General features: G+C 42.7%; 1 protein-coding gene across 1 annotated transcript; it reads left to right on the top strand.

Moving 5' to 3' along the window:
- Window positions 1-46,363: 46,363 nt before the first annotated feature.
- LOC145353237 (solute carrier family 22 member 15-like) lies at window positions 46,364-119,559 on the top strand. The gene is made up of 12 exons (XM_080203788.1): window positions 46,364-46,655; window positions 55,688-55,885; window positions 56,609-56,741; window positions 59,418-59,582; window positions 60,673-60,802; window positions 76,964-77,179; window positions 78,447-78,587; window positions 80,342-80,427; window positions 90,629-90,749; window positions 91,975-92,047; window positions 114,704-114,892; window positions 117,240-119,559. Exons 1-12 carry the CDS (start codon window positions 46,572-46,574, stop codon window positions 117,324-117,326), a joined length of 1,623 nt encoding a protein of 540 aa, XP_080059914.1. The 5' UTR covers window positions 46,364-46,571; the 3' UTR covers window positions 117,327-119,559.
- Window positions 119,560-144,179: the final 24,620 nt, after the last annotated feature.

The raw sequence follows: 144,179 nt of genomic DNA, 5'->3' as shown, positions 1-144,179 counted from the left end.
AGATCTTCCTTCATTTTTTCCTGTAAGTGAGGTAAGATTTAATTTTTAACTCGGCCAAAAAAAACATAATTCTCTCCCATTTTCACACTCATTCACGCTTAGAATTTTTATGGTAAAATTGTCACCATAAAATTTTCAAAACAAATTTCCACTTTTTGTTTATTGTTTTGTGACCCATTAATGGAATTCCATGTGAAGAAGCCATTCCTGAGAATGCAAATTGATTAGCAGGAATGGGAAAAAGAATCAAAATCAGCTAAACATAACATTGTGAATTGTCAAGAATTCTCAAATTGTATGGAAACCAAGCACTTATGGTAGTAAAGAAAAAACTTCTGAAAATGGATGGACTTGAACCCACCCACTTCCAATTTTAATAATGGTTGGATTGTGGAGTACTTTAATGGAGGCATTTGTGTGCTTTATTGTGGCTGCTTGTTTCAAATTTTACCTCTCTTGCAGTTTTTAAACATTGGACTGAACATTAAACATTGAACATTAAACATTGCAACTGTACAGGGCACTGATGAGGCCACAGCTGGAGTACTGTGTGCAGTTTTGGTCACCGAACTTGCGCAAGGATATTTTGGCCTTGGAGGGAGTGCAGAGAAGGTTCACTAGGCTGATACCGGAGATGAGGGGGTTGGACTACGAAGAGAGACTGAATAGACTGGGTCTGTACTCGGTGGAGTTTAGAAGGATGAGGGGGGATCTTATAGAGACATATAAAATAATTAAGGGGATGGATAGGGTAGAGGTAGAGAGATTCTTCCCGCTCAGAAAGGACAGCAGGACTAGAGGGCACAGCCTCAAGATAAGGGGGGGACAGTTTAGAACAGAGTTGAGGAGGAACTTCTTCACTCAAAGGGTGGTGAATCTCTGGAATTCTCTGCCCGTTGAAGTGGTGGAGGCTACCTCACTAAATATATTTAAGTCACGGGTAGATAGGTTTTTGACAGACAAGGGAATTAAGGGTTATGGGGTGAAAGCGGGAAAGTGGAACTGATCCACTTCAGATCAGCCATGATCTTATTGAATGGCAGAGCAGGCTCGAAGGGCTAGATGGCCTACTCCTGCTCCTACTTCTTATGTTCTTATGGACAACCATGTTTACTATGCCTCAGGAAAGACAGCAGCGAAAGGAAGTTAAAGATTCATGGAAGCCATGGACTGCATGGAATAGGTAAGAGCTGGTGAAACATGGACCCCTGAGTTAACTGCTCCCTGTCCTGTGATCAGATATTCCCTGTGATCAGAACACCACCCCCAAATTCCCATCCACAATCTCTGACCTCCATGTGATGACTGAGTCTCCCCATCTCTCTCTGGACCCCTGTGATTCCCTGACCTGACCATCTCTGCCCTGGCCACTCTCTGACATCCCAGATCACTGCAACCCTCCAAGCCAAGCAATAAAAACTCCACAGCATTTGAGATCCCGGCCAGAATTCCTCCTTCATACCAGCTTGGGAATTCCATCACAATAAATGTCAAGATTTATCAGCTCAGAATTTCACAATGACCAATGGTGAAACTGAATTCAATTTGTTGTCAAGGCACATAGTAAAATATGACAATGAAATCACCCTGATCATTGTAAAAATCCAACCTAAAGGGAACTGCCATACCCTTGGCTTAAATACAATTTCAATCTTCCTGATTGATCCTCAGGCAACAATGAATGCACAATAAATATTACTTCACCTATGTTGCCCATTCTCTGAGGCCAAAAAAAAACATTGTTAGAAAGTTTGTTTCGAAAAGCACGTTTTGTGCCAAATTGTTCAATAAAGTTGATCAGTTCTAATTTGCTTGCAGGAACCTGCGCATTATAAGCATTAAGAAAGAAATAATGAGCCCTTACAGTTACAGTTACATCAGATCAGGATTTGGGCACACAATCTGGGCTGATAATTCACTGAGTGTCATGGATTGCACTGAGTAAGACTAACACATGCTCAGCTGCAGGCAGCCATTATTGAACTAACTTTATTGACACCTTCCCGGCAGTGAGGGCAATATGACAAAATGCTTAGACCTTGCAATATGTTACCGGATGGGGAGCAACATATTGGATGGTGTTGCAGTCCAAATTAGATGTTAAACTGAGCTCATACCTGTTGGTCCAACTGGCCAGCAAAGAACCCATGGCTAGTTGCAAAAGGGCTTTGGTGTTCTGAGTGGTATTCCTCCTGCAATCAGCATTAATTAATGATTGATTGGACATTAATTTTGTTGAAAAATTGTGGGAGATTGTTTTGTATAAAAAGGCTGCATATCAACAATCACTGTGTTTCAAGAGAAAGTAAAATCATTATATGGAGATCACTTTGAGGTATTCCTAAGATACGTAATAAGGCAATAAAATCATCCTTTCAACTCTAACACTGCACAAATTAAAATTAATTCACTTTTATGATGCTTTTTTAATTAATCATTCTTTCATTGTGCAGAAAATGTAAATGTTATCTGCCAAAACATAAAAGCAGCAAGAGCAAGGATAGCAAATGCCAGTTTCGTGATTGTAACCTTGTCCAAAGAAAATAATATTGGCACAGAGAGTGTCCCCAGTGTCCATACCAATATTCTTTTGTCAACTAATCCCTTGAGAAAGAAACTGATTAGCTATTTAAATTTCTTATTGTTAATTCATGTAACAATTGGGTGGCCAAAAACTATGACTGAATAATTGGGCTCACTCATTTGCATTTCTGAAGAGACGATTGATGAAGTATCTGCTGAAATGACACTTAATTCTTAATTTCCAGGCTTGAATTCATGCTTTTTTTGTTAATTGGCATCAGTTTTGATCAGGAAATCTCAAGGATTTCTATGTGCCGAAGATGAATGATTGGTCGGTTCAATGACTGAACTAATTAGGTGATCCATGCTGGATCTGAGTGCACGTCCGGGTACCCCATCCAGGCCAGTCACCTTCCATGTGTTTACTTTCAAGAAGCCTGCTCTGACAAGTGCAATGGTGACTTCGGATACAAGGCTCCTAGGGTGGAGAGCGTGTTCTCGCTGACCTCTTGCTCAAACAGCATAGAATGCATTGAGCTCCTTGGGGAGGGGTGCATTGGAGTCGGTGACTTTACATGCCTTCATCTTTTAACCTGTTATGTCTTGCACACCTTGCCATAGTCCATGGAGGTCAGTGTGGCTAGCCTGGGATTCTAGCTTGGTCCAGTAGTCTTTTGGCAGGAGCTCCTTAGATCATATCTGGCTTTCTCGCATAGGTCAGGGTCGCCTGACTTGAATGGCTCAGATTTGGACTTCAGCAACAGTGGATATCTCTGTTCATCCATGATTTCTGGTTGGGAAATGCACAAATTTACTTCTTTGGCACACAATCTTCTACACACTTACTAACGAAATCAGGTATTGTAGTGACGTACTAGTTCAGGCTGGGTGCAGAGTTTTTACATACTGACCTGTCTACTGACTCTAAGTTGGTCCTTAGACCAACATTGCATGACTTTCTTTAATGATTCTCCCATTTCGGTTTTTGCATGTAAGCCAGGAGGAGGGGCACAGCAGTGTGATCTGATTTGCCAAAGTGTGGGTAGGCGATAGAGCGATAGACATGATTGATATTTGTGTAGCAGTGATCTAGGATGTTTGGGCCTCTGGTAAAACAGGAGACATGTTGGTGGTATCTTGGTAGGATGCTCTTGAGCTTGGCCTGATTGAAGTCCCCGGCCACAAGGCCTCAGCATGTTTTGTTTCAAGGCTATTTGTAGTGGTGTATATTTTGTCCAGTGTGGTCTTCATGTCCATGTGGAGTGGGGTGTAAACTGCTGTCAGGATAACTTGGGTGAATTCCTGTGGAAGATACTAGGGACAACGTTTTAGCATCAGGTATTCTAGGTTTGGGGAGCAGAAACTCACCAGTGTTGCCACGTCTAGGCACCACGAGATGTTGATTAGAAGGAAGATCCCATCTGTCCTCGCCTTCCCTGATGCTGCTGTATGGTCCATTTGGTGGATTGAGAAGCCCTCTGGTTGTAGGGCACAGTCCGGTGAAGCAAGAAGTGAGCCATGTCTTCATAAAACAGAGCATACAGCAGTCCTTTGTTCTCTTTGAAAAATGAGTCTGTCTTTTTAAGTTTGTTTAGCTTGTTTTCCAGAGATTGGAAATTTGCAGACAGTAAGCCGGGGAGGGGGGTCTTATGTTATGTTGTGTTGAGACAAATAAAGCTTTTCTGTTTGGTCGTTAGAAACAATGTAATAAATCTGAGGTCTGTAAATTATTCTGCCTGTGATTTAAATTGGTTACACTGGAGCTGTGATGAATATAATGCACTTACTAGGTAAAATAATTAAGCTTCAAAAATGTTGAAAGTGCCATGATTTTTTGTAAGGTTAAGGGCAGAATTTTCCCATCTATGTTCCAAGTTTGGTGGCGGGCAGGAAATGCAGCATTTTCACTGTCAAGTTCAATGGTGGTTTTTACACCGTATTGTTCGCCCCTCCCCATCTCATTAACAATGCAAAAACCAAAAGCACATTGGATTGTGGGTGGGCCAGTTCTGAATCATTCACCCTGCCATGACCTGAGCAATTATTTCTTCTGAGTGCCTTACTTAAAGTGTGCCCGCACACAATCTTGTCAATGTCTACAGACCAGGATAGCCCCTGGAAGAAATGACCTGAAGAAGCAAGAAGAATGCAGCTCCCAAGTTTAGCAATGCCTTGCTGGGCCACCTGTCGGACCCTAGTGTGGTCCACTGGGATGTCCTTTACCCCAGCAATGGCTGGAGGTGGTCCATCAGTGCCATCCCTCTGGCTTGGAAGCCATGGCTTTAGTGGTACAGAAAAGGGTTGTGATCCAGTGAGGATGAGGATGAATGATCTCATTTTTCTGGCAGAGTAAGGCAACCATTTCATCACCCTCAACTCACATATTCACAAGCCCATCAGGACGTAACAGGATGGTACTCCACAGGGTTCTCACATATTGCCAGCAGAAGTCACATCGCCACTCACACACTCTCACACACCTTTGCATCTCCATCTGGGCTCATATCCTGTATACTGTGTGCCCTCATCCCGTCCACTGCTTCACTCACCAGGCAGGCACCCTTATCATCTGCCTTGGCATGAGTCCCGCTCATAATCTTTCCATTTGTCTTCATGCAGGACAAACCTGCACACAATGGGAGTTAGAAGTCGCAGAATGGTGATGATTTGGCTGAAATTAAGGCCCTCACTCCATATAAGGAGAATGCAATCACAGAGGGGACAGGGACCAGGTATGAGGCAATTGTTGGCACTAACCCACTTGAGGTTCCTGCACTAGCTTATCTCTCAGACAACCAAACAGTGAGTCCATTCTGCTATCTTCCAGTCACTTGCCGTGCTTAAGTAATTTCTATTTTTTTTCACAGGCACCTCTGGAAAGCATCCGAGGGCATTTTCTAGCCAGCCTTCAGGATACAAAAATAGCAACTTATTACTCTGCTTTCAGTGTTTGATTACTGGGGGATAGTGTAATTTGTCCAGCGAGATCTCTGCGTCTATCATTATGTGGTATTGTTATTAATTTGAATCTCATTGCGAGGTGAAGCAGGAATGAGGTAATGACATAACTTGTGATGAATGGGTTTTGGGTGATCTCATAAATCCAGGACTAACAAACGGTAGGCCATTAATGTACTTTCGGTCTGATGCCTATCATCTTATAATTAGAAAGAAAAATACTTTGTGTCAATTAATTAAAATTAATAATGAGCAAAAAAGCCATGATATTGAAAACTAACAAAACTACATAAATGGACTAAAATATCTGAAACAGTAACTCAGATTAATACCTATTGATAAAGCATTAATTTAAGCGCAAAAACATGTTACCATAAAAATGTTGATAATTCATCACACAAAAGAATTCTGCTAGTATGGTTTAAATTTATCTACATCCTTAGCCCTCTCATTTTTATTGAACATTTATCTTTTATATTAGAACATTACACTGCTATTTGTTTTCACAAATGTGCACATTTCACTGTTTTTTAACCTTGTCTTGATCTCTCCGACTCAGAAAGGCTGTGATGAATTTGACCCATGTGGATATAATGCATGTGACATCACCTTGTAGCTTGCTCTCACCTGATCCTGCGCATTTTACCAATAACTTCCCCTCACCCTTGCCTCCATTTTTCCTCCATTATTTATTCAGGCTTGCTTTGATTGCTACTTTTCATATCTGTTTGATGGATATGTATTCATCGTGGCCATGTATGTTACGGGCTGGGGACTGAAGCATCTTCACAATTGTGATCCCCAATGCCAGAATCAAACAACCAAGCATAATCTTCTCTACTTTTCATTTAAAATTCACAGAAAACAGAATTATTGTCTCATGAATTCCAAACTCAGGCATTGCCAATTCTCACAGTATCAATTACGTATGAGCCTCACTGCGTGAAATTACTGATTCCTTTGTGGGAGATCTAATATGTGATGCCATCACCATAACCAGCCGTAAATGTGTAATTATCAGAATGTTCGTGTTGGAAATCTGACTACAAACTAAAGCATGCACAGTGGGGGGAGAGTTGAGGGGGCAGGGGTTGGGGGGAGGCGCCTGACAAGGAGAAAGAGGGGGGAGAGGAAAGAAAGTTGCAGGGGAAAGGAGGAGGCAAGAGGAAAGGGGGGATTGAGGGGAAAGAAGGGCAACTGGAAGGGGGTAAGGGGAAAGGGAAGCAAGAGGATGGGGGTGCAAGGGGGAGGAGGAGAGAGAATGTGTGTGTCTGTTTCTGTGGTTTTGGAAAGAAACTTGGCTTACAGAATACATTGGTTCCAGATTTCCTTTCCATGATTATGACTGTTACAGGATGGTGTTGCGATACTTCCAGTGAATGGAGAAAAGATCCTTATCCTCATAGCATGAGGGTGTAGTATAGCAAGGAAGATAATAGATTAGTACAGCTAGGTTCCCTGAGATGCCAAAAATCTGTCTAAATGTATTCGACTATGGAGCATCCATGACCATTTGGGGCAGAGAATTCTAAAGATTTATAGCCTTTTGAGTGAAGTAATTTTCCTTATCTCAATTTTAAATTGTGCATGTTTTAGATTCCCCAGCCAGGGGAAACAATCTCTGTGCCTACCCTTTCAAGCCAGCTCAGAATCTTGCCCATTTCAATGAGATTGCCTCTCGTTTTTCTAAACTCTAGAGAATATAGGTCCGATTTACTCGGCCTCTTATGTCAGGACAACCCATTCATCCCAGGGAGCAATCTAGTGAACATTTGCTGTATTGTCTCCAATGCAAGTATATCCTTTCTTAAATATGGAGACCAAAACTGCACACAGTATTCCAGATGTAGCCCTATCAGTATCTTGTACAACTGTTACAGGAGTTCTTTACTTCTTTTCTCCAATTCCCTTGTAATAAAGATAAACATATCCTTTGCCAAGCTGGCCTTTTCAATTGTGAGAGTGCCTAAGTACGCTCTTGCTTCTTCTGTCCAACAAGAAACTTTAAAAATGTACAAACCACATCACCCTGGTGACACAGTGGTTAGCATTGCTGCCTAACAGTGCCAGGGACCCAGGTTTGATTCCCAGCTTGGTTCGCTGTCCATGTGGAATCTGTACATTCTCCTCGTGTCTGCATGTGTTTTCTCCAAGTGTTGCGGTTTCCTCTTACGGTCCAAAAGATGTGCTGATTAGGTACATTAGCCATGCTATATTCCCCCTCAGTGTACCCGAACAGGTGCCAGAGTGTAGCAATGAGGGAATTTCCATAGTAACTTCATTACAGTGCTAATGTAAGTCTACTTGTGACATTAATAAATAAACTTAAACTTAACTCACTCACTCACCTCATTTCCCAATGCTTGCCTTGTTTTGCTGGTTGTGGAAGACTCTGTGAGATTTAGTCAAACCCATGATTAAGGTGGCATCTACATTCCAATAATGTCATCAGGGTGCAATATTTTAATCATGATAAAATGAAAAAATAAGAAATTTAATAATTTGGAATGTGGCCTGGTGGCTGTAGGTTTAAAGGGAAAAGAAGCTATTAATTTTAAGATGGGAAAGAGACAAATAGAATTTGGGCGTTGATGTGCCGATTAGTAAAGTGTTTGCCTGTGGCAAGTTTGGTAACAATGGAAGATGGGGGTGGATTTCACATTTACATTCAAAAAGATGAGCTCATGTGATAAAGGTAATTAAGGATAACTTCTGAGAAGGTAAGTTCAGACAAGTGAAGATCAAAACGAAAGATAAACAAATAATAAAGACAAATTCACTCTATGTAGGGAACTGTTTTGAGATCACAGCCCTCACAGCAAGAAGCTGTGTTCACTCCCAACAAGTAGTCTCACAACACCAGATTAAAGTCCAACGGGTTTATTTGGCAGCACGAGCTTTCGGAGCTTTGCCCCTTCATCAGGTGAGTCACCCAGTCCAACACTGGCAACTCCACATCATCACTCCCAACAAGTTCTACCTAGAGAAAGTCTGTTTTGAGAATTCTATTCTGAATTGGAAGCAGAACTGAAAATAGTAGCAGCTATTGTTGGGTTTTGCCAATAGCTTTAAAACCTGTTGTTCGGGAAATTTAGTTCTGAGGTTAGGAAAATGGAGGATTTAAAAATGGATAAATCTAAAAATATTATGAATAGCCAAATATATTGTAAGCTGTATTTTAATTGATCTTTTTTATGTGTTTTACTGTTTAATAGACCTTTATTTAATTTAAAATCATCACAAAAGAGAACTGGTCATCCTTCCCTGCTCTTCATACCTTTCCTCGCATTACACACATTATGGAAACACAGTTAAGAGCAGACATTTCAAATCTCCCTTCTGGGGTTCAGAATACCCTAACGTTTAACATCAGCTACGCTCTTAACAAATGTTCTTCAGAATTTAAAAAATGAAATTTAAAACTAAATTCAGTTTAAACTTTAGATTTACATTTCCATTGACTCAAGGTAAAAAGTAGCATTTGGTATACCACATAAATGGATTGAATTTCAATAGTTTGTTGTGGACTATTTCTCAAACTGACATTACCACTGTTGTAACTCATCACAGGCCATATAACAACATTTTGCATTTATTTAGCACCTTTACTTTAATAACATGTCGGCAGATTCCACAGATCAAATAAGTTAAAAGAATCGTGTAAACATTGGGTTTCTTGATAGAGTAAGAAGTTTGACAACACCAGGTTTAAGTCCAACCAATTTATTTGATAGTAAGCTCACAAGCTTTCGGGGTTTGTCCCTTCGTCAGGTGAATGGAGAATTCTGGCGTCAGACAGAGCATATAACAGCACAGACAGTTTACAGAATACTGATTAGAATGCGAGTCTACAACTAACCTGTTATTCAAGTCTTAAAGATGCAGACAATGTGAGTGGAAAGAGCATTAGGCATAGGTTAAAGAGATGTGTATTGTCTCCAGACAGTACAGTAAGTGAGGTTTTGCAAACCCAGGCAAGTCACGGGGGTTACAGATAGTGCAACATGAACCCAAGATCGCGGTTGAGACCGTCCTCATGTGTGCGGAACTTGGCTATCAGTCTCTGTTCAGCGACTCTGCGCTGTCGTGTGTTGTGAAGGCCGTCTTGGAGAGCACTTACCGAAGGTCAGAGGCCAAATGCGCATGACCACTGAAGTGTTCACCAACAGGAAGGGAACAGTCTTGCCTGGTGATTGTCGAGCGATGTTCATTCATCCGTTGTCGTAGCGTCCTTCATGACACACGACAGCGCAGAGTGGCTGAGCACAAACTGATAGCCAAGTTCCGCACACATGAGGATGGTCTCAACTGGGATCTTGGGTCCATGTCGCACTACCTGCCTGGGTTTGCAAAACCTCACCCACTGTACTGACTGGAGACAATACACATCTCTTTAAACTACGCCTAATACTCTTTCCACTCACATTGTTGGCATCTTTAAGACTTGAATAGCGGGTTAGTTGTAAAGATTGGCATTCTAATCAGTAATCTGTAAACTGTGCTGTTATATGCTCTGTCTGAGGCCAGAACACTCCATTCACCTGACGAAGGGGCAAACCTCAAAAGCTTGTGAGTTTGGAACATAGGACATAGAACATAGAACACTACAGCACAAACAGGCCCTTCGGCCCACAAGTTGCGCCGATCACATCTAAACCTACCAAGTCATAGAACTATCTGTAACTTCCAATGCCATTAGATCCCATATACTCATCCAGAAGTCTTTTAAAAGACCCCAGCGAGTTCGCCTCTACCACCACCGACGGCAGCCGATTCCACTCACTCACCACCCTCTGAGTGAAAAACTTACCCCTAACATCTCCTCTGTACTTGCTTCCCAGCACCATAAACCTGTGTCCTCTCGTAGCGACCATTTCAGCCCTGGGAAATAGCCTCCGAGAATCCACCCTATCCATTCCTCTCAACATTTTATAAACCTCTACCAGGCCGCCTCTCAACTTTCATCTCTCCAGGGAGAAGAGACCTAGCTCCTTCAACCTATCTTCATAAGGCAAGCCTCCCAATCCAGGCAACAACCTTGTAAATCTCCCTGCACCCTCTCTGTAGCTTCCACATCCTTCCCATAGTGAGGCAACCAGAACTGCGCACAGTACTCCAAGTGGGGTCTGACAAGGGTCTTATAAAGTTGCAGCATTACCTCCCGACTCCTAAAGGCAATCCCTCGATTAACGAAGGCCAGTACACCATACGCCTTCTTGACTACATCCTCCACCTGCAAGGCTGATTTAAGAGTCCTATGGACCCGGACCTCAAGATCCTTCTGCTCTTCAACCCAGCTAAGACTCCTACCCTTGATATTGTACTCCTGCATCCCGTTGGTCCTGCCAAAATGGACCACTACACATTTATCCACGTTGAAGTCCATCTGCCATTTCTCCGCCCAGTCTTGCATCCTATCTATGTCACGCTGCAACTTCTGACATCCCTCCAGACTATCCACAACACCACCAACCTTCGTATCTTTGGCGAACTTACTAACCCATCCCTCCACTTCCTCATCTAGGTCATTTATGAAAATGACAAACAGCAAGGGTCCTAGAACAGATCCTTGGGGCACTCCACTGGTGACCGACCTCCATGCAGAAAAAGACCCATCCACAACCACTCTCTGCCTTCTGCAGGCAAGCCAGTTCTGGATCCACAAGGCCAAAGCCCCTTGGATCCCATGCCCTCTCACCTTCTCAAGAAGTCTTGCATGGGGGACCTTATCAAACGCCTTGCTGAAGTCCGTGTAAACCACGTCCACTGCTCTTCCTTCGTCAATGTGTTCAGTCACATTTTCAAAGAACTCAACTAGGCTCGTAAGGCATGACCTGCCCTTGACAAAGCCATGCTGACTATTCCTGATCATTCTAAACTTCTCTAAATGCTCATAAACCTTGTCCCTCAGAATCCTCTCCATCAACTTACCAACCACTGAGGTCAGACTCATCGGTCAGTAATTTCCCGAGCTATCCCTGTTCCCTTTCTTGAAAATAGGAACCACATCTGCAATCCTCCAATCCTCCGGAACCTCTCCCGTCTCCATCAACGATGCAAAGATCATCGCCAGGGGCTCTGCAATCACTTCCCTCACCTCCCACAATAACCTGGGGTACATCCCATCCGGTCCTGGCGACTTATCTATCTTGATAGAATTTAAAAGTTCCAACACATCCTCTCTCTTAATATGCACATACTCAATCTTTTCAGTCTGCCGCAAACCTGTAGTACAACCTCCCAGATCACTTTCCATTTATTTAAAACAATTTATTTACTATCAAATAAATTGATTGGACTTAAACCTGGTGTTGTCAGATTTCTTACTGTTTATCCCAGTCCAATGCCAGCATCTCCACATCATGGCTACTTTCTTGATAGAGCCAGTAAGTCTAATATGGGAGCAATTCCCTTTATTAATTTATTAATTGAAGTCCCAGAATCAAAGAGCTGTTTTGAAGGTTAAAAGATAATTAGTTTCAAACTCTATCTGGGACATTCCAAGTATGCCATTGCCAAGGATTAGATTGCAGTGATGATGAGGAGATGCCGGTGTTGGACTTGGGTAAACACAGTGAGAAGTCTCACAACACCAGGTTAAAGTCCAACAGGTTTAATTGGTAGCAAAAGCCACTAGCTTTCGGGCCTCTGACCCTTCGTTAGGTAAGTGGAGGGTTCTGATCACAAACAGGGAATGTAAAAACACTTTTGCAAGCCCAGGCAAGTAATGGATTTACAAATAGTGTGACATGAACCCAAGAACCCAATGCTTACCCGTGTCCTCCAAGGCAGCATTCACGACACATGACAGCGGAAAGCTGCTGAGCAGAAACTGATAGCCAAGTTCCTCACACACGAGATTGGCCTCAACCAGGATCTTGGGTTCATGTCATACTATTTGTAACCCCAATGACTTGCCTGGGCTTGCAAAATCTCACTTACTGTCCTGTCTGGAGACAATACACATCTCTTTAACCTATGTTTAATGCTATCTCCACTCACATTGTCTGCACCTTTAAGACTTGATTAGCTGTAAAAACTCGCATTCTAATCAGTATTCTGTAAACTAGATTGCAGTGAGGCACTCTTTTGAGTGAGGTTTATCTGTGACCAGGATTTTATGGCCTCTCCCACCCAGTGAAATATTATGGTCCAGCTTAAGTAAACAGTACTAAGTGGCCCGCTGCATCCATTGGTAAGGGACATGCTGTGGTGAGCCGTAAAATCCTAGTCTGTGTGTTTTCCTCACAGAAACAGTCAATCAGCTGAAGACGCTGTGGGAAAGCTGCCAACAGAGTCAACTGGAAGGATGTGAGAAGGCAATTTCATATCTGTAAGTGGCCACATGGAGCATAGAGGCCATGAGGGATCAAAGATGTCCCTGATCTAGAGCCTGTATGATGTGGAGATGCCGGTGTTGGACTGGGGTAAGCGGGAATCACAAGTGAGATATGTGCTCTGAATGAAAAGACAATGTGCATGAGGAAATAAAGTTGTCATACCATCCTCAAAACTCTAGTGGAAAAGATCAGTAGTGGAAACCTTTCAGAGAGAAGAGGAGAGAGCTCCTTTAAGAAAGTCTAAGTGCAAAACTGAGAAACTGAAGCAAATTAACGTGAATTCATAAGAATTGTGGCATATATAGTTTGGTCCTAAGAGGAGTAAAAGAGGCCTAAATACCCTGTAATATATACAGGAGCTCTTACATGGAAACAACACAGAACAAGGAGGATGGAATTTGACGAGATTTTTTCTAAGTGTTCAGATAGCATGAAAATGGGAGAGTTCCAGATTTGATTTTTGGGTGAGTTTTCACGTCCATTGTTACAGACTTAAGACATTTAAAATATGAGCTAGACCATTTCTAGTCACTAGAGGCAGTGGGCAGGGCTTAGCTCATCAGACAGCCTGCAGCTCTGATCGGAACCGTAAACTGCACATGCTTAGAAAATATTAAAAAACAGAAGCTCTCCCGACAGAACACCCCCCGGGCCAGATACAGCCTCCCCCTCCCCTTCATGGACATCAGGGACACCCCCCCAACACCCCCCTATCCACCCCACCCCTGAACCCCTTTACACATGGCCCCCTCATCATCCCTGTACCCCCAATGGCTGAGTGACTGACCCTCTCTCTCCCCTGCCACCAATCGTCACAGAGGCACATTTCTCCCAGCCACCCCCAATCAACACACTTACAAATTCTGACTTGGCTTCCTCTCCGTGACAATAAGGCAAACTGCATTAAATTCTCTGGAATGCTCTAACGGGTGCAGGATTCCCCCCAGACTGCCTGCAGCTGATTTGCCTAACAAAGGAAAGCTCTATAGAAGCCTCAGACAGACAGACAGGCAGTGCAGGAAGAAATGGCCACGAGAAAGACAGCTTCCCCCCAACCCAACTTTCCAATTTGGATCTTGCCAGGTTACTGGCGGCAGTGGAAGCAGGGCTGGAGACTTTCTTCCCCCAAGAGGATGCTGCCCCAGGGAAAGGAATGGCAATGTAGCCTAGGAGGTGGTGGCAGCATATGTGGGTGCTAGGGCACTGACCAGGAGAACCAAAAGCAGTGCCAGAAGAAACTGAATGACCTAATCTGGGCAGCAAGGGCAAGTGTTTTACCTCAGCTAGCATCTTTCCTCTAAGTGACTCCCAGATCCCCCCGTCTCCAGCACCCTGGCCCCCTAGTACTTCCCTCCAACCCCACCTGCCCCCCCCAGTACCTCCCTCCAACCACCCCCAACCCTTGCCCTCTGAGGGACATCCCCGACACCCTCCAGAACTCCTGCCATCAGATTTTACATAGTTCCTTCTGTCCCTACAGGTGAAGAATACCCATAATTGCCAGAAGAGGACAAACTCGGGGGGTGGTGTGCCTAAGATTCGAGTCCTCATCCCCTTTGAGGAGTGGGCAAGAGAGCTTGCCAGAGAGGAGGATCCTTATAATTAATGACAGTCAGGTCAAGCTGGAGAATAGACGTAAGCACCTGCCAATTCTCCATTCATTGGAGGTATCTGAAGTAAGTTACATGCAGCCCAGTTCCCTGTCCCTCCCTTGCAGCTTGTGTCCTGTATTGCAGAATGGGGCCCAGATGCACAGGGCCCATTTGGAATCATGGCCCCCTCTGCTGCTCCCAGCCATCCTCCCATGACAGCTCGGAAGACTCCTCAGAGGAAGGCGATGAAGGGATCTCCGAGGTCGGCACCAGTTTTGCCTCAGCTTCCACCTCGCAGTTCACTATCCCAAAGACTCTCACATCAGCAGCTAAAGGTAGTAACGAGGTTTCTGGGTCACTCTTTGGTGCACATGACACGTTGCTGATGTAACATAAAGAACATAAGAATGTAAGAACTAGGAGCAGGAGTAGGCCACCTGGCCTCTCGAGCCTGCTCCGCATTCAGTAAGATCGTGGCTGATCTTTTCATGACTCAGCTCCACTCATCCGTCTGCTCACCATAGCCCTTAATTCTTTTACTGTTTAAAAATGTATCTATTCTTGCCTTAAAATCATTCAATGAAGTAGCCTCAAATGCTTCACTAGGCAGGGAATTCCACAGATTCGCAACCTTTTGTATGAAGAAGTTCCTCCTCAGCTCAGTCCTAAATCTGCTTCCCCTTATTTTGAGGCCATGCCCCCTAGTTGTAATTTCACCCGCCAGTGGAAACAACTTCCCTGTTTCTATCTTATCGATTCCCTTCATAATCTTATATGTTTCTATAAGATCTCCCCTCATTCTTCTGAATTCCAATGAGTATAGCCCCAGTCTACTCAGTCTCTCCTCATAAGCCAACCCTCTCAACTCCGGAATCAACCTAGTGAATCTCCTCTGCGCCCCCTGCAGTGCCAGTATATCCTTTCTCAAGTAAGGAGACCAAAACTGTACACAGTGCTCCAGGTACAGCCTCACCAGCATCTTATACAGCTGCAACATAACCTTGCTGTTTTTAAACTCCATTCCTCTAGCAATGAAGGACAAAATTCCATTTGCCTTTTTAATTACCTGCTGCACCTGCAAACCAACTCCTTGTGATTCTTGCACAAGGACACCCAGGTCCCTCTGCATAGCAACATGCTGTAATTTTTTACCATTTAAATAATAGTCCCTTTTGCTGTTATTCCTACCAAAATGGATGACCTTACTTTACCAACATTGTACTCCATCTGCCAGACCCTCACCCACTTACTTAGACTATCTATATCCCTTTGCAGACTTTCAGCATCCTCTGGACACTTTGCTCTGCCACTCATCTTAGTGTCACCTACGAATTTTGACATACTACACTTGGTCCCCAACTCCAAATCATCTTTGTAAATCGTAAACAATTGCAGTCCCAACACTGATCCCTGAAGCATACCACTTGTCACTGATCATCAGCCATTGGGCGAAGGAGGGAACGTCTGAGACCTCTGGCATGCGGGGGCCTGTCGGAGGCAAGGACTCAAATGCCCCCCCAGTATATGTTGGTCCTCTGAGATCAGTTGTCCTTCAGCTGCTGGAGATGCAGCAACAGAACCAGGGATTGCAGGAGGGGCTGACAGCAACACTGGACCAACTAGGCTGGCGGGCCAGTTGAGGTTGGAGCTTCTGCAGAAGCACTGCTGTCCCATGGAGTGACCCGGGGCCTACAGGAACCCTGAGGGAGGAGGAGGGGCTGCAGCCCAGGCCAGTGCCTTCCACGGAGGAGACAGCAGCTGTGGCTACACCTACTGACTCTCCCGTTCTGAAACTGGGGCATCTCAGGGGCAGTGTGATGAACAAGGTGGCATGGATACGTCCATGCCACTTGGAAGCAGGCCAGGGCTCTCAAGGTCCAGGCCCTCCAGAGGATGATGGCCAAAGGCATCACAGGCCACAGGGTGCATCAGGAGCAGGCCACGTCCATCTCCGATATACACCCTGAGAAGACACCAAGATGCAGTGGTAGGCCACGGAAAGTTAAGAAGTTGTAGTGGCATTAAGACAGCATGGGTGAAGGAATACACTAGTTAGATAGAATATTTAGGCACTTTAAAGTCTAACTTTCACTTGTTGTTATATATTAGCAGTTATTTTGGTGGCACTTTTATTAGCAACAATAAATGTTATTGCACCCTACAGCTCTGATTAATGTTTCTCTGATTAGCCTCCAACAGGAATGTACTTATCCCAACCTTCGCTGGAGGAACGCTACACGTTGATGTCAGTGGGGAAAGGTCCTCAGTGCACAGCTATTGTGAAAATCAAGGTGCTCAAATCATTTGCAGGCTAAAGCAGGTGGTTTGCAGTGGCAGTGAATTACAACATCTGCCATGGCATCCCAGAACCAGGGAGGCATTCCCCGCCTGAGGCCCTACATGAGTGTTTAGTACTCCCTTACCCCACACTCCCCCACCCAATGTGGGCCCAGATGGCAGCGAGGAGTCAGACTGGTTTGCACCACGGCATCAGCACAATAGCGCATAGCGAGTTGTCATTGTCCTCCTGCCTGCCACAGAAACTCACTAAAACAGTGACCTAGGCCCATCACTCTGGTGCTACAATGTTCCCGTGCTGTGTTGTTCTTTGTTCTTTGTTGCAACAGTGCAGGGAGATGGTTGGAGGGGTGGGGGCAGTTGTTATAGAATCAACGTGCGGTAACACAGGCCCCTAATTTCCAAAGCGCGTGATGATTAGGGCCTCCCTCTCTGCCCTTGCAAGCCTGAACCTTGTTGTTGCCAACCTTCCAGCGCCCAAGTGGTGTGGCTCATCATTGTCATCATCATCCTCTGCCTCCTCCTCCTGGGTGGCCTCCTTCCCAGCGGCACCGGCTGGTCAGTCTCCACATCCTCTTCCTCCAAAAGGTCTCCTTGCTACTGCACCAGGTTGTGTAGGTCACAGCACACCATCACAATGTGGGTGACGATATCAGGGGGCTATACTGGAGGCCCCCACCAGACCGGTCCAGGCACCTGAGCTGCATTTTGAGGAGCACTATGTACTGTCCACAATTGACCAGTGGCAACATGAGCCTCATTATATCGGGTTTCCACATTACTCTCAGGTCTCTGCATAGGCGTCATCTGTCAAGTCCAAAGGATATATCCCATGTCCCCTGCAAGCCATCTGTGTATCCTGGGCTCCTCCTCAAAGACCTCTGGAACATTAGACCTCCTCAATATAAAGCTGTCATGCACACTACCAACTGCACATTGATGGAACGAAGCCTTTTCTTTCATGAATCTTCCAGGACTTTTCTCCGAGGCCTGAGGGCGACATGGGTGCTATCCATAACTCCTGTACATTTGGCATCCCCTCAGCGGCACGAATCCTGCAGCCCAGGCTTCCTGCTGGGCCTGGCCCACATCAAACTTAACAAGGTGCTAGGTCCTGGCATAGATGTCACACTGTCTCCTTTTGGAGCCAAAGCTATTAGTGGAACGCGATGTCCGACAATTGTTCAAAGAACACTTGTATGTGGAACTGCCGGGGTCTCAGCTCCCTTCTTCTCCTGTCTCAGGGCAAATGGCAGCCAAATCCTGTCTTTGGTGGCCATCTCCTTCTACTCCTGGAACTGGTAAGGCCTGGGTCTCCAATGCTCACAATTCATCTTCCTGCTCCTGCTTCGCAGCTCCAGCAGCAACCAAAAGAAGAGCAAGATCAATGGGTTGCATTGCAAAAGCCATATCATCAGTCCTGGGGTGGGAGAGGAGGTTCGGGCAAAGGGAGAGACAGATGGAAAAGTTAGAGAACCCCACTTTCTCCCAGCCCAGCAACACATCCCGCCTCTCTAATCTCGCCCCTCCCCTCCAACAACATAATCCCTAATTTCCCCCCAGCCCCTCAGAATGGCAACTCAGCAGTCCCCCCCACCACCCCCCCCCCCCCCACACACACACACACACACACACACACACACACACACACACACGTATCCAGGACCCATGCAGTAGTGGCCCCAGACAGTGCTGCTTGACAACTCCTGAGGCTGCAGCACTGCTACTTCAGAGATTTTCCAGCTCACCCCCTTCCCCACCCCACCACTTGCAACTGCTAGTACTAGGGCCCAGAGTCAGCATTGATACCTAAGGTCAGTGCTGAGGCCCAAGATCCGTGATGACAGGCTCAAGTAAGACCCCTTAAGCAACAACAGCTCCCCAGACACCCGCAGGCCCCCGACCCAAAATGCAACGTGGCCACCACGAAACAACCCCCCTCCCCATCCCCGCACACTCTGCGCAGCACACAGCAGTTCGAAAGCAGAGAGACTTGCCTTCACCCTCACTACTCCAATGCCCTGAATCTGACTTTTGTACATGTGGTGGTTTCACCTCACCAATTCCAGCTGCAGTGAACAAAGTGGTTGAGGCAGTTGAGCTGGGATGATTGGGAGTGAAGCTCACTAATCACATTGTGATGAATGCAAAAAATGCAAATTGACATTTTGTCCATTTTGGTGAGTGTCCTAATCGTGGTGATTTTTTTTTCTGGTAAGATGGGAATGGGCACAAAAATGGACATCATTCATGTTAGATGACAGACCCGCCATTTTATGACATTTTTCAGCCAGAAAAATTGGCGTGATGAGGTTGTAAAATTCTGTCTGGAATGTCTAGAGGCAAAAAGGCATGGAAGGGTGTTTCAGCAGCAGATGTTATAGAGGTGGAACTAGACAGTCTTAGTGAAGTGTGGATATGTTGTAGGAAGCTCAAACACCTAGGCAATTGTCAGAGATGGAGTCAGTACAAGGGAACAGAGTTTGGGACTGGGAGCAAAGGCAATTGCTTCTGGTTTCCCAATAGTTCACTGGGGAAATTTCTACTCAACACTACCAGATATCAAGCAAGCAGTCTGATAGTTTATTGGAAGGGTCAAAAAAGATGAAAACTGCTACTGTGTTTTTAGATAATTGTGTGGGAAAGAATAGAGAACCATTGCCTCCGTGTTTAATGTTTAAATTCATGATGGTCTAACAGATGACAAATAAAAGTTACATTGCAGTGCAAATCAAACAATTCTTCAATGACAGAATTGGAAAATCTTCCACAACAGAGACAATTTCTAGAATTCCTGTTCTAGTATTTCAAATTTTAAATGCTAAATAATGCACAATACCAATAAATAAATACCCCACCACCCATCTTATAAATATAAACTTACAATTTGAGACATTTATTTTCATTTTCTCGTTTTACAGATTGTTTTGTTAACTATTTGGCCCTCTAAACGCAAAAGCTTCCTTCTCGTTTGTTTTGCATTACTGTAGCAGTGTATGTATAGTGTAAGAAATTAAAAACAGCAAAATCTTTGCTAACTCAATGACGTTCTGTTCCATTCCAAAATCAAAGAAAATCGTGAAACCAGTATGTCAAAATTAAGTGAAGGTTTTACGCTCATGTTTACATATCTGCAACAGAGGGACCAAAGGTATTAACATTGTTCACACATTGTAATGAGGCGATTTTCAATTGAATTAAACAAGCATTTGAATTTAACACCTCCAGCAGGGTTTTGTGGAGTTTGGGAAACTAGCCAGTGAAAAAGGAGGTGAGCTTGAACAGTAAATTGTGGAGGTATTTAAATTTAGATTTCCCAGTCTAAATAAAGGCTCAGTTCTTACAGCTGCTTTATTGTTTCCCCCTGAAAAATGTTTTTGTAGTGGGTTCCGGTCAGTGTAGATGTTTCTGAGTAGTTTGGACACTTCCAGAGAGTCACCAACAGGAGGGGGAAAGCTGGCGCCTTGCACAGGTGTTTTTCCATAAGGAACACAATCGCCACCCATGACAGCAATGCCATGTTGTGGTGGGATTGGCAGCAGCACAGAAAAGAGCTGCACAAGAGAGAGCACCACAAGAGGGAGCTGCTCAGGAGACAGATGCACCGCGGAAGGATGCACAGGATAGGGGTGATGAACAGCAGAGCGGAGAGAAAAAGGGCCCAAAGTCACAGAAGGCACTACCCATGAATCACTTCTCACAGTCAAAGTCACCATTGCCCTTTGTTTCTTTGCCTCTGAATCCTCCACCACTCAGAGACAACACAAGGTTCTTTCATTTGATTGCTCATAAATGTAAATGGCAGATCATATGTGAATAGCCAGAATAACTGGGCAGTTGCATTTGCCTCACTGGCTGCCTTCCCTTTGATACAGATGCCATTGGTTCTATACATGTAGCAGTCTAAGGCCCACCAATCAATCAGGAGTTTTAACCTCGTGCAAGTGATTTTATCCATGGATGTGGAAGTGGTGCAACCATAAGATACAGCTGTGTGTCTGATTACCTGAGAGCTGTCATGAGACATTTGTACAGCTGTCCAACATTCCAGGCTTGTTCATTAACAGATATTTGGACTGGTTTGTAGGAGTCATCACTCTTTCCAAACTTAGCTCAAAGCACCTGAGGTGCTCATTTCTATCAATGAGGAACATGAGCATTACAATGAGAGGCACAGGGCCACCAGCTGTGTCTGTGCCAGATTGCAATCCATCACTATCTTGAAAATGCCTTTTGAGTGCCAGTATAGATCTGGAGAGATCCTTCCGAATTGTCCCATTAATATATCCAGAATGATAGTGATGAGCTGCATCCTATACAACGTTTCACAATAAGGAGGATTAGAGGTGAAGCATGATCAAGGTGCATAAGTTCACATTTCCTACTGCCCCGCAACACCCTGCAGCTTCAACAGAGGTAGAAATGAGCTGCTCTGACCCCTGACCTGAGCTGAAATGTTTTTCATACAAGTCTGGATTTTGCAGCCTGAGAGCTCTGACAAAGATTGTTCCATGTATAGGGGCAGAGTTGGCCATTGGAAGATGAGGTAGCATACTAGGTACTAGCTAAGGAGGGGTCAGTGGAAAAGAAAGAGAAGGACTTTGAGACATGGAAGTTGGAATGAAGATTTGGTTTCATGGGTAGGATGTATGAGCATTTGGAGCGTTGCGATCTGATTAGGGATACGCAACATGGCTTTGTTAGAGGGAGGTCTTGCCTTACGAATCTGGTGGAATTCTTTGAGGAGGTGACAAAAACGGTTGACGATGGGAGAGCCGTTGATGTCATCTATATGGATTTCAGTAAGGCGTTTGACAAAGTCCCTCATGGTACGCTGGTAGAAAAGGTTAAGGCACATGGGATACGAGGTCAGGTAGCTAGGTGGATTGAGAACTGGCTGGGCAATAGGAGACAGAGGGTAGTTGTGGAGGGGACCTTGTCGGGCTGGAGGCCAGTGACCAGTGGTGTGCCGCAGGGCTCAGTACTGGGACCTCTCCTCTTTGTAGTATACATAAATGACTTGGAAGAGAGCGTAGGTGGTGTGATCAGCAAGTTTGCTGATGACACCAAGATGGCAGGGTTGGCGGATACTGAACTGGATTGTCAGGTGATACAACAAGATATAGATAGGTTGGTGCATTGGGCAGATAGGTGGAAGATGGAATTTAATCCTGACAAATGCGAGGTGATGCATTTTGGAAGGAATAATGCAGAGAGGAGCTATGTGATAAAAAGTAGACCGATTAGGAGTATAGAAATACAGAGGGACCTGGGAGTGCAGGTTCACAAATCCACGAAGGTTGCGACACAAGTAGTGAAGGTTGTTAGGAAGGCTTATGGAATGCTAGCCTTTATAGGAAGGGGTATAGAGTATAAAAGCTGCTGTCTAATGCTTCAGTTGTATAGAACGTTGGTTAGACCGCATTTGGAGTACTGTGTCCAGTTCTGGTCACCTTACTACCGGAAGGACGTGGAGGCTCTGGAGAGGGTTCAGAGGAGGTTTACCAGGATGTTGCCTGGCATGGAGGGGTTGGGTTACGAGGAAAGGTTGGAGAAACTGGACTTTTCTCCTTGGAAAGACGGAGGTTGAGGGGGGACATGATAGAGGTATATAAGATACTGAAGGGAATAGATAGAGTCAATAGTGAGAGACTGCTCCCTAGACTGGGTACAAATACGAGATGTCATGATTTAAGGGTGAGGGGGGAGACGTATAATTTGGAAGTGAGAGGAAGGTTCTTTACGCAGAGAGTTGTGGGGGTATGGAACGCACTGCCGAGTAGGGTGGTGGAGGCAGGAACGTTGGACTCGTTTAAGGTTCAGTTAGACAGACACATGAGTGAAACGAAGATGGAGGGTTATAGTAGGGGCTATTAATTAAGGTCAGAACCTCGGGAGACACCGGAAATGCAGACTTGTAAGTTAACGTTTTTGTCTTTTTATTCCGCAGGTGGAGGTCCGCCTCGTTGTCGAACGAGGGGCATGCACATGGTGGGTCGTGCGTGGGCTGCTCTTGGAGGTTCCAGGAGTGGCCTAGTACTTCGTGTTGGTGTGTGTGCTTGATCCTGGACCGGTAGACGGGCGCCGCAACAGCTTGGTGACTAGCACTGCTGGCTGTGCAGATACATGGATCTGTGGGAGTTTGTGCATTCTCCCTGTGGTTGCGTGGGTTTCCTCCGGGCGCTCCGGTTTCCTCCCACACCCCAAAGATGTGCTCTTAGGCTGATTGGTTTTACCAAATTGACACTATTCTCCCCTGAATCTGGCTAAGTTAGGGGTTCCATTCGTAGACACGCAGGGTAGAATAGGTGTAGGGTGATGCGGCGGCGTGGGCTCATTGGGCCGAAGGGCCTGCTTCCCATGCTGGGTTGTTCTTTGTTCTTTGTTTTATGACCCTTTTGCAACCATCCCTTTCCTGGGCTATGGTGCCCCTATTGTGGAAAACTGGTGTTTGTCTGCACCTCCCAAAGTAGTTCCTGTAGCTCTTTCATTGTCTGATGATGGCCAAAGATTTCCACATCTGTATCAAGCAGGAGAATAGGATGGCACGGTAGCACAGAGGTTAGCCCTGCCACCTCATAACACCAGGGACCCAGATTCGATTCGGCCTTGGTCGCTGTGTGTGAGTGGAGTATGCACATCGTCCCCATGTCTGCATGGGTTTCCTCAAGATGATCCAGTTTTCTCCCACAGTCCAAAGATGTGTGGGTTAGGTTGATTGGCCATGCTAAAATTGAACTGATTGTCAAGGGGATTAACAGGATAAATCTGTGGGGTTACAGGAATAGGGCCTGGGTGGGATTATGGTCAGTGCAGACTCAATGGGTCGAATGGCCATTTTTGTTCTGTTGGGATTCTATAAGCTGTATCAAGATTCTGGAGGGGACTGTGTTCCTTGACAGAGACTCTCCACAACTTTTCCTGCTATTTGTACTTGCTTTCACTTGTGATATGTGATATATGAAGTGATATCTAAACTAGCTTCAAATCAAGTGCGAATATTTGCATTAGTGCATGGCTGTATGTCCTTTAATGGTTAACCCTCATAAGTAATTAATTCCTTGGAGTATTTGGCCTTGTGCATCTGCAGCCATTCTTGTTCCACATGTTGGAAGACATAAGAAAGGGATATGTTTTAGTCATGACTAAGTTACAATCTTGACTATCACTAGACTCAGGCTTCTCATAGTTCGATCATTAATTAAATAAAATCAGTACATTTGAGACAAATATTTGCAATTCTGTTACCAGTTGGTAGCAAATTTCCTACAGACCTATGAGTGAATAAAGGTCATGTATTCATCAAAGGAATTTTCTGATGAGCAGAGGAGGAGGAGGAATAAAAGAATGGGACACCCATCGCCAGACCAGCATTGCCCGGGCTGCCTTGGATACTCGCGCTGTTCGCAAGTTCAGTTATTATTCTGACTGGGAGAAATAACAAATGAAAGCCAACACTTCCCCCTCAACTTTCACACACTATTGTGTTCCGGACTGTTCCGTTAGCTACAGAAGCACCTGCTGCATATTCAGCCAATGGGTGGACACTCTTCGTGTAACAATCAAAGGGGTTCCAGAGGAATTGAAGGGGCCAGGAGGAGGGGAGTTTGGAGGTTAAAGAATTTGCATGTATTATTGAGAAAAATGAGAACTGAAAAACTACACTTACCTTTGATACCCCTGAGAGGTGACTGGATTGCTTCCAGCACTACACCCGTCTTGTGGAGCTGACAATCTTGGTACTGTCCCATGCCCGGTGGACTTTATGCTTTGGGATCGTCCTTCCATTACATACATTGAAAAGAGAAGTTCCCTGGAAGATTTCAGAGAAACTGGGCAACTCCTGGAAGATTTCAGAGAAACTGGGCACTTGCCTTTGTCTCATCTTGAGGCTCTTTGTTCTGCAGTACACCACAACAGGGCAAGTCAAAAGGCAAGGTAATCAAGTTTGAAGAAGTGTATCGCCAATTTAGCTAAACCAATGGTTGACTTTGTAAATTATACCCTCGGCCTGGGTAGGTTTTTCAGTGAGTCAGGCAGTTAAAAGACCTCAGTTTCATACTCATTCCTCTATCCATCATTAAATTGAACTCGGTAGGAATGAGGAGAGTTAAATGTGTGAGAGTAGTCGCCCTAGAATTTTCAGAAATGTGCCACACTTTGTCAGCAAGTAGAGGATAAATTGAGTTTGACAAAGGCACTGGACCACACATTGCAAATGAACTGATGGGACATCAGATAGAAAAATTATGCAAGATTGGCTAATACAGCCTTATTCATCCCCAGCATTAACAAATTCATTGAGCTTCAATGCTGCCCGACACTGCAGTGTGTGTGGTTCCACAGAGAAACATAATTTGAAACGAGGAGATAGCCAACTGAAAACAGATGTGATCACAAAACAACATTTGGAATAATTGACCTAGCATTAAACAAAACAAGATCATGGCTGAACACAAGTGACATGAGAAAAATAAAATCCTATTGAACAATGAAAAAGCCACAGGAGACTCTCTGATATTATATAACATACCAGTATACAGAAACACACATAACAGAGATCCCAGTTGTACCATACCACTTGATAATAGAAGAAAAAATGGGAGTAGATTTCCTCAGTATAATGAAGGTGCGCAGATAATTTTTTTCTCCCTTTTTAGTACATTTGTACATGTGCATTTCGTTTACTCTGTGTGCTTTTTGTGAGTTCAGATGCACTAAATTAACAGACAACTGATGAGGTGATCAGAATTCAAGTACAATTATTCTGTTGAATCACAAGTTAAACATCCCAATAGGCATGTGCCTATTAAGCATAATGTATGGAGGTTAACGTAACTGCAGAGTTATGACAGTTTGGGAGATTATAGGGTAAATGTGGAGACGAATCCACTTTGTCGACAAAACAGCAGATGATGTGAGAAAAAAGAATGAAATGCCCTCCTCAGGTTGGGAGGACGCAGCAGCCATGAGTCTCAATCAAGTGGAGGATAGAGGCAGTGTCTCACCTGCTGCACTTTGAACAATAGGCGCAATAAAGTAGCTAATTTGAAAAAAACACTAAAAGGATTTTTGAAACCTTGCTCCCTAGATGCAGAATTACAGCAATATTACGATGCAGAGGGAGGCCATTTGGCCTACCTGCACCGCCTCTCCAAATGAACAATTTCAGTGCCATACCCCGCCTTCTCCCTGTAACCCTGCATGTTTTTCCTTTTCAGATAACAGTCTAATTCTTTTTTGAATGCCTCAATTAAACCTGCCTCCACCACACACTCAGCCGATGCATCCAGAACCTCACAACCCAATGCATAATAAAGATTTTCCTTATATCACTTTGCTCCTTTTACTAATGACTTCAAATCAGTAGCCTCTCATTTTTGATTGTTTCACAAGTGGGAACAGCTTCTTCCTCCCTACTCTGGCCAGACCCTTCATGATTTTCTATCAAATCTGCTCTTAGCCTTCCTTTCTCTAAAGAAAACAATGCTAAACTTCTCAAACCTATCCTCATAAGTGAAATTCCTCAACCCTTGAACCATTCTTGTGAATCTTTTTTGCACTTTTATTCACAGCCTTTCTAAAGTGCAGCATTGAGAACTAGACAAGATACTCCAGCTGAGGCCATAATAGTGCCTTATACATTCAACATAACATCATGATTCTGGTACTCTACACCCAGGACACTGTACACTTTATTAACCACTCTCTTAATCTAAATTGCCACCTGCAATGATTTATGCACATATATATCCATGTCCCTACTCCTGCTTCCTCTTAAGCATTGTACCCTTTATTGGTGTTGCATGTTCTTCCGAACAAAATGAATCACTTCACATTTCTCTACATTAAACCTCATCTGTCCCCTGTCTGCCCACTCCACCAACTTGCCTACGTCTTGTTGAAGTTTTATACTGTTCTCATCACAGTTCACAATGCTTCCCATTTTGTATCATCTGTAAACTTTAAAATTATGTTGTATACACCATGGTTTAAGTAATTAATATTTATCAGGAAAAGCAAGGGTCCCAACACTAATCCCGCTACAAACCTTCCTCCAGCACAAAAACATCTTTTAACCACTACCCTGTTTCCAGTTGCTCAGCCAATTCCATATTCATGATAGATGACTCCATTTATTACACATGCCTACTTGTTGTGAGGTGATGATGGTGGGCTTTCTCTTCAAATAGCTGCAGTTCTTGTGGTGACAGTATTTCCACAATGATGAAGAAAATGTAAGACTGATTGCTACTTTGCTATAATTCAATTTACACTAACACACAAAGTTTTAAACCTATCCTAATGAGTTTAAATTGGAGACTGACTTCCATTCCATCTATCCCCTGCTTTCTAGCTTTGTTCCATCTGGAACCAATTGTGGGCCAATTGTAACCCTGCCCACTTAGTGAAAAAGTTAAGAATGCGCACATTATTTACCAGCTTGGAATGTGACTCTTTTGTGATGTTTTCGATAACGAATGATAAGGGATGAGGTACCAGCCTAAATTGCTGACAGGGCCTCAGCAATTTATGTAACTCAGGTTTCTATTATAGTCAAAGAACTCAAGTAACATTTTAACTGGAGCTGGGAAGCCAGAATGGCAGTAAGCTAGAACGACAACAAGGACTTGCAACTAAACCAAAATGTTTCAATTGTGGACCAGAAGAAGCACGATTGTGTTTCAACTCCTACAAGGGTAGTTGCAGTCTTCCTTTTCCAGGACACTGCCCCTTTTCCTTATGTGAAGGTCTATAGCATCTAGGTGAGGCCCAACAGTTAAAATTCTTCCAGTTTAAATGGGAAGCAGGAAATTATTGGGCTGGAACCTACCTCAAGTTAAAATCCACTTCTCCTTGGCTCCCTGTGCGATGAATGATCTGATAGCAATAACAAATGACAAAGAGGGAGGATTGCAGGATTTTGTCATGGAATAAATTGTTTTAGTGTTTGGCTTCTTTTTTTTCTTCATGAAAAAACTCCAACTTAAGTTTTTTTTTATTAGTGTCACAAGTAGGCTTATATTAACACTGCAATAAAGTTACTGTGAAAATCCCCTAGACACCACACTCCAGCACTTGCTCAACTACACTGAGGGAGAATTTTAGCATGGCCAATGCTTTTGCATATTGGGAAAAATTTCTAGGTTTTTTTGCAAAGTGGCATGGGGGGAATAATGGGGTGGTGAGGGGAAGCCGTTGGCCCCAAGGTTGGCTTTGTCCATCGTATTTTAGCCACTCAGTGCAGTAAAGGTGAAGGGTGCATTGCATAACGTTAGTAGAACCTGCCCTGCTAGCAAATTAAAACATACCCCAATTTAAAGAAAATGAAAATAGAAACACCCACCGCACCATGACAATCCCTCCTCCAAGCAACTGTACCTTGGTGAGGGGACAGTGCTAGGGTACTGCCCGAGCATGATCCTCTCCCTGAGGACTGTGCTCACCTGTGCTTCTCCAGCTTTATTTGCTGAACAGATGCCAACGTGAATGGACAATCCAACGGGGTGGGAGGAGCAGTGCCTGATAATGATATTTAAATCTATGCAAGTGGGGATCCTGACTTCAAAGTCAGGTCCCCTGTTACATTATTGTCAGGGGGTGGTGAAGGGTGGGACAATCAATCGTGGTAATCCTCCTAGCGCAAACGGTGAGACTTTACGCCTGTCCCCATTTATGTCTGTGGCAAACAGACATGCAAACCTCAGCTGCTGTTTCCATTGTGGGCATAGTTAAGGTAAAGGTACTTAATTATTTGTTGATCAATTAGGAGTGAATAATGAATAAAAGCTAAATCATTACTTATTAGTGATGTCCATTGTAAGCCAGGGTGAGATATAGATCTGCTTTTCTTTGTCAATTTCAAGATGTCTGTTCCCTGGGATGAGTTTGTGACACTCACAGCAGCTTTAAGATTGATAAGGCTGTAGGGGGCAGGACAGTAACATTGATAACAAGCAATTTCCTGAAACCTAGCCTGGTTGCAGTTCATTTGTTCTACCACTGACTGTCAATCACTTCTATATATATAAAATATGACACAGACAGAGCTCTAACTGAATGGGAACAGCCATACAAAAGAATTGAATCAAACCAAAATTTATTATTGTGTTACAAAAGGTCTACTTGGGAAAGTCAACTATGATTTACATCCAATAGCCAACTATACTTTGAAGACAATTGGGTGGGATTGCTGAAAGTGCTGACCCTGATATACTTGGTACCAGGGTGGATAGTGTGTCCAATAGAACTAAAAAACCCTAATTAAAGTAGATGGCAGCATTTTCCTTTGCATTCTGTCATGGCAGGCTTAATGCAAGATAACTAAATACTATTGAAATTTATCTCCATATCATGCAACTATTCTTCCTTTGCTATTTTCTGAGTAACACAATATTCAATCTACAATGTTAAATGTTATTTCAATTATAAGGATATGTCACAGTCCCATATTACATAAAGCAAACTATCATGAGTGCAAAGGTTTCGAAGAGTGAACCAATGTTCAGACTGAAAATCTCAGGCCAGTGTTAAGATTAGCATGAAATCTGATGACATATTTCAGAAATATAAACTAACACAAAACTCAACAAAAGCCTGAATTAAATATTAATAATCACATCTAAATATAACATTAAATTAATAGTACAAAAACTGTGTGTCCTGCCTGCCTTAAGTCTCAATATAATGTTCATGATGCAGCATATTTATTTTCATATAATAAAACCAATCAAATAAATCAAAGTGCCATTATAATCATTTTAACCAGCATGCTGATCATTTAGAGTCTCAGAAAGGGAATTGTTTCCTCTGTTTTTGAAAATTTGTGCCTTCAACTACTCTCAATGGCATTGTTCAACCTTCATTATTTCCTCCATATTGGCACTGACATTAAAAATATTGGGAAGAGAATACAAAAAATACTAAATATTGACAATAAAACTGAAGCCCTCTCATAAGACCATTATTCCTGCTGTAAAAATCCACTAGGGCATGAGAGTCCATTGTGAAGCCTTACTTAGGTTTGGAGCTGTACTCTGGATGAATAGGCATGAGTGACTCAGTACCAAGCAATGTATGAAAATAACAATCTTCATTTGACAACTATTAAACAATAACTAATGGTTAATATAAAATGAAAGATAACTTTATTCAACAGAAAGAAAAAAGTTTTTACATATGTGTATATATAAGAAAAGAAGAAAGACAACTTTACACGCGTACCAGACCACAAATACATACAGTATTACAGATGTTAACCCCAAATTAGTGTGTTCAAGATAGTTCTCTACAATGTTGAAATTCACCTTGGTTCATGTATCACCAAATCTATGAATAACGTTGCATGGGATTGGACTGGTCAGTCACTCTGTAAATGGCCCTTCCTCCTGTATTGTCTTGACTGCTTGAGAAAATCACTCCACTGCATCCCTGAACATTTGCTTATTACAGCTGGTCTTTGCCTTCCATTTGCATAGTGTTAGATTTATCAATCCAAGTCCAAATTTTGGCCAGCATCTGCTACTGGTTGACAAGGGCTGTTCTAATATTGGAGAAGTTTTGAATGGAACAATATACAAATATCAGTGATTAGTCACATGGCTAAATGATAGAGGGAAGGCCATTGACAAAAGATGGTAGGACCAAGGGCATTGAGGAAGTCTGCCTGTGGTTCCTGGACCTGTAATGGATGGCTTCTGAAAAACATGATCACCTTTCTGTCTGCCAGATACAGTAACTTGCTGATGAGCCAAATCCCCAGGGATCAATCATCCACATATTTGTGTTAAATGGAGCTTCTTGATAGCCCCATTCCCACATGAACTCATCTCTACGTAACCCAAGATGCATTCACGGTTTGTGTCAAAAACAAAGAAATCAAATGCCAAATGAAATCAGAGTAAAGCAGTAAATGTGTGAAAAAATCTTTATTTAATTTGTTCACCCTTACAATGGCCTGGCTTTGCAAAAGGCCAGAACTTCATATTGAAAAATGTCTGGAATTAACTTTGGAAAAAATAAGTTATCTTGTTCTGTTTAGTGTGCTGAATTTGGACATAAACGATACAGTCCATCATGTCTTCAATGCAGTCAAACGTATTTTCGGTTTGTTCACTGCACTGCAAATTCCCAGAGCATCTCATTGATCTTTGCAGCATCATCATGGACATCCACTGGACTCTTCAGGGTCATTGGCCTCAAGTTTAGCCATACTTTCATGTTCTTTCACAGGGAATCGCAATATCAAATGGTGGCTTGCCTAGTGCTCCATGATTTCACGCTGTTGTGTGGTCTGGCTTCACTCTGATTCACTAGTCGGTACGGTCATATGACCAGCTGAGGCAAGTTTGGCTAAACCAGAGTTACCAGTGTAGAATTTTGGTTCATCACAGACTTCAATCATTGGAATTTGCTATTCTGCCAGCAGGATTGGTTGAAGACTTAGACAGAAGTGGAATTTTGTGTCATCCATGTTTGACTCATCGTGATTTCACTGTATATCTTCAGCCACTGGAAAATTGACTCCCATTGATCTCAGTTTTGCTAAGGATCCTCAATATCATGTTCAGTCAAATTAAGCCTTAATTCTGAAGGTAATTACTCTCTCCTTTCCTCTTATTCAACTCCTGTGTTCAACTTTAGATCAACAGTGTATCATGGAATCAAACTAAGTAGGTCTAGTGGGATCTACACTGAACATCGGCAAGAAAGTTATTGGCAGGGGACCCTGATGGTACTATTGACAACCCCTTTGAATCACTTCTCTGATAATTTAGCTGAGCATTATGTATTTCACTTGTACAGCATCAGTACTTTACCTGAATAATTTCAAGTCTTGCAATGTCTTGAATACAGGACTGGTTAGTTCTGGTGAGCAGGTCTTCAGAGTTACAAACTATAAAAATGCTTTGGCTATCCTCTGGATATCTCCTTCTATCTGAGATGCAAAAGGAAAAGAAGAAAGATTATAGGAGTTATTAAAGATAGATGCACATATAGTCACCAAGTGCACTCTTATAATAAACTGTTATATACATAGCAAGGCTGCCAGTGATGTTCCTAGAAACGTGCACATGGAGACAACTACTCCCCAAAGAATTTGTGACAGAACTTGTAGCCTGACCTAAAAACACTCCCGGGACAAGAACTATTCTGCCAGTGGTTGTCATGGTAACCTCTACCTTACATTCTTCTGCTACTGAATCTTTCCAAGCAACAGCAGTTGTATCAAGATGATTTGTATACCCAGACCAATGAATTCATCAATTCTCCCATAGAAAATAGACAGCAACACAAAAGGACCAGTACCAACTGGCTGGATTTCCCCAAGTGCAGGCATTATTGCTAATATGCATTTAGCCATATGGACGCCGACTCCTTTAGGAGCAGAGGAAGTTGCACTTTGTGAATTTGCAGCTGGTCTGTGACTGTAGATACCAAATCATGCATATTAGTACCTGATTTCAGAAGAAAAAGGCACAGCTCACAGTCTTACCTCAGGACCTATGAGTACAACAACATTTCTTCCCAATTACCTTGCTCTGCCCTGATTCAGTGTCACAATACAGGCAAGCGTAGTTATGCCAGAAGTTATTCGACATCTGTTTGTTGTGTAGGTAGTACAGTGTGTTATACTCTGGTGTTTTCCTTCTATGACTGTGTGTCATCTCTTCCTAACTGCCTTTCTTCTAACTGTCGCCCCAGTGGGAGGAGAGAGTGAAGTGCACGGCTTCCTGCTTTTGTGGATCTGCTGGACAAGTATGAGGCCCATAGCTACAGATGCCATAGGCATTAATGTGTTGGTTGCTTCAGCTTACACTCTGACACATTGGAGGTTATTTGAATGGGATAGCTAGATGTTACAGATGAGATGATACCCCAAGAATCATCTTTATCACCCATACCAGCTCTTTGCTAATTTTCTGCAACTAGGCACTCCTTCAAAATTGCCAAAGATGTGTAGGAGTAAACAGATGAATCACAATGAGATTATTCATACTTCAACTTCACTTGTCCTTGTTCTTCCTCACTTGTATCTTATGCTTCACTGAATGCTTCCAATATAAGTCAGTGATTGACCTCCATGGGCTAGAAATATAGTTTACTGCTTTTTAAGGAGCACATGATCAACACTGCTGTGAGATATAAGATCGAACTGCCCCATTGGGTTCACCACTTTCTTTTCTTGGGTACATAGAAGAACGGAAAAAAAATATTTTTGAATGCTGGCAGGAACATAGACCTCTGCAGAAAGCTTATAATACAAAACAATTCATTGTGCTATGTTGCAATACTACTTTGTATACATGTATGTGATGCATTGAGTGAATGAATGAGTAAGGAATAAAGAATGAGAAACAAAAAATGATACCAGCTAAGAACTTCGGAATGATCTCTGAGCACCCGTCTGCCCCTCTCCCTTCTCCCCACACCAAACATTTCCAAGCTAAAATTTGTTCTGTTTCTTCGGTGTACAAGTAAAAGGAAGGAAACCATGCAAATCACATCAGTAATGACAAATCTCAAACTGACTTATGCTCAGATAATTTTTCATTTGCCAGTAAATTGAGAGAATTGGTCTGTTGAATGAAGAACACAGCACTGTTCAATTTACAGTACTCTCTGAGCAGCTGTTCACATCAGAGCATAGAACACAACAAGAATGTCAGCCCTTCCAGCCTATAAATATTGATTAGTATTTCAGAAAGTATTGATAACATGTGACATCCCATTACCAACTCCTCCAGTCACAAATTCTCTTCAGGGATCCAGTAAATAATTTTTCACATCTGTATCTCACCAACTCATAGACAGTTTTGCCACCATACAGAGATGCCAGAGAACATTTAGTAATGTTATGAGAAATTGTAGAACTCAATTCTTTTACTTTCTTCAAATTCAGCAGCAGGGTCAAATTCACTCATAATTCACTCTTCTGCCTTTATTCGGTGCACATATTTCATTCTTGGTCTGTTATTTTAATTTTTATTATGATCAACATCAGTCTATTCAAAGCTATTTAAACGTGGATTGTTCAAACACTTGAAATTTCTCATCATTAACATCTCTTCAGTTTTAGATGACTTGGTGGGCCATTTTGGTTACAATGTGAGGTGGGGTACACACCCACAAGGGAAGCACCCAACGTCACTCTGTGGTTATGCCCATGTGGTCCAATATGCCCAGGTGCAAGAACAGGAAAACCTATTTAGCCTTCTGGACACCGTTAACAGTATAAAAGAATACTAGCACATACTTTTACTTAGCTGTATTCTGCATGCATCCAATTTAAAAAGTATTTTTCTACTTCATTTGATTTAAAACATGCTGAGACTGAAATTAGACCTGGTGGAGTTCCGCTGTAACTCAGGTGAAAATCCAATAGAATCACAGGAAATGTCACCTGCATACAGATTCACGAGGTCTCAGTCTTGGATCTCAAGGTCTTAAGGGGCCCAGTAACAGATGGAACCTCCGTAAGTACTTTAGTTGGGCATCTGTGCTATAAAAAGGAAAGATCTAAGGGTCAGTTTTCCTGCACTTACAGCCCAAAGAGACTGGTACAAAGGAAACAAGGAGATAACGGGTTTCTCTCCAACACACATGTGCTTCATAAGGGAAAGTATAGAGAATATGGGTGAAGCAAACATTGAAAGACAGGTTGTACTGGAAAGTCTGGCTATAATTAAAAAGGATAAGTTGCCTGATCCTGATGACTTGCATTCCAAGTTTTTGAAAGAAATGGGGGTGGAGATCGTGGGAGTGTTTGCCATAATCAACCAATCTTCCCTAGGTACAGTGGAAGTGCTAGAGGATTGGAGAGTTGTAAATGTGACAGCCATATCCAAAAAAGAGTGTAAGGACATTCATGTAACCACAACAGGCCAGTCATTGCATTAGTGATGGGTAAGGTTTCAGAAAATATGACCAGGGGAGAAAAAAATCAACGGGCACTTGAGAGGTTTGAATTAATTAAGGTGAGCCAGCAGCGACTTATAAAAGGCCAGTCATTTTGACTAATCTAATTGAGTATTTTTGATGAAGGAGCAAAGGTTGATGAAGGCAGTGGAGGTTGTCTGTATGGATTTAAAGAAAGCCTTTGATAAAGCATTACACAAGACACTGGTTAACAAAATGAGGCTCACGCAATAGGAGAATCAGTGTCAGCTTGGAAAAAAAAAATTGGCTTAAGGACAATAAATAGCTACTCCTGGTAAATGGTTATTTTCCAAACTGGAGGATGGTAGTGAATCATGTTCCCTAAGGTCACTGCTAGGCCCCTGCATTATTGATGTATATAAACAACTTAGCTATTTGAATACAGGGTAAAATTTTAAATTTGGCAAGGGCACCAATTTTGGAGCTGTGGCAAATAGTGAGAATGGCACCAATTAAGTGCATTCGGACATGGACAGGTTAGCAGAAGGCAAGTGGCAGATGGAATTTAATACAGAGAAATGTGATGATATGATACGTTTTGCCAGAAGGGATAAGGAGAGGCAATGTAAGCTTAATGGCACTGCTTTAAACAGTGCTCAAGAACAGAGGGAGCTAGGAGTTCATGTTCATAGATCTGTGAAAGTAACATGACATATTGAAAGCATGTGGGATTTTGGGTTTCATTAATAAATACTGAATACAAAACAGGGAAATTATGCTAAACCTTTATAAATCTCTGGTTAGGCTACAAGTAAACTCTTGAGTGCAGTTCTACTCACCACACTTTAGGAAAAATGTGAAGGTCCTTGAGACGTTATAAACCCTTACTGGTGCATGTGCAGCTAAAGGCTGTCCTTTGGGGGGGGATTTCTTCCCATCACATGGTGCCTTGGATTTTAGAGGGCACCATCTTGTTAATTACTTTTTCAGAGCCATACCCTTAATTGCAGATTGCTGCTCTTCTCAAGCTGGATCTTCATGACAAGGGTTCAGCCTCACCCTGACTGGAGCAAAGCCAGAAACTTGCTGTTGCAATGGGTAAGCCATTACAAATTCATCACCTGAAACTTTCAACCTCTATTTCCTCAGTGAACCAAAAGAGAATCATCAGGCCTGCAAGGTTACCAGTTTCCACTTCAAAAAACTCAAGAATAAGGGACATTTTGGACTTTGTATTAAACCTCAGTGCATGTTGCTTCTTTTGTAATGACCCTTGTGTGTATATGTGTGTGTGTGTGTGTGTGTGTGTTGTGCGCATGTGAGTGCTGTTGCGATTACACAAATATTTATTCCGACTTTTTAAAAGTTATGAAAATGTCTGCCTTGTGTCTGCTCTTGACAGTCACAGAACCCGAGGGGTTCAAAGACTTCTGCCGAAATCTTGCTGCTATTTATGCTGGTGAAATATTACAGTCCTGCTGATGGCACCCAGCTCAAGGGTGTCCTAGTGGCGAGGGGTGCGTTCATTGAGAAACTTGGTTGACAACGATGGAACTATAACATCCCACTGCCAGCGAGCAGCACATTGCCTCCTGCCGCGCAAAATATTCCTCGGTGGGGTTGGGGGGGAGGGGGTGGCTATCTTGCCATTCTTCTTTAAAACATATCTTGTTGTGGTCAGTCGAGAGTTGGATCATCTCTACATTGTCCATAACAACATCAATATACAGCAGGTTCTCTTCTCCAAATCCAACATGTTAGAAGCAGATTGATAGCGTCCTATCAGAGGGCATCAATAACCTGCTCCCACATAGATCACTAGAAATGGTGAGAAAGTGTTAGGTTGTGGGGAAATATAGGCTTAGGAGAGATGATGGTGTTGCTTGTCAAGTTTGTATTAAAAACGGGCCTGTGAGGACATATTGAGGGATTAGGCATTTCAAGAGTTAAATGACTTTGACCATTTTGGTAAAACTGCTGTTCTGCAAAATCCATGGCTTTAGATCATTTAGGATAAGAGGATGTGGGGTCACAAACCCCCTTTTTGCTGTAAAAATTGAATATTGACATAAGATAAAGGTACAGGGTGAAGTTCAGAGCTATTTAAAGACTTATCATTTACTTTCTCTTTTCTGTTTGCAGCAATGGGCTGAAAACCTCTTGATATTTATTGAAATAGTGGGGGAAGTTTTATGGCCCCATCGCAGCCAACCATTTAAAAGCCCACAGACTTTAGCAGAACTTAAAATTCCCACCAGTGGGAGAGGCTGTAAAATTCTGATGTTACAAGGTGACGTTATAACTGGATAGGAAGATCCCAGATTGGAACCCTGGCTCAAAAGATGGTAACTTTAACTTTTTACTTGAAAACACAGAACAGAGTGACAAGACCAGTGTTAGTTTCAATAACAAAAAAATTAAATATGAAAATCAGAATTATGATACAATGCTCCTTTTACTTCCCCACAAGCTTCCCAACTATACACCAGTTTTAAAGTTAACATGGATTACAAAGCATATCTTAAGCTATAAAGGTCTCAGTAACACAAAGTCCCTTTCAGCACACAACTGGCTATGTCAAAACACACATTCCACTCTGAACCCAAGGTAGTGTCTGTGAATTCCTCCTCTGAATCCCTCCAAATAATTGTCACATGAGAGTTTGCAAACTCCGCTCCCAAAAAAACACACTTTAATACATGCTTCACAACACTGCTTTAAATCAGTAATTTTCATTTCAAAATCCAATCCAGATTTCCAAAATGACACTTTTAAACCAAACTTCCCCTCCATTTTTAACAATGAAACCAGTATTGGGATTTTCAAATTCCCCTTTAGAATTTCTTTGTCTTAACTGCTGTATAAACTGTTCATAATTGCTTTAACTCTTGATTTCCAGACTCTATTAAACTGTCATCAAACTTTTAATTTACCACAGCAGTCTACTTTTCCAATTTAACTCTGGTTACTACAGCTGTCCTTTCTCACTCACAGCTCATTGTCTGTTTCCTCCTCTGAATTCTTGTTAGAACAATGACTTGGTTTGTGCTCTCTTATCTTCAGTCTTCTTAAGACATTCTTTCTGTCTCAATTCCCTAATTATCTGGGCTGTATCTGGGTCTTTCGGAAGTCTGTGTTTTTGCAGCTCCGAGGTCTGCCCAGCTTCTCCTGAGAGTTAAGAGATGTTCATTCCTGGGTGTCCTTCTTCAACTGGAAACAAATTCAGTTAAAACTAAAACTCAAAAGCTTCCTAGCTTACAAGACCCACAGTTGCTAAGCAACCACTGTTATTTCTGCTAGCCTCTATTTACTCTTCACCCCATAACTAAGCACAATTGAAGGATAGTTGGAAATGAACCAATCCCCACACATAAAACACTTTTGTCAGAACTGATGAAGGGGCATCCAGACTTGAAATGTTCACTCTGTCCTCTCTTCACAGATGCTGTCAGACCTGTTGAGATTTTCCCAGCATTTTTGATTTTTGTTTGCTGAGTTGTTGATTATTATACTTGGCAAATATACATTGGTGCTGCTTAAAAACATTGAGAGATGTGAACAATCATGACTATGGTTACTTTGACAACTATTGGCAGGGCCATTCCTGTCATGGAATTTTCCATGGCTATGTCTCAAAGCTAGTATCATTTTGTGACTGCTCATTAGTAAAATAGAAAAAAAAGGAATAAAAATAGGGCAGTAAGACCCTTGAACAAGCTCTGATATTCAATTAGATGATGTTAATCTACATCTCTTGCTTATCAAAATTCCATCAATCTTGGCTTTGACATTTTTATGCGTCTAGTGAAAGCAGATCACATCAGACATGTGGGTTCGCCATGCAGAAATGGATTGCGAGGTTGCTGAGGGTGGGTAAATACCTGCTGTTTAAATTAAGAGACAAAACAGCAAAATATTGCTACTATTAATCACAATTATTTTTAAAGGATTGGATTTTCCAGAAATCCTTACGGTCAGAATTAGGTTAGGTAACCAGATGTCAAATTAACCTATTTTGGAACCCAAAATGTATAAAGAATTTCGGATTTCAGAGGCTGTGTGAAAGAAAATATTCGAAAAAATATGCCCTTAATTGAACATCTAATTATATGAGTAAGTAAAACTATTCGCCGGATACCTCTGGCCTCACCTGTGGCTGGCATTCTCCAGTGCCACTGCAGTGGATAGTTTTGGCTCAGTACCAAATTCTCCATTCTTGTAGGCAGCAGGGGTGAGGTGAACGAGATCGGAAAATCCCTCCCATATTTGTTTTTATTTAGTGCAAAATAAATAAATCCACAAATGCCAACTTTTCTTTATATGTGCAAACTCAAACCTTTGGTACAGCTTGCTTATAGGTGACAATGTTTCACCAAATAGAAAACTATGTTGCTATTTGTTCCACATTTAGCAGTTAAAACATCTCTCCAACATCCAAACATTTTCTTTCAATGCCCTAAAAACAGAGGCAAGTGAAGCCAGCTCCACCTACAGAGTAAATCACTAAATAACACCCTAGTGATGTTCAGCTCGGGGAACATGTTAAAGATTATTTTTGAAGTTTATTTGTAACTGTCACAAGTAGGCTTACATTAACAGTACAGTGAAGTCACTGTGAAAATCCCCTAGTCATCACACTCTGGCATCTGTTTGGGTACACTGAGGGAGAATTTAGTATGGCCAATGCACCTAACCAGCACGTCCTTTGAAGCGTGGGAGGAAACCAGAGCATCCAGAGGAATACCACACAGACATGGGGAGAACATGCAAACTCCACACAGACAGTGACCCAAGCTGGGAATTGAACCCAGCTCCCTGACGCTGTGAGGCATCAGCGTTAACCACTGTGCCACCATGCCACCCGTGTGCCATGCTCAGCAATTCATCACTGCAAAGGGTGAAATCAGATCTATGGAAAGGATAAAATGATGGGTGCAATTCTCTCATCCTGTCTGTGGCAGGTTTGGTGTGGGTAGGAATGTATAATCTAGTGGGAGCCAAAAAGTTGGAAACCCGTCAGCGCTAAAGAATTAGCATCCAGAAAAGGCCTCAAAAGGTGAATGGATTTTTGAAGTTTTCCATATAGCATACACTGGAGCATGCCTTACCAAACCTCCTCCCAAACATTTACATGAGTTTGACGACATGTCACTGCAGTGTTCTCCAGACAGTGATTCTGAGTCTAATCTAGAGCCACAACCCATTGTATGAATCTCTGTGCTAATGGAGGGTGCGGACGAAAACTGTGATGGATCACCGTGAGTCCCTTCATTCCCAGAAGTGCATTCGGGGGTTTGGGCTTGCTCTCAGCTGTCTGGATAGCTGGACCCACTGGTGCCTACAAGAAAGGACAGTTTTAATGGATGAGTTTAATCTATTTCAGAATTCATTTTACTCACTGTGATTGTCAGGATTTGATGGAGTGATGGAATTCAAATCCATACTAGATTGTTGGGAGAGGCCTATCTTTGATTCACCACAGAAATTAATCCTGCCTCCCCCAGCAAGGTCATCTGCAGCCTCCTTGAATTCGGTGTGGGTGAGTATCTCAGCCATTCCACCGCCCCCCCAGGTTCAAACTCTTTGTTTGATCCAGGGCTATAATGAGCACATGATGCCATGATGAGACTTCGATTGTGGACGGAGCTAAGAGAATTCTTACACTAGTGGAGCAGATAACATCATTCATGTCCTGAACTGCGCTGCACTTCCGGTGTGGTTGCCAGCTGCGCTGACCTCCTAGAAAATGGCCTCCCAATCCAGAAATGTGATATTCAAGTACTTCCTGGAATCATCCCTTGGATAGAGGACATGCCTCTGTGTCTGGACTTCTTGAATCAAAACACTGAGGACTTGGTGGCTGAATAAGTCTTCTTTTTGGACAAAGTGGTCTTTTGTTTCTGGCTGGATTCCATGGGGAACAGGTAGGGAGGTGGATTTGGGACCAGGAAGAGATCAGCCACGATCTGATTGAATGGTGGATCAGGTTCGAGGGGCTGAATTGCCTGCTTCTGCTCCTAATTCCTACATTCCTATAAAAGGTGGGCTGGAGAGAGTGATATGAGTGTGTTGCACTGGCATTTAAATATGGCACTGGGACTTTAAACCAGCTTACGGTCGGTTGGGAGATGTACCAATCCTGACCCATAGGAGAGATATTTATATGCCTAATTAATGAGGTTCCAAGACTGTAATCTGGCGCAAGTTACAGTGCTACTGGATCTTCCCGCCACTACACATAAAGAATTGTGAAACAGTTATATACCCACATTCTTTATGATACAAGAAATTTGGACACTTTTCATAATATATCCTTAAGTTCTTTCCATGCTTTAGAAAATCCATTTCTGTGAAGATGTGGCTCCAAATCTCTTTCCAATCATCTCCTTTAATCATTTTTTCTCAGAAACAGTACAATTCTAATAAATGACCAGGATCACATTTACCCGGGATGTTAAATTTCCTGATGCTGACACTTTGCTTTGGCATTCCTGTGTGAAAAACAAATTACTGGTGAATTTCCTGGGGCTTCTCCTATTCAGCTGCTGAAACCTGAATGAAACCCCAATTACAGCATTTTAGTTTTATAATTCATTCATTCATTCCTTGGGATATGAGCAGTTCCGCCACGGTTTCTTGAACCAATGTCATCCATGTAGTTAGTAAACAGCATTTAAAGAGCTGATAAGTAAATAATTTAAAGCGCTGATGCACAGCTCACCTCCTCCAGATGTGTTGCTCAGTTGACTAAAAATATTGTGGATATTATAAATGCATCATTTTTATACATGTACGCTGACAACATCGGCTCTGTCATATCATAATCAATCTTGACTCCAATCTGGACTATTACTTTTCTGACATAGATTGTGAATGGGTCAACCTAACATTAGACTGAAGCATTTTTTTTCATTGCGACCAAAGTATCCATAACAATCTTGATTGTTTACCTCAGATAATTGTTCAAATTGTGTTCAAAAGTGCTCAACTTCTAGATTGATCCTGAACTGAGATACTAACCCCATATCTGAAATATTGCTTTAACTTCAGTAATTGTGCTCGACTCTTATCTCACCCTCACTGACTGAAACAGTAATCTACAACTTCATCACTTCAATGACATTCACCTTTGGTCAGGCTCTCCTGCTGGCATGTTAAGTTGCAACATACATAAATTCCAAATTCTGCATAACTGTGCTCACTGACTTTCATGTACACTCCATTCTCCAACACATCAGCGTTGACTTTGAGTGAAGGTGATAAGCCAGCAGTTGTCCAGCTCTATGGTTTTAGACTTCCATCTTTCCCTGGCATTCATGTAAATGTTTGGGAGGGGTTTTGGTAAGGCATGCTCCAGTGAATGCCATATGGAAAATTTCAAAAATCCGCTTACCTTTTGAATCTTTTTTGGATGCAAATTCTTTTCATGCTAGGAAGCCACATGAATTTTATGTACTGACTTCCAGATAATATTGCGGTAACATCCTGATGATGGTAAAGAAGACCAACCTGCAGATGTAAAGAAGAACCCAGCTGGCTTTCAAGGTGGTGTTCCTCTCTCCTGCTCAGAAGAGGAGAGTAAGGTCAGAATCTGTGAGGAGACTGCAGAATTGGTGTAGCTAAGTTTATAATGGGTGGGCTTGAAATGATTGAAATGAGCCGTTTGGCTTTGAAACAAATGATTTTATTTTCATCAGTCTGATGAATGAATCATACTCAGTTCAACAGTGACGCACATATTTCCCCATATTTCATGATACATAACACAATAAAGACATCACATGCATTCTCTATAAACAGACTTTTGCCAAAACATTGAATGTATTGCCAAAACATAGAATGTATTCAAGAAGTGGCTAGATATAGCACTTGGGGTGAATGGGATCAAAGGTTATGGGGAGAAAGCATGATTAGGCTATTGATTGGGATGATTAGCCATAATCATGATGAATGGCGGAATAGGCTTGAAGGGCCAAATTGCCTCCTCCTGCTCCTATCTTCAATGTTTCTATGTAAATAGAAATCTGTTTACTGTAATCTTTCTCTAATCTACATCATTGGCTCAGCTGGTACAGAGCTTCAAATTTATTTGCAATTTGATGTTAATGACTGCAAAACAATGAGAGTAAGGATGACGGATAAGCATTGGAACTGTAAGCTAAATCATACTAGGTAACAGAACAAAGCCCATGTTTGGAGTGATAAGTGATTAGATTGTTGACACTGGGAGCAACACTGTCTTGGCCATTTTCCAGAGTACCGACCCAAGACTGACTCCAACATGCAAGATGCCACTTGGCAGTGGGGGTCCCATGCCTTTAATAGTGGGGAGTCAGGAGGTGAGCTACTCCCTGCTGGATTCCTAGCCTCTGAACTGCTCTTGTAGCCACAGTATTTAAATGACTAATTCAGTTCTTATCAATAGTAAACCCCAGAACCTTAATAAGGGGGGATGCAGCAGTAGTAATATCATTGAATGTCAAGGAGTGGTAGATTCTTTCTTGTTGGAGATGGTCATTGCATGGCACTTGTGTGGTGTGAATGTTACTTGTCACCTCAAGCTTGGATATTGGCCAGGTTTTGCTGAATTTGGACATGGACTACTTCAGTATCTGAAGAGTCAGAAATGGTGCTAAATATTGTGCAATCATCAATGAACATCCCCACTTCTAATCTTATGATGGAAGGAAGATCATATTGATGAAACAACTGAAGGTGCTTGGGCGTATGACACCATCCTAGGGAACTCCTTCAGTTATGTCCTGGAGTTCAGATGATTGATCCGCAACAATCACAACCATCTTCCTTTAACTTCAACCAGAGGATAGTATTTCCCCAGATTCCCATTTGCTCCAGTTCTGTTCATGGTCCTGATGCCGAACACAGTCAAATGCTGCCTTGGTGTCAAAAGCAATCAGTTTCACCTCACGTCTGTAATTCAGCACTTTTGTTTGAACCAGGGCTATAATGAGATCAGTTGTTGAGTGAAAACCCAGAAAACTCACTGAGCACCAGTGAGTAAGCTATTGCTAAGCAAGTGCCACTTTGCAGCACTGTTAATGACCCTGTTATGACTTTACTGATGATTGACAGAGATCATCTGGACTAGAAATATCAGCTCTTTTCTCTCCTTACAGATGTTGCCAAACCTGCTGAGATTTTCTGGCATTTTCTCTTTTGGTGGTGATAATTGGCTGGGTTGGATTTGCCCTGCATTTGGTGTACAGGACATACCTGGGTAATTTTCCACATTGTTGGGTAGATGCCAGTGTTGTAGCTGCACTGAAACAGCTTGGCTATGGGCATGGCAATTTATGGAGTATAGGTCTTCAGGACTATTGCTTTAACATTGTCAGAGCCCATAGCGTTTGCAGTCTCTAGAACATTCAGCCTTTTCTTAATATTATGTGGAGTGAATCAAAATGGCTGAAATCTGGCATCTGAGGACCTGTGGAGGACGCTGAGATAGATCATCTACTCGGCACTTATATTCTAGATATAAGAATTATTTATTGAGCCTCCTCCAGTGAGATCTTTAATGGTCATCACTATTCATAACTGGAAGGACTGTAGAGGTTAGTTCTAATCTGTTAGTTGGGGATTACTTAGTTCTGTCTATTACATGGACCTTATACTATTTGCCATGCAAGTAATTCTGTGTTGTAGCTTCACCAGGTTGATACCTCATTTTTTGGGTAAACCTGATGCTGCTCCAGACATGCCCTCTTGCACTCTTCATTGAACTAGAGTTGATCGATCCGCTGGTTGGTAATAATGGTAGAGCGGGGATTTTGCTGGGCCATGGGGTTACAGTTGAGTATAATTTTGCTGCTGCTGATGGCTTACAGTGCCTCATGGATGCCCAGTCTTGAATTGTTGGATTTGTTTGAAGATTATCCTATTTAGCATACTGATAGTGTGACCCAATGGAGGGTATCCTCAATGTGAAGATGGATGGGACTTCTTCTCCACAAGGACTGCGCGGTGGTCACTCCTATTGATAATGTCATGGTAGATGCATCAGTGGCAGGTAGGTTGGTGAGAATGAGGTCAAGTGTATTTTCCCCTCTTGTTGATTTCCTCACCACCTGCCATTTAGCAATCCCGGATAGCAGCTATGCCCTTTAGAACTTGGTAAAAAGTCTGACAACACCAGGTTTTAGTCCAACCGGTTTATTTGATAATAGACTCACAAGCTTTCGAGGTTTCCCTCTTCGTCAGGCGAATGGAGAGTTCTGGCCTCAGACAGAGCATATAAAGCACAGACAGTTTAGAGATTACTGATTAGAATGCGAATCCTTACACCTAACCTGCTGTTCAAGACCTGAAGTGGCTGACAATGTGAGTGGAAGGAGCACTGATCACAGGCTACAGAGATGTGTATTGTCTCCAGACAGTACAGTAAGTGAGGTTTTGCAAACCCAGGAAACCCGAGGTTTCGGGGGAAACCTCGAAAGCTTGTGAGTCTATTATCAAATAAATCGGTTGGACTAAAACCTGGTGTTGTCAGACTTTTTACTGTGTTTACGCCAGTCCAACGCCGGCATACCCACATCATGACTACTTTAGAACTTGGCCAGCTCAGTCTGTGATCGTACTACTGAGCCATTCTTGGTGATGGTCCTTGAAGTCTCCAATCCAGAATACATTTTGAGCCCTTGCCATCTTTGTGCTTCCTCCAAATTGTCGTGATATTTAACATGGAGGAGTGCTGATTCTTCTGCTGGGGGGATGGAGTGTCATGTAGTACATTTAATCAGCAGGAGATTTCCTTGCTTGTGTTTTCTGATGCCATGAGATTTCGTGGGATCCAGAGTTGATGTTGAGGACTCCCAGAAATCCTTCTATGCTGCCACCACTGCTGGCTCTGTCTTGCTGGTAGGACACAGTAAGAAGTCTCACAACACCAGGTTAAAATCCAACAGGTTTATTTGGTAGTATATGCCACTAGTGTTTACTAGGGGACCATGTTTAGACCTATTTTGAATTGGCTTTTTTGATTAGAAATAAAGTACCAAAAGTTACCAATAAAAGAAATGGCAAGGCCCAAAGAGAGATCTGAATAGCTCAAGTTGGCCACTGGGTGGAAAGTCATTTCAAGCCATGATTTGGTGGCACAGTGGTTTGCACTGCTGCCTCACAGTGCCAGGAACCCGCGTTCAATTCCCGGCTCAGATCACTGTCTGTGTGCAGTTTGCACATTCTCCCTGTGTCTGCGTGGGTTTCCTCCGGTTGTTCCAGTTTCCTTCCACAGTCCGAAAGACGTGCAGGTTAGGCCTCTTTTAAGGCAAACCAAATAAACCAACTCAAATTAACACAGGGATAAAGAAGAAGGGGCAGCTCCCCAAACAGGGGGAACAGCTCGAACAAAACAGAAGCACAAAGGAAACTTAAAACATCAAATCATAATGTGATTATCGGGGTCTATAATGCACCCCGAACCCCTGCAGTGCCCAACGAGAGCGGAAGGTGTCAACTGCGCCCGTGGAACGTGCAGGTTAAGTGCATTGGCTATTTTAAGTTCTCCCTCGCCCAAACAGGCACAGGAGTGTGACGACTAGGGGATTTTCATGGTAACTTCATTGCAGTGTTAATGTAAGCCTACTTATGACACTAATAAGTAAACTTAAAAAAAAGTTGCAGACCTAACTCACCCACCCAGCTCTCCACACCAAACAGCCAAAGGCAATCAGGACGCATGCGCACCAATCAAACGTCCGGCGGGCCGGCTTCCGCGCCTGCGCACTGCTAGTTTAACCGAAGTTGGGGGTTGGCCGCATGGCGGTGGTCAGACCGGCCGGTCGGCTGGAGCCCGTTGCCATGGTGACGAGCGCCGTGTGTCTCCAACTCCGCCCTCCGCCACCATCTCCCGCTCCACTTCCTCTGGCACCGGGACGGGTGGGGGCTGTGTCAGGGTAACTCCGGCCGGCCAGGCGGAGGGGCTGATGAGCATTGGTGTGTGTGTTTGTCGGTCAGCCCGATGGCGGTGGACACCGTTTACCAATTGATGGGGGGAGTGGGCAGCTATCAGGTCTACCTCATCATCTTACTGAACCTGCTGCAGGTGAGTGAGATGCCCAGTCTGAGCACTGGGAAGGAACTTGGTGGCTGTCAGGATGCATGGGACTTGTCAGTTTGTGTGAATTTTGAGTTTCACTTAAATCGTCTTTTTTTAAAAAAAGATGAATAATGCAACTGGAGTCTGTAAGATGATTTCGATCACTAAACGAGGCCAGGAAGAAGTGCCGGATACAAGTTAAACTTTTTGTTTCTCATTTCTACTTTCTTTTAGTTACGAAGTTTTTGATACGAGTTAAAATGTTTTTTCTCTTTTTTTTTGTGTGTACAAAGTCTTTGATACAAGTTAAACTTTTTTTTTCTTTTTTTCCCTCCCCCCGATGCTAGTGAAAATTGATACAAACTTTAATATGGGCGGGGAAAGTTGGATCTCAAGTGTTGACTTTCGTAACTCGTGTCTGATTTGCGTGGTTAGAAATATTGAGGCTCCGAATTCCGTTGCTGGCAAACCCTATTTGGCACATCTGCCTGCTGAAGAATTCAAATTGCCTGGAGGAGATCTAAAAAGGTTGTTGTTTGTGTTACATATTAAAGGAAGTGCTTAAACTGAATGAGTAGCAAAGTTCCACAATGATAGAAAATTGGAGGCTGGTAAGGAGAACATTCAAATGGTTGGAATGCATATTGTGCAAGTAATTATGGCAAAGTTGTCAGTGAACACCATCACTACTTCAAATTTGATTTATTATTGTCACATTAGTATACAGTGAAAAGTATTGTTTCCTGCACACTATACAGATAAAACATACCGTTTTTAGAGAAGGAAAAGAGTGCAGAATGTAGTTAGCGTTTAGTCGTAGTTAGCGTTTAGAGAAAGATCAACTTAATGTGAGGGATTTCCACTCAAAAGTCTGGGAGCAGGGAAAAATCTGTTCACGAATCCATTGGTATGTGACCTCAGACTATTGTATCTTTTTCCTGTCAGAAGGAGTATGTCTGGGATACATGGGGTCCTTGATTATGCTGACTGCTTTTCTGAGGCAGCAAGAAGTGTAGACAGAGTTACTGGATGGAAGATTGGGTTGCATAATGACCTGGGCTTCGTTCAAAACCCTTTTGTAGCTCCTTGCAGCCTTGAACAGGTTAGGAACAATACCTAGCTATGATGCAACCAGAAAGGATGCTTTCTATGGTGTATCTGTAAAAGTTGGTGAGAGCTGTAGTGGACAAGCTGAATTTCCTCAGTCCCCAAGGAAGTAGAGGTGTTTCTCAACTATAGCATCAGTGTGGAATGGCCAGGACAGGTTGGTGATCTGGCACCTTGAAACCTGAAGTTCTTGACCATTTCCACTTTGTCTCTGTTGATGTAGACAAAGGCATGTCCTTCACTACGTTTCCTGAAGTGGATGACTATCTCCTTTGTTTTGTTGACATTGTTGAAATTGACAGCAATTTTTGGACTTCCCACCTGTGCAACTTAATGTGGAAATCCAGGAGGGTCCTGTCAGTAATTCTACATTTCTCCAGAGGGTACGCTGTTAAGCAGGCTCCAATCTCAGAATCCATCAAATCTGAGTGGAAGCAAGTCATCTTTGGTCCCAAGGGACTGTTAAGCAGGAGATACCAATCGATTAGAAATCACTGAAACTGATGAGAACTTGCCCTTTTACTCTGTTAGTCTCAGTGTTAAAAACCCATGAAAGATTCACTTCTTGTCAAATGAGGTACAACTCGGATTTTAATGATGTATTAAATTCATGATTACTGCTGAAACATCTTTCAGATTCTAAGATAGCTTTATATTTGTGAAGTGTCACATTTCTCTATTATCCATATTTTCAATATTTTTAATGTTTACTTATATTTTGATTTCTGCTTTAATTACTGTGTGTACCAATCATTTATTTTGCTTTCTGTAAAACATAATTAAAAGAGAGGGTTGCATTTTACTTACTGTGCTGCCTTTTGAGAATGATTCAGTGGTGACTGGCTGCTTACCTGACTGATGAGCGCATTGTTGCTGAACTTGGAGCACAGTTCACTGGAGATGAGGGGGTTGGACTATGAAGAGAGACTAATAGACTGGGCCTGTACTCATTGGAGTTTAGAAGGATGAGGGAGGATCTTACAGAGATGTATAAGATGATGAAGGGGATGAATAGGGTAGAGGTAGAGAGATTTGTCCCGCTTAGAAAGGATAGCAGGACTGGAGGGCAAAGCCTCAAGATAAGGGGGGGGGGCAGTTTAGATCAGAGTTGAGGAGGAGCTTCTTCACTCAAAGGGTGGTGAATCCCTGGAATTCTCTGCCCTTTGAAGTGGTGGAGGCTACCTCGCTAAATATAATTAAGTCACGGGTAGATAGGGGAATTAAGGGTTATGGGGAGAAAGCAGGAAAGTGGAACTAATCCACTTCAGATCAGCCATGATCTTATTGAATGGCGGGGCAGGCTCGAAGGGCTAGATGGCCTACTCCTGCTCCTATTTCTTATGTTCTTATGTTAACTCCTAGAGATCCCCATGCTATGGTGCCAGATTGAAACAAACATTGAGAAAAGGGCAGCCTATGCTATGTGGATCACAAGGTCTTTAGTGCACAGTTCTCGAAGTTTGTGGCAGGGGTAATTACTTGTGGCTGACTGAAATCTGGGTTATGGGGTCTGCAGATAGGAAAAAAGCATGGATGAGGGTTTCAGCAACAGATGGGCTGAGCCAAGAGTGAGAGGTTGTGTTTCCAAAGTGATCTTTGTGATGGAGAGGAGATGTTTGGAAGCTTGGCTTGGTTAAATAGGATGCTAAAGTAGTGTGTGGTTCAATTCAAATCAATGGCTAAGAAGGGGATGGAATTGGTTGTTAATTGTAAGCAGGTGGTGACCCCTGGAAGCCCTTATTGGTTATTGGGTCAGGAGGGTGTTTGCATGTTATGTATAACAATGTAAATAAATGCAAATATTGGTTCCAGTTCTATCTTTTACCAACTAGAATTGAACACAATCACAGAGAATGGTGGTCTAAAAGTGGGGTGAGAAATCTCTCAATACCAGTTTAAAGTCCAACAGGTTTATTTGGCACTAGCTTTTGGAATCTCGGGCTTCTTCATCAGGCGAGTGAGGACTTGTGTTCACAAGCAGGGCATAAAAAGACACAAACTCAATTTACAAGGTAATGGTTAGAATGTGAGTCTTCACAGGTAATCAAGTCAGAAATTCAGCCGAGGGCTCAATTTCTGCACCACCACCAAAATGGACCCCATCAGTCTTCACAGAGGAATTCATCAGGCAAATGAGGCTGCAGGAGTTCTTCCACAAACCCCAAGAGGCCAGCAGCGAACACAATGAGACAGCCAATAAACCAGAACAGCTGACAGACCTCTGGTGCAGCAACCGAAAAGGAAAGAGTCAAATTGGACTCCTCTGGAAGGCCACTGCCCTCAACTCAACATATATGCCCAAGCTGTCAGGAGGTGCATCAATGCCAGATTCATCAGCCGCACTGACAAGACCGCCCCGTACATCACCCAAGCACAACACAACACCATCCGCGCTCTCAAGGCCAACCGCAACATTGTCATCAAACCAGCAGACAAAGGAGGGGCCACTGCCATACTGAACGGAACGGATTACTGCAAAGAAGTGTACTGACAGCTGAACAACCAGGAACACTACAGATGTTTACCCGCAGATCTGACCAAAGAACACCCATCAACTCAACAGACTGATCAAGACCTTTGATCTGGACCTTCAGAGCACCTTCCATGCTCTCATCCCATGTACTCCCTGTGTTGGAGATCTCTACTGCCTTCTGAAGATACACAAGGCCAACACACCATCCCATCATATCAGGCAATGGGACCCTGTGTGAGAATCTCTTCTGGTTATGTCAAAGGCACCCTGAAGCCCATTGAACAAAGAACCCCAGCCTTTTGTGACACTGTGAACTTCCTACAGAAACTCAGCACACATGGAGCAGTTGAACCAGGAGCACTCCTCATCACAATGGATGTCTCATCACTCTACACCAGCATCCCCCACAATGATGGCATTGCTGCAACTGCTTCAGTATTCAACGCCAACAACTGCCAATTTCCAGATGCAATTCTACAACTCATCTGCTTCATCTTGGACCATAATGTCTTCACCTTCAACAACCAGTTCTTCATCCAGGCACATGGAGCAGCCAAGGGGGCCAAATTCGCACCTCAATATGCCAACATCCTTATGCACAGGTTCCAACAAGGCCTCTTCATCGCACAGGACTTTCAGCTATACGCTAGATACATCGATGTTCACCATGAGTCCAAAGGAAGAAAATGTCAATCAGTGAAACAACTATATGATGATATCAACAAGTTCCGTTCCATTCCACTATCAGACTCATTATGAACTACTCTCCGGAATCAGTTGCGTTCTTGGACACGCATCTTCATCAAGGACAGCCATCTCAGCACTTCACTGTATCACAAGCCCACGGATAATCTCACGATGCTCTACTTCTCCAGCTTCCACCCTAAACATGTTAAAGAAGCCATCCCCTACGGACAAGCCCTCTGTATAGACAGGATCTGCTCAGATGAGGAGGATCGCAACAGACACCTCCAGATGTTGAAAGGTGCCCTCATACGAACAAGATATTGCGCTTGACTCATCGATCGACAGTTCCAACATGCCACAGTGAAAAACTACACCAACCTCCTCAGAAGACAAACATAGGACACGGGGGACAGAGTACCCTTCGTCATCCAGTGCTTCCTGGGAGCAGAGAAGCTATAACATCTTCTCCAGAGCCTTCAACATGTCATTGAAGACAAACGTCTTGCCAAGGCCATTCTCACACCCCTTAGTTCTTGCCTTCAAACAACTGCACAACCTCAAACAGACTATTGTCCGCAGCAAACTACCCAGTCTTCATGAGAACAGTGACCACGACACCATACAACACTGCCACAGCAACCTGTGCAAGACTTGCTGGATCATTGACATGGATGCCATCATCTCACGTGAGAACACCATCCACCAGGTACCTGGTACATACTCTTCCGACTTGGCCAACATTGTCTACCTGATACGTTGCAGGAAAGGATATCCTGAGGCATGGTACACTGGGGAGACCGTGCAGATGTACAACAATGGATGAATGAACACCGCTTGACAATTACCAGGCAGGAGAGTTCCCTTCCAGTTGGGGAATACTTCAGTAGTCATGGGCGTTCAGCCTCTGATCTTTGGGTAAGTGTTCTCCAAGACGGTCTTCACAACATACAACAACGCAGAATTGCTGCGCAGAGACTGATAGCCAAGTTCCGCACACACAAGGACGGCCTCACCCAGATGTTGGGTTCATGTCACACTATCAGTAACCCCCACGACTTGCCTGGGCTTGCAAAATCCCACTAACTGTCCTGGTTGGAGACAATACACACTACTTTAAACTGTGCTTGGCCCTCTCTTCACTCGCGTTGTCTGCATCTTTTAAGACTTGATTACCTGTAAAGATTCGAATTCCAACCATTATCTTGTAAATTGAATTTGTATCTGTATGTGCCCTGTTTGTGAACACAAGTCCTCACTCACCTGATGAAGGAGCCTGAGGCTCTGAAAGCTAATGCCAAATAAATCTGTTGGACTTTAACCTGATGTTGTGAAACTTCTTACTGTGCTTACTCCCGTCCAATGCTGGCTTCTCCACATTATGGCCTAAAATTGAACGTTAGAAGCTCAAGTCACAAAACTTCAGTTCTAGTAGCCACTGGAAAATTGGCAGAAAGGAAGTGTAAATTGTCAGGGTGTAATTATTACCTTCTGCTGTATGGAGTGTAAACCATTTGAAGAATGAAGCAGCTATTTTGATATGGATTAGATCCCTACCAAAGAGAACACCAGATAAAGGATAATAGTCCCAGGTGACTGTGGGCTTTTTTTTAAATTCATTCATGGGACATGGGCATAATTGGCTGGCTAACATATATTGCTCATCCCTAGTTGCTTTTGAGAAGGTGGTGGTGAGCTGCCTTCTTGAAATGCTGCAGTCCATGTGCTGAGGGTTGATCCACAATGCCGTTAGGGAGGAAATTCCAGGGTTTTAACACTGTGACAGTGAAGGAACGGTGATACGTTTCCAAGTCAGGGTGGCAGGTGACTTGGGGGGAACTTGTAGATAGTGGTGTTCCCATATATCTGCTGCCCCTGTTTTTGATGGAAGTGGATGTGAGATTAGAAGGTGCTATCGAATGGATCTTTGAATTGCTGCAGTGATCTTGTAGCTAGTGTACACTGCTGCTACTGAGAGACAGTAATGGAGGAAGTGCATGTGATGCCAATCAAGCGGGATGCCTTGTCCTGGATGGTATCAAGCTTCTTGAATGTTGTTGGAGCTGCACCCATCCAGGCAAATGGGAGTATTCCCATCACACTCCTGAACTGTGCCTTTTAGATGGTCAATAGGCTTTGGGGAGTCAGGTGGTGAGCAACTTGCTGCAGTATTCCTAGCCTCTGACCTGCTGTTGTAGCCACTGTTTGTATGGTGAGTCCAGTTGAGCTTCTGATCAATGATAATCTCAAGGATGTTGATAGTGGGGGATTCAGTGATGGTAACACCATTGAATGTCAATGGGTAGTGGATAGTGTCTCTTATTGGTGATGGTCATTGCCTGGCATTTGTGCGGCGTGAATGTTATTTACCATTTGTCAGTCCAAACCTGGATATTGTTCAGATCTTGTTGCATTTGAACATGGACTACTTTGAAGAGTTGTGAATAGTTCCAAGCATTGCGCAATCATCAGCGAACATCCCCACTTCTGACCTTATGACAGAGGGTAGGTCAATGACAGAGCAGCTGAAGATGGTTGGGCATAGGACACCACCCTGAGGGTGGTCCTGGAGTTGATCCTCCACAAACCATCTTCCGATGTGCCAGGTGTGACTCCAACCGGAGGAGAGTTTGCCCACAATAACCATTAATTCCAGTTTTGCTAGGGCTGTTTGACGCTACACTCAGTTGAATGTGGCCTTGATGTCAAGGGCTGTCACTCTTTCTCATCTCTGGAATTCAACTCTTTTGTCCATGTTTGAACCAAGGCTGTAATGAGGAGCTGTGTGACCCTGGTGAAACCCAAACTGGCCATCGTTGAGCAAGTTATTACTGAGCAGGTGCTGCTTGACAGCATTGTTGATGATCCCTTCTAATACTTTACTGATGATCAAGAGTATACTGGGTGGTAATTGGCTGGGTTGGCTTTGTCCTGCTTTTTGTGTACACAACATAGCTGAGCAATTTTCCACATTGTTGGGTAGATGCCAGTGTTGTAACTGTACTGGAAGAGCTTGGCTAGGGGAACAGCAAGTTCTGGAGCACAAGTCTTCAGTACTCTATTTCCGGAATGTTATCATGGCCCACTGCCTTTTGAAGTATCCAGTGCCTCCAGTCGTTTCTTGATACCACATGGAGTGAATCAAATTGGTTGGAGACTGGCATCTGAGATGCTGGGCACCACTGGAGGAGGCCAAGATGGATCAACCACTCGGCACTTTTGGCTGAAGAATGCTGCAAATGTTTCAGTCTTATCCTTTTAAGGAAGAGAGCTGACTTGTGATTTAAACTGAGAATCACCACACCTCAGTTGGTATTTGATAAAAACTTCCTAGTGGGTCACTTGAATCATTATGCTCACCCATGTCAAATTCAAAGGTAAAGACTTAGGGCCCAGGCTCTTTTCATAAAATACTTTGGCGTTTTTTCATTGATGTAGGTATGGTGAAAGAATAGCATACAATGTTAAGATAAATTAGCGAGAAGTGTGAAATCTGTAAAAGTATTGGAGGATGCTTTTGAATTCTATAATAAACTTTCCTTTGGTAGATGACTTTAATACTGCAGTTGTGACATTCATAAAGATGTGGAACAAAGAAATATATCTACAGGAAGGGAATGTGACATTGTAACACTTTGTGCAGGATATGGAGGTTTATGATTTAGTTTGTTTTGAAATTTTGGTTATGCATAATTACTAAGAATGGAATTTACTAATTGTATATTCATTGTGTTTAATTTCATGCAGGTGGTGGACGTTTACCAGTAAAAAAGCAGACTAAAATTATTGTTGGATTAGGAACAATTTGTAATGCATAACTTTTAAATATAAAAATGTGTGAAGATTAACTTCTGTTCTATCCTTCACCAACTGGTATTGGAACGTTGGTCAGGGAATGGAGTTTGTGTTGTATCCTCACCACAATAGCTTTAGTCATTCAAATGTTTCATTGCAGAAAATTACCACTCCTCCAGTATTGCATGCCAATCCGTGATGGGGTTGGGGGGGTGGGGGGGGAATGTCAAGAAAGTTGTTGATGTGGTTGAGTTGCACATTAACAGAGTAAATGTTGTACTGGACGTGATTATTTCAAATATGTTACCAAGGTGAAGTGTGTAAATGAGAAACGGGAGGGAATCAAGATAGATCCATGAGATAACGATGCATGGGCAGGGGAAAAACATTGCTGGAGACATCCTAGCCATGAAAGGATCAGAAGAATGGAACCAGGTGCAAAGAGTCCCACTCAACAGGAGAACAGATGAGGCATTGGCAAAAGATGATGTGGCTAGCCTTGTTAAAGACTGAGCAGAAGTCGGGAAAGATGAGGAGCAATAGTGCACCATGGTCATGGTCACTGAGGATGTAGTTTGTGGTTTTGATTAGCACCACTTATTGTTGTGGCAGGAAATAAAGTTATGGGAAAATTTTGAATGATTTAAAGTTTATCTTTTTTACCATGCATTTAGCTCCATTACATGGATCATTATTCATTATAAGAATCTTGGTCAATAATTTTTGGCATCGATGCGAAATAGGCCCAGCTTGAAAGTAATTATTATTTTGATCATTTGATTCAAGCCTATCCAAATTGACTTCTCTGAATATTGACATTTTAACCTTAAAGTAAAAGTAAATCTTTATAAAATTAGGGTAAATTCTTGGTCAACTGACTGACTTGAGCCTCATAATAGTTAAATGTGTATTCGTAAGTGCAGAATATTGACACGAACTGCACTCACTCACTCACCTACTGACTCCTTTCTTTCTTCAGGTTTATGTTGCTGCCCAGGCTGTTTTCATGACTATAGTTGGAGCAGGATTACCGATTTACTGGGACTACGGAGACATTTCAGCAAATCGGACAAGGGATAACGCTACCGTCTTTAAACATTGGGTTCGTATGGTGAATAAATCTGAGATTCAAAAGCATGTTCATTTTGACTCTGCCTCCTCATCTGTAGTCAAAGAGGTAGGTGAAAATTCTGTAGAATGGCCACCTCATTTTAAGTTTATTGTCTTGACATAAATTTATGATTGAAATCTTCAGGATGTGAAATGTATTTTGGCTGTGCTCAGGTATATTAAAATGAAGCATCATATGAAATCTGTGAAAGAACTTGTTGTCTTTTCTTGCCAAAACATGATCATGATCAAAAACTTGAAGTCTTCTGGCTATAAGATCATAGGAAGTAGGAATGGGGTAGACTATTTGGCCCTTTTTGCCTGCTCCACCTTTCAATAAAATCATGGTGATCTGATTCTGGCCTTAATTCCACTTTCCTGCCTGTTTCCTGTACCTTTAGGGGGTTGCCTTTTCATTTGGTCCCTTAATTTGTTAATTTTGCTTTAAAATTGGATAAATCTTGACTCTTTTTCTAAAGATTGAAAATCTGTCTAACTCTGTCTTGAATTAGTCAATGACCCAGTAAACACAACTCTCTAGGGAAGAAAATTCCAAAGACCAATGACCTTCTGAGAGAAGAAATTTCTCCTCACTTCAGTAATAAGTAGAAAACCCCTTTTTTTTTAAACTGTGCCCCTAATTTCTAGATTTTCCTGGGAAGGAGAAACACCCTCTTAGTGTTTATGGTCTGTCTATATCCTTCTGAGCCGCTAAGAATCTTACACGTTTCAGTAAGCGTATTTACTCATTTGGAATGAATTAAACTACAATTTGAACTCTTCTTGACAGTGGTACCTCATTGGAGATGCTTCATACAAAGTTGTTGTGGCCAGTTCAATATATTTCTTTGGTGTCTTGGTTGGTGTAGTCACTTTTGGGCAACTTTCTGATCGATTTGGAAGGAAAAAAGTTTACTTGGCAGGTATGGTGATTAAAGGGAAAGTATCTTTGATGTTTATCAACATGAAAGTAATTCAAAATGAATTGAGAACACTGATAGAGAGTAATCATCAACTTGTAAGAAATAGGAGCAGAATTATGCTCAACAGTCCCCACCATTTAATATCATGGCTTATCCTCAATCTCAATTTGATGTTGCTGCACAAGCCTACATCCTTTCATTTCATTCGAGTCCAAAAACTAATTAATCACAGTCTTGAATTTATTCAAGGACTATCTATGATGGAGAATTCCAATAAATTGTATTCTGCTGAGTGAAGAAATTTCTCTCATCTTCATTTGAAATGACCATCACATATCCAGAGATTATCCTTCTGATTTCTAGAATCTTTAGCCAGCAAAACTAATTTCTCATCTAACTTGTTAGATGTTCTTGGAATTTTACGTTCAACAAGATCACCTTTCATTTTTAATTCCAGAGAGTTTAGAGTCCAATTGTACTTTAGCGAATGCTCTCATCTCAGGACTCCTAGCAAACCTTAATTGTACTTTCTCTAAAACAAGCCTTTGTTAGGTATGAAAATCAAAACTGTATTCTGGTACTGGCGCTTCAGGTTTGATCTCATCAGAACCCTGTACAGTTTCTGCAAGACTCCTTTATTCTTATACTCCAACCCCCTTGAAATAAAGGTTAATTTTCCTTCATAATTACTTTTTTAATTCATGGGACATGGGAGTTGCTGGCTGGCCAGTATTTATGGCCCATCTCTTGTTGCCCTTGGGGGGACAATTGAGAGTCACATGCAGAGCAGACTAGGTGAGGATAACATATTTTCCTCCCTAAAGGCCATTATTAAATGAGATGGGTTTTTCCAACAATTAACAATGATTTCATGCTCATCAGTGGATTCTTTATTTCCAGACTTTTTTATTGAATTCAAATTTCACCAGCTGCTGTGGAGGGATTTGAATCCTGGTAACCAGAACATTAGCTGAGATTCTAGATTAATAGTCTAGTGATAATACAACTGGGCCATTGCCTCCCCAGTGCTTGTTGTATATGTAGGTTGGCTTTGTGTTTCCAGCACATGGGTATCCAAATTCCCCTAATAGTCTTTTTTTCATTTGAAAAATCAGTTTTCTATTATTTCTACCAAAGTGAATAACACATGTTTCCCCACATTTCCTTCATTAAACTACCAAATCCCTTTACCAACTCTGTTTTTGCCACTTACTTTCCGCCTGACTTTTGTGTTCTCGGTAAGCTTGGATGCATTGCATTCAATTCCTTTATCTGAGTCATTGAAATAGGTTGTAAATAGTTGGGGCTTCATGTTGATGGTTGCTGCACCCCATTAGTAAATGCTTGCTGAACTGAAAATGACTATTTATTCCTATTTGTTTTAGGTTCTTTATCCAATCCTCTATTCATGCTAATATAATATCCCCATTTGCTCTAAACTTTTGCAACAACCTTTCACATGATTACATTATTGAATGCCTTTTGAAAATCCAAAAATATTACAGCAATTGGTTCTTCTTTATCTACCCTGTTGGTTGCATTGTCGAAATAACTTTGACAAATATGATTTCCTTTTCATTAGGCAAAAATCAACATTTTATTTAATCATATAATTCTCTTCAAAGTGCCCTGCTAACACTTCCTTAATCATAGATGGTAACATTCTCCAAACTGCTGACATTATCTTGGAGAGCACATTTGAGGCAGCTAAATACTTGCAATAACTTCAACTAAAATTTGATGCATTGTAAAATTTACACAGTAATTGGACTCATGCATAATTAATGCTTTATAATTCTCTTTATAATTCTTAGCTGCATAAAATTTTGGAAGTTCCATTTCTGCACTTACAGAACATCTTATGTACATGACTGCAAATTAACACACAGCCAGATTTTATGATGGTCATTACAATAGGGCTTTAGTACTGTACAGCAAAAAGTATCAGTGTAATATACAATCATACAAGTTTTTGTTCCCCGATAAAAGTATTATGGCTCATAAAACCTTTAATAAGCTTCAATTTAAAACTCAGTATGCATGTAATCTCAAATTTACGCTCTCTATATAAGCTTTGGCTTTTCAATGACATAGCTAGTTGTATCTATTTTAATACTTAAGGAGATGGGTTTTTGTTGGTTTGGGTTTATGTACAGTTTTTACCTTTTTGAAGGATAATGAACATTGATAGTGTGGTAATTGTACAGAGACTGCTCAAATTTGTATAGCTAACCACAAGATCACTAAGTAGCACAGTGTATTATTATTGATGGGTGCATAATATTTCAGATGTCCTTAAGGCAGCTAGCTCATTGTTGCTTTTGCAAAACTGGAGTAATAGAGGAATATCTGCATTCTTTACCAACATGCAAAGCACTTCTTTTAACCAATACTGTCTCAGAATAACTTAACAAATTTGCATTTGAGTACTTCTGTGACTCTTCAATTCTTGCTTTGTTGGCAATTTTATTTAGTAGCACCACACATAGAGGGCAAGTGTGAGGCATTTGATAATTACAGAAGCCAACAGAAACATTTCCACTCAGCATTCCGAAAGTTTTGAAAAAATTAGAAAGACCAAAATTACATTCCTTTATCTTAAATCTATAAATTGTTTTGCTTCTAAATGAAAATATATGCATGTACTCTAATTGAGATGATTTGTTATTTACCCAGGTCTTTCTCTTGATATACTCTTTGGCATTGTAAGTGGGGTTACTCCTACATATGAGACCTTTGTGATGAGCCGTTTTGGTGTTGGCGTGATGAATGGAGGAATGGCATTGGCATCCTTTGTTCTACTCCAGGAGTATGTGGCTGTTTCTCATTGGGCACTAACTGGTAAGATATTGATCTTGTCCCATTAAGTACTTTATATGACGAAACAGGCATATGCATGCGCCTATGCTCTTTCTGCGGGCACATTTTATTGATGGAATGCAGGAATTTATTAATGGTCCATGGTTTGCAATGCTGTTGGTTAAACTGGAAGTTATAAGCTGTTGGCCGGAGCAATGCCAATAAAGACTAGTCTTTCATCCTGCTTATAATTTTTGCCCCTTAGTTGGAGAACTACTTCTAATCATAAGATTGCGTAGTAATCTACAGCATAAGAACAAACTGTTTGGCCCAGCTGGTCCATTTTCAATTCCACATAAAACTCCTCCAAATTCTCTCCCTCAACTGGTATCAGAATAAATTTTTATTCCTTTCTTTCCATCTCTGTTTACCCATCTTCCTTTTAAATGCATTTATATTGTTTGTATCAGCGACTCCTTGTGATGGACAGTATTACTCTGGGTAAAGAAGATTCTCCTGAATTCTTTAATGAATTTATTAGTCACTATCTTCTATTTACAAATCTCTGGCTTTGGTCTCCCCAGAGATGGAAACATCTTCTCTATGCCAATCTTGTTAAACCATTTCATAATCTTAAAGACTACTCTTCAGCCTTTTATAGAGAACTGAGTCCCATGCCCCATTTTATCCTATGGGGGAAAGCAGGGAAACAGAGTACAGTCTTACTAAGATATTCACCTCGAGTGACTTTGCAGCAGACCTATTGCACTATTGCTGTTTATGTTTCACCTTTTTCTTCACTCCCTTTGTTAACTCACCTGCCTGACTCTGGTCAGATAGTCTCCGCTCTGCGCTTTTAAAAGTAACATGTTTAGAATCTAAAACCTGACTCTGCCATCTCAACTCAGTTTTGGAAAAGTTATTGTGAATGATAAGACGCGCTACTTAGAGTTTTTGCTCAAGGGGCCCGGTGTGAAGAACTTGAGGAATGAATAGAATACTGGGCTGGAAGAAGTTGCTCTTAATTGTGGCTAACACTGAGGTAATTTGATAACTATCAAATAAAACAGTGATTTTTAAAAAACTTGTTAAATTAACATGAAAGTTAAGAAAATACTTTTTGTCTTCCTAGGGTCACTACAGAGCCTTTCATTTGCTGTTGGAATTTCTGTGTATGCACTACTTGGGTACTTTATTCGACCATGGCGGATTTTGGCGATTGTGATCAATATTGAAGGCTTACTCATCCTGTTTCCATCTTTGTAAGTTGGATATTCAGCACATATGAAAGAAAAATGTGAATTAGGAAGCAGTAATTTTCTGGTTCAAGAGGGTGCTTTTGTTTCTCGATTATAGCCATACTATAGTTGAGTAGATTACAGTAAACCCATTGTGGGATTTAGTCTAATAGACTGTGGGGAAGTGACTACACTCATGTGATCTGAGAGTCCAGTAGAATATTTGATGGAATATTTTCATTACTGTAAGTACGTTACAATAAAGTTAGTGTTTGAAACTGACAGTTTTCAGGAGTTGTTGAAACTACTCCAGCCCAACAACACAATGACATGGAGCGATGTCATGAGATGTAAAAAGATGGTGGTAGAAAAATCTCCACCTCTACCTCTACTAGAGAGGTTCAAGAAGGTTGTAGGCCTTAATCAGGCTGAATCATGATAAGTTATATAAGCAATTCACTCCATTTTGAACCACTTGGGTTCTTAAAGGGAAGTCAGACTATGAGAAGATCAGTACATTTCAGTATGTAACAGTCAACTGTGCGGACAACATTTGAGTTACCTTGAGGATTGAAGAGAATAAAGTCACGTATATCAAATTTCTCATTGGTAGAGATATATTTCGATTTCAGCTAAAATATCATCGTGGAACATGCAGAGTTCAACAAACATACCCAGAGACAAGGGGGAAGAATCACTGCGTTTATTTTTTTATTTGTACCAATTAGCAGAAAACCGAGTATGGTAATCAGTGCAGCTAATTCATAAGGGAATAGTTGTTGCAGTAATGGGCGATGTATTATTAGATCACTTGCAATCCTGACAAGACTGGAGGTGGGAGAAGGGAGAATTCAATTAAGTAGGCAAGCTGAGATCTGGATACAGAATCGATTGGTAGTCAGACGAGAGAGAAAGAGAACAAAATCCTAAAAATGGATATAGTTGAATTCAGTGACATAAAAAGGGAAAATGAAGAGAATGTATGTGTGTGGCATGAAAAGCAATTAATGATGCCAGCCCAGAGAGGCTATTGTTGGTGCGGAAGAGAGAGGCACAGGCACATGAATCGTCTCACAAAGATTCACAATGCCATTGGTACAAAAAGATGGGGCATTTCCAGGCAGTATGTCACAGTAGAAAAAAGCTTTAAATCATTAAAAATCTTTTAAAAGAAACAAACTCCATGAAAGTTAATGATTCCTTTTGAGGTACCCTTCTTTGAAGAGATTAAATAAGCCAATGGAAACTATTGGGTGCAGAGATCCTGGTGGAAGATCACAAGACTCAATTAAACTATATTCTGAAGTAGTCAGTTCTTTCAGCCATTAAACAAATGTTCTTCATCCCATAAAAGCTGTATGAATGAGGAGGAATTGAGCTGAAGGTTCTGGAAGAATTAACAGCAACTTTAATGCACAGAGAAAGTGATTCCTGAAATATTGTACATCGTTGAAGATCAGAATTGTTTGACTTCATCATTCTTTGTCTATTCTGCCTTTCTACTCAATCGTGGACTTCAAAGCAAAATTTCCAAAGTCATTTGCAGGATTGGGAGAGCTTAATCCCAAACCATCAACCAGTTTGAATTCTGTTTAATAGTGTCCAGAGTAATACACTAGTGAAGCACCACAACAGAATCAGAAGGGAACATGAAGAAAAAGAAAAACATTTGTCTAAGAGAGCAAAAAGAGGCAACAATTCCTAGGTGATTTCAAAACATTGAAATGTATGGAATGACTAGGAGGCTGTAGCATTTGGGTTTCCAGGAATATCAGAGAATGTTGAAGTCTGAACAGAAACTTTAGGGGAGACATAGTCTGACATACTCCATCACACTAAGTCCCATTAAGGGTTAACTGTAATAGTCTGGCATCCTCATAATCTGAGAATATAGGAGAAAGCAGCAGGGGAAGAGGCTTGTGCGAGGGAGCATTCTTGTAATAAATATGTTACAATAAAGTTAGAGGGTGGAATTTTATGATTTTTTTCAGTGTTATCTCGTGTGAGGAAAAATAGAGGGCAGCCAGCCAGCTACCTTGCTGGCATTTTCTGCCAAATTTTCATGCACTTCGGGGGGAAAAAATTAAATGGGCAGGCCCCACAATGCAGAGCCTGCCTCGCCAGCAACCTTCGACAGACCAAGCGGGAAAAACATTTACAAAATGATCCCACCCCCCACAGAGATGGGCACACTGCTCCATCCTAAAGCCCCAGAACAGAAGACACGCCTCCCCTAAATCTCTAGATCTTTCATGGAAGGAACTCCATTATGTCATTTGGTGGAGTGTGTTGGGGTGGGAGGGGTGCAGGCTTGCAGGCTGGGGTAATGTCACTGGGAAATCCAGCCAGCATAAAATCTGCTTGGGGACTCCCATTGGATTCCCTGCCCCCCCCCCGACTTTCCCATCCACTGAAAATGGAAGTGGAAAATTCCTTTCCTCCTCCACCCCGCCCCCCCCGCCAACCCACTTCCTGTGTGTTCATAGCTGACAGTTTTCAAGGGATACTGAAACTACTCCAACCCAAGAACACAATAACATACTGACCAATAAGCTCTTGACTAGCACAAAGTAGGTAGAACATTTAAAACATTGGAGTCTTTTTTTGTTTTTCTGCATATTAATTGAGGAAATTTTTTGCTCGATTTTTAATCTTGCTGCATTGCAAATAAATTTATTGAAAGTAACTTTTTAAAAATCATGCTATTTTGAAGTGCTGGGCCAAGTGTGCATATTTAAGTAAACATATTCTCTTTGTGCAGCAAGTACCATGCCAATACTGGGAAATTTCTCAGCCCAAAATAGCTTTATTCCTTTGAAAGATTATTTTGTAAATGGTCTGAAACAAAATAGTTCCATTTATTGAAATTCAATGAGTACATTTGGTTCCAGCTGAAAGCTGAACGGATGTTCTTTTATGTATATTGGTCATATTTGACATCAGTTTTAAGTTATTTTGGAACAGTTTCTCTTTGTTTTTTCTCCTCTTATTCACCACTTGCAAATAATGTAGCTAATCTCCCATGAAATTTTATGGAATGAATTTTGCCTACGGCGTTTGCTGTTGACCCAATTATGTAGTAATTATACCATATCTACATACCACTTATTAAAATTCAATTTAAAAGCTTGGCTCTAGTTTCATCATGTGGTTATATTCCCACAGATTTGGAGGTGTAGATAACCTGTCTCTGATACCCAAGCCTTGCTGCATATTGTTAGCTCTAATACATGTTGTCTATTTCTTGTCTGCAAATATCTATTGTGAAGGCTATCCTCTTGGCATGGGCATTATGCGTTGGGTAAGGAATGTAAAACCTATTCACCAACTCATCAATTAACTTTTCTTTTCTTCCATAGTCTTCCATTGTTGATTGAAGAAGTATTTCTATAATTATTAGTCACCCTATGCTAGAAAGCTTTTCAACAAGTGCCATTCATTTAATTTATGAAAAGTATTTCCGATTTTGTTTTCAATTTTTAAAATATAATCCCTATTAGTTAAGTTCTCTATAAATCATAGAATCTACTTGGAAGTAATATATGTGAACCCTGTCATTATTTTAAACCAGACTTCCTCATTCTGTGTTGTCCCATTTCCCCCGTCATTGGCATATTATGAGACAGGATTTTGGGATCTTGAGCTTCAATGCAGCAATGGAGCCATGTAGCTAACAACTGCGATGCCCTTTGGATCCTCCATCTTTTTCCTCATGGGTCAATGTAGCCTAAAGGACAGATATTTGAGGCCCGATTCTTGCGGCAAATAAAAGCTGTGAAAGGGTTTTTTTAAAAAAACCCTCCAGTTTAAGCACTTACCACCCCACTCAGCAACTCTTGTAACCCCTGTGATGGTTTACCTCTAAGAGTTTTTAATTCATGCTCACATGAGGTGGCATAGTGGTTAACACTGCCTCACAGCACCAGGCACCTGGGTTTGATTCCCAGCTTGGGTTACTGTCTGTGTGGAATTTGCATGTTCTCCCCATGTCTGCATGGGTTTCCTCTGGGTGCTCCGTTTCCTCCCACAATCCAAAGATGTGCAGGTTAGATGGATTGGCCATGCTAAATTGTCCCTTAGTGTTAGGGAGACTAGCTAGGGTAACTGCATGGGGTTAAGGGGATAGGGCCTGGATGGGATTGTGGTTGGTGCAGACTTGATGGGCTGAATGGCCTCTTTCTGTAGTGTAGGTTTCTGTGATTCTATTTTATGATTCTAACCTCAGGTGATGCCATTAAGAACATAAGAACATAAGAAATAGGAGCAGGAGTAGGCCATCCAGCCCTTCGAGCCTGCCCCGACATTCAATAAGATCATGGCTGATCTGTCGCTGCTCAGTTCCACTTTCCCGCCCTCTCCCCATAACCCTTAATCCCCTCTCCTATCAAAAACCCATCAACCTGCGTCTTAAAAATATTTAGCGAGGCAGCCTCCACCACTTCAACGGGCAGAGAATTCCAGAGATTCACCACCCTTTGAGTGAAGAAGTTCCTCCTCAACTCCGTTCTAAACCACCCCCCTTTTATCTTGAGGCTGTGCCCCCTAGTCCTACTGTCTTTTTTGAGCGGGAAGAGTCTTTCCACCTCTATCCTATCCATCCCATTCATCATCTTATACGTCTCAATGAGATCTCCCTTCGTTCTTCTAAACTCTAACGAGTACAAGCCCAGTTTATTCAGCCTCTCCTCATAGCTCAACCCCCTCAACTCCGGTATCAGCCTAGTAAACCTCCTCTGCACTCCCTCCAAGGCCAAAATATCTTTGCGCAGGTGCGGCGCCCAAAACTGCACATAGTACTCCAGCTGCGGCCTCACCAATGCCCTATACAGCTGCAGCAAGACCTCCCTACTTTTATATTCAATCCCCCTCGCTATGAAGGCCAGCATCCCATTCACCTTCCTGACCACCTGCTGCACCTGCAAGCTGGGTTTTTGCGACTCATGCACAAGGACCCCGAGGTCCCTCTGCACCGTCGCCTGCTGCAGTTTTTCGCCCCTTAAGTAATAGTCCTTCCCACCATTCTTCCTACCAAAGTGGACCACCTCACACTTGCCAACATTAAATTCCATTTGCCATTTCCTGGCCCATTCGCCCAGCCTATCTAGATCCTTCTGTAGACTCTCCACACCCTCCGCCCAATTTGCCGTTCCCCCAATCTTGGTGTCATCAGCAAATTTCGACACTCTACACTCGGTTCCCTCCTCCAGATCATCTATAGAAATGGTAAAAAGTTGGGAGAAGAGAAATACTATGGACAGGTCAGATGACAGGGATTCATTTTCAGTTTCAGTTTGGAGCTGCAAGCTAAAATAAGTGTTCTCCATCTCTCTTTTTTTTTGAAATTCTGTAGCTTTTCTGAAGGGTGAAAATCTGCTGTTGTTAGGGGGCTGGACCAGAGTCTTTCTGGTATTTTGGCAAGCTGTCTTGTCTTCAAACTGTTCTAAATGAATTAAGACTGAGAGTTTTCAATTCTCCAACCAAATGACTCAGTTTTCAGTATCACATGAGCAGTAGACTTTGCTGTATTGAACCTGTTAAGAGTCTTTTATCAATGGGATTGGTTTGATTGGAACACTGTAGATATCTTGGTTAAGGGTCTATCATTGTTTCTTGTTTGTAATTGATAAAATTACTTTCTAATTTTCATATTATACATATTAACAATATTCATTAAACTTTGTTTGATAAAAGCTTCCCAGTGGGTCACTTAAATCATACCTGAAAGTGAAACATCTCATGCCTTTCTTAGCCAAATTCAGAATGCAAAATTTATGATTCAGGTGGGCTTCATAAAACACTTTGATGTTTCTAACCTGAAACATACTTCCCCCAAATTTTCATACTTGGGGCACGCAAAGTCTGGGGATTAAATTGGGATCACACCAAGGAAAACGTTTGGGAAACCTGATGCTTCTGTGGCTATGCTTTCCAAGCGAAGGAAGACCAAGTAGTCAATCTTTCATTGTACAACTGTGTATCTGTTCTTCATACTTTTATGATCCACCCTACCTTTTCAGACTTGCATCCATCTAGTTTCATTATATATCCATCACCATTATCCAGCATACTGTAACGTAGATGGATGAGGGACTGAATGGCATGCTCCTGTTTAAACGTTGCAACCTAATTTCAGGGTTGCTACTTATAGCACTTCATAACGAGGGGGATTGAATATAAAAGTAGGGAGGCCTTGCTGCAACTGTACAGGGCACTGGTGAGGCCGCAGCTGGAGTACTGTGTGCAGTTTTGGTCGCCGCACTTGCACAAGGATATTTTGACCTTGGAGGGAGTGCAGAGGAGGTTCATTAGGCTGATACCAGAGTTGAGGGGGTTGAACTATGAAGAGAGGCTGAATAGACTGGGCTTGTACTCGTTGGAGTTTAGAAGGATGAGGGGGGATCTTATTGAGACGTACAAGATGATGAAGGGGATGGATAGGGTAGAGGTGGAGAGGTTCTTCCCGCTCAGAAAGGACAGCAGGACTAGAGGGCACAGCCTCAAGATAAGGCGGGGGGGGGGGGACAGTTTAGAACAGAGTTGAGGAGGAACTTCTTCACTCAAAGGGTGGTGAATCTCTGGAATTCTCTGCCCATTGAAGTGGTGGAGGCTACCTCGCTAAATATATGTAAGACACAGGTAGATAGGTTTTTGGTAGGCAAGGAGATTAAGGGTTATGGGGAGAAAGCGGGAAAGTGGAACTGAGCCACTTCAGATCAGCCATGATCTTATTGAATGGCGGGGCAGGCTCGAAGGGCTAGATGGCCTACTCCTTCTATTTCTTGTGTTCTTATATAAATTTACAACAGAACCACATGGCTAAAATTCCAATACAATAGATTGTGGCAGGTATATCAACCTTTGGCGCCTTAAAATTCTTCTTAAAATAGGTGTCAACTAACATGTTTAGTATAGAGGAGTGATTCTGTGGCCTCGTGCACTCGCATGCAGATCACACTGGGACCAAAGAATCGCAGAGTAGGGGTCATAATGTACTTATAGAACCTCCTTTGGGATCCTCCCTGCTTGTGGGATGCCGTTCAGGTCCAGCGAGGATGGGAAACATAGGGGCAGGAGGAGACCATTTGGCCCTTCAAGCTTGCTCTGCCATTCATTAAGATCATGGCTGATCATCCAACTCAATAGCCTAATCCTGCTTTTTCTTCATAACCTTTGATTCCATTTGCCCCAAGTGTTATATCCAGCCCCTGTTGAATACATTCAATGTTTTGGCATGAACTGCTTCCAGTGCTAACAAATTCCACAGGCTCACTGCTCTTTGTGTGAAGAAATGTCTCCTCACTTCTGTCCTGAATGGTCCTACCTGAATCCTCAGACTGTCACCCTTGGTTCTGCAGTCCCCTACCATCGGGAATATCTTTCCTGCATCAATCCTGTCTAGGAACCAGATTAGTTTATTCCAGTTATCATTTAAGTATGCTGTATCAGCTTTAAGCTGGATTCTCACTGCTCCTGGGATTCTCCAATCCTTGGGGCAGCAGGAACCTGGTGCCAATCACCACACGTTTCCACAAACAGGTTTGCACTGCCCGGGGCCAGGTTGACAGTGCTAACAGGGGATCTGAAGGTTTGGGGTAGCCTGATGAGGGCGGGGGGGCTTTGGTGACCCCATAGGGCTTGCTCGCTTGAAGGGGCTGGGGGTGGGTGCTGGTACCAGTAAGTTGTGGAGGGAGCTTAGCCTTAGACGCTGAGTAGAGGGGAGGGGATCTGTAGGGTTGTCTGAGGGATGTCCTGACCACCGAGGAGACAGCTTAGCTGGCATCTTAAAGACCCTACCTTCTAAGTGTGGAAGAATACAATGTGAATCTCCCCAAGCTTCAAAAGAAGTTCTGAGTGTGGCTGAATAGTGAAATAAATCGCACCAGCCCTCCCAGGGGGAATCTCATTGATTTTCCTGCTGGGGGCAACACTTAACTTTTTGACTAGAATGCTCCCAAGAAATTTCTGACAGTTGGTATAGTGGCCCCCATTTTAAAATGTGAAAAAAATGGCTGATAAATGATTTAATTTGAATGTGACATTATTGAATGAATTAACTCTACAAGCTTAAATTTATTACAATTTTCTACAATGAAAATATTTTTATAACTCAAACTTTCTGCAAACAATTAATTAAATTAATTCCAAGTTTGTTTGGCTTTAGCATTATTGTAGCAGATTTGGCATTTTCAGTTTCAGAATCATTCCTCCACAACAAGTCATCTTCCCCTGATACATTCAATTAGATATCCCACAGTTTTTTGAATGATATGGTGACAGCTTATACATTAATAGTGTCCCATGCTTTGACGACAGGACTGTACAAAACATCAAGTGGGGCAGCACACATATTTGCACTTTTTGTGATGTATTTTCTCAATAAATTTGATTTTGGTTTATTATTGTCACATGTGTTAGTATATAGTAAAGGGTATCATTTTGTGCATGCTAGACAGACAAAGCATACTGTTCGTAGAGAAGGAGAGGATAGAGTGCAGAATGTAGTGTTACAGTCCTAGCTAGGGTGTAGACAAAGGTCAACTTAGTGTGAGGTAGCTTCATTCAAAAGTCTGATGGCAGCAAGGAAGAATCCGTTCTTGATTCAGTTGGTATGTGCCCTCAGACTTCTGTACCTTTTCCCCGATGGAAGAAGGTGGAAGAGAGCGTGTCCGGGGCGCGTGCAGCCCTTAATTATACTGGCTGCTTTTCCGAATCAGTGGGAAGTGTAGGAAGAATCGATGGTTGGGAGGCTGGTTTGTGTGATGGATTGGGCAACATTCTCGACCATGTTGTAATTTCTTGTGGTCCTGGGCAGAGCAGGAGCTATACCAAGCTGTGAGAAAGCAAGAAAGGATGCTTTCTATGGTGCATCTGTAAAAGTTGGTGAGAATTGTAGCTGACATACCAAATTTCCTTAGTCTTCTGAGAAAGTAGAGGTATTGGTGGGCTTTCTTAACTATAGTGTTAGCTAGGGGGGACAAGGGCAGATGACCTGGACACCTAAAAACTTAAAACTCTTGACCATTTCTACTTAGTCCCCATTCACATAGACAGGAACAGATTCTCCACTAAGCTCTCTGAAGTCAATGACAATCTCCTTTGTTTTGTTGAGAGATTATTGCCATCGCAACAGTTCACCAGATTCTCTATCTCATTCCTGTACTCTGCCTTGTCATTGTTTGAAATCACCACTGCTTGAAAATCGAGTTGGAGGGGAATTTGATCACAGAGTCATAGGTGTGTAAGAAGTATAGTGAGGGGCTGAGGGACACAGCCTTGTGGGGCACCAGTGTTGAGGATGATCGTGGAGGAGGTGCTCTTCCCTATCGTTACTGGTTGTGATCTGTGGGTTAGAAGTTCAGGATCCAGCCACAGAGGAAGAAATCGAGGTCCAGGCCATGGAGCTTGGAAATGAGTTTCATAGGAATAATGGTGTTGAAGGCTGAACTGTAGCCTACAAATAGGAGTCTGACATAGATGTCTTTGTTATCTAGGTGTTCCAAGAGATTTAATACACCTATTTAATTTAACATAAATATGACCCTTGTTGAGGCACACATCCAAAGTTGAACTGTGGGCCTTAGACCCCCTTGTAAAGTTGCAAGGTTGATATTTCTTTGCATGCGCCTCTTGATCTCTTCGGTTATATGGAATCTGAACATGTCCCACACTAACAAGCTGCATTCTTCCCGGCAACCATTGGGATGGCTGTTGATAACAACTTCACTCCATCCAACTGTTGTACTGAGCATGCACTTCAGACCCTGCAAGTACCTTGATTTTTGGCGAGGTTTTACATTTGAAAATTATCCTTGGCTTTAATTTCATGCAGTAAGAAGTCTGACAACACCAGGTTTAAGTCCAACCGATTTATGAGTTGTGAGTTTACTATCAAATAAATCGGTTGGACTTAAACCTGGTGTTGTCAGACTTCGTATTGTGTTTACCCCAGTCCAACGCCAGCATCTCCACATCTTAATTTCATGCATCAGTCATATAGGCTAGTACCACCATGAATCTTGTCATCCCAGGCCCTATGGTTTCCACAAGAACTGCTTTCAATAATTCCACGCCACAGTTAGACTGCTGGGCATATTGAAATTCATGGGGATTTCATCCAGTTTGCTGATGTGGCACAAATAGGAACTAATGTTTTGACCATCTCTGTCTGATAATGTCCTGGAAACTGATGATTTTGGCACATTTAGTGTGTGTGGGGGTCGGCGGGGGTGGGGGTGCAATTCTCCCATCCTGCTGTGCTGCTTTAATACTGCAGCGGGCCGTGAGACTCTAGCAGGGGCTGTCTGGGCACCGGGCTTGAGCATGTTTTCTGGCGCTGTCAGCTCCATGCTGGAAATTGGCGCAGAGCTGCACTATATATGCAGTGCCTAATTTAAATATGATTTGAATGCTATGAGCAGGCCCTAGACTGAAATCTCTGCTGGCCTCTCCCCTTGCCAGGAGTATTTCACTCCAGTGAGGATTACTATAGTTCCCCACTTGCAGGGAGCATGCGGTCCGACCTCACTAGAGTGGGGGGGAGACCCTACAGAGGGTTGGGTGCTGAGTCAAAGCTGGCTCGGGGATGTCCGGGGAACCAGCGATCGGGCAGTGGGAAGATTGCATGGCGGGCATTGCGGAATCATGGAGCTTCCAGTGATTGGGAGGCCGGCAGACAGGACCACTGTGCACCTACTGATCTTGGCATTGACAGATCGGCGCATGCACAGTTGCCTGCTCAACGCTATACTGCTGGCTTCCTGGTGAGAATACACCCCACCTCCTGAATTTTAACGTGTGTGAGACATTCTTTTTAAATGAGAAAACCAGTGTGACCTGCTCCAGTTTTTACATGAATTTGACAATTAGAATTTTTTTGGGAGAATTGCTTCCTTGGACTTCCTTGGAGTGGATTCCACCATCTATTGTAAAACTAGCTTATTACTAAACCAAATTCCTTTGTTATATGACAGTTACCTGATGAGTTAGTACGTGTTTTGACTTTTAGCTTGAACCCAGCTTTGTCCTGCTAATTTTTTTTGTGCTGAAAATCTGGTTGTTTGCCATTTACCAAGCTATGTGTGGGCGTGTCGTAAACTCCTGTACATCATCTTGGCAACATGGCATGTTTTGCCTGCTTATTTCTATGCACTGACTCATAAATTAAGTAAAACGCACAGTTCTGAGGTGAAAAATTAAAGCCAGCTCCAAATGCAAGGATAGCATTTCTCAGCAGAAAAAGGCAGTCAGCCTATAGACCGAGGGTCAGCCTAAACATGATTTTTGCAATAAAGAAAATGGAGTCCTTTTACATGCTGTGCTGTGATGTACGGATATACCATGGTGTTGGGACACTGGGACAATTCCCAGTATGCCTCAGAAGTGTTTGAGCAATAGTGGACCAGTAGGACGGTGCGTATGCGCAGAACAACATTTTGGAGTCCTCCGGGTGCCTGCATGAAGTGTTTTTAAAAAAATGAAAACTTCAGTCATATGACCAGGGACAGGTACCCTATTCAGGGAAAAGTCCCAGGCAGGGGACAGAAAGAGGCCTCAGACAAAGAACATGGAGAAGTCCATCTTAAGAAGAAAGAAGAGCAGAGAAAGAGACAGCAAACAGAAAAAGGGGTGCACTGGCAGATTTCTTGGTGAAGGCTCAGGTGAAGCCTTGGCAACTGAAGAAGGCAGCAAAAGATTGGTGATTCTGTGCTATGAGCTGTGGAAGCAAAGGTAATGCTTTGGAGCAGTAGTGTTCTGCTTCATGCAACTAAATTTGAAAGTTGTGTTAGAATTGGTGCTGGCATGCCGACTCTAGAATCCAAGGGAATGGAATCTCAAGAGACTGGATTGAAACCCTGTGAAATGGGCTGTTGTTGTCTTCTGAGTTGGAGTAACATTTGGCTAGAATCTGAGATCTTTGAAGGTGAAGACTGTAACCCTCCATGACTGAGTCCAGTTCATTAACTCAGTACTGACTGGACATCTGGCTAGGTTGTTCAGAGATCTGTGGGTGTGTGGTCTTCAACCAGTTTGCCTATTAATTAACCTGTACCTCATGTCAACCCTGAATATTGGAGTGTAAGATGGATGTTGTAAATTGTTTTACCTTATTGATCTTGTATAGGGAACCTTATTTTTGGAATCTTGCAGCTTTATTCTCTTAAGTGTCTTGAATATCAAATTTTGCCTGCTTTATACAAAAAGCAATTGGTCTCCAACTGAATTGTATCAAATATTTGGGGTTTGGTCCAGGATCATAAAAGCTGTGATCTGTGGTACTTTATTTCTAATACTGCTATCATCAACATTAAAAACAACTCCCAGAAATTCTGCGCTTGTCAACTTGAGTAGACTCCTTAATCATGTAATCGAAATACCATGGATTGTGCTACGATCAATAGTTCTGTAATTTCCAGTCACTGTGCATCCTTAATGTACATTTTTAATTCCATTTGACCAGGTAGTTGTTAGAACGAGTGTTCTGGCTCAAATTTTGTGATGAATATCCTCTGCTCTGAGCTGTAACACTCATAAGAACATAAGAACATAAGAAATAGGAGCAGGAGTAGGCCATCTAGCCCTTCGAGCCTGCCCCGCCATTCAATAAGATCATGGCTGATCTGTCGTGGCTCAGTTCCACTTTCCCGCCCTCTCCCCATAACCCTCAATCCCTTCTCTTATCAAAAACCCATCAACCCGCTTCTTAAAAATATTTAGCGAGGCAGCCTCCACCACTTCAACGGGCAGAGAATTCCAGAGATTCACCACCCTTTGAGTGAAGAAGTTCCTCCTCAACTCCGTTCTAAACCGCCTCCCCTTTATCTTGAGGCTGTGCCCCCTAGTCCTACTGTCTTTTTTGAGCGGGAAGAGTCTCTCCACCTCTATCCTATCCATCCCATTCATCATCTTATACGTCTCAATGAGATCTCCCCTCATTCTTCTAAACTCTAACGAGTACAAGCCTAGTTTATTCAGCCTCTCCTCATAGCTCAATCCCCTCAACTCCGGTATCAGCCTAGTAAACCTCCTCTGCACTCCCTCCAGGGCCAAAATATCCTTGCGCAGGTGCGGCGCCCAAAACTGCACACAGTACTCCAGCTGCGGCCTCACCAATGCCCTATACAGCTGCAGCAAGACCTCCCTACTTTTATATTCAATCCCCCTCGCTATGAAGGCCAGCATCCCATTCGCCTTCCTGACCACCTGCTGCACCTGCAAGCTGGGTTTTTGCGACTCATGCACAAGGACCCCGAGGTCCCTCTGCACCGTCGCCTGCTGCAGTTTTTCGCCACGTAAGTAATAGTCCTTCCTACCATTCTTCCTACCAAAGTGGACCACCTCACACTTGCCAACATTAAATTCCATTTGCCATTTCCTGGCCCATTCGCCCAGCCTATCTAGATCCTTCTGCAGACTCTCCACACCCTCCGCACAATTTGCCGTTCCCCCAATCTTGGTGTCATCAGCAAATTTCGACACCCTGCACTCGGTTCCCTCCTCCAGATCATCTATATAAATGGTAAATAGCTGAGGCCCCAGCACTGACCCCTGGGGCACCCCACTAGTCACCATCCGCCAATCCGAATAGCACCCATTGACCCCCCCTCTCTGCCTCCTATTTGACAACCAATCCTCTATCCACGCTAACACCCTACCCCCAACTCCATGTCCCCTGACCTTCTGCAATAACCTCTTGTGAGGTACCTTGTCAAACGCCTTCTGAAAATCCAGAAAGACCACATCCACCGGCTCTCCTCTATCCACTGCCCTAGACACATCCTCATAGAACTCCAGTAAATTTGTCAGACACGACTTCCCTTTAATGAAACCGTGTTGCGTCCGCCCTATCAAGCAATTCCCTTCAAGATGCCTCGCAATTTCCTGCTTAATGACAGATTCTAACATTTTACCTACCACAGACGTTAAACTAACCGGCCTATAATTCCCCGCCTTTTGCCTGGCACCCTTCTTAAACAACGGCGTAACATTAGCCGTTTTCCAATCTTCCGGCACTTCCCCAGAATCCAGCGACGTCTGGAAAATAACCACCAAGGCATCCACTATCACCTCCGCCATTTCTTTCAGAACCCTCGGATGCATTCCATCCGGTCCTGGGGACTTGTCCACAATCAGCCCCTCCAGTCTGTCGAGCACCACCTCTCTAGTAACAGTAATGTCATTAAGACCCTCCATTCCTACCACCTTTCCATCGCTAACACCCGGCAAATTATTCACGTCCTCCTCCGTGAAGACAGAAACAAAAAAGTTATTCAAGACCTTCGCCATATCCCTCCAGAAACTAAAACTTCTAATTACCAGATTATTGAAGTATAAAGTGTTTTTAGGAGAATTCTTATTATAATATCAATTGCTATGCAGTGTGGGAGAAGTAAATATTAAAATCTACCAAGTACTTCCAGTCTTCCAAACTAAAGAATAAAGAAAAGTACAGCACAGGAACAGGCCCTTCGGCCCTCCAAGTCTGCGCCGATCAAGGTGCTTGCCTAAACTAAAACTATATGCACTTGTGGAGTCCGTATCCTTCCATTCCCATCCTATTCATGTTTTCATCGAGTGGCTCCTTAAATGCCGCCATCGTGTCTGCTCCCACCACCTCCCCAGGCAGTGCATTCCAGACATTCACCACCCTCTGTGTAAACAAAAAAAACTTGTCTCGTACATCTCCCCTAAACTTTTCCCCATGCTAAGTATGAATATTATGCATTTTTTCTTCCAGGGATGCAATTTTTTAAGATATAAGATTAGTAAAAAGAGCTGTGAGAAAATTGATTCAGAAGGGCTTCTTTTCAAACTTTAGACCTACTATATTATTAGATATTACAGAATCACAGAATTGTTACATATTGGGCAAGAGAAAGAATAGTTTGATTCCACAGAGGAGAACTTTGTTTAACGGGGAAGCAATGGCAGAGAGGATTTTTTTAAAAGACTAAGTTTAAGAACTCAAAACTGTGACACAGCTGAATCATGCTGAAAAAATGTTGAATATTTCTGTACTAACCACATGTTTAATGGAGAACCTATCCTTTGATTATAGCCAAAACGTTTAGTGTTATTCTTGACAAAATTGGTGGAGTTCTGTAAGCAAGATTGTTTGTAAATTACATTTGATTTTATTTATTATTGTCACATGTATTGGGATAGAGATGAAAAGTATTGTTTCTTGTGTGCTACACAAACAGAACAGTCTAAAGGGGGGAAGGAAAGGAGAGATTGCAGAATATAGTGTTGCAGTTACAGATAGGGTGTAGTGGAAGATCAGTTTAATATATGGTAGGTCCATTCAAAAGTCTGATGGCTGCGGGGAAAAAGCTGTTCTTGAGTCAGTTGGTATGTCTGCGCAGCCTTCTATATATTTATCGTGATGGAAGATAGAAGAGAGTATATTCGGATGCGTGGGATCCTTGATTATGTTGGCCGCTTTTCTGAGGCAACAGGAAGTATAGACAGTGTCAATGGATAGGGGGCTGATTTGGACTGTGCTATGTTCACAACCTTTTGTAGTTTCTTGTGTCTTGGTCAGAGCAGGAGTCATACTAAGCTGTGATACATCTAGAAAAGATGGTTTTTATGGTGCATCTGTAAAAATTGATGAGAGTTGTAGTGGACATTTTGAATTTCCTTAACTTGCTGAGAAAATAGAGGTGTTGGTGGGTTTTCTTAACTGTAGCATCGGCGTGAAGGAACCAGGACAGGTTGTTGGTGATCTGAATACCTAGAAACTTGAAGCTGTCAATCATTTCCCCTTCATCACCATTGATGACAACAGGAGAGCGTCTGCCACTATGTTTCCTGAAGTCGATGACTATCTCTTTGCTTTACTGAGCTTGAGGGAGAGATTAGAGGTTATTGTACTTTTAAGTTCTTTGTGTTGTAATATATGCATCCAAAAAGTATTTAATTTTTCTGGTTATCAAGGAATAATTGGGCACCATATTTCAGGGAAATTTTATTTGCATGTATACTAATTGTTTTTACTGGAAGACTTTCCTCCATTAACAGAAGGATTTGTTTTAATTGAGGATCCGATGCAACATGTGTACTTTGCTTAATTTTTAGTTACCTACCTAGGTAAAATGGCTGCATAATTAGAGATCTGTGTACATGTATTTCAGCTGTTACTCATTTTCAATTTTACAGAAATGTATTTTGATTGCCCATTTGTAGGTGCATTCCAGAATCTCCACATTGGCTGTATACTCAAGGGCGGTTGGATGAAGCAAAGGATATCCTTGAGAACTTTGTTAAATGGCAGCGACATCCAAAGGGACCAGTGATTCTGAAGCCACCCAAAGTTCAGGACGCTGAGAACTCTGCTAGTATCCTTGATCTTTTCCGAGATCGCATTCTCTTGTGGAGAACATTGATAATGATGTATGTGTGGTATGTGTCAAATTATTTTAGTACACCGTTTTATGCTTTATAATTATGCGTGGAGCCACATGGGCTGGTTGGGGCAAAAAAAAATGCACTTAAGGGAAGGCTAGATAAGCATATGGGGGAGAAATTGATAGAGGACTGTGCTGACAGTTAGATGAGAAAAAATCAGAGGAGGCTTGTATGGAGCATTAATGACAATATGGACTGGTTGGGTCAAATCCATTTGTATATGTGCTCTATATCCTGTGTGATATGTTGTAAGATGTTTCAGACCAAACTAACTAATCATTTATGTCCAATCTGCTACAATGAGACTTGAGACTGGTCTGGTAAATTAGGCTTCCTTATCCCACAACTTTTTCCTCAGATCCTGGAATCTGTTGTTCAGTATTTCTTAAGAAGGAACTCTCCAAATGTAGACAATAAAAATATAACAAAACTTACTCCAACTTACAAATCAAAGAAAGGGTTCAGTAAAGATATTTCATTACTCCAAACTTGGGGCCTTTCCTTGGGCCAATCCAAGTTCCCCCTCAATTCCCAAAAGGTTCTTCTTTATAGTGGGTCAGCTAGTCAGCTGACCATCACATCATTCTGTAGTTGGTTCCATGGTTTACTGGGTCAGCTGACCCTTATAGCTTGTTACCATATGCCACATTACATGCAATGCAAAGTTGTCACCAGTTACATTCTAGCATTCAGCACATCTGAGATCAGTGCATATAGAATTACAGGGATGATTATTTGTACTCTGATGTTTTGAGACCATGGTAATTTTTTAAAGTTTCAAATCATGTGGTAGAATTTTTTTGTACTGCTGTGCTTGGCCTCTTAACTTTTGAGGTCTTCTATTCTGTTACTGCATTGTTAACATTTTTGAGAGTTTTTTAGGCTACTTAACAAATGTTATACTTTATCATTTATTCATGTCATTATTAATGAATATGAAGAAAATATATTTTTTAATTTATGGGATGTGGATTTTGCTGCCTAGGCCCATCCCTAATTGCCTTCAAGAAGGTGATGATATGCTACCTTAATGAACTGCTGCAGTCAATTTGGTGTAAATACACTCGTAGTGCTGTTTGAGGGAGTTTCAGGATTTTGACCCCCGTGGTGGTGATTCTCCAAGTCAGGATGATGAGTGACTTGGAGGGGATCTTTCGGTGGTGGTGTTTCCATGTGTCTAGCCTTGGAAATAAAACCAGGAATATTTGACTTGAACTTCTAAATAACATAATTGTCAATTTTGCTGTCTTTTCCTCCTCAGGTTAATATGCAGCCTTGTGTATTATGGTCTGACTCTAAATGCTGGTGACACGGATGGTAATCGATATCTAAACATAGCACTTTCTGGATTAGCTGAGTTGCCTTCATATCCTCTCTGTTGCCTTCTGATGAACCGCACTTGGTGAGTTGACAAATCCCTTATCGGATCTGTATTTTTCTTAATTCATTTATAGGATGTGGGTGTCACTAGCTAGGACAGCATTTATTGCCTGTCCCTAGTTGCCTTTGAGAAGGTGGTGAGCTGACTTCAGCAGTTCCTGAGATATAGGTACTCCCACAGTGCTCTTAAGGAGGGGTTTCCAGGATTTTGACACTGCGACAGTGAAGGAACAGTGATACATTTCCAAGTCAGGATGGTGAATGATTTGGAGGGGAACTCCCACATATCTGCTGCCCTTGACCTTCTAGATGGTAATGGTAGTGGGTTTGGAAGATGCTGCCTAATGAGCTGTGATAAGTTCCTGCAGTGCATCTTGTAAATGGTACACACCATTGCCATTGTTTGTTGGTGGTGGGGAAAATGAATGTTTGTGGAAAGCAGCAATTGAGTGCTGCTTTGCCTTGGATGGTTTTAAGCTTCATGAATGTTGTTGGAGCTGTACTCATCTAAGCAAGTGGAGAGCATTCCATCAGACTTCTGACTTGTGCCTTGTAGATGGTGGACAGGCTTTAGGGAGTCAAGCGGTGAGTTACTCACTGCAAGATTCCTAGCCTCTGACCTACTCTTGAAGCAACAGTGTTTATACTGGGGCCACAGTGTTGATATTTCACAAAATCTCCCCCTTCCTAATTTATTTGCCACTTGTCTCACTTTCTAAAATGATTTCCTATTTTAGATTGGCATGCATTGATATATTTCGCCAGACTCAGAAATTAAACTGACTATAACGTCGATGGTATTTACCATTTATAGAGAATGTCCACTTCACTCATAACTTTAACTGGCTCTGAGGTCCATGCTGACAACCATTTAGTGTTTAACCATCCTTAAATTGTTTCGCACTAATGTCCAGAAACCAGGCACTGCTGGTTCTTAATGGTATAATTATTGAATATTAGCTTAGACTAATGATTGCCTGGTTCAAGAAGTTAACTTCTACACTTGTTTCATTCCATTAGCAGCACTATCTCCCCTTCTGAATCAAAACACATGTGCATTCAACCCCTACACCTGAATTTAACATATAAAGATGTTTTTTGTAGCACTGGGGGATATTGTATTGGCTGGCTTTTGGATGAAAAGCTAATTAAGCAAGTTCACAGTATTCTCCTTATCCTTGGTCATCCTCTCAGCCAACAAAGTCAAAAATGGTTTTAATGATTCTGCTGTATGTGAAATCCTGATAAGAGCATAAAATGGATGTCACCCAGTTACTTGGCATTTCAAAGAAATTCATTGGTTTTGAACTGCTTCTGATAAATTTTTATCCTGTGATCTGATGATATAAGATTATATACATTTTCAATCAAATGTTCAGGTGTCTTTAACAAATTAAACAACCTATTTATTGTAGGCAGTTAACAATTTGTTTTGTGTGACATATTCTTATGAAACATCTAGTCTTTTAAAATGAAAATAAAAACCAAAAATAATTTCCCATTTTGTACTTTTTCAGTATTCTGGACTTTTGAAATGTTAACTATCCAGTATGGATGGGAACAACATTATATTTTTATTGTTTATTCAGTCCTCTTGTGAGTATTATTTAGTGAATAGAAGAGTTTATTTGAGTATCTAAGTGTAGAAGATGCAGTTAATAGAATCAGCTACCAGTGTTTTCATGGAAAAGTCAGAGCTGATACTATGCCACAAAGGTGTCCACACAAAAGATGCCTTTTGTCCTCACTCATCATTTGTTTCTGCTTTTCCATTAGGTCAGGTCGCAGACGGACACTAGCAGGGTTCCTTCTTTTGGGAGGTGCAGCCTGCCTTGTCATCATTTTGCTGCCAGAGAAAAAAGGCAAGATGACAGCACTGTTAAAATATATTGCGCGTTTATTACCTAATCGAAGGCAACAGCAATGTTTCATTTCTGCGCAATCAAACATCTTTGTCACTTTATTGCTCTAAGTGATGGATAGCAGTGCCGAGAAATTAGTTGTAATGATGCTGGTGTCTGAGTCTAACATTTCAAGCATGCAAACCATCTGTGTTTGCACATTGATAACCAGTATTTCAAGCTCACAAGTCACTTGATCATGCCAGCACAATGATCAAAGTTAAAGAGCCCTAATTTGGTGGAATTGTGTGACACTCGTCACTCAATGGATATGTTCACACTGGGAGGAAAGGGATGTTAAAGTGACTACTGGCTGGATAACTTTGACCTAATGCTACGAATTAATGTGACCTTAACTAGAGTCACACATAAATATTTGACTTCAAAGCTGCAAAGGATCGATATGATTTCCCAGTTTAATGAATCAAAAACAGAAAATGCTGCAAAATCCCAGCAGGTCTGACAGCATTTGTGGAGAGAGAATAGAGCCAATGTTTTGAGTCAGAATGTCCCTATGTCAGAGCTGAGAACAAAAATAGGACAAGGTTTATGCTGTGAAGGTATAGGGGGAGGAGGGTGTGGCTGTAACTGATAGGGATGGCATGGGCAAAGGGAATATAAGTGGTGATGAGCGATGCTAGGAATGGTGTTAAGAGCCTCCATTAAGAGATTGGAATGTGTAAATGGAAGAAAAACGTTGCGAGATGTAGGAATGTGGCAGATGACCCATGGGAGCGGGGTGAAACAAGATGGAAAGCAACATTTTTGATGTATAAAAATAAAATTTCAAGATGAGGTGTTTAGATTTTTGTTGGGCTTCACTGGAACATTGCAAAAGGCCAAAGATGGACATGTGGACAGGAGAACAGGGTGGTGTGGTGAAATGGCAAGTGACAGGAAGGTTTGGGTCCTGTTTGAAATCTGGTATAGAAACTTGTATGTAGCATGTTTGGGATTAATAAAAGAGAGGTCACCAACAGTTGACCAGATAGTTATATTGAGTTAGAAACAAGCTTTAAAGATAACTGTTGAGTAAGAATATATGCATTTATCTGCAGAAATTAAGTGCAGACGCTACTTATTCACTATTGATTGCCTCATGAACTTTTAGGTTTTGCATTAATTGTCATATGACTATAAATTAAGCCAATGCAATTTATTTTATTTCTTTGTCTTCCTTTTTATATCATACCTGATGTGAGCTTGTATTACTTACTATATAAACTAACAGGGTGTGCAGAGTAACTCAGTGGCATTACACTTGATTTTTTTGGGTTGACACACTACTCATATGTTAACAGTGTATACTCAGAATTAAACATATCACAGAATATCATTTACGATGAAAGCTTAGTTAGGAAGTGAATTCTCTTCTAGAACATATTCTAGACTGATCAGTAGAGGAATTAACATTAATCAGGCAGTATGCAGAACTTGGCATATTATTGCATATAAGCAGTAAAGTTTTGGATGAGCTGAAACTTATGGAAGGTGAAAGCAAAGCTAAATTGATCTGGGAGGTGACGAAAGCATAAATGAGCATTTCAGCAGCAGATAGGCTGAGAAGTGGGTCTTTGTGCTGGAGACAGTGCGGGAGTTGAAATCTCAGCTTTGGCTTAAACAGAATGGCGAGGTTTTAACTAGAAAATTTGGTCACTGACAGTGGTTGAGGAGAGGCATTGAGTTTGTGGTAAGGACTTTTGTGATGGTGTCAAAAATGATGGCTTTTATTTTCCCAGTGTTTAGTTGCAGGAAGTTAAGGCTCGTCCAAATTAGATGTTGACCAAACAGTCTGACAGAACAGAGAGTGAAGAAAGGTGAAGAGGTAGTTCAAGGTTCAGTTAGTGATTATGCTTTTAAAGTGGAGGAAACAATTCAGTCTCTCTCTAGATACACATGCTTGCAATTTCTGGGGAAATAATATAGAATCTTAGCTGGGTTGTTCTAAAGTTAACATAATAGTGAATGTCAAGTGAGTTCTGGATCTCAAGGGACCAAGTCTAGGAACAAAATCAGGAATGTGGAACAAATCCTGTTCAGTGAAGTTAAGAGTGAGGAGCAGAGGAAGACCCCAGATTAAAAGACAAAGCTGCTGGAAGCAGATTAAAGCAGGATAAGCTTGCAAGAAGCCAGAAATCCAAGGAGTAGTAGTGTTCCATTGGTATGATTGAATGTCTGAAAGAGTATGTGAAAGACAGAGCCTTGAATGCATGTGACAATCCAGGAACAGAGAACCACTGGAAGGAGAGTTGAAACCCTGGAGACGGATCCTTGGTGAAGACATCCGAGAAAAAGCGCATTTGGGAGAAGGTTCCAAGGAATGTTCTTTTATAGCAGAGTTTGGAAACCTTCATGTAAAAGGCAGAATTCCAGTGAGACCAGTTAGCTCTCAGTGTGACAAGCAACTGAGGGAACTTGATAAGAAATCTGTAGAGGTTTGATTTGGGTGGCATTTTGGTTTCAGTATGTGCGATGTCTGACCATGTTTTTAACTTCTTGAGAACATTACAAAATCTGTATATATTTGTAAAGGTATAGTTGGGACATTGGCACATTGTATTATAGTTCATATTTTCTTGTTTAATGTTATATTCTTTTGTTAAAAGTTTGTCAGCAAACTATGGCTCTGGTAGCTGCCCTCCTCATTTCAAAACAAAAAAATACAAGTTAGTGTCTATCAAGCTGGGCTCCATCCTGGGATCTGACTTGTCCAATAGTCATGATGTGGAGATGCTAGTGTTAGACTTGGGGTAAACACAACTCTCACAACAGGTTAAAGTCCAACAGGTTTATTTGGTAGCACAAGCCACTAGTTTTCAGAGCACTACCCCCTCATTATTTTGTAAATTGAGGTTGTGTCTTTATATGCCCTGCTTGTGAACAGAATTCCCATCAAAACATTAATTCACCAGATTAACTTGTATCTTTGCAATTAAGTCTGCAGCAAATGAGATGTCTTCAGATTCATGACTGGTTAAAGATGACAGGGCTGAGGTATTCTTCCTGGTTGTTTTAGACTGAACAAGAGTTGCTTTCAAGTATCAGGGGCTTTACTGAACCAGAGAGAGTAGGCATTGTTGTATTGAGATCATGTGTTGACCGAGCAAAGGTCCCCACATACCTCTGGTCGCATGGTCGCAACGTTTGATGCCAGAAGATTCTAGCCATTGATAACACAACATCAACTGTTTTTGGTGCCAGATTTTTGTCCATATACTTTGGACAGTATGTGTACAAATAAGGGGGCAAATAGGGCAATTTTAGGCTCTGGACATTTTATTTTAAGCCTGTGTCTCTTGTCCTACTCACATGGATTAAGTCACACAATATAGTTGCATATTATTTTTGTCACTAATGTTGGAAACACGAATAATCATGTCTCTGTTTTTGAAATGACTAGCTCGCTGCTCATAACTTTGTGCTTTGTGTCTCCATGGGACTAACATATGTCCCACACACCTGTTAAGCGGAAGACTGAAAATAAGCCAAGATTCGTACTTACAATTTTTAATTATTTTATTTGAATTATATGAAAATCCAAATAAGGTGATTTGGAATATTTGTATTTTTGGCACCCCCTTTCTTAGGTCTGAAAAAGGTGAAGAGTAATAGATTTGCCTTTCCTTTTTGTAACTCCCTGATACCCTGCTCAAGTTCCTGTGATATCCAACTCCTCTTGTCATAATTGCAAGTTTAAAGCCATGTTTATTGACCATGGCATTGGTTCTTTCCACAACACCCACACCACCTGACCACTCTGACTCTCTTATTTTCCCCTCTTTTTTTCACTTTCCTGCTCTGCTCCTTTGCACTTCATTGAGCTATTCTCCCTGCATGTGAAAAGTATGATGAAACTCATGGGGTGGCACGGTTGCACAGTGGTTAGCACTGCTGCTTTACAGCTCCAGGGTCCTGGGTTTGATTCCCGGCTCGGGTCACTGTCTGTGTGGAGTTTGCACGTTCTCCTCACGTCTGCGTGGGTTTCCTCCGGGTACTCCGGTTTCCTCCCACAGTCCAAAGATGGGCGGGTTAGGTTGATTGGCCATGCTAAGAAATTGCCCCTTAGTGTCCAGTGATGCGTAGGTTAGAGGGATTAGTGGGTAAAATATGTAGGGATATGGGGGTAGGGCCTGGGTGGGATTGTGTTCAGTGCAGACTCGATGGGCCAAAGGGCCTCTTTCTGCACTGTAGGTTCTATGATTCTATATTGTTCTGGATTAGATTTAAATCTAAGCCTCAGAAAGAACAATGTTTGTTGCCTGCTGTTGGTACATCTAGTTGAATGAGATATTTATGTAGCTTATGAGCCTGGCATCTTAATTATGACTTTAGTGGCAGTGTATTATTTAGATGGATCCAAGTAACTGTTCTTACCATTCAATGCAAAACCAAGCAATAAAGGTTTAAATCAAGTAATATGTACCATTACCCTTTACTTCACAGCCCTGTCTGAATTACTTGTATTGCTGATTTTGAACTCATTTGCAAAACTGATGCTAATAAAATTCAAACACTGTTGATTTGAATTATGATTTATGATGCTTACATTTCAGATGACAAAAACCTGTTTTGGATTGTTTGGCATTGTAGGTGTTTCGTTGCAACCCTTGGGAGTTTTTTGTAAACCCCACTTTATCCCTATCATCTCCCACAGGAGTTGCTTGCTACCATGCATTCTCCATTTAGGCAAGAGGGCAGGATGGTCTTGGATGCAGACTACTCTACAACCACCATCAAAGCCGCTCTGATCAGTAGATGGGAGGTATATTGGGACAAGCCAGCTGTGCCTGTCCCTGGCTACCCTCTATTGAACAATAAACCATCCACTGTAGTGAGTTGGTTCAATCTAGTTGTATATCCAAGAACTCTGGAGACTCATGTCCCAGAGACATGAGTCTGACAAGACCTTTGTCAGACCCCACTTGGAGTACTGTGTGCAGTTATGGTCGCCTCACTATAGGAAGGACGTGGAAGCTATTGAAAGGGTGCAGAGGAGATTTACAAGGATGTTGCCTGGATTGGGAGGCATGCCTTATGAAGATAGGTTGAGGGAGCTGGGACTCTTCTCCCTGGAGAGACGAAGGTTGAGAGGCGACTTGATGGAGGTTTATAAGATGTTGAGAGGAATAGATAGGGTGGATTCTCAGAGGCTATTTCCCAGGGCTGAAATGGTCGCTACGAGAGGACACAGATTTAAGGTGCAGGGAAGCAAGTACAGAGGAGATGTTAGGGGTAAGTTTTTCACTCAGTGGGTGGTGAGTGAATGGAATCGGTGTTGGTGGAGGCGAACTTGCTGGGGTCTTTTAAAAGACTTCTGGATGAGTATATGGGATCTAATGGGATTGGGGGTTATAGATAGGTCTATGGCTTAGTAGGTATAGAAGTGATCGGTGCAACTAGTGGCCAAAGGGCCTGTTTGTGCTGTAGTGTTCTATGTTCTATGTCACACTATGATGGATGAATTCCACTGGCAGCTATGCCTCAGAATCGAACCTGTCAAAAATCTGATACAAATCTGCTCTGACAGTAGTGATGCTGGGCTACCATGAATGGATAAATCAGCCTTGTATTTGAATCATACAGTATTACTCCTTTGATGTTGTAACTACTGTGAACTCAACATTTGCATTTTTTCCCTTGCCTGTTTTTGGAAGAAATTATGCTGTTTCACGACAATTGTTTTGCTAGTATTCCTTCAGAATTGAGGTTCTGCTTCCTTTTGAAAGATCAACATTAGTTGCACTTGTATTTTATGATTAGGTACTCCAGGTTTCCCTGCCTAAAACTGAGAGTACCATCAAGCCACTTTTTCAGGGAAAAATAATAATTTGATTGGCATTCAGTTTGAATGTTATTCAATTTTGGGCCTTAATTTTGAACGAAAATTTCAAGACCAGCATTTATTTCTCATCCCTAATTGCTCTTGGACTGTGTGGCTTGCCACACCATTTCAGAGGACCCCCCCCACACCCTCCTGTAGGCTTCTGGACTATCAGTGACATCATCACTGAACCACAGTCTCCTATGTATCATTACAGCTAGCTGATGTTATAATCCTTTATGATTTTGCATGCCCGTAAAGTTTTAAAAATATATCAATTTGGATCTGTAGCAAATCTTTCACCCTCTTGGGAGAAAGTGCATTGTTGACAGCTGCTGCTCACCCAACCTGCAGTATCCTGAGAATGGAATTTGGGCAGACATCTACTGTGGATGCTGAAAGCACCTGAACGAGTGCCATTCTGACATCACCTGACCAATACTGCTGATTTGACACCCATTTTCTAAATTTGGACCATACGGCTCCATTCAACAAATATGCAAATTGGTCATCAAAACATTCAGTTGTAAGAGGGCACAATAAGTTTTATTTAAAGGACGAGTTACTCAAGTTGCAGGTGCTACAATTTTGAACAATTTTTTTTCATCCATGGGACATAGACATCAGTGGCTGGCCAACATTTATTGCCCATCCCTAGTTGCCCTTGAGAAGGTGGTGGTCAGCTGCCGCCTTGAATCGCTGCAATCCATGTTCTGTGGGTTGACCCACAATGCTGCCAGGGAGGGAATTCCAGGATTTTGACCCAGTGACTGCGAAGTAACGGTGATATATTTCCAGGTCAGGATGGTGAGTGGCTTGGAGGGGAATTTGCAGGAGGTGATGTTCCCATTTATCTGCTACTCTTGTCCTAGAAGGAAGTGGTTGTGGGTTTGGAAGGTGCTGTCTAAGGATCTTTGAACGACTGCAGTGCATCTTGTAGCTGGTGCGCTCTGCTGCAACTGAGCGTCAGTGGTGAAGGGATTGAATGTTTGTAGATGTGGTGCCAATCAAGCCGGCTGCTTTGTCCTGGATGGTGTCAAGCTTCTTGAATGTTGTTGGAGCTGCAGCCATTCAGGCAAGTAGGGATCATTCCATCACACTCCTGACTTGTGCCTTGTAGATGGTGGATGGCTCTGGGGAGTCAGGACATGAGTTACTTGCTACAGTATTCCTAGCTTCTGACATGCTGTTGTAGCCATTGTGTTTGTTTATGTGGTGAGTCCAGTTGACTTTCTGGTCAATGATAATTCCAAGGATGTTGACAGTGGGCGATTCAGTGATGGTTACACCATTGAATATTAAGGGGTGGTGATTAGAGTGTCTCTTGTTGGTGATGGTTATTGCCTGGCATTTGTGTGGTGCTAATGTTATTTGCCACTTGTCAGCCCAAGCCTAGATATTGTCCAGATCTTGTTACATTTGAACATGGACTGCTTCAGTATCTGAGGAGTTGCAGATGGTACTGAACATTGTGCAATCGTTGGCGAATATCCCCACTTCTGGCCTTGTCATTAATGAAGCAGCTGAAGATTGTTGGACCTAGAACACTCCCCTGAGGGACTCCTGCTGAGATGACTGACCCTCAACAACCACTACCATATTTCTATGTACCAGGTATGACCTCAACCAATGGAGAGTTTGCCCTCTGACACCTATTGATTCCAGTTTCGCTAGGGCTCCTTGATGCCACACTTGGTCAAATGCAGTCTTGATTTCAAGGACTGTCACTCTCACCTCACCCCTCGAATTCAGCTCTTTTGTCCATGTTAGAACCAAGGCTGTAATGAGGTTAGGAGCTGAGTGACTCTGGCAAAGCCCAAACTGGGCGTCACTGAGCAGATTATTGCTGAGCAGGTAATGTTTGATACCATTGTTGATAACCCCTTCCATCACTTTACTGATGATCGGGAGTAGACTGGGTGGTAATTGGCTGGGTTGGATTTGTCCTGCTTTTTGTGTACAGAACATACCTGGGCAATTTTCCACATTATTGGATAGATGCCAGTGTTGTAACTGTACTGGAAGAGCTTGGCTAGGGGAGTGGCAAGTTCTGGAGCACAAGTCTTCAGTACTATTTCTGGAATGTTATAAAGGTCCATTGCCTTTGAGTGAATCAAATTGGCTGGAGATTGGCATCAGAGAATGACTATGTCAGCCTGTTGCTTGACTAGTCTGTGAGACAGCTCTCCCAATTTTGGCACTAGCCTCCAGATATTAGTAAGGAGGACTTTGCAGGGTCGACAGGGCTATTTGTTTTTGCTGTTGTCTTTTCTGAGGCTGAGGTCGATGCCACGTGGTCCATCCAGTCTCATTTCTTTGTTGACTTTGTAGCGATTGTTATAGTTGAGTGGCTTGTTAGGCCATTTCAGAGGGCAGTTAGGTGTCAATCATATTTTGGTGTTTTAGAGCCTCGGTTGGTGAGTGAGGGTGTAGAAATGGTGAGGTCGGGTGTGGGGGCTTCAGAGGTTGAGGGTCTGAGGTCAGGAATAGGGATTGGGGGGGGGTTGCAAGTATAGGGATTGGGGTTCTAGAGCACAGGCATTGGAGGGTGGGAAGTCAGGTGAGTGGGAGGGCAGGTTTGTGTGGCAGAGATGAGATGGTCAGGTCTTGAGGTGGGAATGGGGGGGGATTGATGATTAGGGAAGTATGCAATCTGGGCTCGGTGTGGAGAGGATCAGAGATCGGGAGAGGGGGTTAATGAGTCAGAGGGTGAATCAAGGTCAATCAGGAGCAGGGGTAATCATTGCGTGGGGGGGGAGGTGGTCTGGGTTTTGGGGCATACTGTGGTGGGAGGGTGTGAGGGAAAGTCTCTTGGGGTGTTTGGGGGTATTGGGGGAGTCCATTGGGATTGGTCTGGGTATTTACAATGGTTACTGTGAAATTGGAACAGATTTTAATTCTTCCAACTTTTTCTGGGCAACTATTGATGCAATCATGGTGGAACCAGCCAAAGTTTGTGATTTAAATCATATTTTTGGATTGTTCCCAGTGGAGGACAATTGTCCAGAGGAAGTTTGCTCTGTCGGCAAGCTCTTCCCTGGAAATGTCCAAGCTGGATTGCCTAGCACAATCCATCTTTGGGTTCCCCTCCCCCACCAAAAGTCTGACACTGGGGAGCTCAGAAATTGTGGGCTGGTATTTATTTCATTCTGGGATCATTTTGCTGTTTTTCCCCATTTTGTGTTTTCAGTGAAGGCACAAAATAGAAGCAGTAGACCAACTTCATTGCAGTGTTAATGTAAACCTACTTGTGGCAATAATAAACAAACTGAATTAAACCAGGCCCTTCAAACCTGCCCCGCCATTCAATATTATCATGGCTCATCCAAGCCTCAACTTCTTCTGTGCTATTTTCCCCATAACCCTCTATTCCTTGATCTATCAAATATCTATCTATTTCCACTTCAAATATTTCTAATGATCCAGCCTCCACAATCATTTGGGGCAAAGAATTCCAGGGATTCACCATCCTTTGCAAGAAGAAATTTCTCGTTATCTGGTTTTACCCTTGTACTGTTAAACTTTTTAGTTTTTTGCTGTATGTTCTATTTTTTTCTTCCTTCTCTTGAAATTTCTAGTTTCAGGAATGCCTCTACCCATTGTCTTGTTTGAGTCCATACAATGATGCCACAACATACTGTTTGCAGACTGTCATAGCCTGATCCTCTTCACATGCGCATACTAATACCTTTCAGCATAAGTCACTAAATATCCTTGAAGGTTTCTTTTTGGAGCCTCCCTTTCCTTTTCTAAATCCAATCTCCTGTGCCTAAGTTGTTAATGCATGCTCTTAAATTATATGTCACTATGTTGGACGGCATGGTTGCACAGCAGTTAGCACTACTGCCCCACAGCTCCAGGGATCTGGGTTTGATTCTGGGCTTGGGTCACTGTCTATATGGAGTTTGCATGTTCTCCTAGTATCTGCATGGGTTTCCTCCAGGTGCTCTGGTTTCCTCCCACAGTCCAAACATGTGCCGATTAGATGCATTGGTCATGTTAAATTGCCCCTTAGTATCTCAGGATGTGTAGGTTATGGGATTAGTGGGTAAATATGTGGGGTTTCAGGGATAGAGCCTAGGTGGGATTGTTAGGCACATTGGTCATGCTAAATTGCCCCTTAGTGTTTCGGAATGTGTAAATTAGGAGATTAGCAGGTAAATATGTGGGGTTACGGGGATGGAGCCTAGGTGGGATTGTTGTAGGTGCAAACTCAATGGGCTGAATGGCCTCCTGTACTATAGGGATTATATAATTCTATGATTGGTTGGATTTTTATTGTGAGAATTTCGTACCAAACATTTTCCCTCAGTTCACACTGGATATGCTTCTCTTTTACAGGCATTGGAATATATACTGTTGTCAACGGACAGTATTTTTCAATTTTGGGTAAACTATCAATAAGTGCTGCATTTAATGTAGTCTATGTCTACACCTCTGAGCTCTATCCCACCTGTGTCAGGTAAGTCTGAGATATGTGTGAAACATTAAGAATGATTGTTGGTATATGCTTCTGATCCCTCTGGAATCCCAGTTGTATTCTCATTTTCTCAGTTGTGCTTTTTCCAGTGCAATTTTTGAATGTGTTCTTGTGATGGACATAGAGAGGAAAAAGAAAGTGGGAAAGTGGAACTGAGCCACAACAGATCAGCCATGATCTTATTGAATGGCGGGGCAGGCTCGAAGGGCTGGATGGCCTACTCCTGCTCCTATTTCTTATGTTCTTATGTTCTTATGTCACAGCAATCCCAAATTTATTTCCTAAAGTATTAAGAATCAATCATGTAATGCGAGATTGACATAATATGTAAGCTAGTCTAGGCAAGAGTGGCTAATTCCCTTCCCTGAAGAAAATTGGTAAACCATTAGCTTCTATAATGTTCTGGTAGATCTCAAGGTCATCTTCTGGTGCTAGCCCACAAGTTATTAGATTTGTCAAATTCATTTTTATAGTGAGACATTTTGGAGAATTGACTATGTTAAATATGAATGCATGTTGATGATATTGCCATACCAACTTGGTGAAATAATTAAAAGGTTATTAAAATAATGGTTCTTGATTAATAAGAGGATCAGGGGTTATGGGGAAAAGGTAGGAGAATGGTGATGAGAAAAATATCAGCCATGTTTGAATGGTGGAGCAGACTCGATGGGCTGAATGGTCTAATTTTGTTCCTGTGCCTTATTGTCTAAAACGTGCTTGCTATTGCCTCCCATGTATCTTTTTTTTTGATAATCCCACTCGTACACAGTTTTGGATAGGTCCTTTTTTTGTTTCTTGAGTTTTTCAGTTAAGAATCATTTAAAAAATCAACCTATTACATATCTTAATATAAATGTTATATATTTGACTTTTTAAAAATGGTAACAAACTGGAGAGAATTGCTTTGAACTTTTGCTTCATTGCTGTTACATTTGAGCTTAATGTCTGCAGTTTCTTAGGAGAGAAGTCTAGATTTCCATTTGTTTTCAGCAATTTTCCAAGGATTCAAAATATGAAAGCAGAACTCCCCTGTCCAAACATTTTAAGTCGTCAGAAATTCTGAGGTATTTGTTACTAATGATGTGCTAGTCTCTTTTGAGATTTTCTCAGAAATAAAAGCTGATGCTGAGCCATTCTGCACCTTCGTTTGAGATTTTAGATTTCAGAATTTTGAATCATTTTGTTCTTCCTTGTTTCTCTACAGGAATGTTGGGTTGGGCATTTGTTCCATGTCTTCCAGATTTGGAGGAATCCTTGCACCCTTTCTTCCATCACTGGTTTGTGTACAGTCTTCTCATCTCTCATTAACTTCTAACAACCTCCTCCAAATTTTTTTCCCTCCATTCTTGAAGGGTATGGTTATCAGATACCTTAATTTGTTTGCACTTTATCTGAGTACAGTATATGCCTTCATCTGTTTGCTTTACAGTAAAATCATTTCATGAAGATATATTAACAAAATGTGATTCGTGCTAAAATATTTGTTCACATTAAATGTAGAAACACACACTTGTTGTTGAATCTCTGAAGTGACAGCATTCTCCTGTGTTTGTATTTATAGTTTTGACATTCATTTTGGATGGCACAGTAGTGAGTAGGTTGATATTCATTGGTGACGGACTAACCCACTAACCCAAGCGATCACTTTCAACAGTGAGAACCATTGCTTTCCAAATTTGATTTTCTGTCTAAACTGAGTTACCACTAGAAATTTAAACAGAATCCATTGTAATAAAAATAAATGCAACAGGGCTTAGGCGAGAGCAGGTTTAGGCAAGGTGAGTTACTTGTCCAATTTTTCCTGTTTTCCATTTGTGTCCATAATTCTAAGGGTGGCCAAACAAATGGCAGGGTCCTTGGGGAGACACGTCAGCTGCGTTAGGTGCAGTATGTGGGAGTTCCTGGAGACACCGCGTCTCTGGAAAGTCCACATTTGCACCAAATGTCTGGAGTTGCAGTGTTTGAGGGCCCGGGTTAGGCAATTAGAGCTGAGGCTCGAAGATTTATTTTTAGTCAGGGAGAATGAAGTGATAATGGATAGGAACCATGGTCACGTGGAGATCCCAGAGCCTGAGGGGGTGATGGGTGGGTTACTGTTAGGAAGGGGAAAAAGAAGAGGAGTAATGGTCCAAAGACTACCCCAGCGGTGGTCTCCCAAGATGTCAGGGGTAAGGTGACAACTGGGGTGGAAAGGGCAAGAGAGGAAGACCAGAATGCTTCAGAGGGAAGGAAGGGGGCTGGATGTGAGATAGTGGTGGGGGATGGGAGGGTTAAAGGAATTGAAAGGCGGTTCTGTGGGCAAAAGCGGGACTCCAGGATGGTAGTCTGCCTCCCTGGAGCAGGGGTACAGGATGTGTCAGAGAGGGTAGAGGGGATTTTGAAGGGCCAAGGGACCCAGGCTGATGTAATTATATACATAAGAGAGAAGGACGTAGGAAGGAAGAGCAGTGGGGATCTATGTAGGCAGTTCAGGGAGTTGGGGGCCAGGCTGAAGTGCAGGGCCTCCAGGGTGGCGCTCTCTGGGCTGCTGCCAGTGCCCAGTAATAGCAGGGATAAAAATAATGAGATCCTAAAGCTGAATGCATGGCTGAAGGATTGGTGCAGGACAGAGGGTTTTAGTTTTGTAGACCATTGGGAAGTCTTTGTGAGGGAAGGGCACCTATACAAGTGGGATGGGGAACATTTAAATGGGAAGGGCACACATATTTTAGCTGGGAGGTTAGCTGGAGTGTTTCGGCAGGGTTTAAACCAATATGGAGGGGGGGACAGCTCAGTAGGCACTGGGATTGGGAGCAAGTTGGGTGACAGGGTAAGTCTAGATGATAGGAAAATCTCTCAGGAGAAGGAGGATCCGAGTGGGCCTGAGGGTCTTCAGCGCATCTGTTTTAATGCGAGGAGTGTGACGGGTAAGACGGATGAACTTAAGGCCTTAATGTTCGCGAGGAATTTAGATGTGGTGGCAGTGACGGAGATGTGGTTAAAGGAAGGGCAGGACTGGCAGCTAAATATTCCTGGGTATAAGTGTTTTAGGCATGACGGGAGGGTCGAAAAGAGGAGGGGGAGTGGCGCTGTTAGTTAGGAAGCACATCACAGTGGTGTAGAGGGAGGATAATATAGAGGGGTTAGGAATTGAGTCTCTGTGGGTGGAGTTGAGGAATAGGAAGGGAACGATTACTATGCTAGGGGTGTACTACAGGCCGCCCAACAGCCCGCGGGCAGTGGAAGAGGGTATATGTAGAGACATTTTGGATAACTGTGGGAAGAACAGGGTTGTTGTAGTGGGAGATTTTAATCTCCCTGGGGTGGATTGGAAGGTGCCTAGAGCTGGGGATTCGGACGGGGAGGAATTCGTAAGATGTGTATTGGAAGGGTCCTTGGAGCAGTATGTAGATAGCCCCCTCTCTAGTCGGGCTATATTGGATTTAGTTCTGGGCAATGAGCCAGGTCAGGTGGTTGAGGTTGCAGTAGGTGAACATCTGGCTGATAGTGACCACAACTCTGTCTACTTTAGGATACGAATGGAAAAAGATGAGTGCTAAATTGTGCTAAATTGGGGGAAGGCTAGATACAGCCGGATTAGGCAGGAGCTTAGGGATACAGACTGGGATAGGCTGTTGGAGGGCAAGTCCACGTTAGGCATGTGGGAGTCTTTCAAGGGAAAACTGAAATGGGTGCAGGAAAGGCTTGTGCCGGTTAGGAGGAAGGATGGGAAAGGTAGGATTAGAGAGCCGTGGATTACTAGAGATATTGAGGACCCGGTCAGGAAGAAACGAGAGGCGTATGTCAGGTCTAAGCAACTGGGAACAGAGAGAGCGTTGGAGGAGTACAGGGAGAGTAGGAGGGATCTCAAAAGGGGAGTTAAGAGGGCAAAAAGGGGGCATGATATGGCTTTGGCAGGTAGGATTAAGGAAAATCCAAAGGCGTTTTACTCCTATGTTAGGAACTAAAGGGCGGCTAGGGGGAAAAATCGGTCCACTCAGGGACAGAGGAGGGGAATTGTGCTTGGAGTCCGAGGGAATGGGGGAGATCCTAAATGAATACTTTGCGTCGGTATTCATGAAAGAGAGGGGCTTGATGTCTGGTATGGTCATCGAGGGAGCTTTAGACCAATTGAAGGAACTACCAATTACGAGGGACGAAGTGTTAGGGCTTTTAGGCAGCATTAAAACTGATAAATCTCCGGGGCCTGATGGCATTTATCCTAGGCTGCTTAGGGAGGCGAGAGATGAGATTGCTGGGCCTCTGACGCAAATCTTTGTCTCTTCTTTGGACACAGGTGAGGTCCCAGAGGACTGGAGGATAGTGAACATGGTATCATTGTTTAAAAAGGGTAGGAGGGATAACACGGGTAACTATAGGCTGGTGAGTTTGATGTCAGTGGTAGGCAAGTTGATGGAGAGGATTCTTAGGGATAGGATATATGAGCACTTAGAATGTTGCGATTTGATTAAGGATACGCAGCATGGTTTTGTAAAGGGGAAGTCTTGCCTTACGAATCTGGTAAAATTTTTTGAGGAGGTGACAAAAACGGTCGACGAAGGACGAGCCGTTGATGGTGTCTATATGGATTTCAGTAAGGCGTTTGACAAAGTCCCTCATGGTAGGTTGGTAGAAAAGATTAAGGCTCATGGGATACGAGGCCAGGTATCTAGATGGGTTGAGAACTGGCTTGCTAAGAGGAGACAGAGTAGTAGTGGAGGGGTCCTTTTCTAGCTGGAGGTCTGTCACTAGTGGTGTGCCGCAGGGCTCAGTACTGGGACCCCTTTTTGTAGTATATGTAAATGACTTGGAAGATGGAGTAAGTGGTGTGATCAGCAAATTTGCAGATGACACTAAGATGGCTGGATTGGCGGGCAGTGAGGAGCAGTATCTGGCAATATAACGAGATATTGGTAGGCTGGTATATTGGGCAGATATATGGCAAATGGCGTTTAATCCGGATAAATGTGAGGTGATGCATTTTGGCCAGAATAATGTAGGGGGGAGTTATATGATAAAGGGTAAGCCTATGAAGAGTATAGAAACGCAGCGAGAACTGGGGGTGCAAGTGCACAAGTCTTTGAAGGTGGCAGTACAGGTGGAGAAGGTTGTGAAGAAAGCCTATGGTATGTTAGCCTTTATAGGAAGAGGTATAGAATATAAGAGCTGGAGTCTAATGTTGCAGTTGTATAGAACGTTGGTTAGGTCGCATTTAAGAGTACTGTGTCCAGTTCTGGTCGCCTTACTACCGGAAGGATGTGGAGACTCTGGAGAGAGTGCAGAGGAGGTTTACCAGGCTGTTGCCTGGTATGGAAGGACTGGGTTATGAGGAAAGATTGAGCAAACTGGGGCTGTTTTTCCTTGAAAGACGACAACTGAGGGGGGATCTAATAGAGGTACATAAGATTAGGAAGGGTATAGATAGGAAATAGCTTACCTCTGTTTACTCTATGTTAGAGACACACAGTACGAGGGGCCATGGGCTTAAGGTGAGGGGGGAGAGGTATAACACAGATATTAGAGGGAGGTTTTTCACACAGAGGGTAGTGGGGGTATGGAATGCTCTGCCAAGTAAGGTGGTGGAGGCAGGCATGCTGGAATTGTTTAAAAGTAACTTAGACAGGCACATGAGTGGGTTGGAGTTGGGAGGATATAGGAGATTGTTTTAAATAAGGTTCATTAGCATTGGGACGTCCCTGGTAATGTAAAAGGATGTGGTATGATAATGTTTTTCTCTTTTAATTCACAGGTTTTAAGTTGGTCCGCCTTTTTGTCCAACGAGGGGCATACACGTGATGGGTCGTACTTGGGCTGCTCCTGAATGTTCAAGAGTGGCCTAGTGCTTCATGTCGTTAGTGTGTGTTTAAACTGGACTAGATGCTGGGCAACACAACAGCTCAGTGACTATCACTGTTTGCTGTGCAGACACATGGATTTGGGCCAGTGTTTGTGGGAGTTTGCGCATTCTCCCTGTGCTTGCGTGGGTTTTCTCCACGTGCTCCAGTTTCCTCCCACACCCGAAAGATGTGCTGTTAGGCTGATTGGAAGTAATAAATTGTCCCTAAATTAGTTTCCCTCAATGTGGATTGCCATAAAAACAATAGATAAGGGTCATGGGTGGAGGGAGGGACTGGTAATGTTAGAATGGCGGCGTGGGCTCATTGGGCCGAAGGGCCTGTTTCCCAGGCTTTTTTTTTGTCCTTTGTTCTTCAAGCCTGCAGATTCCTTTTTAAGCTTTTTGTTAAATTAGAATGATAAAGTTGTTATTTTACAAAAACCACAACTCACAGCCTTTGTGCTGAAAATCATTTTGGCTCCACTAAAATGTTAAAACAGGGATATATTTCTGTGTTGAAATATTTTCTAGTTACTATTATTCTATGCAGTCTTAAAAAGAAATTCTCTAGGCATGAATAAATCTAAAGCCTCCTTTTAAGCTCAATTTTTGAACCACGTTATGAAGTAGGAGGTAGCAGTTCCATCTGATCTCGTGTGTAAGAAATGAAAAGTGGGAGCATATTGAAAAGAGTCCTTTCCTGCGAAGACCCATTCCTTTCTCCCAAGTGGAGGTACTGGGCGAAAGAGAATCTACAGAACTGCAAGGTGTGTCAATACAATTCTGTGGAAATCAGTAAAGGATGTCACCTGAAAATAGTATGACATTCATCTTTGTCCTGGCCCAACAAGTTTATTACTCTTTTGTCAACGTCGTATCCAGGGCACCACACACTCGAAGCTGGTAACTTTTGTAACTCATAACCACACTTTACCAGAGCCAGATTATGGGAACCCATGGAGGATGAGAATAGTGAAGCAGCATACACCAGTTATATCACTCTGGAGGATGAAGCAGTGCACACTCCCTGATCTGTCCAGGCAGTAGAACCCATCTTTAGTAGCACAATGGTCCTCTCAGCCACCACCTTTTGTGGAGGCACAACTCCTGTTGTATCTCTCTCCTGCCTGTGTCCTTGTGGAGTGCCATCATGAGTCGCCTTTTCTGGGGATATCCTTTGTCACACAGCAGCCAACCGTAGAGCTAAGCTGGATTCATGAACAACTTTGATATCTTGAAGCATTGCAAGATGTATGCACCGTGGCATCTGCCAGCGTACGTTGCACGGTCTTAAAGAATCTGTGTCTTGTGGTCAGATACTATCTGCACATCATGGGAGTGTAAGCCCTTTCTTTCCACAAAGGCACCTGGCTGACCCACTGACTCTTCAATAGCTGTATAAGTGCAGTCTATGGCACCATGGATGTTGAGGAACCCAATAATTGCTGCAAAGTATTTGGCTCACTCGGCTTGACTCGCTTCATCTGCCCACTAATGAATGAATGTGAGGACCCATCTGAAGAGAGCCTTGGTGAGTGGCTTGATGGAACCGTGGACAACTGATTGGGACATTGCACATCGATCTCCTAGTGACTCCCTGGAAAGATCTGGAATTGAAAATGTCAGCAGCTACTGTGACTTTTACAGCCACTGGCATTGTGTTCCCCTACACACTTGGAGGCTCAATTATCTAGCATATGGATATCTAGGTATCCCTAGAGAGGCAGAGCCTCCTGTAGCACTGGACCTTAGGCATGTTGAGGTAGCTAAATCTCTGCCTGTATGTTCTGGCAGTAGGATAGTGGTGTCTTCTGCAGTATCTGCACCTTGCTGTTGCTGCTGGCTTTGCACCCACTGTGCCTGCGCCTCTCCTCTGACAGGTTTTACCCTGCATGCTGCCTGCAAACGCCTCCTCTCCCTTCTTAATCTTCACCAGGGGAATGCAAAATCTCTATCTGCTGAAATGCAGATGGCATTATCTCTTGCTGTGAAAGGTACACGCAGCAAAAATCCCCCGAAAGTTGACAAAACTAATGAGTCCTCAAAACAAAGCTAACAATCCAAATGCTTCAGCAGAAACTACAAGAAAAGGTATGAAATCTCAATATGAGAGCAGCAGAAAACTCTCATCTGAGCTCTTGGACCATAGACCATAGAAACCTACAGTGCAAAAGGAGGCCAGTTGAGCCCAAAGAGTTTCCACCGACTACAATCCCACCCAGGCCCTATCCCCGTAGCACCATGCATCTACCCCAGCCAGCCACCCCCAACACTTGGCATTGCCAATCCAACTAACCTGCACGTCTTTGGCATGTGGAGGAAACCAGAGCGCCTGGAGGAAACCCATGCAGACAGGGGGAGAATGTGCAATCTCCACATGCAGTGACCTGATCTGGGATTCAAACCCAAGGCCTTCATGCTGTGAAGCAGCAGTGCTAATCACTGTGCCACTCTTAACAATACTCTCATCCAATGCTCTGGTCTTTTTTTTTCCCACCCCTGGTTGAGAAATGAAGGAAAAAAAAAGCTCATGTTGCTCATGCAACAAGTACTAAATTGTGTAGGTGACAAAAAAATTGAATCAATTGTGTTGTTAATAGACTTAATTGCCTGTTTAATTGTTGGATGCACTTCTGATACCCACGTGCGTTCGCTGACTATAATCTTGTGGCCAAGGGCGAAGATGTTGTGATGCACACTGAAAGTCTTCTGCTTTTTCATGTGATTTATGGTTAGGTGCACGCCACTCATTCAACATAAAATTTGCAGGTGGTTGAGTGAGTGTCATGTGGTACTATTTATGCCATTATCTGAGCAGGTGTGATAATGTCCTTTATGTTATTAGCAAAGTCTACATGAGAATACTGGCCTGGATGTTAGCTGCGATTCTCCCATCCCACTGTACTAATTTTTTAGTGCAGTGGGCTGGGAGATTGTCACATGGGGTTCACACAAGCGTTCGCAATCACTTGTGTCTCAAAGTGCCAGATTTCCAACAGCATTGCTCTGCACTGGAAATCAGTGGGGAGGCGCAAAGATCATTTACGTGGTTATTATAATATAATTTAAATACAATTAGTGGGCCCGGGACTGAAGTCTCCGGGCCCACTAGCATCTCCTACTTGCCAGAGTATTTCACTCGAGCGGGGATTACAGTAGCTCTCCACTTTTGTGGAGTTAACAGCGGACTCCACTGGAGTGGTGAAGTTGGGCAACGGGAGGTTGCCCCCTGCACAATGGCATCCTGGCATTGCACAAGGGGCAAAATGTGATTGCCCAGGGAACACCTTAGCGCTGCCCATTGGGCATGGGGCAGTGCTAATGAGGTGGGGCATGTGGAGGGGCCTAGAGGCCAGAGTGTGCCAGGGGCGGGGCCTAGGGGAGCAATTGTTTGGGTGTCTCACAACCACTCCGCATAGGGATCGGTAGGGGAAGCAAGGAGGTCAGGTGGCTTGGGGGCTGTGGTGAGCCAGAGGGGAGGGATCGGGGTGTAAGGGAGTGGAGAGATGGCATTGCGGGGGTCGCGGAACTGACCAGCAGTCGAGCGGCTGTCAGTGTGGGGCAACTGTGCATGCACCAATCATGGCACTGACAGATCGGTGCATGTGCAGTAACCTGTGATTTCAGCCTCTCCAGCGGGAACAGGCTCTGCCCCCTGAAATTTAATGATATTCATGCTGGTGGCCTCTAGAGTGCACGATGTGTGGAATTTTTTTTTCTGAACTCCCACCTTAAAAAAAAAAGCGAGAATTACTTCAGTTTTCACACGAACTCGGCACTTAGAATTTTTTTGAGAGAATTCCACCCGTTGTGTTCAGTAATGGAGCAACAGTGATTGGCACCATATAGAACAGGATCGTCAGTCCCCTCACAACCTGAATAAAATTATGTGGATCCTACACTATCTCTGTGAGCATTTAGAACCAAAGAAGATAGGCCCTTCAAGCCTGCTCCACCATTCATTACGATCATGGCTGATCATCCAACTCAATAGCCTAATCCTGCTTTTTCCTCAAGTGCTATATCCAGCTGCCTCTTGAATACGTTCAATGCTTTGGCATCAATTACTTCCTGTGGTGATGAATTCCACAAGTTCACCACTTCCTTGGGTGAAGAAATGTCTCCTCGCCTCCATCCTAAATGGTCTATCCTGAATCCTCAGACTGTGACCCCTGGTCCTGGACTGTCCAATCATTTCAGAATATCCTCCCTGCATCTACCCTAATTAGTCTGTTAGAATTTTGTAAGTCTCTGAGATCCCCCTCATTCATCTGAACTCGAGCGAAAACAATCCTAACCTAGTCAATCGCTCCTCCTACATCAATCCCGCCATCCCCAGAATCAGCCTGGTAAACCTTTGCGGCACTTTCTCAAGAGCAAGAACATCCTTCCTCAGAAAAGGAGGCCAAAACTGCACACAATACTCTAGATGTGGCCTCACCAACAACACATCCCTGCTCCTACACTCAAAATTTCTCACAATGAAGGCCAACGTGTTATTTGCCTTCTTTACTGCCTATTGCACCTGCCGCTGCACACTCGGGTCCCACTGTACTCTCCTCTCTCTCAATTTACAGCTATTCAGGTAGCAATCTGCTTTCTTGTTTTTGCTTCCAAAGTGAATAACCTCACATTTATCCAAATTATACTGCATCTGCCATTGATTAGCCCACTCACCCAACCTGTCCAGCTCATGCTGAAGGATCTCTGCATCCTTGTTGCAGTTCACCCTCCCATCCTTTGAGATGTTACATTTTGTTCCCTCATCCAAAACATATTAATGTATATTGTGAATAGCTGAGGTCCCAGCACCAATGCCTGTGGCACCCCACTAGTTACTGCCTGCCAATTTGAAAAGCACCCATTAATTCCTACTCGTTGTTTCCTCTCTGCCAACCAGTTTCCTATCCATCTCAGTCCACTTCTCCCAGTCCCATGTTTTTTAATCTTGCATGATAATCTATTGTGCAGGACTTTGTCAAACGCTTTCTGAAAGTCCAAATATACCACATTGACTGGTTTCCCCCTTGTCAACTCTACATCTTCAAAGAATTCCAACAGATTTGTCAAGCATGATTTCCCCTTCACAAATCCATGCTGAATTTGTGTAATGCTGCCACTGCTTTCTAAATATTCTGCTGTAAAGTCTTTGATAATGGATTCAATAATTTTCCCCTTGACCGATGTTAAGCTTACTGGTCTATAATTCCCCGTTTTCTCTCTACCTCCCTTTGTGAATATTGGAGTGACATTCGCTCTCTCCAGTCTGCAGGGACTGTTGCAGAGTCTGTAGAATCCTGGAAGATGACCATCAATACATCCACTCTTTCTTGAGCCATTTCCTTAAGTTCTTTGGAATATTGATTATCAGGCTCTGGGGATTTATCCACCTTCAATGCCATCAATTTTCCCAGCACCCTTTCTCTAGTAATATTGATCTCTCTCAGTTCTTCCCTCTCACTAAATCTTGTATTCTCCAACATTTCTGACATTTGATTCGTTTCCTCTTTTGTGACGTCGGAACCAAAGTAGGTATTCAGTTGCTTGGCCATTTTTGTCCCCTAATTTACATTCCCCCGTTTCTGTCTGTAGGGGACCTATGTTTGTCTTCACCCTCTTTTCACGTATCCATAGAAACTCTTAGTATCAGACTTTATGTTCCCTGCAAGCTTACTTTTGATTAAGGGGAAAATACAATCTCTTGGTCCTCCTTTGCTGAAATCTAAACTGTTCCCAATCCTCAGACCTATTATTTTTCTTGACCAAGAAAATTACATTTTTCTGTATGCTTTTTCCTTGGATCGGATACTCTCTCTAATTTCCTTTATAAGCCATGGATTGGCCCTCTTACCCATTTTGCTTTTGTGCCAGACAGGAATAAACAATTGCTGCAGTTCCCCCATGCATTCCTTGAATGTTTGCCACTCCCTATCCACTGTCATCCCTTTAAGTAACTCCGTTCTATCAAGGCCAACTCACGTCTCATATCCTCTTAGTTTACTTTATTAAGATTCAGCAGCCTAGTCTCCGAATCAACTACTTCACTTTCCATCTTGATAAAGAATTCTATCATGTTATGGTCGCTCATCCCCAAGGGGTCTTGTACAGCGAGATTGGCAAGGATTCCCTTCTCATTACATAGTATCCAGCCTAAGATGGTTTGCTCTCTTGTTGGTTCCTCCACATACTGGTCAAGAAAACCATCCCGTATAAACTGCAGGAATTCCTCCTCTATAGCATTGTGGCTAATTTGATTTGCCAATCTATGTGCAGATTAAAATCATCCATGATCACTGATATTTCATTATCACATGCATGTCTAATTTCATATTTAATGTCATTCTGACATCACCACTGCAGTTTGGGTGTCTATGTATGACAGTTATCAATATTTTTGCCCCTTGGTATTTCTCAACTCTACCCATACAGACTCCACGTTGCCAGAACCAATATCCTTTCTCACTATTGTGTTAATTTCCTCTTTAACCAGCAGTGCCACTCCACCACCTTTTCCTTTTATGCCTGTCCTTCCTAAATGTTGAATACCCTGGGACATTCAGTTTCTACCCCTGGTCATCCTGCAGCCATGTCTCCGTAATCCCAGTTGTATCGTACCCATTTACATCTATCTGTGCGATTTAGTACATCCACTTTATTACAAATGCTCCGCGCATTAAGACACAGAGCCTTTAAGCTTGTCTTTTTAACGTTATTTGCATTGCTCCCAATATTTTTTCTATCCCCTGTTTGAACTTTGTCCTTGGTTTCTCTGCCTATCACTTTTTTTTTTCTTATTCCCTTTTCTACCTTTTTGTTTTTGTCTCCCTCCTTCTCTGACTTCTTACATAGGTTCCCAACCCCCTGACATATTAGTTTAAATCCTCCCCAACCACTCTAGCAAACAGCCCCCCTAGGATATCAGTTCCAGTCCTGCCCAAGTGTAACTCATCCAACTTGTACAGTTCCCACCTCCCCCAGAACTGATCCCAATGCCCCAGGAATCTGACACCCTTCCCCTGATGCCATCTCTTCAGCCAAGTATTTATGCAATATATCCTGTCATTTCTACTTTGGCTAGCGTATGGCACCGGTAATAATCCTGAGATCACTACCTTTTGAAGCCTGATTTCTTAACTTTCTTCCTTGCTCTCTGTATTCTGCTTTTAGGGCCTCATCCCTTTTTTCACCGATGTGTACCATGACCATTGGCTGTTCACCCTCCCCCCCCCCTCAAATGTCCTGTACCCATTCCATGACATCCTTGATTCTAGCACCAGGGAGGTAACATACCATCCTGGAGTCTCATTTGTGGCCATAGAAACACCCATCTATCCCCCTTACAGTTGCACTGGCACGCTTTGTACCCTTCCCCTCTGCAACGGAACCAACCATGGTGCAACAAGCTTGGCTGCTGCTGCTTTCCCCAGACAGGTCATTCTCCTCAACACTATCCAAAGCGGTATATCTGTTTGCAGGGGAATGGCCATAGGAGATTCCTGTACTACCTGCCTATCTCTCTTGCTCTGTTTGGTGGTCACCCATTCCCTTCCTGCCTGTGGTGCCTGAGCCTGCAGTGTGACCACCTCTCTGTATATGCTATTCACAAATGCACCACAATGTCTCCAGCCACCACTCCAGCTCTCAAACTCGAGCTTCCAGGAGCTGTAACTGGGGACACTTCCTGCACACATGCTGACCCTGGGGACTGGAACTGTCCTCAGCCTGCCACATGGAACAAGAGGAGCAAACCACGACTTGGAGCTCTCCTGTCATGTTTTACCCCTTTAGTTTAAACTTTTGAGAGATATTTTGTTTCAGGTTATACCCAATACACTCAGGGCCTTTTCTGCTCCTCCTTACTACTGAATGTAATCTTCACAAACTATAAACCACAGAAATTACACAGAAATACTATTGTAATGTACAACATCGACTAAATGCTAAGAATAAAAAGAAAAGAAAAAAACTACTTAACAGTTACCAACCAATCACTTACCTGCTGGCTATGATGGCACAGGTTGATTTCCTTTTACCTCTTACTTGCCTTTCAGTCTCCCTGCAGGTCTGCTTCTCCCAAAGATGCGCACCTCTTTCCCCTCTGTACTGAATTCCCACTCAGCTCCAAATTCCTGATGCCCTCACTCTGGCTGAAACTCACTGTGGTTGCAGGCTCTGTCCCACTGGCATGTGCAGGCTCACTTTATGCCTGTCCTTTCTAACTATTGAATACCCTGGGACATTCAATTCCCACCTCTGGTCATTCTGTAGCCATGTCTCTGTAATCCCAATTATATCATACCTGTTTATATTTATCTGCATGATTGGTTCATCCATTTTATTGCAAATGCTCCACATATTAAGGCATATAGCCTTTAAGCTTGTCTTTTTAACATTGTTTGCCTTGTTCCCAATATTTTTTTTCTATAGCCCTGTTTGAACTTTGTCCTTGGTTTCTCTTCCTATCACTTATCCTCTTTTCTACCTTTTACTTTCGTCCTTGCTCCTTCCTTCTCTGACTCCTTACATAGGTTCCCATACCCCGGCTTGTTAATTTAAACCCTCCCCAACTGCTCTAGCAAACAGTGCTCCAGGGCATCAGTCCCAATCCTGTCCAGGTGTAACCCGTCCAATTTGTACAGGTCCCACCTCCCCCAGAACTGGCCCCAATGTCCCAGGAGCCTGAAACCCTCCTCCTGACGTCATCTCTTCAGCCACGTATTTATCTGATATATCTTGTCATTTCTACTCTGATTTGTAAAAGTCACAGGTAGTGATCCTGAGATCACTACCTTTTGAAGTACGATTTCTTAACTTTCTTCCTAGCTCCCTTTGCCATTGGTGATGCAGGAAGTCATCTTATTAGAAGTCTCTATGCTCCATGAGTTACATGTGCTACCTTCTTTGTAATGCAGTGCTTTTGCCAGTGCTGGGGGCAGCATAATAATACAGCAGCGTAGGATGATTGGGCCATTTACATGAGTTTGTCAATTGTTTATTCTTTAGTTGTGATGTCAGAATTACAGTGTGTTTTCTAGAAGTGAAATTTATCCTATGTGAAGAGTTCTTTAAAAATTATTTAATACAAACTTTTAAATGCCAGATTTTTCTTGTAACATGATTATGTGCAGTATGAATTACCTGTCACTTTTTCAGTGCAAGCATTTAGCTTAAAAAGTTTGATTACATTTTGGACAACTTGGTCTACAATTTGTGTTAGTATTAACAGCAGAGCTGTCAGTTATTACTGCTTAAAACTGAAAGCAACTTTTGGCGTTGCCAAATGTGCACTTAAACGTAATGTAGAAGTTGATGTCAGTGAGCAGATGGAATCATTTAGAAATCACTCATTTGTATTGAATTTCAGCTCCTTGCATATTAATCCTGCTGAAAGAAGCAAGATAAAGTTAAGCTTAGTTCAGTCAGGGTAGTTAACAGCATTAGTAAGTCATAATTACTGCTGAACGAACTGCTTGACCCTGAAAAGCTACAAGAATGGGATCCCATTTCCTCAGATAAACATATTAAAAAATGGCAGTTTGTTTTTAATGTTTACATTTGTTTTGGTATTTATATTTCAACCTCAATCCTATGCGATTCCCTCATTCTTTATTTTGATTTCTGTGCAATGATTTAAATATGGTTTATATTTCCTGCTTTTTACTTGCTGCTTTGCTCTCTCTTGAGAATTTTCTCACCTAATTGGCTGATCAGCTTGTCTGTTGCATGCCCTGTTACTCTCAAGTTCCTCTGGAGGAGGGACTTGAAACTGGTATCAGAAAAGGGAAATCTTAACTTCCCAACCCCACTAAATCTTTATGGGCAGTTTTTATTTGGGGATAGCTTTTAGTGCTGATCCTATGATTGCAAAATTGGGCCAATATATTTTACGCTATTTTGAGTAATTAAGATGTTGCAAATATTTTCAGTGCTTGGTTTAGGTTATTTTCTACTTACCGTGTTCCTAAACAACACCCACTTTTCATGCTTCTTAAAAAAAAACTGAGGAAAAACTTGTAGAGGCATTCATTTATTTATCTTGTCAAAGAGTCATTTATAGCAGTTTCAGGCCATTTGGCCCAATAGATCATTTGACATTGGGGAGGCTCCTAAACACAGCAATAAGGAAGAATGACCTGTAGTTAAAAAAATGTTTGTATGACGTTCAACAAATTTTGACTTCATCCTTCCCATTGTATGTAAAAATAGTTTGGTCCAGGAACAACTATTTGTGATGTCATATAGGTGTAAATATAAATTCTGTAAGAAGCACATGCGTTAAGGATAACTGGTCTCTGAAATTGTCACTACGAAGATTTCCTCAGTACTGCAAACTCTTGGCATATTTCTGAGACAACAGATTAGAACTGCCAGTGCAGATTTGAATCAAAAATATTTCAAACTGTGGCCCCACTTGGTGGCCAATTACATTGCCAGTTAAGTTAATTTGCTAGGTGAAAACCAAAGATCTAGCCAGTGATCCACTTAGACTCCCTGTTGTTTATGAGCTTACAGGAGTTTGTCCAATTGAGATGGAACAAGGGAAATGTTGACAGGTGATCCTGGCTGCTAATATGTTGGCCTTGTATTAATAACTGGCATTAAATCAAAGAAAGTGTTCAGATGACATTGTGATCTTGCACTGGTAAAAAATAGAAGTACGTTTTGCTTAGCCACTTCAAAAAAAAATTTGAATGACAGGAGCCTCGTACCTTTGTAAAGCTATTAAAACCACAAGTTGAGTTCAGGCAGGGAGACTTTTTTTCTTATTATTAGATATTAGCTTTAGATATTGTATTATATTTGGGAAAAGAGTGAAACAATGCTGGCCTTGGATCAAAGGCTCAAGTCTTGTATTGAAGTGGGGTGGGTGAGGAGAGACATGTCAATGAAAGAATTTTAGTGAAAGTATTTAGAACACATTCTAATTTATATTTGAAACTTTATGGGATAATTTGATTTCACGTTGTAAATTATCCAAACATGAAATTATTTCCATACATAGCTTATTGAGTTGGATGAAATTTATTCTGAATTCTCTCATTATTAATTTTATGTTTATAACCACAGGATGTTAATTAAATGTGCAATAGAAAAACATCTCCAAAGCATTCAATAGTTGATACCTTTAACAGCTACTCATTTGAATACAAGTAAATACAGGTTGGTCAGTGTCCATTGTTTCTATAATGGGCATTTTTTATGAATTCTAATAAATAAAAAATAATTTTACAGTAGAGCAATAACAGATATCTAAAACAATAATACTTCTGAACCATCGATTTGGACAGGGATTCTCTCAAAAAAATTCTAAGTGCTGAATTTGCATAACAACTGGAGTAAATCCTGCATTTTTTTCAGTGGGATTTCCATAATTAATCTACCACACTGTGTGCATCAGAGTGCTCTAGCGTAAATCATGATAAAAATCTGGGGGTGGGGCCTATTCCCACTGGAGAGACTGGCAGCATAGCGCTAAGTGGGCCACTGCGCATGTGCCGATCTGTCAGAGCGGAGATCGGCGGGAGAAAGAGAATGGAGAGGCTAGCGGTCCCAGAGCAGCCCACTAATCAGATTTAAATTGGGATTTAAAAACTCCAATCAGCTTTGTGCTGGAAATTAACACGGAGCTGATGACTCCAGAATTCCGGAGACCTGGGGAGGCCATGGCGCCCAGCAGGGAGCCTGCTAAAACTTCACTTATCAACTGCATGTATCGTCTGTCATTTTTGACAGAGTCTTTATGTTGAGTCAAATTTGCAATTATCGAATGTGCAACTTAAAGCAGTATATTATGTTTATGCCATTGTTTTATTCCATGAACTACCTAATTTAATTCCAGTCTCTTACTTGCTTCCAATATGCTTTTTATTGTTTTTCTTTATAAAGCGGCTATGTAATCATCTGTTTAAACAATGGTTTGAGGCAGAGAATTTCAAATCCTAACAAGCCTCTATGTAAAGATAATTTTCTAAACTCCCTTTTAATTCTATTTTTGATCTAGTTAAAATTTAGATGTCTTCCTACTGCCATTCTCAAAAATTCTATTACTTTATTTTAATTGTGATGGTGGGGTTGTCAAGAACATTTGCATCTAATTGGCACTGAGGGAACAGATTTCATATTTCCTGCAGCAGGTTTAGGATTCATCCTGTTTCAAATTCAACCAATTATACTTTCCTGTGGCTCTGCTGTTTGATTTTTAAATATGGAAAGAGCATACTGTGATGATTTTTATGCTCAAGAATAGAAACTAGCTATCCTGATGCGACCACTACCTATGTACAGGGTAAAACTAGGGCAAAGTTAGGCCAGTTTGTTTGAACTGCTAATTAAAAAAACTGCACCGATGAAGAAACCACGGGGGCGGTTGTCCCATCGCGACCCACAAATTTTCTGGCAGGTCCAGTCAGGAGAATCGCACACTGGCTATTTTGTAGGATTCGCGCATGTGTTCCCGATGCATGCATGTATCCCACAGTCAGGGAACAGGTGCAGTTGGGACCATGCTGGAAAATGGTAGGAAGAGAGGTAAGTGATTTTAATTTGTTTTAAATATATTTTAAATGTAATTTAAATGTCATTATCGGGCCCGACACAGAACTTGCTGAGCCTGATAGCATCTCCCACCCCACCAAGAGTACTTCACTCTGGTGGGATTTAGAGTGGCTCCCCACACTCAAGGAACTAGTGGAAGATCCTGCTGGAGTGAAGTGGGGGGACAATCAGGGGCCCCCCAGAGTTGGGCAGCAGAGGTGGTGCTCTTGGGCATGGGCACCCTGTTAGTACCAGCCTGTGTCCTGGCACTGCCCAAGGAGCAAAGTGCCCATGCTTGGGTCACATTGGCACTGCCCATTGGGTATTAGGCAGTGCTAAGAGGACGGGGTCTATTATAGGTTCAGCCTAGGGGGTGATCAATGAGGGATCCTGCTGCCTGTCTGCATGGGGTTTGGTCTGGGCTGGAGGGAGGCCAGCAATTGGGGAGGGTGCTGGTCTGCCTGGGGGTGGGTCTGCTCCTGCCAGGAGGGTCGGGAGGTGGGCAAAGTCTGCCACAGTGAGGGGGTGGGGGGGGGGGCTGGAGGGGCAGCACTGTGGGGTCCCGGGCTGGCCAGTGATTTAGCTGACCAGCGAATGGGGAGACTGACAAATTGGGGTCACTGCACATGTGCAGAGTTCCAGAACTGTCAGTCTCTGGCGTGATAGCGCCCCCCGCCCCCCCCCCCCCACCCCCCCCAGGTTTTTAATGATATTCTCGATTGTGACCTCAGCATTTCACAGTGTGGGGAGATTCAGTTCTGAAGTTGCACTGAAAAAGCAGTCATGATTGAGACAAGTTTTCCTGCCAATTCGGCACTTTTGGGAGAATTGTCCCTCCCATATTTGTTGTCAGAAAAGTCAGAACTGCACCCGCCACAGATTTCGTTGCAGCGAGAGATACATTCGATAGGAAACCCTGTTGTCAACTGTGGGACCACAAGATCTTGCTGCCGGCCAAGGGTGGGCTGTGTCCATGAAACGTGGTGGGTTGCACAGAAAATCCTGCCTGTTGTGTCAGTGGTAGGATTTTTTGAGTAACCTAAATGGTGAGTGACATAATCCATTAGCATCTTCTGCTTTGTCAATTTTGGTTGATCATTCTGCGTCCAGGGAAAGAGCTGCTGCTGAGAATTGCTTTATTTTATATGCTTCAATTGTTTTAAGTCCACACCACAGTAGCAAGCGTGAAGCCCATTGTGAGCTGAGCTCATATTTAGCAAATCACCTCAGTTAAAGAATGGGAAGGAAGAATTTGTTCATGTGGCACTATGCAGAGTACGTACATTCTCAGGGTACAGAATATCATTGGCCACTACCTGCGCAACTCGCATGGATCTCTCCATCTATTTCATTGAGGAAGGTCAGGCCACACCGATAACAGGTGGTAGTGCTTTCTTCCTTAGGGGAATACAGGTTATCTGTGCATCACTGCTTTGATGCAGACTTAAGAATTTTGAAACGATTTGTTGTGTTAGGCTTCAGAAATAGATTAATGCACCTAAAAGCTAAGTATTAAATTGTAATCTTAAATAGAATTTACAGCTCATGTACCAAAATCCTCTTCGTGCCTCACTGTCTCAACAACTTAAGCCAGCTCGCAGAAGTTTCTTCTGCACCATTTGATTCCTTAGAGAGAGGTTTTCTGTATTAGCTGCTTCTGTTCATACTCAACTTCCTTACCCTTGGCTGATGTTAGGATACAATGTGATGCACCTTCCTGCCAACTGGAGGAGCAGGAAGGCCTCAGGGATTACTCTCTATACAGCAGTCATCCCTTTTTCTATTGATTTGGTGAGGAGAGTGTTGTACAGAATAGTCGTATGTTAACAAGTATTTGAGTCAATTCATAGTTTCCTGGATGGTCTTTAATTTCTGTGCCCTGGAGGAGTATCTATGTTTTGTGTCTACAGGGTGTATGTGAAGTTATTGCTCCTATTTCATAACTTTGATGGCATGGCTTCTCAATTTTTGGCTGTACTTCAGATCTATGATCCTGGTCTTTGGCTCCCAATGCAGACGAGATTGGGCAGATCAGATGACTACCTCATTGGACTGCTTTTGACCCTGGCCATCAACAGAGGCAAGCAGCATATAATCGAGAGGGTCATTTGACCCCAGCACCTGCCTGTCCTCTGTGGTTTTACCCACACCTGGATGTCACTGGAGATGGTGCATGATATGTCTCTTGATATGCTTGGGGCCATTATTGATTGGTGGACACTGGATGGACTGGAGTGCTTTTGTCATTATAACAACAACTTGCATTTGTAAAAGCACTATTTAAAATTCCATGGTGTTTTTCAGAAACATTGTAAATCAAAGTGTAATACTGAGTCACGTAAAGAGGCATTAAATCTGATCATCAAAAACTTGGTCAAAGAGGTTGTTTTTAAGGAGTGTCTTAAAGGAGGGAAATGTGGTAGAGGCACATAGAGGAGTAGGGCAGGCATTTCAAAGTTTGTTGCCTGGCAGTTGAAGGCATTGCCACCAGTTGTGAAGCTATTATACTTGGGATGCACAAAATGCCAGAATTAGAGGAATGCAGATAACTTTAAGGGTTTTAGGACTGGAGGAGATTACAAAGATAAAATGTGATGCCAGGGAGGGATGGAAAATGAGGCGAAGAATTCTAAAGATCAAGATGTTACTTGATCATGAGGCAATGCACTGAAGTCACAGAACATGGGAAAGGTAGGGTCTCCATAGAATCCCTACGGTACAGAAGATGGCCGTTTGGCCCATTGAGCCTATACTGACCACACCCCACCCAGGCCCTATTCCCCTAACCCTACCCACTTACCTACTAACACAAGGGTCAATTTAGCATGGCCAATCAACCTAACCTGCACGTATTTGGACTGCAGGAGGAAACTAGAGCACACAGAGGAAACCCACGCAGACATGGGGAAATGTGTAAACTCCACACAGACAGTGACCCAAGCTGGGAATTTAACCCAGGTCCCTGGCACTGTGAGGCAGCAGTGCTAACCACTGTGCCACCATGATGCCCCTTTGACTTGATTCAAGTTAAATCATGAGCAGCACAGTTTTGGATGACCCCAACGTGAAATGTGGCAGTGCATTTGGAATAGTTGAGTCTAGAGGTAACAAAGGCATGAATGAGAGATTCAGCAGCAGATGAGCTGGGATGAGTGAAATCAGGTGATGTTAAAGAGGTGCAGATAGGCAATGTTAGTGATGCTGGGAATATGAAGTCAAAAGTTTAGCTCAGGACCAAATTGACATCAAGATTGTGAACAAATTGGCTTAATCTCAAAATGCTGCCATGTAGAGGGATGGAGTAAGTAGCTAGGGAGCCAAGTTTAAAGTAGGGTCCTAAAACCTTCCAAGTTCCCCAGTGTTGGTTTTGGGGGATACCCCAAAGATGCATTGGTAAACCTCTTTGCAAGTTCCCAGGTAAGGGTTTGCGTGGCAATTCCGTTAAGACAAACACCCCCTGCACTGGGAACCATTGGAAAATGTGATTTAAATTGCAAATGTTGGTTGGCTTCAGCTGCGTAAAAACCTCTTTAACTTCCGTGTAACTATTATAAAGACCAGGCTGGTATCTAATGAGATGACTGCGGCCCAATTAATCTCCCATCCACGACATTCCACCCACCTGAAGCGACCCGACTGGACACCACTTCCTTCCGTCCTTTGCCGCTGTGTCTCCACCCTCCCACCCTCCTTCTGTCTCCATGCCTCTACTCCACCTCCTCAAACTCCAATGTCTCCCGGCCACCCCCCCCCCGCCCCCCAACTTGACCTCTAATGCCTGCCTCATCTCTCTTTCCCCTGCCCCACCCCCAAACCTCCTTGTGCATTCCACATGCTGACAGATATCTGGCAAGGAAATTTATCTGTATAAATCTATTTGTTACAATAGTGGGCAGAAATGTACAATGGCATCTCATTGTACTTCTAATGCAAATCCCACAATATAAGATTCAGTTGGCTAAAAGATTTTGCATATAAAGCAGAGAGGTGTAAAATTTTGATTTGTAGAATGTGTACACTTGCCTATGGAAGCTACACTTTGAAAAGTTATTAATAAAAAGTAATGAGAAATAGCCCAATTTGTAATATTTTTATTTAAACATAGGCAATATTAAGTGACTCCATTTCTTATGCTGTGCTCATTATTTGTCTTTTGAAGGCCTAGTTTTAAATTCTTGAAATCACCATTAAATAAATGATTACAGGATGACTGTGACCTAGATCCTGGTCTTTACCAAGTCAGTTGAACTCTAATCGGAAAGGTAGTATCTGATTTACCAAAGTACCTCTTTGGAAAATCAGCAAGGAGTCTTGTCAATTGTTATCAAGTGACCCTCATCTCTATAAAATATACTTTCAGGGAGATGAGATTGGGCTCAACTACTGTTTCGTTCTTCCCTGGCCCCAGATATACAGGTTGCACTTAACGTGGGTCTCATCCACAGACTGGTGTATCAGAGGGAGTCCCACTTTACTTCCTTGCGGGAGACCCAACAAAATTAAGTGCCTGTCTGGTACTTAACTGGCCAGTGTTGGGCCTTCCCTGGGATTTAGGACAGATCCAAGTGCTGCCAGTAATCAATGGCTGGCAGCTGTGCACACTGGGCAGCGACATAAAGAGCAGTGGCTGCTACTGGTAATGCTTCAAGGTCTTCTCCAGAGATCGTTGATGGATCCCTGTTTATAGATGAATGGGATGAAATGTGGATTGTGGAGAGGGAGGTTGGGGGGATATCAGAGGCAGGTGGGGGGTGGTTGCTGGTGGTGTTGGTTTCCAATACTTCAGTCCTTTCCAAAGCCAACTCCCTCAACCGGGCAGAGGGGGCTTACAAATGAGGGATCCGTGTGTGCCTATGAATCAGCAACCTGCAAAAGAACGTGGGCAAACCTGATTGGGCTTGCTGGGCCGCCATCAGAAAGCATGAGAAAGCTGTTTGACTTCTGTTTAATCTCTGAGGCACCACTAAATGCTGGAAGCCTTGGGGATAACTGGTGTCAGTTGGCTCATGTTTACAGTCTAATTGACATCCTGTCATGAGTGGATGAATTGTGTACATCAGCCTCTTTCCACCTCCAACTTAATTGTCGGAGATTATTCCCATTGCAAGCAGACTGACACATGGTCTCCTATATGATTTAGTAAGTCTCGGGTTGCCATTTTTCCTCCTACAGTAGGCTTAATTAATTTTCATAAATAGTCTGCTGGCAATGGCAGAGATCAGAAATAGAGAATAGTCATTTGAGCATTCACCAGAAACCTCCTGATATCCATGGAAGTGCACCCTAATAGTAAACAGAAGTTTCTCCTAAACCTATACTCTCAGTAAAGCTTCAAAATGTGATCCAGATTGATCAGTCCTTCCTCATCTAGAGGACTGTTTTACCATGTGGTAAAAGTGAAACACTGCATCCTGGAGACAGGCTGGTGAAGAAAATTAGTTATTAGAAGCTATTTAGTGTGGGAATGTACTTTATATGGTTACGATGTTTGACTTCTGAGTAATATCCAAGTCATTTATATCTTCTCAGCCAAATGACATTCATATATCATTGACAAGCTAATCTTCTTTACTACTCTTGCCAGAAATCCATTCATCGGTCATTGCATTTTGTGGTATTTGGAATCACTGGACTGCTAGCAGGAACCTTTAGTTTGTTGCTGCCAGAAACATTGAATGAAGTTCTTCCAGACAGTCTCACTGACCTGCGCATTATCGCATGTCACCCACTTGCAGAAGACGTAGTCTCACAGAAGCCAGAGGAAAATAAAATGGTACATAATCTACATGAAAAAAAATGCATTACTTTAATAGTTGTTATCTGTTTAAACTCGTGACAGAAATTCTAATTGAGTGAACTAGGCAGTTTGATAAATCCCACTTTACGAAAAGCCCGATCCATAGTTACTGTGCTGTTGCAATGATGGGCATCTACGTAACAAATGTGGGATAAAGGCTGCAGCAGTATTTTCTGGTAGATTTATTTACTCTTCAGTATTATTCCTTATGTCAAACTAATGTTGACGTTTTTATTTTGATGCCTCACAATCACCTTTGTCTTCAATCTATTTTTCACTATTGAGTCTGGTAGCATTAGTGATGGAAAGGGGTTACCTGACCCCAAAATGCCTCCAATCATTTCGATAGGTATCAGCTTTCGGGACCAGCTGACAAACATTCTCAATATTTTAGAATTACATGTCCCCGAAACACTTTTTGTAATGTTACATATTGAGTTGGTAACGAGGACTATAAGTGTATTTTTTGTTATTCCATCCTCAAAGTTACACCATGGATCGGACAGACCCAAATTCATCGTGTTTGCTCTAAAAACTAAATTCAAAATCAGATTTGAATCCAATTCGTGGTCGGCATAAGAGAAACATACAAGATCCTATTTGTGTTTGAGAACTTCAAATTGTGGAAAAATGCCATTCCATATTGAATTGAGCAATTCTGAAACAAATAGTCTTTCCAATTAATCATGCCATGGAGTGACTGATGAGAGAAGGAGATATATATGGCAGGTATTTGTGAGGTGACAAAATCAATGGCATTTCAGTGTGGGTAATATCCTTCCATTGTATTGAAAGCATAATTTTGTCACTTATTACTGAACAGAAATGCGATTATCACCATAACCCCCATTTCTGCAGCAAGGATTTCCATTAAAAATGAAGGGGTCAATATCAATTAAATATTGCAAATTCAACGTCATCTTCTCCCTCTATAGATTGACTTATGAATTGTGATCACTCTTCAGGTATAGTGGAAAAATGGGAGATTTTCAATTTTTTCGAATACAGGTGGTTATTTCATAATTAACTGGTAATTTAAACACTGTCAAATGTGACATGTTTAATGTGGATGTACTGAACTACTTTCAATACTGTGGTCCTGTGATGTAAATTTTATTTCTCAGAAAAGTAACTGAGAATGTGGATATGTTTCAAACTTTAAATCTCTACATATCTTTGGTTGACCTATGAAGCATTGTATTTTTTGTATGTCCAGTTATCAATCTTAGATGATTGTTCAGTTATATTGTAACCCACAATGGCATAAGCTGAGAGAAGTATCTGCTATGATATTCTGATAAAATAATCTGACTACCTTTATAATATAATGACTGCATTCTGATGATTGCAAAACAGTAAGTCCAAGCTGTTTAGGTCAAATCATATTCAAAATGCATGTTTGCCTTGTAAGTCAGTTATGATTTTCTTTAAAATTGGCTGTCTTCTTGCATATTTGCAGTTTAAAATTTTAAGCACCGTCTTTAGTGTTGAGTTGGTCCATTTGAAACAAAACCCAGAAATAATAGGCTTTTCCAAACATTCTAGAAATCCTCTAGTTAGATGCTTTTGAGATACAAGGCTTCAGTTTTTCTAAGTTGATTTGCAACAAAAATACAGACTCTGTATCACTAAGTGGAAAGCTAGCATAGACCTAATCAAACCTAATGGTTGGTGATCAAATGCCAGTAATTGTGATGAAAACACAACTAGAACCCGTTGAGGCAACAATTTCTATTCTGAGGAAATGATGATTGACTTCGCCAAAATTTAGTGAGCAGAGGGAGTGGAGTGGATATAAGCAAAGAAATAGGGAACAAAATGGATACAAAAACTAAATGCTGCAGATACTCAAAATCGAAATTAAAACAAAAATTACTTGAAATACTAAGGCAGCATCAGTGGAGAAAAGCAGAGCTAATGTTTCAGGTCAAGTGAGACAATTTTTTAAAAAGAAAGAATGCCTTAGAAGTTGGACAAAAGGGGGAATAAGGGTGAATGTTATTTTTGTTAATTTCTGGAAAAAAATTAAGTATAACTTGAAATACATCTTTATTACCTGGAAAAATAAAGTATAGAATATCCATTGTGGTTGGATGCAAGCGTGCATTAACATTTCACATTGGATTGCAGATTATCTGTGGATCTAAGAGCACCACACTCCGTTATATAAGCCAACTTTCCCTATGAACTGACCAGTTGTAGTGGTTCTTGACTCCATTACTGTCTAAAACAAAAAAGATGGCATTTTTTTTGATAGAAGAAAAGACTCTGAAAGTTACCTTTGCTCCACATGAGTGCAACTTATCTATTTATTTATTTTTAGGCAAGTGATGCAAATCATGCAGAGAACATTAATAATATGAGTGAAGATGATGATGATGCTGATGAAAAAACCACATTGATCAAATAATGCTCCTGAAATGTTTTATAAGTCAGTCCACTATTCAATGAAAATGCAATAGTAGCACTTTATGTATTTTTTTCCCAATTTATCAGTATATATGCAGCTTATTTCTTGAAATGTGCAGTGGTAACTGGGGCGTTAACTGGCATTACAACACTCAGGACATTTGCAAGGTATGACCTGCCAGTGATATAATTGTTTCTGATGGTGCAATATAGTCTCATTTTGCAAGTGAATTTTAGAGCCAAAGTTAATTTTATTTTACTGGTGTTGGTATTTCTGTTTATTCTGAACCTTGCATTTTTAGGCATTTTAGTAAAATCTCAATACATTTGTTGATACCCAGCCTCTTTCCTCCACATGTCAGCTTGGTTTGATTAATAAATTGTTCATCTTTGACTTAGATTGTTGGTTCTAGCCCCATTTTAGGAGTTGAGCACATAATCAGGATTATCACCATGTTTAAGATGTGGAAGACCCATTGTAGTTTTTCAGTTACAGGCAAATGTTAAAGCCACAATAGCAATAGTGGAAGACAAGCGGGGAGATCTTCCTGAGTCCTGGTCAACACTTGTGTTGGTTCTCAATTGATACTATTAGCTGATCGTTCATCTCGTTTGTGTAGTGCAAGATCTCACTAAAAAGCTGTTGCATTTTCCTAACACCACCACTGTGACTGTGTTGTACTGCAAAGTACCACATAAAATGTTTTGAGATGCCTCCAAAATGCAATCTGCTTGCTATAAGAATTTTTTTCTTCCCTTAATTTCTTCGAAGTCCTGTAAGGTGATTTCTGGGCGAACTTCTATTTTTTTCAGGCTTTTTGTATTTGTCCTGCAGACGTGGGAAGCTAGCATTTATAGCTGGTTTGAGAAGATGGTATTGGCTGTTCTCTTGGAAAAATAATTTTTATGCTGATTAAGAGATTTGTGCTGAAAATGGAATGTGTACACACTTGTCTTCCAAAATTAGTGTCAGATTAGGTGCACCAAAGTTCAGTGCATAATAAAAGTCCTTCTGCTCTGCCCAACTCCAAAGAGCACTTGGACTGTATCACAAGTAAGTTTCACCACTCCGTAGCCAACCTTATGATTTACACTGTTGAATGGTCAGTCAGGTGCCAAATTGTGTCGATAATTCCATGCCCATTATAGAGCTAGGTTAAGATCACTCAGACCAGCTTCATCAAAGGAATAATATCAGCAAGGGGGGGAAAACACTTTTATTAGCCCATGTTGAATTCAACAAAAATATATTTTTTCTGAACCACCTTGTCTACCTAAGCACATTTGCTATTCACAAACTTGAAAACAAAATGGACAGGATGGACTTTAGAATACAGAACCCAAACAGCATTGCTTGTAAAGTTTAATTTGCCTGGTCTAGTGAATTATTACTTCAAGGCAGAATTTTGTGCTGAAGTTGACTGAAATGCTCCAGAATTACATCATCAAACATTAAAACCAGCATTTGATTGTCCATAATAGAAACTAACGTCAAGGGCGTAGTTACATGGTTTTGTACCACATCACTATATCATTAGCAAACATTCAAGGTTTGATATTCATTTGTGCATAATTTTAAAAAATCATTCTTATCTTGAAAAGAAAAGTCAACTTCATTGTCAAATATGTTGGCCAATAGCTTTGTAAAATGGTATCTGAAGGGAATTAAAATTGCCCAAGACACAGCACTCCCTCCTGTGTTTACAGATCCTTGCCAAAGTCTTACCATGTGACCATCTAATTCAGAAGTTACTGGTACACTGGGATCAGTGTACTAAATGGCCTTTTTGGGTCTAATGCACCTTCCCTGTCTACGTGACTATCTCTTAGTTATGTAATTTTTAATAGAAATTAGACTTCTCTGCACAGGTGGACTTAGCTGTGGTGCTGTCACTCTTCTGTCACTGGAATAGGTGGAGCTAAACGCTGTTTTGATTTCAGCTTACAGTGGACCAGAACTGCTTAGTCATGAGTGAATCCAGGAATATTTCTAGAGTGTTCATGCAGCTCATTTGTATAACAAGCAGAAAGCAAATTCTTAATGGGAGTTCCTAAGTGCCTACCCAATTGTTTCTTTTTATTGTTTGTATCATGTGCATTAATTTTTATTAGATGTAAATTTTCTATATGTTTTCATAGACAGTAATGTTAACATTTTGAAATTGAAACTAGGGCCTTGTATACTTTATATGTATATTCACTAATCCAAATCATATCTAAATAAAAACAATTACACTATCCATAATTTTTCAGTATCCTGTTTTCTTTCATTAAAAATCATGGAATGAACCAGCTGATAAATTGCCATATACGTGGCTTAAATTGATTCTGTAGTATCTAAATAATATGTGTATCTGGCAGAACCTGCAGGCAGTCCAGTCCACTAACTGCAGATAATGAGGGAGGACTACATTAGTTTAGTGATGGTAATGTTCAATTCTACTGATACTACATAGCTAAGAGCATTTGTAAACATTTCTGCATTTGGTAAAGATTTCCCTTAAAATCATGCACTCGGCACAGATTATGACAGGCTACCATCCATTGATTATTTCCAAGTGTAGTCAACTTGAATAGCAGCTGCCTTTACAATTCTTTCTGGATGCCAGTTATTCACAATTACAGGGTTCCATCTGTCAAAATCTACAGAGCTGGCCAATTGCTTGGCACTAGAGCAATGAAAATATCAGCAAACAAGATTCCCTTGGGGTCTAACTGTTTATGTTCTTTACTGTCTTGGTTCAGTGTCTCTGGTTATATATCCATACACTTTTATTTTTGTCTGCTGAAACATTGGAATATTTTGCTTCAGATTGATCAACTCATAAAATGCCATTCATATTGTGAGGCTGCAAGTCATGGGCCACTGGCAGTTATGTCACAATTGCTCATGTCAGAGTGTGTGGGTCAAGTGGAGGTCATTCAATTTAGACAGGCACCCATGCCAACATAGGTTCATCTCAGGTACCTGCCTGCCTGCCATTGGAGTCTGCAAAATACGGTAATGGTGATCAGGCTGGAGAGGATGTTTCGGAGTGCTCTGCCCTAGAAAGCTCCTGATTAGGCTCCCTGCACATAGACGATGATTTTTTTAAATTGGAATTCCCCCCCCTTTTGGGGGCCCAGACCACAAGTCAAATCAGCCCCACAGCTGTTCCATCTTGATCTCCCAAACATAAGCCAAACAAAACACTTTAGCTAAGTTAGAACCTAGCCCTACCCTGGAGTTGTAACAGGAGTGTGCTAGAAATGCTGAAGGACTTTCATCCCTAAAATTTAAAGCAATTCTACTCTAGGAGACAGGCATGCAATTGTGTCCTCCATTTGAGATGACATGATTCAATACAAGTGTTAGAACCTTGCCAAAACATTACAGGTTTTTAAAGTTATGGTTGGTGATTATACATACTGGGTGCAACCTTACCAGCTCGACTTGCTGGTCAGGCTTCGTGCCCAGAAAGAGCACAAATCCTATTTACATTTACATTAATTGACTACATTTAAATGATGTTACTGGGTTTAGCGTGGCTGCTTCCCCCCCTCATGGATGCTTCCCTCCTTGCTGGTGTGATGTGATGCCAGCGAGAATCACTCCTGCTCTGCAGCAGTGGAGACCAGGTGCCATGGCCCACTATCTCATATCATATCTTTGCAGAGGAGCTTTCATTCTATCTGCCTGGCGACTAAATATTCCATAATGAAAAAAATATGTCCCAACATGCTGTACCACAACACCTAGCTTTTTCTTTTTCCCATTCTACTCCGTGCCAATACAGTTCAGATTTGAATAATTCTGATGCTGCAGTGATTTAAGAACAATGAATAGTACAGTATAGGAACAGGCCCTTCAGCCCACCAAGCCTGCACCAGTCACACTGTCCTATACAGACCAATCGCCTGTATCCCTCTATACCCTGCCTGCTCATGTGCCTGTCCAGAGAAGTCTTAAGTATTGCTAACGTATCTGCCTCAACCATTTGTTGGAGGATAAAATTAAAATATTGTGCATTCCTTACCTCAGCACTTCTGAATATTAATCTGTTGCAGCACAGTTCATTTCAGGGCTATTTTAGGTGTTCTTGAATGGGCTAATTAACTTTTGTTAATACCTTCATTCAACAGAGTTTTCCTTTGTGATTAGAATTTGAATATGTGAGATTACATACAGGGTTTATAGTCTTGAAAAAATCCAAAAGATGCCAGCCCTCTACTTCCTGTTCTAATAAGGGCTTGGTCTGTTTAGTTGTTCTCATTTGTTTTTTATTTATCTTCGTCCACCATTTTCTGCCGCTAGTTAGGTAATTTAATTAGTATATACAGTAAACTGCTTATTTTTAGTTAGCCATTTACCAATTTCTGTAATAAATATTGGTAAGTATAATGCTTTCACTGACATTGATTGCTGCATTACATATGCAGGGATGAAGGTTGTGGGTTTAAAACAGACACTTTGCGTAGGATTTTCTGGCCACACTTGCCCCAAGACCAGAAAATCCTGCCTGAGGTCAACATGATCCACCCCTATCTGCTCCGATTCCCGTGGTGGGTGGAATGGAAAAATTCCAGCCTATATATTAAAGCTGTATCCAAAACCACAGATGATGTTATGACCAACTGCAGGTGAGGTTCTTCAAAAGTTATTGATCCAGGCGAGACAAGACCCCTCAATTTGTCACCATCCAGCTGAGATGCCCCTAAAAGTTACAAACCAAGGTGGGGTGGGATGACTGGCTCCTTTATTCAATCCACCCTCTACTGCCAGCAACAATGTTTGATCTAACAAGATTCCCTTTCCCTTGGACATCTTTTCCAGACTCAATTATTCCGTTTAAAAAGAGCCAATTTAACCAAGCTTTCTTGAGTTACAATGGAGTAAGTTTATTCACTACTGAAATGGTAAAACACATCCATATACATTCATATGGATTAGAAGAAAGAATTGAGTCCAATAGTAAGTAAATATAGATTAAAACATACAGAATAGTCCTTGAGTTGCAAGGAGTAGATGATGAAGCATTGCAGCTGTTACCAATTGATTCCAGTAGAGTGGACTTCTGCAGGTGAGTAGTTCATTCTTCATTCTATAGTTTGTAGAGCTGTTTCAGTTATTTCTCCAGCCTCAACTCTTTTTTTACTGGCTGGCTGACTTCCACAATCAGAGAGAGAGAATTTTTCTAACTAATGTTCCTCTGCACACTCACTCGGATCGCAGGCAGGCCAGCCAGCAGCCCTGGCAGCTCTTTCAGTTAGCTTTTAATCCCCATCATTGTGTATTCCGAGAGGAAACCAGAAGACCCAAGTCTGTCTAGGCAATTATCCCTATGGCATGGAATTTTACAAGATTTTTATTTAAATGTCCAGCTAGCGTGAGAACGGGAGAGTCCCTGATCAATTTTGGGTGTGAAAACCCACCCAAAAAATGGAACAAATATGGGCTAGACCATTTCTAGCCACCAGAGGCAGTGGGCAGGGCCTAATTCACCAGACAACCAGCAGCTCAAATTGGAGCTACAAACTGCGTATGTGCAGGAAAAATGGGAAAACTACAGCTCTGCTGACAGAACACCACCCCCCCCACACCACTCCCGGCCGGGCCAGATACAGCTTCCCCCTTGACCCCCCCCCCCCGCCCATGGACATCCGAGAACTCCTTCCCCCCTCCAACATTACTGACTCCTCATCACCCCCAGCCCCAATGGCTAAGTGACATCACCCTCCCTCTCTTCTGCCCTCCAATCATCACAGAGGCACAAATCCCCTGCCCCTTGTCTTTCCCCCCAATCAGCATACCTGCAATGCTGACTTGGCTTCCCCTCCATGGTAACAAGGCAAACTACATTAAACTACATTACATTTATTCACTGGAATGCTCTAACAGGTGCAGCACTCACCCAAACTGCTTATAGCTGATCTGCCCTAACAAGGGACTGTTCTGTGAAAACCACAAGGATGGACAGTCAGCAGACAGTGCAAGACGAAATGGCCTCCAGGAAGGCAGCTCCCCATTTTTTGGATGCAGATCTGGTCAAGTTGCTGGAGGCAATGGAGAAAAGGCAGGACACCCTCTTCCCCCAGCAGGATACTGTACCAGAGGAAGGGATGGAAATGCAGCCTAGGAGGTGGTGACAACAGGATACTGGCCTGGAGAGCTGGGAAGCAGTGCTGCAAGAAACTGAATGACCTCATTTGTGCAGCAAGGAAGAGTGTTTTACCTCATCCATCATCTTCCCCATAAATGACCCCATCCCCGGCACCCTGTATGTTTTCAGCCCCTGACCCCCTAGTGCCCTCCCACCCCACCAAGAGTATCACAACCTTTTCCCTCTGAGGGCCATTGCAGGATTCGTACCATCAGATTTTACATGGCTCCTTCTGTCCCCACAGGAGAAGAATGCCCCTGATCGCCAGGAGAGAGTGAAGACAGGGAGTGGTGTGCCTGAGATCTGGGTCCTCATGCCCTTTGAGGAGTTTGCAGGATATGAGGGGATGTGAACCATTAGTGACAGCATGGTTGGGCAGGAGTATTGACATAAGCACCTGCCAATTCTCCAGTTATTGGAGAAATCTCAAATAAGTTGCATAAAGCCTAGATTCCTCTCCCTCGCTTGCACTTAACCTTGTGTCCTGTGGTGCAGAAAGGGACCCCAATGCACTGACAGCTCAGAAGACTCCTTGGAGGAAGCGGATGAAGGGACCTTCAAGATCAGCACCAGTTTTGCATCAGCTTCAACCTTGCAATTCACCATCCCAGAGACTCTTACATCGGTGGGTCAAATTAGCGGCTAGGCATCTGGGTCACTCTCTGGTGTGCACGACACATCTGCTGATGTACATCGGGTGAAGAAAGCAATATCCAAGGCCTCTGGCATGCGGTGGCTTGCCGGAGGTGAGGACTCAGCTGGCCCCAGGCTACATGCTGGGCCTCTGCGATCACCTCCCTCGTGCTGGAGTTGCAGCAATAGAGCTAGGGAATGCAGGAGGGGCTGACAGCAACACTGGACCAACTGCGAAGCTGCTGGGAGGAATTTCAAAGCTTTTGGGTGGACCAGGTATTGACTGTCTTGTGTGTTTACCAGGCCAACATTGCAAGGATGGCGTCCACATTGGAAAGCCTGGGGCAGGAAATCCTTACCATGAGTGGCAGGGTCCAAGCAATGGCCAAGTCACAGCAGGCCATGGCAGACTCCCAGAGGGCCATAGCTGAGTCACTGCAAGAGACAGCTGAGGACCTCAACAGGCTACTTGAGGTTCTGCGGCCCATTGTTGAGAGGCTCGAGAGCTTGTAGGAGACCCAGTGGGACAGTGCTGAGACACAGAGGGCTATGGCAGTGGCCTTTGAGAACATGGCCCAAACACAGAGGGTCATGGCTGAGAGGCTGCAGAGCATGGCCCAGTCTCAGAGGGCACTTGTTGGTACCATTGACAGATAGCCTCCAACTCAGAGCGCCATTACTGAGAGCTCAACCACCATGGGTCGGATGCAGGTAGACCTCCTAGACTGGCAGGGCCAGGTGAAACTGGAGCTTCTGCAGATCACCACTGTCCCATAGAGTGACCCAGGGCCCACGGGAAGTCCAAAGGAGGAGGAAAGGCTCATGGCCTTCCACCCAGAAGGCTGTGGCTACAGCTGACTCTGCCCTTCCTGACACCAGGGTACACCCTTGAGAGATTCCCTCCACCCCATCCACCCTGGGGCTCAGCATGGAGGTTTAGTGCTCCCTTAATCACCACCTATTTATGGGCCCAGGTGCTAGCGTGCATGCAAAGCTCAGGTAGGAGTCAGACTAGTTTGCGCCAGGGCATCATCACAATGGCACATAGTGAGTCGTCATCACCCTTCTGCCTGCCAAAGAAACTCGCTAACGCAGACCCTCAGCAACACACAAACCACATTCCCCTACAGCCTTTCAGCACCACACACTCCCCACACCCCGCCACAGACATTTAGCAACATACATTCCCTATGCCCCCGACAGACCCCCAGAAACACACTACCCATAATTCCCCCACAGTCCCCCAGCAAACACATACACCACATTTCCCCCACAGCCTCTCAGTGCCACACACAGTCCCCACACCCCCGCCACAGACATCCAGCAGCACAGTCGCCATATCCCCCCTCACAGATCTCAGAATGGCAACACAACCCCCCTCATTTCTCCTCCCCCCTCCCAAACACACACCAGGATCCATGCCGTAGTGGCCACAGACAGTGTTGCTTGACAAATCCAGATGCCGAAGCACTGCCACTTCAAAGAATTTCCAGCCCATCCCCCACCTACAAATAGTGCTTGCTGCTGCCTGCACTAGGACCCAGAGTCAGCGCTAAGACCCAAGGTCAGTGCTTTGACCTGGATCCATGCTAAGAGTCTGAAGTTGGACCGCATGAATAACTACCCCCCACCCTCCTGACCAGAAACGCAACATGACCACCCTGAAACAACCCCCTCTGAGCAGAACGGAGCAGACCTACCTTCTCACTCACCCTCACTGATCAAGCCTGACAGATTGTGACTTTTAAATGAGGTGTTTTCCTGACCATTCCAGCTGCTGCGAATGAGGAGGTTAAGGCAGGTGAGCTGGGACAATTGGGAGTGAAGCTTACTAATTACAATAAAAATGCAAATTCATGTTTTGCGCCTTTCTGGACGGGCTTCCAATTGTGTCAATTTTTCTTGGTAAAATGGGAATGGGCGGAAAATACAGGCACCATTCACATTAGTCACATCATTCCCAATTTTACAACATTTTCCTGCTGCAAATTAGGGGCAATGAGATTGTAAAATTCCGCCCATGATCTTTGAGATGAGATTGTTGTTATGTGCCCTCATCTTTGCCAGAAATGGCAACCATTCGGATGTTTTTAGAATTACCTTGTCTGGAAATACAGAGAGGGGTTCCAATCTCCCTTTGAGAATCACCCGTAGCCATTCCTGTCAATGGTTAACTACATTCGCAGCCATCTTTAGCGTTTGTGTCCATTTTAAAATATAAAACTCAGGTCTTTTTAAAGTCCCATATTTCTGTGTATAATTTCATGGTTTTTTTTCCTCTCATCATCATAACATGCTGAACCATTGAAAAGTCTAGGCAAGTTGTTGGGTGCCAATTCCTGTTTTGCAGATCACACAATACAGTTCCATGTAACTCTCTGCATAACTGGCAAGTGTAGACAATGCTAAAAAACCTAAAACACAAAAGGTGATGTGAAACACTACACAAAATGTGGTAGACAAACACTTTTCAGAAAGATAACTCTCCTTGCTTAGGTTAATACTGTGCAATGACATTCATTTATGTCAAACTTCCTGCAGGGGTGAGGTTTAAACCCAGGAAGTGAGCAGGTTTGTGTTGGCTGGGAGGTTTAAACTGTCTGATCTCTGCAGCCTCTGAACTGTAACTTTCCCCACCCCACGCTGGGACATGGCTCTGACCTACCCTGTCCTGCAATATTTTCTCCAGTGTTTCCTGTCTGACTGGATGCAAGATCCATCAAATAAATGGGTCAGCAGAATTTAAACATCACAACATTTGAGCAAACTCCACCTTCCAGGCTTCCTGTGTGATCCTGGAGAGTCAGAAAATTAAAATTCTCTCCTGTGCCTCATTGACTTACCTTTGCTTTCAACTGCACCTGCCCATAGTGGATGGGAGACACTAAAGCACAGAAAAGTTTTGGTGAACTATGAAATTGGGTTAGTTGTGTACTATCTTCAATACAGCTGAAAGCCTGATTCATGTTAATTTTTTTGGATGGCCCAATGGCACTGTGGTTAGCACTGCTGCCTCACAGCACCAGAGACCCAGGTTTGATTCCTGGCTTGGGTCACTGTCTGTGCAGAGTCTGCATGTTGTCCCCATTACGGTGTGGGTTCCCTCCAGATGCTCCAGTTACCTCCTATAGTCAGAAAGATGTGCTGGTTAGGTGCATGAGCCATTCTAAATTCTCCCTCAGTGTACCCGAACAGACACCAGAGTGTGGCGACTCGGGGATTTTTACAGTAACTTCATTGCAGTGTTAACATAAGCCTACTTGTGACACTAATAAATAAACTTTAAACTTTCCTTGGCGCATCATTTTGGAATGCCACTTAAAGACCTGTTTGGTCAGTTTGCTCAGTTAATACAATGATTAAAATCCAATACTGGTAAACTGGTCTCATTTCACCCAGTTTCATCTTTGAGTTCTGTGAATAACAAGGCTGAACAATTTTCTACTGTTCTGACAATTCAGTTCCTGACTATCCTCGAAACCTGAACAACTTCCTGAACTATTAGCAGTACAGCGACACATGACACACAAAGTAACCTTATTCTTATGCTGCAATATTTTAATAAGGCAAAAGCTCTGCTGCTATCAGATCAATAATAGTGCATAAATTGAAACAAATCATATTGGGAGAATGCCCCTTATAATCTCTAGGAGAATCCATTGGCCTTCCCAGTTCTAGCCTACCCCAACATGGTCGCTCCAAACCAGGACATTGTCCAGCTCTTGCTTCATTTGGACATGGACTGCTTCAGTACCTTAAAAGTTTATTTATTAGTGTCATTAATAGACTTACATTAACACTGCAATGAAGTTACTATGAAAATCCCCTAGTCACCACAATCCGGCGCCTGTTTTGGTACATGGAGGGAGAATTTAGCATGGCCAATGCACCTAACCAGCGCGTCTTTCCGATAGGGGGAGGAAACCGGAGCACTCGGAGGGAACCCACACGCACAGGGGGAGAACGTGCCAACTCCGTACAGGCAGTCACCCAAGCTGAGAATTGTTCCTGGCTCCCTGGTGCTGTGAGGCGGCAGTGCTAACCACTGTGCCATCATGCTGCCCAGCCTCAGGCTAATGACATCTGATGGTGCTGAACAGCAATAACCTGTTCAATTATGCCCAGTTTGAGTTTTGCCAGGGTCACTTAGCCTCATTGAAGCCTTCATTCAAACATGGACAATAAAGCTGTATGCCAGTAGTGAAGTGAAAGTGACTGCCCTTAACATCAAGGAACCCTAGCAAAACTGGAATTAAGGGGTATCAGGGGACAAACTCTCTGCTGGTTGGAGTCATACGTGGCTCATGGGAAGATAGTTGTGGTTGTGGAGGATCAGTCATCTCAGCTCCAGCATGTCTCTGCAGAACTTCCTCATGGTAGTGTCCTAGGCCCAATCATCTTCAGCTCCTTCACATCATCTGGCCTCATTCTCCAATGGTACAGATATTCTCATCTTGGTGGGTTGTGAGGCAAGGTTAGTAATGGGGTGACCATCTGGTGTGCAGAGCATAGAAATGCCTAGGCAGCTGATAGAGGCTCTGACATTTGAGGTTACTCACAATCACAACACTGAGGGAGGGCTTGCTGATACTCAGCCTCAGGCTAATGACATTTTCGAATCAACAACAGGTTGACAGCTGTTGGAGCTACAGCAAGAGGTAAGAGAACATTCTGTGGAGCTGCAAGAGATGAGGCACATCCATGCACAAACGACGGAGGAACCCATCCAGGCCTTGAATATTGTTGTGACTCAGTGTGCATGGCTTCCTCCAGCAAGAGATTGTTGGCCCTCATAGAGAACCTGATCCAGCAGATATTGGTGAAGTATGTGGACCTGGATGACATTGCCACCACCTCTTGCTTTGTGCTGTTTTGGATGGGTGAGAAAGGGCGAGATGCCTGGAACTACTGTCAGGTTCTCTGACCCTCCCCCCGGTGAGATGTGCCTTGACAGATTGGAGGAGCAGATGTCTGCAGCATTGGGAAGCTCCTCTCAGGGCATCCTGGCCTAGACTGCAGCTGCTCAGCTCCTCTGTTAGTAACACCAGTTTCTCATGGAGCCACATTGACAGAGATGGTTACTGCACCTGTACAAGCAGCCCTCGCCATGCCAGGGCTCTCCAGGCTTCAGACAACCAGAGAGTAATAGCCAGGTCAGTAGCCTGCCCTCACCTCTGCTGAAAAGACAGTGGGAGCATAACATAGGGGCATCTGTAAGCACACAATAAAATCTACCTAGCTGCACATGGGTTTCAATGTATCCTGATGTTAAATGTCACCCTGCTATGTTTCTGCCCCAAATGAATTGTGAATTGGTGCAAGTCTAAAAGAATCCTTCACTTTGTTAAACACGACTGGGCCACCAAGCATTCACTGGCTCCCGCAAAGAGTGTGAGGGAAAAGAGCACACCAAGTGTGGTCAATGCATTTCCCATGCTGATACTTAAAGCAAATGGTACGAGCATTCAAGGGAACAGCAATGGGGTCTGAAGAAGGTGGAGGATTTATTAGATTGACTGGGTACTAGGGCTCATGTGAAACGTATCCAATGGCTGGTAAAATTCAGCCCAACATGTTCATTTAATAAGGACATTTGCACTAAAATCTGCCACCTCTGGCAGCCACTAATGCAATTGTGTTTGCAGGGTGAGGAAACTGAGTTTCCTGTTGTTTTGCTAAAATAAATAGAATAAATCACATAGAGTAAAAGATTAACTCCTATCCTATGTAAATCAGCAGCTTCATAAACTGTGCACAGGCAAATGTTTCATAAAAACTGGCTTGTTACTAATTTAAATGTTTGATGTACATTCAGTTTTTTTCTAACTGCAAATGAGGAAAAGCTACCAACACTTAGATCCCATTGTAGTCTTTGCTAAAATAAAAGATACAATCAGCCTCTCTGTTTTGTGTGCAGTTGACTTACAGAATGACACACAAACATCAATTTTTATTCATTTGACAAAAGCTGATGTGATGACAGGAATGTATATGTACCCAGCCTAAGAAAAGCTTAATGCGTGCACATGCATACCTAAAACATGCCAACAATTGAACTCTTGCCCTGCCACATGCTTCAGTTTGGTTAAACATCATTGCTCACACAAGTTAATCTTTAACTTGTGCAATAAACATAAAGATCTTGTGAACACAGTATCAGATTTAAATATGGTGCTTTACCACACCTTCCCCTAATTCTGTAGCTCACTAATTCTCTTTTGCAGACACGCACATGGCTGCTTTGAGTCTCTGCACTGGCATGGATGGCTGCCTTAATTGACTCTTGTTACAGAACCATTCTTGAAAGGAATACAAATTTTCATGAACTCATATGCAAACTTCATGTTCACTTATTTTGACACCACCCAATTAATAAACCACGGTGAATCATATGTTCAGCCAATTGTTGGTGATACCATTTTGACAAATATAATAGACAATCCTATGATTCTTCTCTCCAAAGACAAAATACCAACTTTCAAACAGCAATGCACCTTTAACACACGACTTATATCAGAAGCTCGAATAAATGTCAATATAGATTCTGTCAGTTGTCTGAAGTGCCAAGTAAACAATATCATTAAGCATCAGTTTTCCTCCCCTCTAGACATGTTTGGTGTGAGGTAATTCTTTTTTTTAACAAGTGCATGCTACTAAATTTCTGCCATCTGGTCATACACAAAAGCTAACACTGCAAGCTCAACAATAACATAACCTTATTGGACTGTTTGCTAACTTTATTTTCTTGCTGAGAATTTAAACAATAAATGACAGCCATGCTTGAAAAATCACATTATCTGGGTGAACAATGTGCTGGTTTACACTGCACAGAAAGGACCATTGGTTGAATGTCATTCCAACCTTGTACATTGTGCAGGAAATCCCATTGGGTAACATTTTTAATCTATGTGGTACTAAATAGGCCATGGGCATAGTTCCAAACTTCTAGACAGGGTGCTGCAGATCACAGCTGTCCCTCCCTGGCTCCCAATGTACAATATACTATTAGGAGTGAGAGAGACACAGACTGTGTCAATCTGTCAATAGTGCTGCAAATCGATTTGTGCCACTTACTGACTGGAAGATTTCATTTCTGGATCAGCCCTATAGACTGAAGCTTCTGTCAATTATACAACACTGGAGAATAGTGTGATGTTATAGACTATAATACAACAGTGGATTTATCAAAAATGATTTAACCAATACATGAAAGACAATAAACTTTTTAGCTTTGTGAATATAACAATTTCAGTTCAAAGTGCTACCTTTAAAAAGAAAGACAATTTATCAACGAGAGAGTCTAGGCTAGTACATTATTTTCAACATTACATGGAATCCTCAATGAGCCATAATGTTTCAGGTTAGGTGAAGGTTCTAACTTGTATTTAACTAGTCTGAGACACAAATCTCCAAGTGACTGAAGGCAAATATCTTTTTTGTTCCTGGATATCGAAGCAAGCTACCAGCAAATAAATAAGTGAATAGTGACAGGGCACATAGAAATACACCGCCAGCACCAAGTTATGTGATGACTGACAGCTTCAGGTCGATGTCCAGGAGTGGAACAGATGCTGTTCTTCTTTGACTCAATAGAGCCGTTTGCTAATAGAACTAGTGGCTGGCGTCAGCTGAAAGTGTATCTGGGCCTCTGCTGGCTTGAAAATCAAATCTCCTCAGGGTGTGATGCAGTGTTGCTAATAATGAATTCTCCTGAATGGTAGGAGATTACTCATAAATTATATGGCTGAGACGTTAAATAGGGATCGCCTTTGCATTGAGAGAATTTCCCTTAGGGTATTATTACCCTTTAAAACTATAAAAGTCAACCAGGGTGAATGATTTGCAGCTTGAATACGTCATACCAATTTCCCTTTCTGCGACAAGAAAACAGCTTTTCTGGGGCTTTTTTTGAATTAGATGAAGGTGACTAGGTTTTAACTACAAAATATCAGCCTGCCATCAGGACTTGAAAGTCTGTTGGTATTTGCTTGGACTAAGATTTGAACCATGCACCATACCATGAAAGGTTGAGATTTAGATTTTGCGTGTTCTTTGAAATGGATTAACAGAGTGGCCGACAACACATAAATTGAAATTGATTGATGTTTCTCCTTTAAGCACAGTCTAAAAATCACCATTAGCTGAGGTATCTATCTATCTATCTCCTAGAAGCAGCTCTTCTGCCTGCACTCTATTGCAAGTAGTGATACAAGAAAATTCAAGGATCCAAAACAAAATAGAAAAAGTCCACACAGAGCATTTATAAGAATATATATTGTGCAATATAAAAAGTGTGCACTCCTGAATAAGCTATTCACCTGTCTAGGACCTGTGCACTTTTCTGTGAATGTAAGGTTTAATTTGAGATATGTTTTATATTGCCGATGGCTGCATTGATGGAAACAGTACAATATCTTGTTTCCATCATCAGTTAATAGGTGCCTATTGGGTTGGACAGGTAATGTATAAATGGCACAAAGTTATGAACACGGGGTCGATGATGAGCAGAATTTCTCAATCCAGAGACCTTGTTGTTATTCAAGATACACTTCTCCACAATTAATTCATAATCAGTTTTGCTTTTGATATTAAAGCTTAACATTTTTGCTTGTTTATGTTAACTGAATTAATTTGTGCTTGATAGATTCATTATGTTACCATTGCTTTAGCCTGTAAAACAGTTGTCTACATTAATGTTCTTTTCCAAAAATACCGCAGCGTTATACAAAACCGTATTTAATCCAGTTAGCAAACTACTGTAACAAGATCAGATTGTCAATCAACAAAATGAAGCAGCTTTACGAAAGCAGGTTGCTGTAGGTCAGTGAGTACAGGGATGATGGGTGGATGAGACTTGATGCAAGATGATTTTTCACTCATTCTACGATTCTATTGATTGTTGTCGTGTTTTTTTGTGTGAATTTTCTTGCTAATTGCTATCCATGTCCTGCAGCTACAGCATACAGACAGTAGGGGGCAAACCGGTTATGGGATCAGTTTTGAAACTGGGGGAGTAAAAGCAGTTTTTATGGGGGGTGAATTTCTGACCTCACCACGCCCGGCGCAGATCGCGCCGATCCCGGGGAAGACGGTGTGGGCCTAAAATTCGGTTACATGCCCGGCGCCAAGTCGTTTGCAATCATCTCAGTTCCTTTCTAACGGCCCAAATCAGATCATGCCCAGAGCACAGCCGATTAGCATGTTTAAAAGAGTATTTAAATATGCTTAGCTTGTTCGAAACCAAATTTGCCCAGCACCCAGGACCTTCTGACCTTTGGCATGGCGCGAGGCTGGCAAGAATCGCTACTGATTTCCACTAGCAGAGAACAGGCATGGTGGCCATGCCAGTGGGCTTACAGGCCCTTGAAGCCCCCCAGTTGGTCAGGGACATGGCCAGGCAGTGCCCACCTGGCACATTAGCAGGGCCCACCTTGCACCCCAGTAGTGCCCACCTGGCACCCTGGCAGTGCATGTCAAGTGTCATGAAAGGGATCATGTTGGGGGAGCCATAAAATGGGATCAATTGGCAGGGTACCAATGCCAGCAATTTGCATTGGGGAGGGAATTGAGAAACACTGATGAGGCCGGGCGTTGGCAGTTCCCGATGTCCATGGGGAAGGCTGAGGTCTCCCATTGCACAATGAGATTGGGGTGCCCTTCCAAAATAGCATCCATCCACTTAGCAGTCAGGCTCACTGACATGTTTAGTCTCCTTTCTCCCCAAACATGCAACTCACCACTCTCCAAAAATTGACCGAATGTGGGACGATTGCAATCCAGATTGAGCCATCACACTGGTGTTCTCACCGTTATGACACTTAAGCTTTTTTTTTAGCAGAAAATTGATGCCATTAAATACACCAAATTGTAATAATCTGTATGGACAATTAAAGGCTAGTTACTGTAATATCGTTACTTTGGGGTAAAATCACACAATATACTTTTGCACTAATACTGCGGAACTATATTTCGCCCTAGTTAAGTTTGGTTCTCTTCAAAAAGTTCCTCGTTTGTTTGTTGAGGCATATTGATTTAGCTGATATAATCAGACATAAATTATTTAAATTACTTTCCTTCCCCATGAACACTAATTAATGCTTCAAAAATTGATACATTGTGAGAGGATTATCATCTGGTTTAATCTCATATGATTACAGTTTTTGTTTTCTTTTTACTTCTAAATAGCTTGCAGACTCATACCGTAGTGAGAAATAATGAAGCAGGCATTCTCAGAACGCTTCAGGACATGGATAACATTTAGCAAGAAAAGACTTTGTCAACCAGGAATAATGAGTGAGGGGTCAATGGTCTAATGGTTAAGAGGATGGCATCTCTCACACACAAACAAGACAGCGATCAATAGCGAGTAGAAAAACTGTAAAAATCAGCTTGCATCAAGTCTCATCCACCCATCATCCCTGTGCTCACTGACCTACATTGACCATGGTGAAACATAAATGACTGTGCCTTTCACAAACATCAGATACCCCAAAGTGCTTTACAGTCGATGGTGTACTTTTGAAGTATAGCCATTGTAAAACAGGCAATGCAACAGCCACACAGCAAACTCCCACAAACAGCAATGTGATAACGAGAGATAATTTGATTTCTTTTAGATTGCTGCTCGTCAGACGAATATTGTTCAGGATACCTCCCCGTGTTCCTTCAAAAAAAAACCATTGAATCTTTAACATCCACCAGGGCAAAGCCGTCAGCGCTAGAATTCCCTCCCTAAGCCTCTCTGATACTCTGCCTCTCTTTCCTCCATTAAGACATTCCATAAAATCTGTCTGTGATTTTGGAAATACAGGAATTTATCCTCTTGCTGGAGGGAGAGGAGCAGCGTTAATTAGCTTAGAAGGTTTGGTAAAGAATAAAAGAATTCCTGGAGTGAAAGGTTGGAAGCTGTTGTAGCACATAGCTCAATCCTGTGTGGAGGGAACCGCAAATGATCTGACCATGAAAACATTTTCTTGCAGAATGAGATAGCCTCATAGCTGGTTGGAATGAGACTGGTCAGGTTCAGTCAATGCAGTGAGTGTCTCAGAGGAATTTAAGATTTGATTGTGCAGGAAGACACAGAGCTAATATCAGGCCTATCACAGCAGTCAATTGTTGTAAAATGATTCCATGCAGTGTCTGGTTTGGGCACCTGAGATGTTAGAATAAGAGAGAAAATAAAGAAACAAGTTAAAATTTCACAACAAATGTTCAAACTGCCATGAGCAGGGAAGTACAACAAGTACTGTCAGCATTCTCTGTCCTTATATTGAAAAGTAAAATGTTGTTGGATATTATGCTCAATGTGAATGTTTGCTACTGGCTCCATGATTTTAAATGTTAACAGTGATGTTGTCAACTGTTCGGCAGAAACTGTTGCTGCTTTCTGAATCCGGTTTTGAACTGGTTTCCTGTGGATCATCCCTCCAGGCAGCTAGTACTAAGAGTAGAATCATCTAATTTTAAGTTTATTTATTAGTGTCACAGGTGGGCTTACATTGACACTACAGTGAAGTTACTGTAAAACTCCCCTAGTCGCCACACTTGGATACACTGAAGGAGAATTTAGCATAGCCAATGCACCTAACCAGCTTATCTTTCAGACTGTGGGAGGAAACTGGAGCACACGGAGAAAACCTCCGCAGACATGGGGAGAACATGCAAACTCTGCACAGACAGTGACCCAAGCCAGGAATCGAACTTGGGTCCCTGGTACTGTGAGGCAGCAGTGCTAACCGCTGTGGCACTGTGCCACAAGAGCATACCACCCTCCAAGCCTGCTGCACCATTAACCAAGGTCATGGCTGAACTTTAATATCAGTTGCAATTTTCTGCCCTTCCCATATCGTTCATTCTTTCAAACTCCAGAGAAGCGAGGACCCACTTTTTTTCCTGTAATCAATATTTTGGTGATCCTTTGCTGATTTTTAGAAACTAACCAATCCTCAGGCTTACTGATATTCTCAGCAAGCGTGGAAGCCTCTTCATTTAATCTAATACTACCCTTGTTCTCTCATTAGTGATGCTTGTACTAATTTTCCAGTGCAGTTTTAATTCCATACAGGACTGCTTATCATTTTTTAATCATTCCTGAGATGTGAGCATAGCAGGCAAGGCCAACACTATTGCCTCTCCCCACTTGCCTTTCAGTGACTGATGGAACTGCCTTCTTCAACCTCTTGCAGCCTGTGTGGTGAAGGTATTCCACAGTGTTGATAGGGAAAGAGTTTGAGGATTTTGACCAAGTAGTGATGAAAGAATGATGATATATTGACCTGCTCAGGTCATGTGTAAAGTATTGTATATTGAGATAGGGACCTGCTCGTGTGTAAACTGATTTACACAGAGTTAGAGAATCTGCTTGTGTGTAAGCTGATTTACACAGTTAGAAACCTGTCACATGGATGCCACTTGCCACCCATTTAAATGTTTTCTGCATCAATTAGTCACTAGCTGCTGACCTCTGCACTCACCTCTACCTATATCTGGTTCGTTTAGCTGGGAGAATTTCTTCCTGAAGGAAGAATGAACTCATTTCTTCTCTCTGGAACAACTTTAAGAGAAGCATCAGAAAAGTATTGAGCTGCCAACAGATTACTCCTGAGGCCAGCACTGACCCAGTGTGTACCCTCCAACTCCATCCCCCAGACCAGCACTGACTCACTGTGCACCCTCCTGCTACATCCCCCAGACCAACTCTGACCCACTGTGTACCCTCCCACTACATCCCCCAGACCAGCACTGACCCAGTGTGTACCCTCCCACTACATTCCCCAGACCAGCACTGACCCACTGTGCACCCTCCTGCTACATCCCCCAGACCAGCACTGACCCAGTGTGTACCCTCCTGCTGCATTCCCCATGCCAGCATCAAGCACCATTATAGCTGCGACTTATTTTAAAAATTGTCCACTGTAACAATCTCCTATCCTCAGGCCTCCCCGGCATCACTAATTAGGCACCAAACTGACCTCCAGACCACTTAGGGTCTTTGCCATTAAAAATCATATCGTGACTCAGTTTGGGGATTCAGGAATGACCCAGCCATTGTTTCCTGACTCAGTGAGGAATCAGAGTACAGTTGTGGAACACAAAGTTAAATGGCCCAGAAATTAACCATGGGCCAACAGGGATAAGTCAGAATCTTAACCATGAGTCTAAGTGGACATGCAGGAATCCTAACTGTGAGCCTATGGGGACATACTAGAACCTTAACCATGAGTCTAAGTGGACATGCTAGAAACTTAACTGTGAGCCTATGGGGACATTCTAGAAACTTAACCGTGAGTCTATGGGGACATGCTAGAACCTTAACCGTGAGTCTATGGGGACATGCTAGAACCTTAACCGTGAGTCTATGGGGACATGCTAGAACCTTAACTGTGAACTTAAGGGGATAAGCTAGAACTAATGTCTGTGGGAGTAGGTCAATGCATTCAAAGTACCCCCCAGGTTTCTTGATCTTTTTAATACAGTGATGTATTTGGCAATTTTATCATGTGGGTAAGATCAGTTTCACAAAAACAGCTTCAAACTAAAATTTAATTATGAGATGCTCCAGAGAAGACTTGGAAACCTAATAAACAGCTCAAAATGGCAGGGAGCACATGTCCAGCAAAGCATGTCAAACTTCTAGACGACTGCACACAACTATCATTGCTACTCACTTCAGGATTGTACACATAAACAAGGCACTCAGCAAAGCTTAACTTACCATTGCAGTGTATCATATACAATATATTGTATATATTGTATACCATTGTGATATATTTAAAAGCATTGTATGATTGCTTTAAGAGCTGATCACATGATTTGATGGTGATGTCGTCAGGATGTTGCTACAGGCTACTGTTTTACATTTAGTTTGTTCACTGTGCAGGCAAGAGCTCCTTCAATAAATCTGTTGTTGTTAGTTTAAATCTACGTGTGCAAATCACACCTTTTCTTTTTTGTTAAAATCCACAACCCCTAACATAGTTAGAACATTACAACTGTGAACACATGTCAATGTATTGCAACTGAAGAACATAAACAGTGGGTTATTGCACATTGTTTGAGTAACCAAGAGGTACCCAATTTTGGCACAAGTGATATTAAGCTAGCCTACAAATCCCTGCCAGCTATTTGACTATGCATAAATCAGGGGGAAATCATGTTCATGCTTGGTATCCACAAGTCTGCAGGGATCACTAAATAATCAGCAGGTGTGAGAGCCTGGGCATTTTTTCCCTTCCCCAGCATGGCGAAAGTGAGGCCATTGATAGCATCCCCACCAACACTGTCAATCCGATCACAATTTCCTAATCGAGGATTCAAACTTGGACTTTCTTGACCTCTTTGGTTTAACATTCAATAACTATTTCATTTACCCACACTTTATTTATCCATTAAAAGTAAAGCAAAAATACTGAAAAGTGGCAGTTATATTACTTCCAGAAAATAAGGTAAAATGATTGCTCCAACTTCAACCTAGATCACACATTTTGCACATGTAAATGAGATCGTCCTATTCCAATTCCTTTTTTTTAAATTTCTTTTCTTTACTGTCCAAATTGGAAGTTGGATGATAGTTTTTCCTTGTGGCTTAATACCCACAGGAAATTAGTTCAGGAGAAATAGATTTTATTTCAGGATCCTTGGCAAAACATGACAGACAGAAGACCATCATTCCTCTGTTTCAGCTAGATTTGCACCTTAGTCCTGGAGCTTAAACTAACTATTTTCTAACACAACATATGGCGCAATCATCCAAAGGGAAAAGAGAGCCTACATTTCATCTGTTATACTGGATTGTACTGAGAGTTTCAGAAAGGGAAAGAACTATCTTGCCACACGGTGTACCGTTCGCTTTTAGCACTCATATCCTTGTTGTCTTGACAAGGTTAATTGAGTTAACTGGAATTTAAGTTCAGTGCTGAAACAATGCAGCTGCTGTCCCTTTGACATCTCACACCATCCTTGAAATTGTGATCAGTATAACCCACGTGACAGAATAAGCTTTTATAAGCTACACAAATGGACAGATTCCCAACTGAAAGTCCTCGGGCTAAAAATTCGATTAGGCTTGTTAGCGGGTGCAAAGATTGGGATGCATAATTACTTCGCATCTAGTCAAGTTGAGGCAAGCAGTACATAAACTTGTGTGCTGCTGGTCTCAATGATTGTGTTCTGCAGCCCAGTGTGAAAGGCGTTGCGGACTGGCTGCACATTCTGTATGGGGGCCTAGGTGTGTGACTTACAGCTAGCCTGCTCTTCTTAAAAGCAGTCTGCACTTCGCAAAGAGGGGCTCGTGTCATGGTAGCCACTGGAAATGTGTCAGAAAGGAATGCAGGGAGATACAAATGAAACAAGAAGTTGAAGAGAAGGTTTCCAGATTCTCCAATGTAGCACTAAAGACCTTCCACAGGGGGCCAGGAGGCTGCCCTAGTGTACCCCCCGAAAGGGAATGGGAGCAGATGACCATGGAGATGATTGGCCAGAGTCTAGCCCTGAGGACCTAGATTCAGTGCTGAAAAACGTTCAATAATCTCACAAGAGTGATTAAGGTCAATGTTTGCATTTGCGCCAACACACCAACAACTGCTCACACTGTTCAATAAACCTCATTGCTTGCCCATCAGCAAACAGGACCTAACATTCCGATGTCCCTTCTCACCCTCATACATTTACCAATGCCTCAGATCCTCTTCCCCTAGCTTTCAGACACTTCTGTAGTTTGGCTGTGGCAGGCCCATCACCCAAATACTTTCACTAACATTCTTCCTTTCCTCTTGCAAAGGCAGGTCACACCTAATCGCAGGGAGCAGCAGAGAACTAGCAAGAGACAGACTCTGTCTCCTGAATGCTTTTGAGGAGACGGTGCTCCTCATTGTAGCATCTGCCACATTCAGGATGATGGTAAGCCCCTGTCTCGTGCATATTCTCAAATCTCTCTTCAACCTCATCCTGTTATGTGGTTCATAGGCACATGCTGTGAATAGAATGACCACAGGTCTACTGACTTCCACCCAACTGAGCTTTCCTTACCTTAAACATCCTGTTGTGCATCAGGTAGCCAAGTCCTGCAGCCTTGCCAGCAAATGCAGCTCAGCATGAAAGGTTTGAACAACATTAGATGCTTGATGAAGAAATATTGCAAATTGTTTGAAACTTACAGCTCAGATGCCGGAACTTGGCGTAAGTTAAAGGGCGGAATAGAGTCAGAAACAGCATGTAGAAAATCATCAGGCATGAGTGAGCTGCAATCAAGCCAGGAGGAAAGGATAGTTCATTTGCCAGCTCCATGGAGGGCAAGGACACATACAAGCTCAGCTTCAGGGGATGCAGATGGGGCACAAGAGATCACTGATGAGAATGCGTGCAGAAATGCTTCCTGCATTGGCAGACCAACCAGACAACCTGTTGTCATTGTCAAGGAGAGAGGAGGTGTCTTCATGCAGAGCTTGAACCAAAGTTTTCAGTGTGGTAGCGGCGGCCAATTCTATGACAGAATTTTTAAACCCACTTGTGATGCAACATTTGATATCCAATGGCATACCTTCCATTATAGCACAGGCAGAATTCATCCAACATATAGGTGCTGCATTGGAAGATCGTGAGATCCATGTTTGTTGCAAAACCATCCAAGCTTGGGCATCAGTACTCAAAAGAGCTTGCAGGGTCTCATAAGAGTCCAGCAAATTGATGTTCCAGCAGCTTACAAGGATTGCTGGGGCTTTGCCCCTGGGTAGTGGCAGTGGCTGTGTAACACACAAAACTGTGGTCTTTCCTCTGGGTGACAACATTTGTGCTCCTCTAACTGTTGCTCCTCAAGTGCCCTTGTCCAAATGGGCCATCTAGACCTAGAACTCTGCATAAGGCGACTGTAAGGTTATCTGCAGCCTCACCCATTGAAAATCAATTGATTTCCACCACCCCTGCTGTAATGGTTAGTGTAGGAGCACTGGGCCAAAGATACTCCCTGGACAGGTACTAAGGAAATGTACAGGGTGCATGATTGAGGTTTATATATATTATTGAAAGTATTGTTGGATATAATCGTCATCAACTGATTCTGTGTGGTGTCCTTTATTTAAGGATAAATAAGCAGCATGAAGGTGCAGCAGGAAACTGAATTGTGTCAGTCCAAATGCAGAATACTGTTGATTTGGCAGATGAGGGAATTTGGTGCAGTTAGCAAGGAGGTGCTGTCTGGCCTTTCACATAAACAGGAGTGGTGTGAAAGAGGGACACGAGGACAGCAAACTCTGAGTGCTAAAAATATGAAGGCATTAAGTCATGAGCAGGTAGGTGAGTTTGAAATTATTATTTCTCTCTCTAAACTGGGACAGTAGTTTGAAATAATACTAAACTGGTGAAATATAGGTAGTTTATTAAATTGATAGCATAACTAATTAAATGTCATGGCATAACTACAGATAATCATTCAATAGTATTTTGGACTTGAAACCTCATCAGCTAAGGTAAAACCAAAGCTGAAAAACCCACTGGGCCTGATGGTCTACATCCAAATGTCTTAATGGAGTATTGTAGCCCATCAAGTCTGCACTGACCACGATCCCACCCATAACCCCATACATTTACCCTAGCTCGTCCCCCTGACACTAAGAGGCAATTTAGCATGGCCAATCCACCTAAGCCACAAATCTCCAGACTGTGGGAGGAAACTGGAGCACCCAGAGGAAACCCACGCAGACACGGGGAGAACGTGCAAGCTCCACGCAGACAGTGACCCATGCTGGGAATCGAAGCCATGTCCCTGCGCTGTGAGACAGCAGTGCGAAACCAGTGAATGGTTGCAGAGATAGTAGAGGCATTTGGTCAAATCTTCTAAAGTTTCTTAGAATCTGGAAATGTCCCAGTATATTGGAAAACTTCAAATGTAACACCTTTATTCAAGAAAGCGAGGGAGCCACACAATGGGAAACTACAGCCAGTTAGCCTAACATTTATCATTTGGAAAATGCTAGAATCCATTCTGCAGGAGGGGATAGCACGGCACATTAGAAACTCAAAATGCAATTAGACACAATCAGGCAGAGTCAATATGGTTTTGTGAAAAGGAAGTTGTGCTGGATAAAGTTATCAGTCTTCCTTGAGGATGTAACAAGCAGAATGGATAAAAGGGAACTAGCAGATGTAACTTATTTGGGATGTTCAAAAGGCATTCAAAAAGGTGCCACATAAAAGGGAGTGCAGAGGAGGTTTACTAGGCTGATACCGGAGTTGAGGGGGTTGAACTATGAGGAGAGGCTGAATAAACTAGGCTTGTACTCGTTGGAGTTTAGAAGAATGAGGGGAGATCTCATTGAGACGTATAAGATGATGAATGGGATGGATAGGATAGAGGTGGAGAGACTCTTCCCGCTCAAAAAAGACAGTAGGACTAGGGGGCACAGCCTCAAGATAAAGGGGGGGCGTTTTAAAACGGAGTTGAGGAGGAACTTCTTCACTCAAAGGGTGGTGAATCTCTGGAATCCTCTGCCCGTTGAAGTGGTGGAGGCTGCCTCGCTAAATATTTTCAAGAAGCGGGTTGATGGGTTTTTGATAAGAGAGGGGATTAAGGGTTATGGGGAGAGGGCCGGAAAGTGGAACTGAGCCACGACAGATCAGCCATGATCTTATTGAATGGCGGGGCAGGCTCGAAGGGCCAAATGGCCTACTCCTGCTCCTATTTCTTATGTTCTTATGTTCTTATAAAAGTTTATAGTGTGAGGTGGTATATTACTATGAATGGAGGACTGGCTTACTGACAGGAAACAAAAAGTTGGGATAAATGGATCATTTTCAGGTTGGCAAACTACAATGCATGGAGTGTGATCAGTGCCTCCATGCTGGGGATACTGGCCTAGGAGAGGACACTCACATTGCTACACCTATTCTGCCAGTGGATTTGCAGGATTTTGCAGAGAGAACATTAGTGATATTTCTTCAGAGATTTGAGGTGTCTGCTATACATTGACCATGTTTCTGATGTATACAGGAGCCAGAGACCACAGCTGCTCTGTAGACCATAGGTTTAGAGCTGGATTTGAGGTCTCAGTCTTCGAACACTCTGTTCCTCAGGTGACTGAACATTACACTCTTTCTCTTGTGCCTTGTTGTCTTGTCCCTGCTTGTGCTGCTCCTCTCTCCTCCCCACTCCCACTGCTGCTCCTCCCTCCCCACTGCTCCTCTCTCCCCCACTGCTGCTCCTCTCCCCCCGCTGCTGCTCCTCTCCCCCCGCTGCTCCTCTCCCCCCGCTGCTGCTCCTCTCCCCCCCGCTGCTCCTCTCCCCCCGCTGCTCCTCTCTCCCCGCTGCTGCTCCTCTCTCCCCGCTGCTGCTCCTCTCTCCCCGCTGCTGCTCCTCTCCCCCGCTGCTGCTCCTCTCTCCCCGCTGCTGCTCCTCTCCCCCCGCTGCTGCTCCTCTCTCCCCGCTGCTGCTCCTCTCCCCCCGCTGCTGCTCCTCTCTCCCCGCTGCTGCTCCTCTCCCCTCCGCTGCTGCTCCTCTCTCCCCCCCGCTGCTCCTCTCCCCCCGCTGCTCCTCTCTCCCCGCTGCTGCTCCTCTCTCCCCGCTGCTGCTCTCTCCCCGCTGCTGCTCCACTCTCCCCGCTGCTGTTCCTGCCCCCCCGCTGCTGCTCTCTCCCCGCTGCTGCTCCTCTCCCCCCGCTGCTGCTCTCCCCCCGCTGCTGCTCCTCTCCCCCCGCTGCTGCTCCTCTCCCCCCACTGCTGCCCCACTCCCCCCGCTGCTGCCCCTCTCCCCCCGCTGCTGCTCCTCTCTCCCCGCTGCTGCTCCTCTCCCCCCCACTGCTGCTCCTCTCCCCCCACTGCTGCTCCTCTCCCCCCACTGCTGCTCCTCTCCCCCCCGCTGCTCCTCTCTCCCCCCGCTGCTCCTCTCTCCCCGCTGCTGCTCCTCTCTCCCCGCTGCTGCTCCTCTCTCCCCACTGCTGCTCCTCTCTCCCCGCTGCTGCTCCTCTCTCCCCGCTGCTGCTCCTCTCCCCCCGCTGCTGCTCCTCTCTCCCCGCTGCTGCTCCTCTCCCCGCTGCTGCTCCTCTCTCCCCGCTGCTGCTCCTCTCCCCCCGCTGCTGCTCCTCTCTCCCCGC

Source organism: Carcharhinus amblyrhynchos, chromosome 15 (assembly GCF_965287045.1).
Source record: "Carcharhinus amblyrhynchos chromosome 15, sCarAmb.v2.hapA, whole genome shotgun sequence".
In the NCBI taxonomy this organism is placed as follows: domain Eukaryota; kingdom Metazoa; phylum Chordata; class Chondrichthyes; order Carcharhiniformes; family Carcharhinidae; genus Carcharhinus; species Carcharhinus amblyrhynchos.
This window is presented reverse-complemented; position numbering and strand designations above follow the sequence as displayed.

Excerpts from the sequence above, each read along its gene's own strand:
- LOC145353237 (XM_080203788.1), top strand. The coding sequence starts at position 46,572 with ATGGCGGTGGACACCGTTTACCAATTGATGGGGGGAGTGGGCAGCTAT. Across the intron at positions 60,803-76,963 it reads CTCATCCTGTTTCCATCTTT|GTGCATTCCAGAATCTCCAC; the intron begins GTAAGTTGGATA and ends GCCCATTTGTAG. Across the intron at positions 80,428-90,628 it reads TTTGCTGCCAGAGAAAAAAG|GCATTGGAATATATACTGTT; the intron begins GCAAGATGACAG and ends TCTCTTTTACAG.